At 40.8% G+C, this 118,279-nt stretch overlaps 2 protein-coding genes and 1 long non-coding RNA gene across 4 annotated transcripts; 2 read left to right on the top strand and 1 right to left on the bottom strand.

Annotated features, from left to right (window-relative positions):
* Positions 1-23,300: 23,300 nt before the first annotated feature.
* On the top strand, positions 23,301-41,148 carry msl2 (MSL complex subunit 2). Its single transcript, XM_003218377.4, has 2 exons — positions 23,301-24,049; positions 37,519-41,148. The coding sequence occupies exons 1-2, from the start codon at positions 23,905-23,907 to the stop codon at positions 39,096-39,098; spliced, it is 1,725 nt and encodes a 574-aa protein (XP_003218425.1). The 5' UTR covers positions 23,301-23,904; the 3' UTR covers positions 39,099-41,148.
* Positions 41,149-45,592: 4,444 nt separating this feature from the next.
* Positions 45,593-50,969, top strand: LOC107982607 (uncharacterized). The gene is made up of 2 exons (XR_010004687.1): positions 45,593-45,643; positions 46,727-50,969. It is a non-coding gene; the product is annotated as an uncharacterized LOC107982607 (long non-coding RNA).
* A 1,244-nt stretch (positions 50,970-52,213) lies between these two features.
* ppp2r3a (protein phosphatase 2 regulatory subunit B''alpha) lies at positions 52,214-105,360 on the bottom strand. 2 transcript variants are annotated; one of them, XM_003218378.4, is made up of 14 exons: positions 105,183-105,360; positions 89,444-91,946; positions 83,784-84,044; positions 78,805-78,908; positions 77,412-77,514; positions 76,953-77,027; positions 73,427-73,513; positions 71,709-71,865; positions 69,369-69,417; positions 67,964-68,053; positions 67,159-67,334; positions 65,790-65,908; positions 61,521-61,627; positions 52,214-58,890 (listed from the first exon to the last, which is right to left on the bottom strand). In XM_003218378.4, the coding sequence occupies exons 2-14, from the start codon at positions 91,388-91,390 to the stop codon at positions 58,794-58,796; spliced, it is 3,372 nt and encodes a 1,123-aa protein (XP_003218426.2). In that variant the 5' UTR covers positions 91,391-91,946; positions 105,183-105,360; the 3' UTR covers positions 52,214-58,793. The 2 variants fall into 2 exon arrangements, with proteins under 2 accessions (XP_003218426.2, XP_008104629.1); XM_008106422.3 differs by lacking the exons at positions 89,444-91,946; positions 105,183-105,360 and adding an exon at positions 86,697-87,178.
* Positions 105,361-118,279: the final 12,919 nt, after the last annotated feature.

Genomic DNA, 118,279 nt, shown 5'->3' with positions numbered 1-118,279 from the left:
AGACATTCCTCACGTTGACTGCCAAGAACCTCCATGCCATCATGTATTGTGGCTCCCCATTTTTCCCTGTATTCTTCTGGTCTTCAACTCCTTCTTCAGCCCAAACACTTATACAAAGGTATTTTGTATCACCTTAGATAATTCATTCTTCACGTTAGATGTAGTTGTTTTTGTTTTATATATTATGAAAATCTGCTTTTCTGTTTTTTTTCCTATAATTTTTCTCTTTATTTATCTGTATAATAAAAGTGAATGTATATATGTGAGTGAGTAGGTTGGAGCTGATTTCCTATGGGCTCCTACTTTCAAAGACCATTGTGACCCTCACCAATGATGGATCTGGACCACATTTGACACACAGACCCAACATGGCCAACTTTGAATACAAGCAGAGCTGGAACAATGACAGGTGATGATGGGAGTTGTAGTTTATCCATATATATAGTTAGGCTATATATACCATATATATAGCTAGGCTATATATATAAAAGTCGCTGTGTATATGTCGGTTGGTTTACACCGCAAAGGCCCCTCTATGGCTTGATGGATCTGGACCACACGTGACACACATACCCTTCATTGTCAAACCTAAAATGATTGAGGGGTTTGAACTAAAGAAAACACCCCTTTTGGGCCCAGAGTTGAAGGAAAGAAAAGGACCAAAGTGGATCGGCTGTGGCTGCTTGAAGGATTGGCCATAGTTAGATGAAGTGGCCCTCTGTGCTGTCACTGGGAACGAAAGGGGGTGAAGTGGTTTGGCTGCTGCTAGGTGACATGTATAGGAGTGGAAGGGAGGGAAATAAGAGAGGAAAAAAAGGGAAAGGAAGGAAGAGAAGGAAGGAAGGAAGGAAGGAAGGAAGGAAGGGAGGGAGGGAGGGAGGGAGATGGGAAGAGAAAGGAAGGAAATAACATGAGGGGAGGGAAGAAAAGAAAGAAGCAAAGAGGAAGAAGAAGGAAAGGAAGAAAGAAGAGAGGAAGGAAGGAAGAGAAGAGAATCAGAATGAAAGAGGGAGGGAGGAAGAAAGCACTAAGAAAGAAAGTGGAAGAAAGGAAGGGGAGGGTATGAGGGGAAACAAGGGAATGAGCTACATCTAAAAGTATTGAAGGAAACCGCAGAAATCATTTCAGAACCACTGGCAATAATCTTTGAGAGTTCTTGGAGATCAGGAGAAGTCCCAGCAGACTGGTGGAGGGAAAATGTTGTCTCTATCTTCAAGAAGGGGGGGCGGAGACCCAAACAATTACTATCCAGTCAGTCTGACATCAATACCAGGAAGGATTCTGGAGTAGATAATGAAGGAGGCAGTCTACGATCTTGCCTCCTTAATGATCTACTCCATTAATCTACTGTGATTATTAAAAGTCAACATGGATTTCTCAAAAACAAGGCATACCAGAATAATCTTATTTCTTTTTTCGATAGAGTTACAAGCTTGGTAGGTGCAGGGAATGCTATGGATGTAACATATCATGATTTCAGTAAGACCATATACACTACCATATTCACTTGCCTCCTACCCCATTATGGTGTTTTTTTCCTAATAAGAAGTGATAGTTTGCACAATTCTGATGTGAATAGCATTGATGGTATTATGGAACTATGACCGCTTCTGCCAACATTAGGAAGACCAAAACACAATATTTTTTCTCTCTTCCCCACAAACCAACACTTGCTCAGCTTTCATTTTATCTATTACTCTTTAAACATTCATATATTTACTCCCTAAACTTTTCCTGAACCCTGTGGTTTATTTGGGCATTAATCCTTGATAGGATTATGTCAGAATTGTGCTACTGCACTACTACCCTTATTAAAAAGAATGTAAAATATGCAATAGAATGGGGACACTATTACAGTAGAGTCTCACTTATCCAACATAAATGGGCCGGCAGAATGTTGGATAAGCGAATATGTTGGATAATAAGGAGGCATTAAGAAAAAGCCTATTAAACATCAAATTAGGTTATGATTTTACAAATGAAGCACCAAAACATCATGTTAGACAACAAATTTCACAGAAAAAGTAGTTCAATACACAGTAATGCTATGTAGTAATTACTGTATTTATGAATTTAGCACCAAAATATCACGATATATTGAAAACATTGACTACAAAAATGCGTTGGATAATCCAGAATGTTGGATAAGCGAGTGTTGGATAAGTGAGACTCTACTGTATTGGGAACCCTAATGGCTTCCCTGCGCAATGACCGGAAGAATTGGAAATGCCTGGAGAATCCCAAGAGAGGAACCATTAATCTACACCCACACAACACTCTGTTCCCAGTATTGCAAAAACAAGCAAACAAAAAGAACAATCCATTTGCACCCAAAGTGGTTACTGTAGCAGGATAGAGGATTGTTAGCAGATTACAGTGTTCCCTCGCTACTTCGCAGTTCACTTTTCGCTCCCTCGCTTTTTGCGGGGTTTTTTTGTGGTCCAAGGCACTCTCAGAATGCCTTGGACCGTAATGCTATCCAATCAAAAGTGGTATCTATCTATCAAACTAATTAATTAAACAACACAAAGCAACTCACAGAGGACTAGGCCATGGCAGCACCTGCCTTTCGCACATGCGCTCTCGCCCCGCCCCCTCTTCTGGGAAGGCTTCACTGGTTTGGGAGTTGCAGGTTTACAGCCTTCTCTGCCAAATTGCTGCCCGCCTCACCAAACTAAAACAACTACAGTGCAAAATGAGCTTGCAAAGGAGAGAAAGGCCACCTAACTACTAAATATAAGGTATAAATATTAAAATAAATATAGTGTCCCTACTTCGCAGATTTTCACTTATTGCGGGCAGTCCTGGAATGTAACACCCACAATAAGTGAGGGAACACTGTATTTCAAATGTGAAAAGAATTCCCAAATGTCCCAACAGCATACTGCACTGAAAGAGCCAGAACATTGCAAGCACCAGGCAGTACAAATGTAGTACAGTAGAGTCTCACTATCCAACATAAACGGGCCGGCAGAACGTTGGATAAGCGAATATGTTGGATAATACGGAAAGATTAAGGAAAAGCCTATTAAACATCAAATTAGGTTAAGATTTTACAAATTAAGCACCAAAACATCATGTTTAACAACAAATTTGACAGAAAAAAGTAGTTCAATACGCAGTAATGCTATGTAGTAATTACTGTGTTTTTGAATTTAGCACCAAAATATCACTATGTATTGAAAACATTGACTACAAAAATGTGTTGGATAATCCAGAACGTTGGATAAGCGAGTGTTGGATAAGTGAGACTCTACTGTATCTCTGTTTCATTTGATAAGACTCCCTAGACAACAACAACCTATTGCCTTAACTGGTGGAGCTTCCCTTTGATTGTCCACATAATGGATATGGTTTCGGGACCCTCTGTGAATACACAAATCCAAGTTTTGTTATATAGACCAGAATTTAGCAAAATGCAACCTCCCAATGTTGTTAAACTGTAAGTAACTAAGTAAAACTTTATTTATATACCACCCTCTCTCCCCGCAGGGACTCAGGGCGGTTTACAAACATAAAAACAGCAACATACATTACATAAGTAGCACAGTGAAGACCACCAGAAGGTACAAGAATATATAATCAGATGGGTTGACATGGTCTATTATTAGGGATAGATGATCCTTGTACAGCATGTTTCAGGGCCAGGGGTCAGCGGTACACCAGAGAAAATTATTCAAAGACCCACCGAAACCACCAGGTTTTCAACTCCTTGCGAAAGGAGGACAGAGTAGGGGCTTGCCTAATCTCCTTTGGCAGGATATTTCAGAGCCGGGGGGCCACTACCGAGAAGGCCTGCTCCCTCGTCCCCACCAGTCACACTTGGGACGAAGGTGGGAGCGAGAGGAGGGCCTCCCTGGACGATCTCAGGGCTCGTGCTAGTTCATAGGGGGAGATGCGATCACGGAGATCTGCAGATCTCACCAGATCTAGCCATCATAACCAGTGCTGAAATCTTTTCTAAATGCCTTCTCAAATGTCTCCTGAGTTATAGACTTCAGTGTTTTTAAAAATACATAATGGTCCAACCTTTTTGGGAATGTTATCTGCAACTTTCTGTGAAATGCCCCTGAAAAATGCCTTTCCTCATACAGACAGAAATAATTGGATTATTTAAAGGAAATAATAGTTGTCCATCAGTTTGGAGTTCTTCTTTTTTTCTGGACTATTGTCATTGCCTGCCACCTTCACAGGCACGATTAGTTGAGACAAAAGACAGGGCCTTCTCAGTAGTGGCCTCTCAGCTGTGGAACTCCCTCCCTAGTGAGATTAGATCGGCCTCCTCCCTCCTGGCATTCAGAAAACAGTCAAAACATGGCTGTGCAAGCAGGCACTCAAGGAATGATTGCAATATGTAAGCAGCTGTAGGAAACCACGGGATTGATGCAATGTTCTAAAGGCCTTAAATGTAAATGTTTTGATGTTTTATAGTATGTCTGATATTTATATAGTTTTAATTAGCTTATTTATGGTTATATGCATTGCTTTTAGATTTGTAATGCTTTCTTTTATATCATGAGCAGGGCTGGCCCAACATGGAGGCCACGTGAGGCGACCGCCTCGGGCGCAGGTCCAGGGGGGGCGCCGTCAGGCTTCCCCTCCCCAGCGGGGACCATGGGCTCGCTCACCGGCGAACAGGAAGGCCTGTTCGGCGACGAGTGAGCTCCCCCTCACTACAGCATGGCCGGCTGGGCAAGGCCAGCCAGGCCGGGGCGCACTGGGCGGGAGGCGGGGCACCGTCAGGGCGGTGCCCTGCCTCCCGCCCAGCGCACCCTGGCCCCGCCTCCCACGCTGCGCAAGAGGCGGGGTCAGGGCGAGCAGCGCGAGAGGCGGGGCCAGGGTTGGCTCTGCCTCCCGCGCTGCTTGCCCTGGCTCGGCTGCTGTTGCCTAGCCGGCCAGGCTGCAGAGAAAGTCCCTCCAGGCTGCGGTTGCTGCAGCCTGGAGGGACTTTCCTGCTGCCTGGCCAGCTGGGCAGGGTGCGCGGGGCGGGAGGTGGGGCACCGTCAGGGTGGTGCCCCGCCTCCCGCCCAGCGCACCCTGACCCCGCCTCCCACGCTGTGCGGGAGGCGGGGCCAGGGCGCGGGAGGCGGGGCCCGCCAGCGCCATGGGAGGCGTGGCCATGTGCCTCCCGCGGCACATGGCCACGCCTCCCGCGGCGCCAGCGGGGGGGGCGCAATTTTCCCCACCCGCTTTATATTTTCTCCGGCCGGCCCTGATCGTGAGGCATTGAATCTTTGCCATTTACAAGGATGGTAAAACATCAAAATATCCGGGCGTCCCCTGGGCAGTGTCCTTGCAGATGACCAATTCTCTCACACCAGAAGCAGCTTGCAGTTTCTCAAGTCGCTCCTGGCACAAAAAAAGCATTTCTGTTCACTTTTATTAATACTGTTTGCAATAGCACAGTGTGATCTCAGGCAGCTGCAGGGCTTTTTTGTTTGCTGTACTCTGCTTACTGCTCCAGCACTCTCCAAATTTCATTGTGTGTAACTGCCAAAAGTTGGCACCTGTCCTACCCACCTACTGTTCTGTACTAGTTGGTACTTGTGTGCTTTTAATAAAAATAAATGCAAACAGATGCTTTAAAGGAAAACTGCATTCTTTTATATTATTATTTACAAAATGTTCACATTGGGTAACGAGGAAGGCAAAAGGGAGGTAGAAAGGAGTTTTCAAACAAGAGGAAAATTATTAGGGAGGTGAAATGTGGGCTGGGAGGGTGTCCAGCCCACATTACGTGGTAGCCATCTGGCCCTCTACATCTCACAGCCTATGCTTCAGCCTTAGCACTGAAAAAGGGCGGGTTGGGGTTACAGGTTACAATTATATTGGATGTTATACTCTGTATGTGGTAGGATATATCTAGTCCACCAAGGCACTATCCATCCTTTTATGTGCTTACTGGCTCCTATCCCACCTCTATTAATGGACAAAATTGCAATTGACTCCAATTTCTGCCTTGCCCCTGATTCAGCCAGGCAACAGGAACTATTCCACCAACCCACGATAGGAACATTCCCTGGGTCCTCTGTTCATTGTTACCTTTACAGCATAAGTAAGGGGAAATATTCATTATTATAGCCAGCAGATAAGCACATACAGGTTTTATTGTCATTACACCTTCATCCTAAACTGCCAGATTTATAATCTGCAAAGTGGATACTAACCAGAGGACAGGTTAGCCTCTGGCTGGCAGTGTCCACCTATGGTAAAGGCACAGATTGGAAAAGACTGAGTCTCTGCTTCTCCTTCCTCATGTCACCTTGACCTAAGCAGCTCTGTAAAACACAACTGCAGCCCAATGAATTATCAATGTGGCACGAGAAAGCTGTGATAAACTAGGTGGCAAAAGGTTTATCAATTTCTCAGGGGCTTGAAACTGACCTGGAATGCTATAGGGCCTTCTGCTTTGTCCTGGAATGTTATAGGACCAATGCCATAGGGCCTTCAGCTCTTCAAAGAATTAGTGCTAGCAATTTGGTGGACGGTTGTTGTGTGTTTTCTGTGCTGTATGGCCATGTTCCAGAAGTATTCTCTCCTGACGTTTTGCCCACATCTATAGCAGGCATCCTCAGAGCTTGTGAGGCATATGCCTCACAAGCTCTGAGGATGCCTGCCATAGATGTGGGTGAAACGTCAGGAGAGAATACTTCTGGAACATGGCCATACAGGGTGAAATGTCAGGAAAGAATACTTCTGGAACATGGCCATACAACACGGAAAACACACAACAAACCTGTGATTCCAGCCATGAAAGCTTTCAACAGCATAATTTGATGGAGATTCCAGACTATGGGATTCAAGGGCAACAAAAAGTGGTTTGTAAGGACCATATAAATTGGTTTAGTCTATTCCAGGTGAGGTATGACAAAAGCAGAGTGGTATCTTACTTCCCTTGATCTAGATCCCTGGTTCCCAATGCAGGGTATACACCCCCACAGGGGGCAATTTAATTTCTGAGGTGGGGGGAGCAATTTGTATTTCTTATGGTTCTAGGGGCCTCATATGCTGTATATAAATATATATTGTGACATACACATTTTAAAAATTAAAATCGGAATGTACACAGCAGTCACCTGGTGACAATGGAGAGGGGGAAAGCCTGCTAATAGAGAGGATCGATGAGAGCATAGAGCGAACTAGAAAGTGCATGCACACAGAAAAGTGAGGTCACTTTCACTCCAAACACCCCCATTTCTCTCAGTGTTCTTTTAACATTACAAGCTATACAAAATATATTAAAACGTCTTCTCTGTCCTTTTGTTCTTGAATTTTTCTCTTTCATAGATTCCACGTCCTTTGAAAGCTTGTTTAAACCAAGTTAATGGCCTTTTGAATAATAATTATATGTCACCAGAGGTGGGAGTTGAGAATCAGGACTTTAGAGATGCGTAGATGGGGCATGGCCAAAAAATGATTTGATCTAGGCACTATACTCCTATGGGTGGAGCATAGAAATGCAATTGGCTTTTTAAGTTGCCACACCACACTGTTGACTCAGGGCCACATTGCTTATGACCCCTAAATTATGATTACAGCTACTCCAACTGATTTTTTTAAACCCACAATGCATCGGGTGTGTCCTACATTCCCTAGAGCAATACGGAATAGGTGTGCTTCCTGTTGATAATTTTGCCCCTTTGCCTTATCAGTGAAGTTACCTGCCAATGGCACCATCCACAGCACTCATCACCTGCGAGAACTCAAGCCCACAGAACCTGAACACAATCTGCAGAAAGGAAGATGAGGAAGGCCCCTTCCACACAGCTGTATAAAATCCACATTGAACTGGATTATATGGCAGTGTGGACTCAGATAATCCAGTTCAAAGCAGATATTGTGGATTATCTGTCTAGATATTCCGGGTTATATGGCTGTGTGGAAGGGCCCAAAGTGGAACAACAAAAATGACAACAACAAAAAAGACAAAATCATTGCAACACCTGAAAACATGTCAAAAATTCAATTATTATAGTATGCAGCAATGCATATGAGTAAAGGAACAGGTGCCTCTGAATGGAATTGATTATTATGAAAAAAAATTCACATATCTGTAGGAAAGCTTTTTAGAATTATGGCCATAGAATGCTTACTTCCTCAGCATTTCTAAGGAAAATGGTGGGAGGTAGAAATGTTACTGAAATCAACTGTCTGCCACAAGGGGGGCAATGTAGGTTTGTTGCCTGGCATGTCCTGCTAGTTTGAAAGCCAGGAAAATGACAGAGTTTGAAGGCTGTCAGGACCCAGGCTGCAGAGCACCAATAACCATGCGCAGAGACCAGAATCTAACTAATATCTTTATTGAGGAAATATATAAAGTTAAATAAAACAAGTGTAGAATATAGTTCAGAAGTAGACCTTTCAGGAAAGGTCAAAAATAGTCCAGGAAAACAATGTCCAATATGAAATATTAAGGTCCAAAGTTGTAATCCAATAACCGAAACACACACTTTGCCAAGCAAAGTGAGGGGAAATGACAAGGTCCTTTAGTCCATGAAGCTTAATGCAAGGCTAGGAAGCAAACTAGATTCTTGGCAAACAAGGCTTGATTCAAGGCAACAAGAAGCGAGGAGCAAGAACAGGGTCCGTGGCGAAATCCGTGGCGAGGTCCGGGGAACAAGGCAGGGCTGGAACGAGAGCAAGGTCCTGGAAGCTGGAGTAGCGTAGTCCACACACAATCTACTCCCGAAGCTGACGAATTGACTCCGCAAGGATTCCTTTGTGTCCAAACATGTGATGACCCATGGGCCTTGTAGTCCTGCTCATGACATTGTGATGCCTGATGAAGAAGAAAACTTGGGTTTTTTACCTTCCCAGTCAGAACTGGATTCTTCCCAGACAGATTCTTCCCAGCCAGATCTGGGAACCTTGCACCTGCAAGAGGGTTATGTTCCAGAAGTATGTCAAACAAACACTGAGGCTACATCTCCTGTGTTTTCTCGCCATGAGTTTTGTAAACAACAGAGAGGTTTGGAAGCGGCCTCGCGCAGGAGTGCTAGAATAATTGCTAAGAATTTAGCCAATTAAGCCTGCTTTCCATGAGAATCTTTAAGGAGTCAAACATCTGGTCTCAGAGATTAGCTTTCGTTTCTGGTTCCCAGAGAACTGCTCTCGGCGGGAAAGTTAGACTCTATATAGGTGTTTTACCCGCGGAGTAACTTTGCGGAGTCAATTCGTCAGCCTCCGGAGCGAGTTGTGTCTGGACAGCGCGCTCCGATCCAAGCCTCGTTCCTGTTCAAGCCTTGTTCTTGTTTTCAAGCCTTCGCTCCTGTTTCCCAGCCTTGTTTACCTACGGACCTTGCCTCGCCTTTCAGGACTAAACCTTGCCTTGTTTCACGGAGTTTACCAAGTAATTCCACGGATCTTGTTCTTGTTCCTTGTTACCTTGTGCCACGATTCAAGCCTTGTTTTCAAGTATCAAGTTAATTCCTAGCCTTGCTCAAGTTCATGGACTAAAGGACCTTGTCATCTCCCCTCACTTTGCCTGGCAAAGTGAGTGTTTCGGTTATTGGATTACAACTTTGGACCTTAATATTTCATATTGGACATTGTCTCTTTGGACTAATTTTGACCTTTCCTGAAAGGTCTGCTTCTGGACTAACTTTTACATTTGCTTTTATTAACTTTATATATTTCCTTAATAAAGATATTAGATAGAATCTGGCCTCTGCGTATGGTTATTGGTGCTCTGTAGCCTGGGTCGTGACAGTTTGACTCCGCCACCCTAAGCACCAATTAACCTCGGCCAGAATGTCTACCGGAGCCGGACCTGGACCGGGCGGCCAGCCGATTACCTACACCATCGACAAGGATGAGGTGGACCGAATCCGTGATAAGCTCAATGCACAGGATGGGGAAATAAAGGGTTTGAAGGAACGCGGAATCCGTCTTCCGGCCATGGCGTTGCCAACCAAGTTTACTGGAGAAGCTTCTAAGGTTCATGTTTTCCGTCGCCAATGTCAAGCTTATCTAGAGGCCCGTGCTGCCGAGTTTCCCCAAGAAGACATCAAGGTGGCGTGGGTTTACAGTCTTCTAGACGGGCCAGCGGCCAACTGGGCGACGGCACTGTTCGACCAAGCCTCTCCACACCTAAGATCAGCGCAACGCTTCTTGGACCACCTTAAGGAGACTTGGGGAATCGAGGACAATTTGGAGGCAGCCGGTCACAAACTCCGCCGCCTCTTCCAAGGAGACAGACCCATGTCTCAGTACATAGCCGAGTTCCGAGTGCTGGCCCACAACACCGGCTGGAACGATGTTGCCCTCAGAGGACAATTTCGGGAGGGTCTCAACATTGAAATGCTGGAGGAAATCTCCAAGGTGGATCCTCCCCAAACGCTTGAAGCACTCATCGATCAATGTTTACGGGCTGAAGTCATGATTGCCAACAGGAAACAGTGGGTACGAGGCCAGAGCGGTAGAGCTGGGGCAAAACCCCCCGCTCCCGCCAGCGTTCAGCCGCGTCCAGTGTGGAGACCCCCACCACCATCCCCATACCCCAGAGGGAGCGAGGAGGTGCCGATGCAGTTGGGCAATGTGCGTCCCAGATTAGATGCCGCCGAGAAGGCCCGCCGCCAACGCCTAAATCTCTGTTGGTATTGCGGAAATGGGGGCCACTTCGCCAGAGAGTGCCCAGCCAAAGGGAAGCCCGCCGCCCGTCTTGCGGCGGCGTCCTCCACGGAGACGAAGGCGTCTGAGGCGGCTGGCACACAGCCGGCGGGGGAAGCCAACGACCGGGCGTAGAGAGGCTCGCCAACCCGGTCAAGAAACCCATTCAAGAGCCGCCAACCGGGGTCCTGTTCCTTCTAGTGGTCACCTTATGGTCAGCAAAAAAGGGACCCGTCATGATCCACGCCATGATAGACTCAGGAGCTACCAACAATTTCATTGATAGAGAGTATGCCGACTCTCTGGGATTACAATATCATGACTTCAAGAATGCCCGTGTGGTGCAAGCCATCGATGGCCGCCCTCTCAAGACGGGCCCCGTAAGCCAGTGGTCGGAACCCACCAGGATGTGGATAAGGGAACATATGGAAGAAATTTCCTTCTTTGTTACTGAGGTTCCCCATTTCCCTGTGATTTTGGGGATTCCATGGCTGACACTTCACGACCCAAGCATCTCCTGGTCCAACAGAGAACTGCAGTTTGCTTCAAAGTACTGCCAAAACCATTGCCTCGTAGCCAAGGTCTGCCATGCCACAGACACCGAGCCCATTATCACCTTGCCAAAGAAGTACTCCGAGTATTGGGATGTATTCAATGAAAAAGAAGCCGAAAAATTACCCCCACATAGACCTTATGACTGTGCCATTGACTTGGTGGAGGGGGCCCCGATCCCGCGAGGGCATCTCTACTCCCTGACTGAACCAGAGCAAGAAGCTCTCAGGGAATTCATAGAGACAAACCTTCGCAAGGGATTCATCAGACCCTCTCAATCCCCAGCCGCCTCCCCAGTGATGTTTGTGAAGAAGAAGTCAGGGGAATTACGCTTGGTGGTGGACTATAGAGCATTGAACAATATCACTAAGCGGAACAGCTATCCCCTGCCCTTAATCTCGGATCTACTAGACCGACTTCGAGGAGCCAAGGTCTACACCAAGCTGGACCTACGGGGGGCTTATAATCTAGTTCGCATCAGAGAAGGGGACGAGTGGAAGACCGCCTTCCAGACTAAATTCGGATTATTCGAGTCCCGAGTTATGAATTATGGTTTATGCGGAGCTCCCGCAACGTTCCAGCATTTTGTCAATGACATTTTTCAGGACTATCTAGATCGGTTCTTGATCATCTACCTGGACGATTTTTTGGTGTTTTCTAGATCACAATCAGAACATGAGAACCACGTTAAAATGGTGTTACAACGATTGCGGGATCATGGACTTTATGCCAAGCTGGAAAAATGCGCTTTTGATCTACAAGAGGTAGATTTCCTGGGGTACCGCATCTCGCCTCTAGGGCTCTCCATGGACCCGACAAAAGTTTCAGCAGTATTGGAATGGCGGGCGCCAACCAACAAGAAAGAGGTGCAGCGATTCTTGGGGTTCGCGAACTATTACCGCAAGTTCATTCCAGATTTTGCCCGCTGGTCTGACCCAATCACCAGCTGCATCCGTGGAAAACAGCCCTTCCGCTGGACTGATCAAGCAGAGAAAGGGTTCCAGCAACTAAAGAAATTATTCACATCCCAGCCAATCCTTCAGCATCCAGATCCTGAAACCCTTTTTGTGGTGCAAGCGGACGCCTCTGATGTGGCAATTGGGGCTGTGCTCCTACAACCGGTGGGAGATCACCTTCATCCTTGTGCCTATTATTCTCGTCAACTAACCGCACCAGAGAGGAACTATACCATTTGGGAAAAAGAACTATTAGCCATAAAGGCAGCTTTTGAAACTTGGAGACATTGGCTAGAAGGGGCCAAATTTCCCATTGAAGTCCACACTGATCATCGGAATCTAGAACATCTAAGAACTGCCCGCAAGCTAAATCAGAGGCAGCAACGTTGGGCTTTATTCTTTGAACGTTTCAACTTCCAGATTCATTATGTGACCCCAGCCCAAACCAAGCAAGCAGACGCCCTGTCACGTAAACCGGAATACGCTGCAGGACGCAAGGAGACTTTGAATCCCAACTACTACAACCCGAGAACTTTGCCACGCTCACAGTGGGGAACACCAAATCCACTCCCATTGATTCAACTCCCTCTACTCCAGGACCCATCTGTGCTCAAGAAATCAGGGCTAGTCAGCAAGCAGATGCCTGGGCGCAGGACCAACTTCGTCAAGGTCTGCATTTTCCCTTTTCGCTTAAAGATGGACTGCTTTGCTATAGAAATCATGTTTATATCCCACCCGGACCGGGCAGGGAAAAAGCACTTCGTCTGTGACATGACTGCAAACCAGCAGGGCATTTCGGACTATTTAAAACCATGCATCTGATCCTAAGAGATTTCTGGTGGCCCAAGATCCGCAAAGATGTGGAAAAATATGTCAACACCTGCCCAGTATGCCAGCGCTCCAAGATAAGAAGGGAGAAGCCCTCAGGGCTTCTACACCCCCTTCCTACCCCATCTCGCCCATGGGAAATAATTTCTGCGGATTTTATCACTGACTTACCACCTTCCTGTGGATTCACCACGATCCTAGTGGTGGTGGACCTTTTCACCAAGTTAGCCCATTTCATTCCCTGTGAAGGCCTTCCCACGGCCCAAGAGACTGCAGATTTATTCCTCCAACATGTTTTCAGACTACATGGATTGCCCAAGAGTTTGGTCACAGACCGTGGATCCCAATTCACCTCTCGTTTCTGGAAGGCACTACAAAAACTATTGGGCATAGACTCTCGTTTATCTTCAGCTCATCATCCCCAAACGGATGGGCAAACGGAGCGCACCAATGCCACTTTGGAACAGTACCTTCGCTGTTATGTAAACTACCAACAGGACAATTGGGCTTCTCTGTTACCACTGTCGGAGTTTGCCTACAACAATGGAGTCCAGGCTTCTACAAAAGAAACGCCGTTCTTTGCAAACTACGGCTTCCATCCACGTTTCTTTCCCCCTGTCATTGAAACTTCAGAAGTTCCCGCAGCAGAAGATTGGCTGCAGGAACTCACAGCGGTGCAACAACTTTTGCTCCAGCAACTGGAACAAGCCAAGGAGGACTATAAACGTCACGCGGACAAACATCGCCAGCCGGGCCCCGAAATCAAGGTAGGAGATCGGGTTTTTCTGTCCACTCGCTTTTTGCCCTCCCATCGCCCTTGCCGGAAGTTAGATGCCCGTTTCATTGGCCCCTATCCAGTGGTGGCGCAATTAAACCCCGTGACTTTCAAACTCCAACTTCCGCGTTCAATGCGCATTCACCCAGTGTTTCACCGCTCCCTGCTCCTTCCGGCGGATGGTGTGCGGCCAGATGTAGACCGGCCGGCCCCCGTCCCTATTTTGGTGGATGGGGAGGACGAGTTCGAGGTTCAGGACATTTTGGATTCTCGCTTTCACCGCCGCCGCCTGCAATATCTCATTGACTGGGTGGGTTTTGGCCCTGAAGAACGCTCTTGGGAAGACGCCTCCACAGTCCATGCTCCTGATCTAACCCGTCGCTTTCATCAGACCTATCCCGCCAAGCCGCGACCTCGCGCCTCGGGGAGAGAGTCCCAGTTTGGGAGGGGGCTTGAGGAGGGGGATAGTGTGATGACCCATGGGACTTGTAGTCCTGCTCATGACATTGTGATGCCTGATGAAGAAGAAAACTTGGGTTTTTTACCTTCCCAGTCAGAACTGGATTCTTCCCAGACAGATTCTTCCCAGCCAGATCTGGGAACCTTGCACCTGCAAGAGGGTTATGTTCCAGAAGTATGTCAAACAAACACTGAGGCTACATCTCCTGTGTTTTCTCGCCATGAGTTTTGTAAACAACAGAGAGGTTTGGAAGCGGCCTCGCGCAGGAGTGCTAGAATAATTGCTAAGAATTTAGCCAATTAAGCCTGCTTTCCATGAGAATCTTTAAGGAGTCAAACATCTGGTCTCAGAGATTAGCTTTCGTTTCTGGTTCCCAGAGAACTGCTCTCGGCGGGAAAGTTAGACTCTATATAGGTGTTTTACCCGCGGAGTAACTTTGCGGAGTCAATTCGTCAGCCTCCGGAGCGAGTTGTGTCTGGACAGCGCGCTCCGATCCAAGCCTCGTTCCTGTTCAAGCCTTGTTCTTGTTTTCAAGCCTTCGCTCCTGTTTCCCAGCCTTGTTTACCTACGGACCTTGCCTCGCCTTTCAGGACTAAACCTTGCCTTGTTTCACGGAGTTTACCAAGTAATTCCACGGATCTTGTTCTTGTTCCTTGTTACCTTGTGCCACGATTCAAGCCTTGTTTTCAAGTATCAAGTTAATTCCTAGCCTTGCTCAAGTTCATGGACTAAAGGACCTTGTCATCTCCCCTCACTTTGCCTGGCAAAGTGAGTGTTTCGGTTATTGGATTACAACTTTGGACCTTAATATTTCATATTGGACATTGTCTCTTTGGACTAATTTTGACCTTTCCTGAAAGGTCTGCTTCTGGACTAACTTTTACATTTGCTTTTATTAACTTTATATATTTCCTTAATAAAGATATTAGATAGAATCTGGCCTCTGCGTATGGTTATTGGTGCTCTGTAGCCTGGGTCGTGACAAAACACCTATATAGGATCTTGTTTTCCCGCCAAAGAACACCTTCTCTGGGGAACAAGAACCGAAACCTATGCTGTGTCCAGATGCATGACTCCTTAAACTTTCCCAAGGGAAACAGACTTAATCATCTAATTGTCTGGCAGCTATCCTAGCGCTCCGGCGAGTCGCCTCCCGAGCGCTTCTATCCTGATTATAATAAAGACGGCGAGAAAATGGGGGAGATTTCTTCTCAAGGCTTGTTTGGCTGGCTTCTTGTGGGCAAACATCCTGCAGCTGCAAGGGCTCCAAATCCGGCAGAAATGGTGGGAAACCCAAGTTTTCCTCTTCATCTGACACAACAGTACTAGGAACAGGACTACATGGCCCATGAGTCATCACAAAGGCAGAAGCAGATGTTTTATTCATCTGGCCAGAGGGATGTCAGAACAGCATAACTGCCAAAAGAACTGACATAGCATACAATAAGTGCAAAACACTTAATCCTCTTTGGCAGCCATTCAGAAAACTCACTCGCTCCCCTGATTGGCTCAGGAATGGTCAAGCTAGGATCCGAGTTGTCATTGGCAGAGGACTCCTGTGATGTCAGAGGTGGGTGGAGTCTCTCTTGTGGCAGGAAAACTGGAGAGCTGCTCTTGTACATTTGAATGTTGGAGCCAGGCATGTAGCCGGGGGAGGGGGGCTTGAGGGTCTTCAGCCACCCACTCCACCTCCCAAATTCTCAGGGTGGTATGTGAGAAGGCCTTACATTTATTATTTAAACTGTTATGTTTATTCATATCATGATTTGCACACCATGCTCAATATGTCCCATATGCATGGGGGTATTGGAATAACAATACAAAAAGTTTGCTAGGGTAGATCCTCTCTCACTCAAACTCAGCCTCCCCCCCCCCCCCAAAACAAAATCCTGGCTAAGGGCCTGGTAGCAGCCTTTTGGAAGATCCTCCCAGGAGGAAAGGGCAAGACTTGGGAAATAGCCTGAAATAGTCTAGGATGGGATTATGGGGTTTACAACAGGAGCCGGCCCCAAACACTGTCACGACCCAGGCTGCAGAGCACCAATAACCATACACAGAGGCCAGAATCTATCTAATATCTTTATTAAGGAAGTATATAAAGTTAATAAAAACAAGTATAGGAAATAGTCCAGAAGTAGACCTTTCAGGAAAGGTCAAAATTAGTCCAAAGAAGCAATGTCCAATATGAAATATTAAGGTCCAAAGTTGTAATCCAATAACCGAAACACTCACTTGCCAAGCAAGTGAGGGGAGATGACAAGGTCCTTTAGTCCATGAACTTGAGCAAGGCTGGGAAATAACTTGATTCTTGGAACACAAAGCTTGATTCAAGGCAACAAGGAAACGAGGAGCAAGAACAAGATCCGTGGCAATTACTTGGCGAGGTCCGGGAAACAAGGCAAGATCCGGGGAGAAAACAAGGCTGAGAACGAAGGCTTGGAACAGGAACAAAGGCTTGAGAGCAGGAGTAGCTGTCCACACACGCTGCTCCGGTAGCTGACGAATTGACTCCGCAAGATTCCTTCGGGAGCAAGGAACCTAAATAGGCCTCGTTTTCCCACCAGAGAACACTTCTCTGGGGAATCAGAAACGAAAGTCAATCTCTGTGTCCAGATGTATGACTCCCTAAAATTTCTCATGGGAGCAGGCTTAATCATCTGAATGCCTTGCTGCAATTCTCAAACTCCTGCGATTAGCCTGCTGCACTCCTTTTTGCTGGAGATAATAATTACGGCGCGAAAAAGGGGGAGAACTCGACTCAGGGCTTGTTTGGCAGATTTCTGGAAGACAAGCCTCCTGCAGGTGCAAAGGCTCAATTTCTGGCTGAAATGGTTCCTTTTCTGGCTGAAATGGTGGAAAACCCAAGTTTTCCTCTTCATCAGTCACAACAGTACTAGGAATGGGACTACATGGCCCATGAGTCATCACAAACACAGAAGATAAATCTTATGTACACTGAATAGGAAACATATAATACAATACAGAATTCATTGCGGCACATGTCCTATCTGATATTTGTCTGGATGGCTTTATTGGGACCTGCCCTTAATTATATCTCTAAAGACTTGCTTCCCGGAGGGGATTCTCTCCCAGCTGAATATTGGGCTAGCTTCCTGGATGATCACCCCCCCCCCAAACAATTTAACAAGCTCATATATCAAGTTTCTTTGGGTGCCTGGAAATATGTCTATGCTTGTACCTAGCTTTTGTGTGTATATATATGTGAGCCTTCTCCATCCTCTATTAATAAAACAGAAAATAATATAGACACAGGAGTTCCAAAGTATTTTGTCAAGGCAAACCACTGTAAGGGGTGTGGGGCTATTGTCTTATTTGGATGAACCTTGCCTTTGGCCTGAGGGGTTTTCTGCAAAATCAGTTTTTCAGTTTGTCTTTTAGGCTTGTAAATGATTACATTAATTCTCCCAGGAATGTTTAGGGCTGGGCTGGGGTTAAGACCCAACTAAGATCTGTAAAAATAAGTTATAAAGTGGTCAATTTTTCAGTAACATGATCATCAACTTGAGAGCCAGCATTTCCTTCATATACCAACTGCTTGTCCCTCTCTGAATAATTTGGAGCTAGAAATGCATAAGGAGAAAACTAGACATTGGCTAGTCTGTCCAGAATGTGGTATGGCTTTACCAGAAAATCAGATTATCCCAAATTGGCTGGAGCAATTTGCTGACTTGGGAACATAGTGAATCACTACTTGTGTAAATTGCATTGATTTAGTGGGTCTAATGTAATCGGGATTAACAATGGGATTTATGCCTTCCACCGATGTCAAGAGAGCCATCCAAGTTGCAACCAGTTTTGGTGTTTCCAGAAAAGTGTTTACATAACATATTTTACCCCAGCATGCTTCAGGAGGCTTAAATAGTCACTCTGCAAAAACATCCCAAGGCAAGGCTCCCTGCAGATTTCATGGCCTAATTTTAAAAAGAGAGCTCCTTCTACTTAAATCCCAGTTTTTTGGAAGGGCGGGGGCACTGCAAACTTAAAACTTTTGTGACATTTTAATTCTCCCTTTTTAAAAAATTGACCAGCTATGAATGTTATTGTGTGTTTTTGCTCATATATGAACATCTTCAGACTGCTAGTACTGGAAGATCTTTTGGAAAGATGTAATAATAAGATTTCAAGATGCACCAAAGAACATTACACTATGTTCTCTCTTATAAATTCCACTAACTAGAATTGTTTTTTCTTTACATTTAATATATTGACTTTTCTTGATTAATCAAAAGAAGTATGAGCTCTTTCTGTATAGCTCCTTACCCTGGGTATTGCCAGTTGTGGTTACCTTCACATTCTCTTTTTCCCTGTTAGTGGACTCGTTTCTGTTGGGAGGGAGAGCTGTTTGTTGCTGGATATATAAATGCCTTGGATCCTTACTAGAAGTTTCCCCCCTCCATAAATAGTAATAACATAATTGGGACATGTTTTGTTGAGGTTAAAATATTTTTAAGTTTCTGAAATATTTTTGTTATTTTTTGAGAGTTGTGTTTAAGTAGCATTTTAGAACAAAAGTGTCATTTCATAGATGCATTCTGATGTTATTATTCCCTCCCACTTTTATTTATAAAGAGAAAATAAATGAGAGATTACCTGCTATCTTGAAATTGTCCAGCATGCCAACACTACAACCTACCTCACAATACACATCATTTATGATGTGGCAAAAAAAGATGAACCTCATCTATAAAATGCACCTTTAAAATGTGATATGGCCTGGAATTTAAATACAAAGAGGGATTAAAATATTAATTGCAGCTGTTTTGAAATGAATTGCCAGTAAATAGTCTAGAGCAGTGCTTCTCAGATTTTGTTCCTCCAGGTGTTTTGGACTTCAGCTGGTAAGGTGGCTAGAATTTCTGAGAGCTGAAGTCCAAAACACCTGGAGGAGCAGAGTTTGAGAAACACTGGTCTAGAAAATAACATGACTGCAATTTGGATCTTTTTTAAAAAGCTGCTACTCCAAATGCTACTCCAAATGCCAAACTTTTTTTCAAGATACAAGTGACATCTGGGGTCACCTCCTACTTGAGAAAATGAACTTTTATGTTTTTAAAAGAGACCAAAAAAAGTCCGTAAATAAAAATTTTGGTGTACAGGGTTTGTGATTATCCTGGGTTTATCAGGGGGCATTTGTGGTCCCTCATTCTGGGAAAAATGCCCCACCATGCTTTAAATAAAGCATGTCTTCTTAAAACTGAAGTCTCATGCTTCTGATTTTCTCTTCTAAGAAAGGAAAAGTATGGGCTCATCTGCACTGACCACTTAGGTCGATTTGGAACTGGTTTAGAAGAAACCGGTTTTGCTGTGCAGATTATTATGTTGCCATTTGTATAAAAGGATAGAGCCCATGAAGGTGATTATATTTATTACAGGATCGGGCCTCAAGCTACTACCTGGGTTTTTATTTTTCCACCCCAGAGATTCACACCAGCACTCTAGAGGCTTAGGAGGTGAAGAGATTTAAAAAAAAAAAGGGGGGGGGATGTCAGCAGTGGATGCAATCAATTACTTGTCCCAGGAAGTCAGTTAACCTCCTCCTGCCCAGCCATGACCCTGGGATGTTTTTCAGCAGTTGCCATCCCCCCAAAGTTCTGGAGCAGGTGTCTACAAAGTATTTCACGTTCCGTGGAGATGATTTTGGCATGCAACATGCTTTATATTTTGGGGCTTGCTACACATTAAGGGACTTAACTCCTTCTCTCCCCACTCTGACTTTGCTTAAGGTGCTTTATTGGTCTTCATTCATGATGCAGTGCACATGGGTAGCCTATGTTTTGTAGCTGCTGCAGTTTGAAGTTGGCTTCAAGCTGCATTAAATGGTCAGTGTGAATATGCCCTATGTGTGAACCCTATGGTTTGTAGCAGCACGTTCATGTACTGATAATAATTGTTTCCATTACATCTGTACAAATACTAAGTGTGAGAGATATGTTGGATAAAATAAGTTCCCAGAACATTTACTGTATGTGACAAAATTATACTGTTGAATTTTTGTTGTTGATGAAGAACCAACTACTAAGCCTTTGCTGTTGGGTCTCTTTCCTGCATCAATTTAGCTGTAAGCCATTAGCTTGTTGCTTCAAAACATCAGAACCTATTTGCATAAGGGTTTTGTTCTGACTAATACGTGTTAGTGGTACTTCTGCAATCCCTATTAAAGCACTAGGGAAGCTCTACAGGTCCTAAAGCTAGTGCAACATTGCACTGATTAGAGCTAAGCAAAAGACATTCTCTTTTTCTTACTTCATTTATAAAATTAAATGTATACCCCAACCAAAGACAGTGTACATGTTCCACAAATTTCTCTTATTGTATGGTCATAAAAACCCTGTGAGATAAACTAGACCAAAATCATAACTTATCAAAGTTTTTTCCAATTAGCTTCATAGCTGGAGTAACGATTTGAGGCTGGTCATAGTCCAAGAAATTTAATCAATAGACTGGCCATTATAGTGGCTGTTGTGATCAGGCCTCTCTCTGTGCTGCAGAAAGAGAAACAGGGAGAAAAATATGAGTTAAAAGACTACAAGTTATATACAAGAGGGGGCAGTTAATTTTTTTTTAATGGAATGATAATTTTGGTTTCCTTCTCTTCTATCAGAGCAGTTAGGAATATGTTGACAATCAGCCACTGAAAACATTTTTAACATTAAGCTGTTGGTAGGGAAAGCCTGACGTACTGCATTTTCTGCATGTTAAAAAAAACAAAATACCGATCCTGGTTCAATTTTAGAGGTGTACAAGCCAGGGTAGTATGTGAAGATGTGCACCTATCCAATTCAGTTACGGGCCTGAAATAAGCACTGCAACATGGACACAAATGTACATCCGTAAACCCTTCTCCACACCTGTTTCTTAAAGGTAAAGGTTTTCCCCTGATATTAAGTCCAGTCGTGTCCCACTCTGGGGGTTGGTGCTCATCTCCATTTCTAAGCTGAAGAGCCGGCATTGTCCCTAGACACCTTCAAGGACATGTGGCTGGCATGACTGCATGGAGCACCATTACCTTCCTGCTGGAGTGGTACCTATTGATCTACTCACATTTGCATCTTTTCGAATTGTTAGGTCGGCAGAAGCTGGGCCTAACAGCGAGTGCTCATTTCCCTCTTTAGATTCAAATCTGCGACCTTTTGGTCCGCAAGTTCAGCAGCTCAGCGCTTTAACATGCTGTGCCACCGTGGGCCTGTTTCTTACAAATGTATAAACTTGCCTCTACCTATGGATCTTCTTTTCTCAGTTGAGACAATTATCTTTTATTAACATTATTACTGAAAGGTTATTTTCACAAATGATAAGTTCTAACAATGTGATGCTTTTTTGGATGTATTGTATTACTAGATGTACTGTATTGTTGTTCTCTGAGTAGCCTTCTAGTAACATGTTACAATATATTACTAGAAGGCTACTTTCTAAGGAGGTTTCCAAGAGAAGGAAGATCTTGAGTCCAACTCTCTGCCATGTAGGAATGCACAACTAAAACATTACCAAAAGATGACCAGCCAACTTGTTTAAAGATCTCATAAGACAGCTCACTTTTTTCCAAGGCAGTCTGTTGAACAGGCAAAGCTGACTTTTATCATCCTCTTTGTTCAATTTACATGCTGAACATACAGGAGAGTAAAGAAAGAATGTGCAAAAGAAGAGTTACAGTTGAACGTTTAAAAAAACCCCCAAAAGAACAAAATCCATAAAAGTTCCACCTGCAAATGTAGAGGGCCAACAGTATTTCCAATTTCTTCATATGATTGTGAAAGCTGATAGGAAGAGAATCAATTAATTTGAAATGTACTGCTAGACAGAAACTCCATGGATACCATAGACTGCCCCAAAAGAGAGAAGGTCTGCAAGGATATCAAGCTTGAACTCACTCTAAAGCAGGCATGGGTAAACTCCAGGTGTTTTGGATTTCCATAATTCCTACCAGCCTAGCGACTGGTAGAACTTGTCAGAGCTGAAGTCCAAAACACCTGGAGGGCCCAAGTTTGCCCATGCCTGCACTATGGTGTGGCTTCAAAACCACTTGAAATCACAGAAGCCACAAAACACATGCTCCCAAATCAATTCCAAGCTTCTTTATAGTGTGAAGCTGAGAGTGTTTGAGGATCGGGACATTCGTAGGGATACCAAGATGCTTGTTTATAAAGCTGTTATCCTCCCAACCCTGTTATATGCCTGTGAAATGTGGACGGTCTATAAGACATTACACTCAACTCCTGGAACGATTCCATCAGCGTTGCCTCCGAAAAATCCTGCAAATCCTGCTGCTCCCTGCCTGGGGGAATCCTTTGTTGGAAGGTGTTAGCTGGTGCTGATTGTTTCTTGTCTGGAATTTCCGTTTTCTGAGTGTTGTTATTTACTGTCCTGATTTTTAATACTGATAGACAGATTTTGTTCATTTTCATGGTTTCCTCTTTTCTGTTGAAAGCTAATCACCTCCCAACAAAGGATTCCCCCAGGCAGGAAGGAGTCAGATCTTGAAGCTGAAAGGCTATTCATGCTAATCTAGGTGGCCAATTGCAACATTCATACTTGCTTCAAACAGACAAGAGTTCTTTCTCCCATCCTGGACCTTCCAGAGATATATAAACCCCTCTTGCCTCGTTCCCAACAGACCTCACAACCTCTGCAGTTGCCTGCCATAGATGTGGGTAAACATCAGGCGAGAATGCTTCTGGAACATGGCCCTATAGCCCGGAAAACTCACAGCAACCCAACTATATTTTAATTTCATCTGTGTCAAATTCAAACGCAGTTGTTTTCAATCATTGGGAGCCTGCTGAGGTGACATTAAACATGTCAGGCTATTAGGATTGCTTTGAGTTAATGCGCCTTTATTATTTATTAATGCGCCTTTATATATGGCTTGGTAAGGTTCCTTCCCTCTGCGTGTATATGTATGTGTGAATATGTATAAAAATAGATATGCTTAATAGTGAGAGGGAATCAAAACATATCCGGGTTCTCGAAGGCATACTGTACGCGAGGAGCCCTGGCTTGAGAGTGACCAGGCCGCAAAACAAGCGCTGCGTCGTTGACGCCGAGGCGGTGGAAGGAGGCGGGGCTGGCGCGTGACGTCCCTTCGGCTTTCTCTCTGGGGAGAGGCAGGCAGACGCGCGCGCGCTCACTCGCTCTCCTTCCCTCAACAAGACGCGAAAGGCGGAGGGGGTGGGGTGGGTGTGATGAGGAGGGGAATGGCCGCGCATGCGCACTGGCGACGCTCAGCGGCCGCGGCGATGGCTGCGCAGTGACGGTTGGACCTAACGGTTGCTATTGACATTGGGGCCGGGCGCGCGCGCGCGGCGGGAAGAGGCAGGGGAGGGGGGGGAAGTAGGAGAGGCCTCGAGAGCGCGCCGCCGCCGGTTTCCCGCGGTCATGAGGCCGCGCTGAAGCCCGGGTGGGAGGCCCCTCGCCCTCCCCCTTCCCCTTCCCGCCGGGCCCTCCACCAGAGCCGGGCCTGCCGCGCATGTAGGCCTCCCCCTCAGCTTGAGGCCTGCAAGGCCGGGATGGAGTAGCGGCTTGGGCCTCCCTCGGCCGCTCGGAGCAGAAGCGGGCAGGCCGGGGGCCGGAGCAGGAGCAGGCCCTGGCGGTGAGGGCGCCTGGACGCGGGGGGCCCCGGGCCGCCTCCTCCACCTCCTCCTCCGCCTGGCCTGCTCTGCGCGCCGCGCTTTCGCCTCAGCCCGGAGCCGCCGGCCTCAGCGTCTGCGATGAACCCGGTGAATGCCACGGCCTTGTACATCTCCGCCAGTCGCCTGGTGCTCAGCTACGGCCCCGGAGAGGACCCGCAGTGCCTGGCCGAGATCGGCAAGCTGCTGCCCTACTTCCGGCAGTCGCTCTCCTGCTGCGTGTGCGGTGAGTGAGTGAGCGAGCGAGGCTCTCGCTATTGTTCTGGGCCTTCCCTCCCTCCCTCTGCCTTGTTTTGGCGTCTCCTCCTCGCTCGTTACACCCCCTGGAAGGGGCAGGGAGCCGAGCCGCCCTCCTCCTCCCTCTCCTCCTTCCTCCTCCTCCTCGGGTGGAAAGAGATGAGAGAGAGGCGCCAGCCCCTCCAGGACTGCGCGCTGCTGCTGCTTCCCCTCCCTCCCTCCCTCCCTTGCGAAGCCGCCGGGCCAACAACGGGCGCTTTAAATGTCAGGCGGCCTGGCGAAAGAAGGGGAGTGGAAACGGTCAACTTTGTAGGCGTCTTTCCCGGCGCAGGAACGCCTCGCGGAACAGTTTGGAAAGTCTTCACAAGTTCCTCGCAACGTCTTTTGTAGAATCAGAGAGTTCGAAGAGACAGCAAAGGCTTCCGTATTAGGGCCCCTTCCACACAGCAATGTAACCCAGAATATCAAGGCAGAAAATCCCACAATATCTGCTTTGAACTGGGTTACCTGTTGCCTCTTCCACACAACTGAATAAAATCCCACATTTTCTGTCTTGAATTGGGATATATGGCAGTGTGGACTCAGATAACCCAGTTCAAAGCAGATATTGTGGGATTATCTGCCTTGGTATTTTGGGTTATATGGCTCGGTGGAAGGGCCCTGAGTCCACACTGCCATATATATCAGTTCATCACCGAGATTGTGGGATTTTCTGTTTTGATACTCAGGGTTATATTGGCTGTATGGAAGGGCCCTAGATTTTGTTTTTACTATAGGGCTGGGGATGTTTAGCTTGGAGAAAAGGTTGAGAGAAGGGGGCATGATAACCATGTTTAAATATGAAAGAGTATTACTTTGAGGAAGGGGCAGGCTAGTTTTCTGGTGCTCCGGAGACCACATTATCTGAGAGTGGATTCAGATAACCCAGTTCAAAGCAGATATTATCGGATTTTCTGCCTTGATATTCAGGGATATGGGGCTGTGTGGAAGGCCCCTAGGTCATATTGGAGCAATGGATTCAAACTGCAGGTTAAGAGATTCCACTTAAATATTAGGAGGAACTTTGTGTTTGACAGCCCCTTGGAGCGTGTCTCCTTCTCAGGCAGTTTTTTAAGCAGAGGCTGGATGGCCATCTCTTGGGGATGCTTTGATTGCATTTTTCTTAATGTCAGAGGGTTGGAGTGGATGGGCCTTGGGGTCTCTTTCCACTCTGTGATTCTATTGCATTTCTAGGGGAATCCCCTCACATTAGTGTCCTACAGTTAAAGCAGGGGGAGTAACACCTTTAAAGGCCTGCTGCACAATATTATGCATGTTTACTCAAAACTAAACACTATTACAGTTAGTTAATCCCAGATAATAATAGTTATAGTTATTTATACTCTGCTTTTAGCTCCTGATGTGTAGGTTTTGCAATTAATACCTTTATTATGGCATTTTTGGGGTTTTTTTTTTAAAGGATAAATATGTTAAGTGACTGTACATTACATATAGTATAAGCATCTCAGTCTCTATACAAAAGAAAAACTGATACAAATATTCCATCAAAATGACAATATACAAAAAACACAAAATTGTTGTTGTTGTTGTTGTTTATACTCCTTTCATCTCCTCCCCCCCCCCCCCCGAAGGGGTCTCAAAGCGGCTTAACATAAAAGCATTCGCATTACCATTTAAAATATACTCATATACTAACATTAAAGCAAGATTAAATATAAACATCATTTTAAAATTCCCAGTTAAAAACTATTAAAACAAATTCAAAGTTAAAAACCTCAACATCCCCTGAATTGATCTTAAACACGATCATATTTAAAAGCCTCCCAGAATAAAATGGTTTTAGCCTGCTGCCAGAAGGACAGCAGGGAGGGGCCATTCTGGCTTCTCTGGGCAGGTAGTTCCAGAGTCAAGGGGCAACCACTGAGAAGACCTGCTCTCGTCACCACCAATCGTGCTTGAGATGGAGGTGGGACCGAGAGAAGGACCTTTCTTCATATAAGGGAATGTGATCAGTAACCTGCCAGGATATTCTACCATTGACTTCAAATTGATTGTTTGGGAATGGTAGGATTTAAAAGGGAGATGCCACCATGAAACTGCTGGATTAGAATTTATCAGGTGGTAAAATATTAATTGTGACTTGATTTAGAATAATATATTTTTTTATCAAGCTACATCTGTTAATTATTTTTTCTGTTTACATTATGACCTCCATAACTTTGTGTGGATGGTCATTGTTAATAATATTAATGCCCTACTGTTTATACTTCCTATATTACTCTGGTTTTATTTTTTTCTGACCTCATTGTTTACATTCTGCCCCAATCATGTATTTGTATCTTGCAACTTTTGAGTGTATTATATCATAATACACTCCAAATGTTATGCATCTCAAATGCCACAATATAACTGTTAGGCTTCTAGGTATCAAGATTCATATAATAGATTTCTTGCCCTACGAAATGAAACATTCTTGCCAGCATCCAGATAGGAAACAAACTGTTTTTTGTAACATACAATTGAGGTGATAGTTTGCATTTTTCTTTGTGTAATATATTTAATGTGTTAGTTTTGACTTAGGTGAGTGGCCCAAGGGAGTGTGGGAGAAAGTATAATGAAGTAGACGGAAGAGGTTAGATCATTCCTAGATTGGTGGCTTGTGTTTTTTTTTTTGGTTCAGATAACACAGAAACTTGCACACAGACATTAACCTGGGTGTTGAGTCACCAGCGTGTAAGGTTATGCTCCTTTGTTCAGCTGGCTTGCAAAACGTAAACAAAGTTAAGCTGCATAGGGAAGAGTTGCAAAATGTTCAGTATTCACTGCTTTCTGGTCATCAGATCTTAACATCAGAGAAGCTAAATTTGTTTAATTTAATATTTAGAGAAGAGCTTATAAAAGATACTTGTAAAAGAGAAACATGAAATTATATGCTTAAACTGTTCTCGTCAGATTTTGACATCACACCCATAATCCTATTTTTAGAGGAATTAAAAGCAGTTAAGTTGAAATAATAAAGTGAAAATAAGAATTAGTTTGTAAGACTAGCTAGCACATCATATCTTGATCTTGAAAATGCAGATGGTGTCCAGTCTTCTGCAGCACTCATCTGATCTTCCCATAAGTTCTGTATGCTTACATACATTTGTTGCTGTGATGAAGCCTGCACCACTTTAATTCTCTCTGCTTTATACCAGTAGAGCATAAACTTAATTTAATTTAAAATATATCTATATGAGCCAGCATGATAGTGGTTTCAGTGTTGAACTATAACTCTGGAGACCAGGGTTCGAATGCCTGCTTGTCCATGAAACTCCCTGGGTGGCCTTGGGGAAGACACATTCTCTCAGCCTCAGAGGAAAGCAATGGCAAACCTCATAGGAACAAAACTTGCCAGAAAACCCAGTGATAGGGCTCTTGAATTATGGTAGTTTTTGTCCCTGTGTTCTGATGATTGTGTGTGTGTTATCAGGTTGACAGACACTGACTGGAATATACATCTTCTCATGTACTGAATTTTTCCCTTGGTAATTTTATGTATATATATGAGACTTCTCTTATATGTACATATAGTTTTTTCCTGTAAGCAAGTCATGTCCTGAGAACCTCCAAGATTATTTAGTTTCAAAATTGAGTGAGAAACTGTTATAAATGTTTCTCCTCTCCCTTTTGCAGGCCAAAATGCAATCTGGAAGAAATGCCCTTCTGATGCCTTAATTGATTTGGGGGTTGGTTTCTTGTTGGATCGTGGGTTTAATTTTGGTGTTTGGAGAGGTATAAAAGACCAAATTCATGTTGAGACTTCAGACAGAGTAAGCATGTGCAGAGGTAAAAACTCTGAAATGAGTCCCTGAGCGCACTCCTAAGGGCTTCCATTTTATTCCTCTTGTTAATGATAATAGCTAAACAAATCCATGGTTCATGTAGTGTTGTGTCTGAACTCGAATCTCAGCCTTGTTCCTGTCTCATCATAACCAAGACTCATTAGAAAAGAACAAACCCCAATGTATGGTCCTGGTCTGTGAGGTGAGAAGCATTCCAAGGATCTCAGTTTATACACTGAACGAACTATGGATATATGCTCCTTTATTTCTTTACCCACTTCCACTGGCAGAGAGAGCCAAATGAAATGCTTATTCAGGTGCTCCAGAATTTTCAGCAGTGTTGTTGACATGTGAACCAGTGCAGAAATTATTGCATTTGTTTAGTTTTAGTTTAATGCCCTTTTCATTTTTCCCATCTTTTCAGTTTTTCACTGTAACTTTCCTCACCTCCCTAGGATGTTCTTAATACTTCAGAGGGGAATCGGAAATGAAAAAAATAAAAAAGTTCTTTAAGGGCATTCATAAAGTAATTGGTAAAAAACATGTTTTGCACAAAAATTTTATGTGTGTGCAAAAAGCAAGTAATTTGGCATTTTTGTTGGCTTCTGTAAGTAGAAGTATGGCACAGATTTTCCCACACCTACTTTTTGGTTCTAGGGAGAAATGAAACAGGTAATGGCTTGGTTACTTTCTTAGTTGTATCACTTTCCAATACTGAGACAGTTTATCTTAGTTCGAGCACATAAGGTCATTCTAATAATTCAATATGTGTCTTTCATCAGACAGTTACATCACTATAGGTATAATGATAGAGCTTTTGAGCCTGTGTTAAGCAAACTGGAAGTACTGGGATTATCTTGTGCCTTTTCCATGCTAGCTGTAGCAAATAGTGAATTGTTTTGTTTTCATGGTGTGTTAGGATGCGGTTACCTTGGTGCTCCTGCATTCATTTTCCTGAATCTCTCCATTGCTGATAATAAAAGATGTGCCATTCCTGTCTGAAGCAAACTGTCTTCCTAATACATCAGTTTCTCTCTTCCCTTTCATCATTTCATTTTGTGTCACCCTTCTTGGTGTTTTCTTATTTGATAGTATATTTGGTGAGAGTTTATTATTTATTTATTTATTTACAGCATTTATATTCCGCTCTTCTCACTCCGAAGGGGACTCAGGGCGGATCACATTACACATACAGGCAAACATTCAATGCCTTTTCACATAGAACAAAGACAAGACAAACATAGGCTCCAAGCGGGCCTCGAACTCATGACCTCCTGGTCAGAGTGATTCATTGCAGCTGGTTGCAGCTGGTTTGATCTCCCGCCTGCGCCACAGCCCAGGCTTGTACACAGAAAAGACTTTACTTCACTTTGAAAAATTGGTCACAGTAAAGGGTTTGGGATATATCAGATACAATCACTGAATTAAATATGAAAAGGTACGCTTGTTTTGATATAGTCTCTTTATCCTGATTGATTTAGATCAAAAACAAAAATCTTAGCTGGCCCTTTAATTTGGTTTTTACAAGAAAAATATCGTAAAAACTGGAGGAAAATACCACCTGCTTCTCATCTGATTCCCACTTGCCATTCTTGCTAGAATGTGTAACTTCTAGTTTAACAACTCACTTTTTCTACTTCTTGTATGGAAATATTCCATAGGTTTGCTTGAAAACAAGACAGCTGCTTAAAAATAAAAGCATTTAAACTTCATATGAGTCTCTGTGAGTTAAACATTGTTAGGAATTATTATATTCAGTCGCAAATTAACACCAGAAACCGCTTGTCCCTCTTATTTATTTGCTCCCTTTATTTGTATCCTGCCTTTCTTCCGATATTAGAACTCAATGCAGCTAACAATTAATATAAAACAATGCTAATAAAACCATGTAAAACATTAACATGTAAATGTAAACTTAAAACCAATTAAATTGATTAATATTATTGTCATTAAACATTAAAATATTAAAATGCAGTAAAACTTTATACTAGCTTTACAATCCTAGTCACACCACCCAAAAAAGCCCAACTCTCACCTGTTTGTAAATTCCTATTAGCAGAGAAATGTTTTTATTTGCTGATGAAAACTAGTAAGGACAAGGCCATCCTGGCCTTGCTAGAAATGGAGTTTCAGAGTCTGGAGCAGCTACTAAGAAGGCCCTCTTCCTCATTCTCACCAAACACACTTGGGAGGGTGGGGAGACAGAATGCTCTGTCCACATGATCATAGAGTTCTAGTGCATTCATAAAGAGAGATATGGTCCTTCAGATAACCAGCACCCAATCTGTGCACTCTTAACTATATTTAAGACTAAACAAAAGTTGACTGGGTTTGGGCATAAGTACTAAACTGCAGTTAAAAGTAAAGTAAAATGGAACAGAATATAAATGTAAAAAAGAAAATGAAAAAAGTGCCATCTTCTAGGAGTTGGACTGCACAATTCCCATTCATTCATATAATTATAGTTTAATGTTGTTTTTGAATGAAACCACTGTTTATTGCCAGAACTGAATATGTAAAAGTGAGCATTTGTAAGCGACTTCCTATATTTTAATGAAAAAGTAGCTCAAATATGTGTTTCTGTCACAAATAAGAATCATCATTCAAGGGAAGGCTTTTTAAGCAATGTGTTACATTCTGCCGTTATGTTGCCTTTCTGTGTCCACTAAGATACTTGTGATACTGTTTTACTTAAGGAAAATACCATAAGTTTTGTGGCTGATTCTTTTGCATACTGACGAGATGCAGAACATCTAATTGTATTTTTGTCTGCTGTTCAGTAAACTGAGATTAAATTCCAATTTCCCAGTTTGTATGTAATGAGAAATTGTGGTTTTAAACAACCACAACAAAAATACTGAAGCTGCATATATGTTATGCATATAGGGTGGAGCACATGAAACTGATGATTTTTACATCATTGCCAACTAGAGTCCATTGCTAGAAGATAATAGATCGGATTTAACCCAATGACAAAAATACACTTATCATTTGGGGGCTTTATGAGCAGAATAGAAGAGTTTGTATTACTTTCTTGAATGTTGTCTATAACACTTGATTATGCTATAGTGTTCTGCAAGGTCTATTCTGTTCTCACTGTTCTTTAACATTGACTTCATGATGTGCAAACTTGTTTTTGTGGGTCTCATCCCCAATTTTATTTTGTCTCAAAAAGGTGAGGTGCCTTTGAGCCCATTAAAACTATACAATTACAGCAGTATGGTTCAATTTTAACTGCCTTGGGTGCCTCCCATGCAATCTGGGGACTGGTAATTCAGTAAAACACTACAATTCTTGGGCTGAGGGTTCTACCATGTATACTCATGTTTAAGTCGGGAAAATTTGAGGGAAAAAATCAACATAAAAATCTGGGTTGACTTATCCACCAGTCAGTGCTGGGAACAGGTGATCTCTCAGCGAGATTTGGAAGTTGTCCCTTCTTCCTTGCCTGTGTGACATTCAGTAGCAACATGGAGGAGTCCGAATATGCAGCGCATCTGCCATTTTAGGCAGAGTGATGGTATCATGAAACATGTTGCATAAATTCTGAAAGAGATGTATTGGTTGCTCAGAGAGTGTCATTTTTGTAGTTTGAAAATGAGTTCAAGGATCTGTATTGATTTACAAAGTCCTAAATAACTTCAAGCCTAAATAGTTGGAAGGAACACATCTTCTTGCATTGGCCTGCCAGTGTTCTCAAATCTGGGGAGAGGCTTTTGCATTTTTCAGGAAAATTCATTGGATTGTCACAGCAGATAAGTCCTTCTCTGTGGTGGTACCCCATCTTCACACAAGAATGTCTGGTGTCAATAGACATAGTTAATGGAGATGTTAGCAAACCTACATAGGGAAATTGAAGGTCAGTTTGTTTCAAGGAATGTAGTTAAGAATAGCAAGGGAAGTCACTGATTAACTGGGCTGAAATTTCAGTGTTTGTCAAATCTGGGATTGATATAATATTTCTGTTTCCAAATATTATGACTGTCAGTTGGAGTGGTAAAATTAGCCTTTCTTCAAAAGACACATTGAACCATACAATTTTTAAACTATAAAATTTACATTTGTTCAGTAAGTTAGAACCACAGTTATGCAAATCTCTTATTTCTTAACACCAGTGAGCTTGGAAAACAAAATGATTAGAATAAAATGCATAGCACAGGTACTGGTGTGGTATTTAGTTTTCCTCTCAACCTCTTTGCAAATAAACATGAGTAAGAGCTGGGATTTCTGTTGAAAAATAAACCATGCTGTGTGAAGCCTTGGGCAGGGCATACTGAAATGGTTACATAATGTGAGTGGTGCATAACAAAGCTGTAATTTTAATATGTATTTTATAGTCAAGAATCCACCCAAATAACATGGAAAACATATATCTACATTTGTTCAAGTCAGAAATGAATGTGATAAATTAAAAAAACATTGATTTTCCTTAAATTGCGGTAAATGCATTTAATTCCTAGAAATGGAACAACAGATATGGTAGCTATATTTGTTTAGGCAGACTGGGTAACTGGTACCCTGGTATACCAGTCTATTGCAAATTTGTATCTGCTTCACAGAAACTATTCATACACATACACATTTTTATGATAGTTTACTTTGCTACTGAACAAAGTCCAGGATGAGAGAATGCTTCAAATCAAACTGGTTTAGGAACTGCCAATCCTTAGACATCTGTCTAGAGTGCATGGTAGGTATCACATGAAAATTTGGATACAACTAGAGCTTAAGATTTAGTGAAGTATGAATGGACTTTCTGACATATTCAAGTTGAATTTCAGAAGCTATTGATGTTAAATAATTGTATCTTGACTAAACATGATAGACATAAAAATAAAATAAAAATACATTGCAGCACACATACAAACTGGACCATTATGTGTCTTTCTTTCTCACTTGCTCTACCTGAGTATCTTCTTCAAGACTGCCTTTTTATACAGAATAATGTGTTTGTTTGTTTGTTTGTTTGGATGTAGTTCTAAAAATATTATTTCTTATCTGAGGAAATGAAGTGTCACCGAGATTGGTTCATTGTAACTACAAGATGGAAGAGTTTTTAAAAAAGGGTTTCATATGTATTCCAATGTGTTTCAGGAGTGAAAAACATTTTTGGAGTGTAGCAGTTTAAGCGCACCCTTCTATCCTATACATCAACATCATTTTGAGGCTCTAGAATTGTTTCTTATTAATGGAGAAGTAATTAATGGTCAGTGATGCTGTCTCTTGGATCTAAGAATGCTTTGTGGTTGAATAGCCAATGACTGTGTTTTTTCTCAGACCTTATGTATATTTGTGAAGTGTCCTGATTTTGTATCTCTGTTGCATCTGCAGAGTTGGATTATGAGTGGCTTTATCCTGAGGCAGAGTACCTATGTGGAATTGAGATCATAAACTCTATCAGATTGTCCTACTTTCTTCTTTAACAAATATGTTGTCTTTCATCACAGTGCGCACGCAAAAAGCTTCTGTTATGTAGAGTGCCCTTTCACTATAGTTCAGATCTATTTTTCTTCTTTTAAGTACTGTTGCTCAACCACCTGGTCTGCAACATATGTTTCTAGCTTCATTCATAAGTGAAAACATTCATCTATGTATTTTTCTTTCCATATTTTAAAAAATCTGCTTATGTTTAAGACCTCGGGAATTTGTTTTGATTATTGTCAGAGGGAAATGTGAGCCAAATGGAAGAATAGAGATTGATAGAAATACATTCTAGTTTTTAGAGCAATGTAGCATGTATCTTTAAATCTTTATACTCTTTATCTACAAGGGAAGAGTGTTTCTGGTAATGGCAGATCTGGCCCCATTAAAAATGCTTTCGTTACACCCTTTTTGGATGGCTCTATCGTATTCCATGGAGAAATTCTTCAGAAACTTTAGGCGGTTCAAGAGTGTTGTTAAATAGGCTGTTAAAGAGTGTACAACTCCTTTGTTACAACAGTTTCATTGGTTCAACTCTCGGAATAAATCAACATGTTAATTGTGACCTACAAAGCACAGCTTGGGGCCAGGCTATTTAAAAGAATTTGTTTTGTTTTGTGACCCTACTGTCCTACCATTTTGTTGTTGCTTCCAAGAGCCTTGGTCATCATTAGCTGTGCTACTCAGGTTAAGACTGGGCTTTATTAGTGGTTGCTCCCATGTCTCCCTCCCAAGAAGGCTATGCCTTCTCTCTCCTTCTTATAATTCCACCCTCTGACAAAATAAAACAGTTAAGGTTTTGATATGAGTTTTAATCTTTTTCTGTCTTTTGTATTTTCATTGGATCTTTTAATAACATTTGCTCTTTATATTTTGTTGTTAGCCAGCTTGGGTGAACAAATATAATCTAAATCAAATGAATAGGCAAGTTGTTTGCCCTTGTTTCTTGTACAGACTGTCCCCAAGTTATGAACAAGATAGGTTCTGTAGGTTTGTTCTTAAGTTGATGCTATATGTAAGTTGGAACGGAAACATATTTTAATTGAAACTCCAGCCAAATATATCTGTCTATCTTTGAATAGCATAGGGAAGGGTCAACCCTCTGGTATTTGTTTTACTGTCTGTGTTTCTGTTCAGAAGATTTCACCTCACTTTATGTACCTGTGGTTATTGGATTATTTTTTTTAAAAAAATGGCTTGTTATGAAAACAAGGATTGGTGATAAAACTTCAGTGGAGACATCTTTTCCCCATGATGATCCTTCCAGGAATGAATTTTCCTTCCCATGGGTAGATTCCTCTCACTTTCTGTTGTTTCACCCACATTCTTAACTATGAATCACTTGTAAGTCAGATATTTGTAACTCAGGGACTGCCTGTATACTTCTGGCTTTGAGTTGTGACTGGCAGGTGAGCTACTTAGAATTCTTTGTATTCTGCAGTGGGACACCAGCACTTTAGATTTGTATCTTTAGACAGTGAGTGGAACCTTAGTCAGGAAAGTATTTGCTTCTCTATCTTCCCAAACAATGGAAATTTTGTACAGTAAGCTCTGCCATAATGCAATAGTTGCATTCCTTTAAAAGTCCCTGTTGCAGAAAATTGTGCTAAGATATCATTAAGGTTAGATGTTGATCTCAAAAAATATTACAAGTAGCTAAGTTATTCAATTTGCCTCCAATTTTAATGAATAAATTTTAATAATAAGCATAAATGGTGACTTGTATAATTGAAAAATATGAGGATAAGTATTAATGTCAGGAGTGAGAAAATTTTAGACTCCCAAGAGTTATATTTGAAAAGTGGAGAGACTCATCTCGCCCCCCAAATATTTCAAACAATAGCAGTTGCTGTGGCAGTCAAATGTGCAAAAAATCCCTTCCTCTTTTTCCATCCACCTCGCTGTATTCCTAGCATAAAATTTCATCCTTCACAAATACTCCCACATCCTCCTTCCATTTACCTCACTTCATCCCACCATTTCTCAAACCCACATGGCTGATGAACTGAACAGTTAAGATGTGAGGTGACAGGGTTGCCGTTTAAGAGTTGACATATGTTCAAGATGGAATCATGCTATAGCTAATTAAGAGTTTATGTTCCGCAAATAGCATTCCTCTATTAACTGATTGTGCTATTGCCAATTTACATTGTGAAAAAAATGTGTTCTAGTAAAAATTCCTGTAATAGAATATCAATTGCTATGCTGTTTTAAAATATTTGCTACATATATGTACTGGTATATAAGTCTAGAAATTTTAGTCAAAAAATTTCCCCCAAAAATTGTGTTGACCTATCCTGTACTTTAACTCTTATCAAAAGAGTTTCCAGGAGAACCTAAGACACACTGACCCCCTTTACTCTTTCTGCTGCAGCACTATTTTTGTGTTTTCTCAATGCGAGGCCAGGAGCATTGGCCAACCACCCTGGAGACCAGGATTCAAATCCATGTTTGGCCATATAACCCCCTTGGGTGACCGTGGGCAAATTCTGTTAGTGTGAGAGGAAGGAAAGGGCCAACTTCTTATGTACAAATCTTGCCAGGAAACCCTGTGATAGGGCCATCTTACAGTTTCAGTAAGTCGCAAATGACCTGAAGGCACACAACAATAATAACAACAACAACAAGGAGGAGCTGGCCCCTTGAGGTAGCATTTCCACTTTCCCCTCTTTGTGGAATAACCCTCAATTTATGCATGGAACATATCAAAATCCATAGTTTTGACTTCTAAACTTGCCCTTGACATGTGGTCGACTTATACACTGACATATATGACATACTATTGTTGGTAAACTACCAAGAGACTCAGTGATTACTTTTTTCTTTCTTACAAAGTGGCAGGAAGGAAAGGCAATACTATAAAAATTAGGAGTTGTTTTTGAACAAAATGGAGCCTTCAGTATAATTGAAAACCATTACTTTTGTATCCGGTACAATTTCCACTCCACTGTCTTTACCTCCTTGTTTCTTAAATCTACTTCTAGGAAGTAAAGCAGGAGTGTATATCCTGTGACTCTCTAGATCTTTTTGGGAGTACAATTTATAGCAGCTTTAGCAAACCAGGTGAAGAATGCTGTAACTTACGGCCAAACAATGTCTGGAGGACAACAAGATCCCCATCACAATGTAAACATAAGTTGACATATGAGGACAAGTTACTATATTTAGGTTGGTCTAAAAAGTGTCTGAGGGATGTTAATTTCTGAATTTATCTGAAGCCTTCTGGCCTTAAAATCCACAATGAAGTACTTTTATGTAAAACACTTCTGAAAAAACTTTGTAATATTTAAGAAAGGGAAAGTAGAGCACCACTTGCAGACATGTTTTTATTTATAAAACATCTATGTTCATTTTTCATTGTTGCTCTCCATTATAGCATTCTTGTATACACAAAACTGTCTAAAATTGGGATGGGGAAACCCACCTTTGCAATACTGTTGATTTCATTGAGACCTTTGCAATAAGTGCAGACATTTGTGCACAAGAATCAGAACAGTTCATAAATATTCCAGAAAAAATTGGCAATTAGGACAGAAAATATACAGCAAACATTTTGGAGGTTTCAAACAGTCACTTTTATTTATGTATTTAAGGACGTTTTCCCACTAGCGTTGTAGAATGGAAGCTATTGTCTGATCTGCTCCTATAGAATTCTGGAAAATGTAGTTTAGGGAAGATGAGGACCTCTCTAGCTAAAAATTTGAAAGGCTCCACCCTGAACTATATTTCCCAGAATTCTGTAGGAGCAACTCTGATGATTGGCAAACGATAGCTGCTTTCCCATAATGCTGGTGGGAAAGCATCTCAGATAAATGTCTTTGCCATGATATTTTTCTGTATAATCTCTTGAGATAAATTACCAGAATCCAGATTTCCTTGTCTTGTTTTTTTAAATTCTGTACTTTATTTTTTGTCTCTGTTATTATAATAAATTGCTTTTTTAAAATACTACTTTTACGCCAAAAAAACCCATGTGTTTATATGTGCCTGTGTGTTTGGTTTGGGACAATGAGCATAGAAATTTAGCCAGCAAGCAAATTTAGCCAGTCCATCCTTTGCTCTGTGTGTAATTTATGCCCCCATTAATATTCTCTGCCTGTTGGCTAATGACACAGCCAAATATATTTTATCATATATAACTGTATGGCAATGAATATAAACAATCCTTTTAACTGTCTTTTTGGTTTTATAATAATTTCCTTTTTTCCCTTAGGAAATCTTCTACAAGATCCAATTGCACCTACCAACTCTACTTGTCAGCATTATGTCTGCAAGAATTGTAAAGGCAAGAAGATGATGATGAAGCCTTCGTGTAGTTGGTGCAAAGACTATGAACAATTTGAAGAAAATAAACAGTTAAGCATTCTAGTGAATTGCTATAAAAAACTTTGTGAGTATATAACACAAACACCATTAGCCCGGGATATTAAACAAGCTGTTGACACATCTCCAGATCTTTTGACTTTGCTTAAAGATGGCTCCCCACTCCATGAGGATGCAGAAAAAACACCTGATGAGCCTTCAGCATTGTGTTTGACACGTTCTCCATCTCCTCCAGCCTCAGAGCCGGAACCTCCAGCAAGTAGTTCTTCTGTAACTGAAAGCACACAAGACTCTGATGTGAAAGACACTGCTGTTAATGGGTTGCCCAATTGTAATGGGCTATCAGCAGAGAAAGTTGGAGCAAATATTCCTTCTCCTGAACATTCAAATACAGTCAGTGTGTGTAGTTCTGAACAGTACATGAAAACTGATGATATTTCTAGCAACCTTGAACCTATCTGTGACATAGTTTCTACTAGTGACTTGTGTACAACAAGCATTGATGTTCACAGTTTGAGTGAAGATGTCAAATCTAGTGATCCTCTTTTACTCAGTGTTGAAGAAGTGCTACGGAGCTTGGACTCTACCCCAACAGTCTGCAGTCCTTCTTTGCAACACAGCTTGGAAACCAATTTATCAAATGGCCCTGTTTTGCAGGTTTCTCCCCCACCTCCAAATCATAACATGTTCATGTCAATGGGTTCTTCACCTCATGGGATTTCATGTACAGCTGCAACACCTAAGGTAGTAAAATTAAATAGAAAACGATCACGATCAGAAAGTGACAGTGAAAAGGTTCAGCCCCTTCCTATTTCCAGCATCCTGTGTGGCCCAACATTGGGAGCCTCAGCTCCTGTAATGGTGAAACAGGAGGCAAAGATGTCTTTGCAGCCTATAACAACTGTACCCAATGGAGGCACTACACCTAAAAACAGCAAAACTGTATTGTTATCAAATAAAAGCATGAAAAAGAACCTAGATCATCCCACCAAGAAATCTCATCCTAAATCCAAATCAGGAATGCTGAAAACAAAGTCAAAAGAAAAAAATGCTAGTAGCCACGTTACTCCAGGAAGTCCAACAAAAACTGTGTATAAAAAGACACAAGAAAAGAAAGGGTGTAAATGTGGCCGAGCCACCCAAAATCCAAGTGTTCTTACATGTCGTGGCCAACGCTGCCCTTGTTACTCAAACCGGAAGGCCTGCTTAGACTGCATATGCCGTGGCTGCCAAAATTCATATATGGCTAATGGGGAAAAGAAACTGGAGGCATTTGCTGTGCCAGAAAAGGCCTTGGAACAGACGAGGCTTACTCTGGGCATTAATGTGACAAGTATTGCTGTTCGCAATGCCAGCACAAGTACCAGTGTAATTAATGTGACAGGGTCACCAGTAACTACATTTTTAGCTGCCAGTACAAACGATGATAAGAACTTGGATGAAGCGATAGACATCAGATATGACTGCTGAGTCTTTCTCCCCTCACCTTTTTTCCCTCCCTTTTTTAAACGTTCTCTCTTGCCTTTGGTAGGGGGGTTGCTACAATTTTGAAGGCAGCTATGGTTCTGTTTAACTTGCCGGAGCTCCTGCAAATAGATCACTTGTATCAAGTGTTTTTCATTGCTATGTTGTGTGTTAGTGTCTGGGAAATAGTTTGATGGTAATTACAGAGTTACCCTGAAACTGTCTTTAGTTCTTAAAGCACCTCATAGTTTCAGATCAAATGCTAATGTAAATGATTTTTAAAATACAAAATGAATTTTTTTGGCAAACACTGACCTTGTACCAGTTCGTGCTTTGTGCTCAATCAGAGATTGATGAAATATACAGAAATAGTATCTAGTCAGTCCATCTTAGTTCCGCTAATTTATGATGTATCCATATTTATTGTCAGACTTGAAGAAAAAAATAACACCTTTCTCATGCCAGAAATATCAAAAAATGTAAACAACTATCTTATACCATATTACTTGTGGACAGCAAAATTAATGATACCATAAATTTCTCTTCCAAAATGAAAAATGTAAGTTTCCAACTAATATAGACATGGTCAAACCAAGCACTACTTTCTATTTATGTCACTTAGGTTTCTCAAGTACTTTACCTTCTATTTTGAAAATAATTGTCAGAGTTCTTTTGTGATGAAGCAGCTTCTTGGGATATTTTAAATATATATATGTTTTCAAACTTTTAGAAAAAAGCTTGCAGTTTAAAGTCAGCAGTATGTTTCACAATGTGTCATACTATTAACATTGATCTTAAACTTACTGCTCAATTGGTTACTAGAATAAATGTATATTTTGATGGTATATTGGTAGGCTACAATGTCATTCTCATGCCAAAGTTACCAGTACATTATTTTGTTATGTGCATTATAATTTAGCTGTTTCAAAACCATGCTGCTGCTGTTTCAGGCTAATATCTAGTGCTGCTCTTACTCAGGAGCACGCCTTAACACGCAGTGATGAGGCACAGCAGAGCTTTGGCTGAATGAATTGCTGCAGTTCAGCCATGGCTGGAATAGCAACAGTATACCAAAGATGGAACTGATGTGGTTGATATGCAATTATACTTGGATCCCAGAAGGGCTGCTCCATCTTTTCCCTAATATTTTAGGTTTCATCTGCCTCATCACCAATTTATATTGTGAGAAGACACAAACTGGAAAATATAATTTAAATCAACTCTTTGTTGAAATGTCTGTCTAGCACTAATGTTTTTAATTTTGAATAAAAGATGCGACTGACTAGAAAAGACTGGGCTGAATCCAGCAAGCTTCTTGCATCAATAAAATAGCTTCTGTCAGTAGAACGGGGAGGGCAAATCATCTCCACAGCCCATAATGATATTTCACAATCTTTTCCCAATGGTTGGAAGATCGTTTGGGACGTATTTTGGGGAGCTGCTTAGAGTACAGAGGAGAAGAAAATCCTGTTATGTGAGCATAGGTCAGCCAACATAGCATTGGATTTGACCTCCATGTCCTAATCTGAAGCAGTAGTTGTTTTGAGATTAGTAATGTCACCTTTTCTGAAAGTCATTATATTTGCCATCTAATTGTTCACTAAGTGTCATTTATAGTAAATTATGATATCATACACTTTGGATTTGGCACAAAGCATGTACGATGGTGGTTACTAGGTCTGAAAAGTAAACAAAAGGTTTTGGCACCAATTCAATGATGTCTCCTTTTTGTTCTGTAGTGTACCATGGTGTCATTTTATGTGAATGTGGTCAAAATAGCGTTTTGTTGGCTTTCAGGTTTGTTTTTCCCCTGTCTTTCTGTGGGTAGGACAGGGTGGGGGGGTTAAAGCCATAGGAAGAAGAATGTGATGTAAGTGTTCAGTATGTATTTTTTTGTTTCTGTTTTACAAGAAGAGTTGAAAATATTTTTGATAATGAGAGTAAATGGTGGAAAATGCTCTTTAGTATTCTTGTCTCTTTTTTGCCAGCTCAGACTTCTGAATTCTGTGTTTAGTTTTGAGGTTTACTATGTCCTATTAAAACATAATTAGTTAAATATGTATGTGATTTTTGTGTGGGCCAAATGGGATCTGCCATTATTTCATTGTTTCAACCGTAATTTGCTTGTGTGAATCTGATTATTATTTCCGAATCTATAAGAAGACTAATCAAACATGCAGCAAGCAAAGAATACCATTTCTACAGGTTGGGTTGAATCTGGAAATTTCTCTAGAACTGTTAAAACTGTTTTTCAAAGACTGCTACTGGTATAGTAATAGAGCTCAAATATGTCATTAGAATGCCTTGATTCCAAAATGTGGGAATGATTTCAGTGTTTTACAGCATCACTTAAATCACTAGCTACTGTAGCATTCCAGTAGCTAGTGATTTACGTGAAATGTGCTTTGGCACTGTTATTGGAGATTCCAGACCTTTAATATGTTACTGGTAGTAAATTCAGGTTTGTTTTGAAAACTAGTTCGTTCTATTCTTCCACATTCTTAAGCGGTGTATTAAAATTTGAGGTGATCAATAAAAGTTACTTTTATAATTTTATTTTGTAAATTGCCCAAGGAAATAATTTGGAACCATTAACATTTTGAAGATTTTGTTTCTAAAGGATAATTTAAGTCTGCATATTCATGTTCAAAAAAGTAATGAATTAAAAAATGAAGGATGAGTATAGTCAAATGATACAACTGGATTCAAGCTAAAGAAAATTCAGCTGCTGACATGATCAGATATGAAAGAAATGTCTGAAGCTGCACAACATATACAGTAAGTACTGAGCATCCACTTGAGCTCTATATTCTAGTCTATCATGTTGTATAAATGCGGAAGGTTATGACTACATTGCATAAGTGCATGAATTTGGAAGTGGAGCTCTATGAAGCAAAGCAATAGAAGATGCCATTGTCTTGGTAGAGTGAGCCTTCAAGCCCTCTAGTCTATGTCAGTTGGCCAACTAATAAAAAAATCTAATAGTCTGGACCACCCACTTAGAGAATATTGGTAAGAAGACCTGATATCCTTTCTGAAGTCCACCATAACAGATAAAAACTCTTGTTAGTCTGGTGAAAGGATGCAGTGCATTAAATATAAAAGGTAAGCATCTTGCATATGTTAATACAATTGAGGGGCTTTTCTTACTCAAAAGGATATTTTCATTGGGAGAAAATTGTGAGATAACTTTCAGAAGGAAAGATGTCTGGTTGTAAAACCATTGTGTTACTATGGAAAACCAAAAACAATTCATCCAAATGAAGAATGATGACTTTATTAGTCCATCGCACAAAGGGAACAGTGACAAGAAAGACCACTTCTAGCAAATGTTCATCAATGGTCGCAAGTGGTTCAAAAGGCTTACAAGTAAGTTGTGAAAGAACTAAGGAATAGGAGTGAGCAGAGCAAGTAGAGCAGAACCAAATGTTCTTAGAAAGTGTTCTAGGGTCACGAAATTATGAAGGAGAGCAACCTAAAGAATTTTGTGAGGCCATTTGTTTATTGCTCACACACCTTTCAGGTAATACCTGTATACATTGACTTTACTAGACAGTCAATATATAAATAAAATAGGATATATAGAAAAATGCAAAAATCTGCCTCTAGCCAAAAAGAAGCTTTACTGAATGACAGGTAAAACTCTTCAAATACTTAAGGACAGATAAGCCTAGGAGACAGGTGGGATATAAACGAAGTAATAGATAATTGCTTGGAAAACAAAAGTAAAGGGACAGAAACAAGAGTTACAACCTTGAACACAACTGTTCATTTAATTGTTCAGCGGGACAAAGGAAATTATCAGCATAGAGAAATATGCTGTATGATAAACGGCAAAAGGATGGTGGAAGCAATAAACAGAATTACGATACATGAAAAAATGATTCCTTCAAGGAAGAGTAGTTTGATGACAAATCCACAATTTTAGAAAATGAAGTGTAAGAGTCTTTTGGGGCCATGGCGCAGCAGATTAAACCGCTAAGCTGCAGAACTTGCTGACTGGAAGGTCAGCAGTTCGAATCTGCCGGATGGGGTGAGCTCCCGTTGTTCACCCCAGCTTCTGCCAACCTAAAAGTTCAAAAACATACAAATGTGAGTAGATCAATGAGTACCTCTTTGGCGGGAAAGTAACGGCGCTCCATGCAGTCATGCCAGCCACATGACCTAGGAGGCGTCTACAGAAAATGGCGGCTCTTTGGCTTAGAAATTGAGATGGGCACCACCCCCCAGAGTCGGACTCAACTAGACTTAATGTCAAGAGTAAACCTTTACCTTTTCCCTAAGAAACTCTCAAGCATTTGGGAGAAATGATCACAAAGAACATGTCACACCAACACAGCTGTTTCAAGCTAATGAGGGAATCTATCCAAATTCTAACAAAAATTCTCAACAAATACAAAAAGCAGAAAAAGGTCTACAGACTGAAAATACTTAGTATATATCCATGAAGTGGGGACACCAGTGGTTGTAGTCAGGGCCATATTGGGGGGGGGGGGGGGGTTAAAAGTTCAAAACCCTCCTGAAATGTGTCAGGGTAAAAAAACTGGTTTACTCATACATTGGTTAACCAGTTGAAATTCATTAGTAAACCAGGTTTTGGGAGGGGCGGGGGGGCTATGCACATAGCCCTCCTGTGGCTATGGCCCTGGTTGTCCAACCTCTTGCCACATAGTAACATGCAATCAAAGCACTCTCAACAGATGGCCATCCAGCCTTTGTTTAAAAATCCCCAAAGGAAGAGATTCCACTACATTCCAATGCAGCCTATTCCATTGTCAATCAGCTCTTACCATAAGGAAGTTCTTTTCCTGCAGAATCCTTTTCTGCAGTATGAATCCATTCTTTCCATGCCCTAGTCTGTAGAGCAGCAGAATACAAGCCTGCTCCCTCTCAAATCAAATGCTGTGGTACACCCATTTCTTTCAGAGTGATCCACAATTTTTCATGATTAACATAAAGATTTTGCTGTCATTAATAAGCATAGGCTGATGTTCTTTTTAGATGCTTTGGTGCCCTCCATTATCCAACATATGTTTGTATTATCCTTAGTGCATCTTCCTTTTCCTGAATAGAGCTTGGAAATTTGGCTTTTCTCCATATATGGTAAAAGTCTTTGTTGTAGAATTTAGAGCAGGGGTCCCCAAACTAAGGCCCGGGGGCCGGATGCGGCCCATCGAAGCCATCTATCCAGCCCCCACAGCACAAGGGCAGAAGGGCGTTGGACTAAATGACCCAAGGGGTCTCTTCTCTTACAACCATCATTATTGTTGTTGTTGTTATTATTATTATTATTATTATTATTATTATTATTATTATTATTATTAACATTGAGGCTGGGTGGCCTTCTGTCAGGGATGCTTTGCTGGTGCTTTCGGTGCACAAAGGCAGAAGGGGATTGGACTCGATGTCCCAAAGGGTCTCTTCCAACCCTCTTTTTTATTGTTGTTGTTGTTATTAATTATTATTGCTCGGTGGCCAACTATAGTCCGGCCCTCCAACGGTCCAAAGGATCGTGAACTGGCCCCCTGTTTAAAAAGTTTGGGGACCCCTAATTTAGAGCATCACTTTGTGCAAGAAGTTAATGTTATGATTGCCTGATAACTGCAATCCTTGGTGTCTCTTGTTGGGGATTGAAATATGTACCAAATGTTCCCATTGTTTTTATTTTCCATATTTATTGACAGAATTTAGGTAGAATTAAACCACATTCTATCTCTAGCTGAATGCCCTGTTGGTTTGACTCCAGTTGCATAATTAGCCACAGTGCAACTCATAGTTTTCCTTTGTTATACCCCAATAGCCCATGGCATGTCATCTTCTGGCACTGTTTCTTATTTCATTTTGGATTGTCTCAACATAGGGCTTTCATAGCAACAGACTTCCAAAAGTTGTTTACATGCCTTCTTTTGCACACTACTAACAAATGTTAGCTATGGTGTCACTGCCATAGTCTCTTAAGAGATTTCCACCAGTGTCACTTACCTCTTCTACACATATACAGATAGTATTGCAGCTGCCAAATATGAGGTTGTTTGGCATATTTAGCTGGCTTCTTGGCAAAAGCCTATTTGCTATGGGAGACTACCAGCAGTAATGCTACTGTCAACATGTTTAGCCTGCAGAAGAGAAGGCTAAGAGGAGACATGATAGCCATGTACAAATATGTGAGGGGAAGTCATAGGGAGGAGGGAGCAAGCTTATTTTCTGCTGCCCTGCAGACTAGGACATGGAACAATGGCTTCAAACTACAGGAAAGGAGATTCCACCTGAACATCAGGAAGAACTTCCTCACTGTGAGGGCTGTTCGGCAGTGGAACTCTCTCCCCCGGAATGTGGTGGAGGCTCCTTCTTTGGAAGCTTTTAAGCAGAGGCTGGATGGCCATCTGTCGGGGGTGCTTTGAATGCGATTTCCTGCTTCTTAGCGGGGGGTTGGACTAGATGGCCCTTGAGGTCTCTTCCAACTCTACTATTCTATGATTCTATGATTCTATGATTCTATGAACATAGATTCTTGTCTCAAAGGAGCACACAATCCCATCACCAATGGAAAGGTAGTGTCACAGTGTTTTTTAAAAAAGAGATGTGTTCTATTAATTTGGCTTGTGGTCACAGGGCATTAATTTCTCATCTAATTACTTTCCACTAAGCAGACCTAGCTCAGGGACTCAAACCAAACATATCAACCTTACATTTCTTGTCATCTTCATCAGAAAAATTGATAAAACGTGCTTTTCTGATGACAGAACACATGATGTATCATTTTGTCACCTGAAATCTGTTGGTTTAAATTTTTCCACTGTACGCTCAACCTGATATTTTATGTTGAACTGTATTCAACCCATCCTTCTTGATTTTTATAAGAAAGCAGAAAGTTATGCCCCTAATAAATGGCTACAGAGTTGCAGCTTTAATTATGAGATTTTTTTTTTTACTAGATTGCAAACCAAAAGTATTGTCCACAGTTTCTCTGTTACTTTTAGATACCTGACCTCTAGTTTTTATGGCTCTAATGCAGTACAACTGAAATTATGGTTGTTTGTTGTCCTGACATTCTGCATATAGTAATAGCAAACAATATCATTTGAAGTTGCAGAAACTACAATATACTGATTCCCTCTAATTACATAAACAGCTGTTAAGATGTTATTGGTTTCACACTTTAAAAATAAACCCTTGTTTCTATTTTCCCCTTTGCATGCTGTTTAAACTTGTCTGAACTACATTTTTGATGTTCTAAGAAAAGTCAGAGTGGAGAAAGGGCCAATGATGAGACTTTGCTTAATTTATTTGTTCATTTAATACCGTATATCACATTTCTCCTAGTACAGGATTCTAGGATAGGAATGTTTCAACATTTCACACACAGAAAGTCCTGGTTTTTTGCCTACTAAATGGTAAAATGTCTTGTTCTGCTATAATTTCGTCTATCCTTATGAACTAGATAACCTGTTTTAGCCTAATCTCTCTATTTGTCTTTGGAATTGCTGCCTCCTATTCAGGTCAGCCTATATCAAACACTTTTGATAAAGTAACCACTTTTGTTGTCTGTTCCTAAAATCTTTTTGCCGTTTTGGTCAAGCATGGTGATAGCATCAAAGTAAAGTATAATAATAGATTACTTGCTTATGTTGCAGAGCATTTGAATTCAGGAAGGCGGGGAAAATGCTTGAATGTTTTCAGAGAAGGGTGACCAAAATAGGAAAAGATCTGGAAGCCAAGCTCTATGAGGTGCAGCTTAAAGAGTTGGGTATGTTTAGCCTGGAGAAATTTAAGAGATGACTTGATAACCATTGTTGGAATATTTGAAAAGTTGTAATATTGAAAAGGGAGCAGGCTTGTTTTCTGCTGCTCCATAGAGCAATGATTTCAAACTACAGGAAAAAAATCCCTGACAGTAAGAGCTGTTCAACTGTGTAATACGTTGCCTAAGAGTTTGGCGGAGTTGCTTTCTCTGGAGTGCTGCTAGCCATCTGTCAGGAGTGTTATGATTGTATATCCTGCCTGGCAGGGGGTTGGACTGGATGGCCCATGTGGTCTTTTCCAATTTTGTGATTATTCTGCCTGAAAATGTCAATGCAGAAACACATGATTTGCTTATTTAATCCAGAAAATTACTTATTCGTGATCAGAACATTTATTTAAAGAAACAGATGTTCCAATTTTATGGGGTTTTTTTTCTAAAGAAAGCTATTTATTTTAGAGATGGAGAGAGTGTGAATTGAATTAGCTAGATCGTTCAGCTCCAAGTTGTAATTTTTTAATCAGACCCCTCAAAATGCTCGATCCTCCAAAGAAGGGGAAGGCTGAAAAGCCAAATGGGAAAAAGGAGGAAGAAAAGCCAAGAGAAGCCAGTTTTGAGGAGGTTGAAATGACTATTTTGGAGCCACATGTTTTATTAACCTAAATGCAAATGCTCCCCATAACTATTCAGATGTAGGTGGGATGTGAAGAAAATGTTCTGCATCACTGTGTGAGCTATTGTCACGCCCGAGGCAACGGAGCACCAAGAACCAACGCAGAGGCCAATATCTATCTAATATCTTTATTAAGTAAATATATAAAAGTAATAAAAACAAGTGAAGAATATAGTTCAGAAGCTGACCTATCAAATGAGGTCAAATAAAGTCCAAAAATGTATTGTCCAATAAATGATATTAGAGTTCAAAGTTTTAAATCCAGTAACCGAAACACACACTATTGCCAAGCAATAGTGTGGGGAAAATGCCCAGAGTCTTTGAAGTCCAAGGTAGCTTGAGAACAAGGCTGGAAACAAACTTGAATCATTAAACAAGGTCCGTGACTAGGAACAAGGCGAAACAGAGATTCTAAGAACAAGGTCCATGGCTAAAAACAAGGCTAGACAAATCTTGAATACTTGATCCGGAAAGCAAGGAACTGGGGTTGCGGACTTTGCGAAGTCCACACAAGGCTGGAAACACGAAGTTGCTTCTGGAGCTGCTCTGTTGACTCCGCAACAATTCTAACGTGCCAGGCACCTATATTGGGGTCTCGTTTTCCCGCCAACGACCTCTTTCCCTAGAGAACGGGAAACGAAACCCAACTTTGTCCAGATGTGAAACTCCTTAGAATTTCCCAAGGGAAGCATGGCTAATCAGCCTGTTGTTTAGCTGCAATCCATAAGCTCCTGCGAGTCTGTTCTCTCACTCCCCTGTCTGCAGAATAGGACTGTCTCCTAGGGAACGGGGGTGAGGAATGCCCAAGGTCTGTTTTACTGGGTTCTTGGGCGAAAACATCCGGCAGCTGGAAAGATTCCGGCTCTTGTTGAACCGGTGAAAACCCCATGTTTTCGTCTTCATCTGTCACGATGGCACTAGGAGCAGGACTACAAGGCCCATGAGGCATCACAGCTATAAGAAATATACAGTAGAATAGCAAAGAAACTGCATAGATATAGCAGAAAGTCTGGATTTTTGGAACCTCAATTGTAAGCTCATACAGTAAGATAACCTCAATTGTAAGCTCACAAACGAAAATCAGAGTTGAATTACCCATAAAACCAAAATTTTACTGCAAACAAAATGAAAAATGGAGGTTAAATACCATGGGCTAAGTTATCCCAGTGAAGTGAAGTTGAGCTATTAGATACAGACTAGAAACCTATAGTTTGCAAATAAATTGTTAATTAAATATTAAATATTTCAGAATCCCATTTGTGAGCTGGTTTATTAATTTTAAGATGGGCTTTTCCTTTGACATAACTGGTTAAATTGGAAAGTTTAAGATGCACAAATAAATAGAATTAGAGAAAATGATCATGTGGCTGTGTTGCTAGGCAGCAGAACGCAACAGAGGAATAGCTAGGAATAAATTGAACAGCTAGGATTGGGGAGCAATGGAAAAACAACGACCCCTCTTGGCTTCTCTCTCCCTTACTCTATTCTGATTTTTACATGCCATAGTCCAGTGTATCACATACTGTGAAGGATTTGATCAGGCTGGAGCTATTAGATTGGTGCCAAAAGATTCATTTATCTTATCTGTACTGTTGATAGTTTGTCCCAGACAATATCAAGATCGACCAAAATCAAATCAACTAATCACAGGTTTCCTGTTACCTTCATTGAATAATGTTGTTTTCTTTCATTTAAGTATTCACCAACCAAAAACTATGCAACAGTGAGATCCCATTGCTGAGGTCCTTGAAAACAAGATAATCGGGGCAGAGAAACACAGCTTTTCATCGCAGATGCTGCACAGGAACCATTCTCAGATGGCATATAAGTCAATTTTTGATAGCATATGGCTTGAAGAGAGCAATCAGTGTTCTCTTTATTGACAGCCACTCTTTTTATTGTAAGTATGGTGAAGGTAGTGAAAAACTTTTTTTCAAGAAGAAAAGCTGATCAAGAGTTCCATCCTAGAGATGAATAAAATACATCTGGGGCAATGTGTTTGTCTTCTTATTACCAAAGAGCATGGCCAAGTCTGAGATGTATCCTTATGACACGAGCTAGATCCATTCTAGTTGAAGTGCCAGTACCAGTACTCCAATTTAAGTGCAGTCACCACCAACAAAACCCCCCTAAGATGAGTCTGCGATTTTAAGGATCTCATCATATGGAAATTTCCCCCCGTTCCTACACACTTCAAGTACAGATTTCCACAGAGCCCATCGAATGGCACAAGACTGCTTCTGGTAGTTGCTCATGGGACGTCATCTCCGCAGCGTGTAGAAACAGGAGGATTGGACCTCATCACACTAGAGCTTGGATCCACCTTAAATTCACTTAAGGGAGGGGGCTTTAAACAGCTCAGCCAAACAGGTCCTGGGCCTCACCTAAACTACAAATCCCAGAATTCTGCAGGAGGCAGAATCAGAAAAAAACAATACATATCTGATCAAAACATATTTATGTAACATTTCTAATAATGATTAGCTTTCCTATAATGGAGGCCATGAAGGGATCTAATCCTCCAAAACATCTATCTCTACCTCTGTCACCATAACTGACATTGCTGTTTCGTCCTTAGATGCAGGCGACTTGCAGCTGCCCATGTCTAGTTGAGAGCTTCTGAAGCAGCTGATGAGAGGGAGCATTTTTTTCCAAATGAGCCAGGGACCGACACCAAAACTGTGGTTACTGAATACAAATACTGTATTTCTTCCATTCCAAGACTCATTTTTTCCCTAGAGTTTCATTGGGTTCCATCTTTAAAGAAGATGGAGAATTTACTCACCCCATCACACAGGATCGCCACCTTATCCATTTCAAGGATACCAACACACTTTTTAAAACAGGTATCCTTTTTGAAAACCACTTTCCATGGGTTTGTTCCCCTGAAACTCCTACCATTTTTTTCTACGGACAGGGAGAAGAGTGGAGCCGATTTCTGCCAATCTTTCTATTTCATCACACCAGAGCATGGATCCACTTTAAATCTGGTTTCTTCACACAGCAGTTAATTGAGGTTATGCCAGTACTTGATAATGTGTGAACCTGTGGAGTCTTGCTTGTACATCTCCTGATTGGTTGCAAAGCCAAGCAAATCCTAGTATCAGATATGAAATTCAGAAGCTACCACACTCTACAAATCTTTTTCCTCTTAAGAGTGTGAAAAGTATACACCAAGTCCATCTCGGGTTTGTCTAGAAATTGTGTTAGACTGTTCACACTTGTTCATCTCAACAATTTCATAACACTGATTCAGGAAAACAATAGTTTCTTTTTGATTTGATGGAAATAAAAATAGAGCTGGATGATGTCAGGCTAATGAATAATCCCATCAAATAGTACTATATAAACAGCAGTCTAAAAATAAGGAATTCCCCATTTAGGCCATCAGTGATGTAGTTACAGTTGTTCAGTAACATTTTTTGGGATGGGGCTAGGAACAATCACTATTAAGCAATGCCACTGGATTTTTATTGTGGCCTCAAGCCATGTGAAGGCCCAACAGTGCCAAGATACATTATGGTCCATTTCACACAGAACGTTAAAAGTAGTTTAGTGCTATGCAATAGAATCTGGGTGGGCCTTGGACTTGCATATTCCCTCATAAACACACACACACACACACACACACACACACACACAAAGCATGGCTAGTTGGCTACAAAGGGGTTAGAAGCATCGAGTTTTTAAAAGAAAATTGCCATTTAAGAAGAGCGAAGAAACATTTGGGTACAGCCTATTGAAATAAGACAGCATTAACCACTCAAACCAATGCTATATTTTAGACTTGGTACTATTTTTAATAGTCACTTCTTTTGAGAAGAGTATGTTTGAAGTGATGTGCAGTACTTGGAAGAGTGACCTTCGGGTTCAAATCCCTGCTTGGTCCCCATCTACTTTGTTGGAGTTGTTATGGGGATTAGTAGCAAGACAGAACACATGTAAAACGTCAACATACATTTCTGGGATGGTGACAGCAGTACTAGTTATAGAACAATTATAACATTTTGTCATGCACAGAGCTTCTAATGCTGTTTTAATTAATTTCTCTCTCTGTTGGAAATTCATACTGTTAGGCTGCACGAATATACTCATTTCTTATAAACCACAGGACTTTTATCACAGCTATCTAATAGGCTACAATGAGGCTTAAGAATATAACTTAGAAATCAATGGGACTTTTATCACAGCTAATTTGCTTCAATGGGTTAAGTGTAAGTATGAAATTTGTATCAAACCAATTATGTTTAATGAGTTTTCTCTGGCAAGTGTTTAGAAGTACAGGACTAATTTTAATAGCTTTTTTAAAAAGTGAGAATCAAACAAGAATTGTGGAGAAACTCTTCCTATTGTATATCAATTGGATTTTCCAAAGAAAAGGTTAGCAGCAGGATGAAAGAGCATTTCAAATTTGACTGCTTACATGCTGTTTTTCACAGCTGCTGTTCTAAAGTGGCAACAATACACAAAGTTTAAGAGGTTTTTTTAATTATTTACAACATATATATATTTCGTGTCAGGAGCGACTTGAGAAACCATAAGTTGCTTCTGGTGTGAGAGAATTGGCTGTTTGCAAGGACATTGCCCAGGGGACGCCCAGATGTTTTGATGTTTTTACCATACTTGTGGGAGGCTTCTCTCACGTCTCTCATATATAACATATTAATTCATGCTTAATGAGGAAGGGGGATAATTGATGAGGACCACTAATTTTTAAAAATACTTTTAATTGCAAAAAGGAAAATACAAAGTAAAATAGCTAAGGCAAACCCATGCCCAGGACAAGCAATGTTTGAACAATTGCTTTAACCACATTTCTCAATTTTTTTGTACATCTCCAAGTTTTGGCAAACCATAACACATAGTAACAAAGCACATTAAGATACATGAATAAACATTAATTATAAGAGTTACTCCCAACTGTTTAACTTTTATAGTGACTGTGCTTTTGTTTTGTTGGTTTTTTTTTTTGCATAGACTTAACATACTGTGAATTTTCAAGGTATTTGTAAAATTGCTTATTTCTGCTTTGTAGATATTCAGTCGTTTTGGTCTTCTAAAGCTATATATATAAAGCTAAGCACAAGATGCTGTTGAGATTCTCTTGGAATCGCTGTTGTTTGATCAAGTCAGTGATGTGAGATTCTACCGAAAAAACTCACCAAAACCCACTCTATCAATAAATCTGATAATAATTGGAATATGTCTCAGCTGTGTGTCTTTTGCACAATGCTGCCTCTTTGTGGCAGCCCAAAGAAAGCATAAAATAATCAGTTACAAATCAGATGACTACAACTTTGAAAAAGCAAACACATGGCAAAAACACAGTGCAATAGCATTATACTTTTCACATACCAACCGTGTCTCTCTTTCACCCCACTACAGTGAGCGGAAGAAAGATTTTGCCTCAATAGACATCAAAGGACGTTCATCACCAGTCAAGTATTGCTTGACATCTTTATTGAAAGGAATTTCTACAACAGAGCAAACTGAATTATCTTAACCCCTTTCATATGAGGTAGGTGTTATGATATACAGTATCAAGAGAAAATAACATTAAACTTTCAAAAATTTTGCTTAAAAACCTCTTTAGCACTCACCCCAAATTAAACATGGCGGTTTGTGTACATGCACACTCACACACAAGTTCAACAAGCTGTATTAGTATTGCATAGCAGGTATGTTGCAGAACTTAGAGTAAAAGGGTAGGGAGTCTAGCGCTTGGTTGTGCTCCATTCTGGCTAAAATACTCCCCAAAGAGCAATTTTTACAAGGCAAGGAAACCGGCGTTGTTTTCGGTATTTTTGAATATGAGGAATCCTATAAATATCTCCCAATACAGTACTTCTAAAGAAAAGCAGTGCTAAAATAATTGGTAACTATTGTATTGCCGTATACACAGTTATCCACTAAAATTATGTGCATATCTGCACAACTGGCTTCAAGGGAAATGATGATCATTATGGCCTGCAATTTATTTGATGGCAAATATGGTATGGCGACTTGGTTAATCATTATCTATCCGTATTTACATTAAGTACACCTTTGTGTTTATGTTGGCTAAAGGAGTCTTCTGAATCATAAAAAGGTGGCATTTGTGTAGTAAAAACTCACTTTGAGTTAAGAATGGCATAGATAGGACTCTAACAACTCCAAAGATGGGAAATGCTTTAATCAAAATCAGTTTATTTGTGATGCTGTTTTTGGACTGTCCAGAAAATGCAGTTCTTTGTGTAAACTACATGATGAGGAAGGTTTTGCAAAACTATAATTCCCTGGCTATTCCCTGGCAACAGGAAGAAATTATATAAGAGCAGAGCCCAGCCAGAGCTGAACTATAAATTTTAATCCCAGCTCATTACATAAAACTGCTACATGAGACAGGTGGGTCATGCGATAATGACCCCAGCTGAGATCAAGTAGTTTAAATCAACATGAGTTATTAAAAATATGGCACCTAAATATCATCCCCATTAAAAAAAAACCCCAAGATTGGTTATATTCTTTCAACCCACTTATTTAGTATTTGCATTATCATATATACAAAACAACTGCTGCATTAATTAATAATTTAATTGATTCAGTGATACTAATTATATTTATCAGACCTTAGAACTGAACTGTAAAACTGGTTCAAGTGCTCTGTGATAAAACTTCAATAGGAAAATGAGCAGAGAACGGAATGTTCCCTGTCAGCTTTAGGACTGGGTTTACTACAGTTTTATAGTTCCCAAATCACAAATATAAAATGTATCTAATCCATACGAAGAAAGTCGTTTTTGCATTGTAAGGGTATAAGTCTTCTGCTATAGACTGATTTATAATTGCCTCTACTTTCAGGTTAGTTTTGTTGTAGTACTGTTTCAAGGAAGAGTAATTTATAAAGCACTTTCACCCACATAAAAATGTGAATTATTTAATATTACAATGGGCACAGCAAAAGGATAGTATTTATTTTCTGAACTAGAAGGTGTTGCTTCTTGTCTGAAGGATACACTCTGCCCAGAAAGGTTTTTCCCGCATTTCCAGATATATAAGGTAAAGGTTTTCCCCTGACATTAAGTCTAGTCATGTTTGACTCTGGGGGTTGGTGCTCATCTCCATTTCTAAGATGAAGAGCTGGTGTTGTCCGTAGACACCTCCAAGGTCATGTGGCCGGCATGACTACACAAAGCACCATTACCTTCCCACCAGAGCAATACCTACTGATCTACTCACATTTGTATGTTTTCGAACTACTAGGTTGGCAGGACCTGGGGCTAACAGCGGGAGCTCACTCCACTCCCTGGATTCGAACCGCGGACCTTTCGGTCAGCAAGATCAGTAGCTTGGCAGTTTAATCCGCTGTGCCACTGGGGGCTCCAGATATATAGGACTTTGCTAAAGTTATCCAGTAACTCAGAAAAGTCCCTATGCATACTAATCTGTCGTATGCCAGCTCAATTTTTTCAAAAAATGTGAGACTGTAGTTTTTCAGGGTACCAGAAGGATGTCTTTGACAACCCTAGAAGATTGAACCTGGAATCAATAGTAGACAAAGCATTTGCTGTCTCATTGTGTGATAACAGGGGTCTTCAATCGAAGGCCTGTGCCGCCTTCCAAGGTCATTCACCTGGGCCCAGTCCTAAACTTTAGACTTAAGGTTGTCCTAAGTCTGAAATGACTTAAAGGCACACAATGACAATCCTAATTAACTCGACTCTCTCATTAGCCAAAACCAGGCCCACATGTCCCATTGAAATACTGGTAAGTTTATGTTGGTTAAAATTGTTCTTCATTTTTAATATTGTATTGTTCTTTCATGGTTTTTTTGACTACAAATAATATACGTTCTGTGTGCATAGGAATTAGTTCATGTTTTTTTTAAACGGTAGTCCAGCCCCCCCCCCCCAACAGTCTGAGGGACCGTGAACTGGCCCTCAGTATAAAAGGTTTGAGGACCCCTGTGTTATATATATTAATGGAATGGCCCATTTATTGTAAGATAAGAGATGGCACAATCATCCTTCCAGATCAGGCAAAGTATGTGAAGGATTATTTTTGAAAAAAACAACTACACTTCCTGCTGTCAAGTTAAGATAAATGCTCAGAGATACCCTATTCTGATAGTTATACTGTATTACATACTCCGGCTAAAACCTGAGATTGAGATTCACTCTTGGATTTGTATTTTATTATGCATTTCACTGTAATTACAGAAAGGTCCATTAAAATTAGTGAGCCCCTGGTGGTGCAGTGGATTAAACCCTTGTGCCAGCAGAACTGCTGACCAACAGGTTGGTGATTTGAATCTGGGGAGAGTGGGTGAGCTCCCTCTGTCAGCTCCAGCTCCCCATGTCGGGATATGAAAGAAGCCTCCCACAAAGATGGTAAAACATCAAAACATTTGGGCGTCTCCTGGGCAACGCTCGTGCAGACGGCCAATTTTCTTACACCAGAAGCGACTTGTAGTTTCTCAAGTCACTCCTAACACGAAAAAAAAAATCCATTAGTAACAGTGAAATGAATTTATTATTTAGTGTATTAACATTATTTTAACAGATTTCTTTTTGGCATTTAAATATTGCTGATATTTTTAGAAGCAATTTATACATGTAAGAATCCAAGAGTACAACCCTTATTTTGCTTGGCCACCAAAAGCTATGAGCCAACATACTGGTTCAAGACCTGGGATGAAGTAGGGAGAAGTTTGCCAACAGTGACCTCAGAACAACACAAAAGCTGCCTGTGGCACGGCACTTCAAGGTTTTATAACACTATTTAGGGAAGGTGTATGCTTACAAACGCTTACTGGTGGTGTGGCACTGGGTGTTTTTGTAAACTCTGTCAATCAAGGAGCAGTATTCGTCAACACAACATATAAACTCCTTTCCACATCATTTTAAAAATAATAAAAATGTAATTTATTGATTGATTAATTAATACTGAGAACCTTCACAACTTTTCTCAGTACTACTTGTCCATTGCTGAGATACTATATTTTCCTAGTGCACTATTTCCTCATCAGAAAAATGTGGAATAAGACTACATGGATCACATGGAGTACCCCTGTGCATGATGATCTGGTGAGCACTATTTGAAGTACGTAACATCTCTCCCTTCCCCTATGTCATTTGAATAGACATATTAAGACGTTGCCATATTTTCCTCAATCCGTATAGAAGCAGTCTCATTTAACTTTGCTTTTCCTTTTAAAAAGCAGGCACCAGAAGAGATACTGGAAAAGGTACATGGGGAAGAATTTAAATGTAGTCTTCTAAATATGTATAAAGATTTTTGGTTTCTATACTTCTATGAGATTATTTAGATTTTTGGAACAATAACCCACGTCCCTCAATTGGTAGAACTTGAGAGTGGATATTTGACCTTCAGATAATGTTGGACTACATGTTCCATCATCCATAGTCAGCATAGTCAAATGTGAGAGATCATGGAAGCAACATCCGATAACCCATTTTTGTCTATCACTCCAGTTTTACCACATGAGTGGCTAAAGCTAAATATTCCTGATCCCCACATCAGAATAAATCTTATCAGGAAGTGCAGAAAGATGAAAAACTAAAAGTAAACAAACAAGGAAATACTGTGCTGTCTCTCAATATTTTGGATTATATTCCTTCAACTAGATCAGGGCTTCTTAAACTTTTCCACTTGTTTGACTCCTTTTGACCCGAGAAGTTTTTATGTGACCCCAAGAATATAGGAATACAAAATAGGTATAACATCCAAACATTTCCTGATAACAAATCAGCATTTGCCAGGCTTGCTAAATAGGCTGGTTTTTACGTTTGGGGCATCTTCTGCATAGTCCACTGTAAATACTGCACAAGAGATTTGTGTAAATGTCTAAAACAGCCACTAGGTGATGTTCAGAAAACTTTTACTGGGTTGTTGTGAGTTTTCCGAGCTGTATGGCCATGTTCCAGAAGCATTCTTTCCTGATGTTTCACCCACACCTTTGGCAGGCACCCTCAGAGGTTTTGAGGTCTGTTGGAAACTAGGCAACTGGGGCTTATATATCTGTGGAAAGTCCAGGGTGGGAGAAAGAACTCTTGTCTGTTTGAGGCAAGTGTGAATGTTGTAATTAATCACCTTGATTAGCATTTAATGGCCTTGCAGATGCAAAGCCTGGCTGCTTTGTGCCTCAAACAGACAAGAGTTCTTTCTCCCAACCTGGACTTTCCACAAATATATAAACTGCACTTGTCTAGTTTCCAACAGACCTCACAACCGCTGAGAATGCCTGTCATAGATGTGGGCGAAATGTCAGGAGATAATGCTTCTGGAACATGGTCATATAGCCCAGAAAACTCACAGCAACCCAGTGATTCTGACTATGAAAGCCTTCAACAACATATACAATTTTTACTGTTGCCAATTTTTTCAAGACACTCAACATTGAGCTAAACTGTGGGTCCCAATTTGTGGTTGGGACCCACAGTTTAAGCAGGGATCTAGATAATGTACATTTAACATACAGTCCTACCATGTCACACATTTCCCTGTTCCAGAATTGGACACAAATAGCATTCCTTATATAGCTACCTGGGACTCACATATTTAGTATGGAAAAGTCCTCCTTAGGAGGGAATTTTCTCATGTGGAAAAACAGCAATGAATATTAAATAATTTTTCTTTATTTTATTACAATAATTTTATTTACAATCCTGTAATTGATCATTGCTTTAAATGAGCTATTGGGAAGCCCATATTAATCGCTAATCATGCAAATGGTTCTAACTCTATGATAGTTAAATTACAGAGTGCCCAAGTAATCTGGAAACCTTTTCTTGGAAAAAAACGACTGTGGTTTTCGAATGGATCAGAATGTTATGAGAGTGACTCCACAATTATGTATAGCACATAATCATGGTGAAGTATAGTTTCTAAATATAAATAGGAGGGGAAATAATTCCAAGATGAAGGCAAATAATGTATTGAACAAATATTACAATACCTGCAAACATGGATTCTTTTTTCAGCATTTTGTATGTCCGTGTGTGCGGGGGTATTATCCCTTCTTGTTCTTTTCACAAATGTGGTACCTTCTAGGTGTGCTAGGCAAGAACTCCTATGACATACACAGTTTCTACAAATGCCTGCACTAACATATTGTCTAAAAACTTATTTTTTTAGAAATTACCATACTGCAGAAGATATTTTTTAAAGAATCTATATTTCAGTGACTGGTTGCATCTTCAATAAGAAAATCACTTATTTGAAAAACAAGAAGTGAAGACTCTTCCATTTAATACTGACAGACCTTAACGACCCATCTCCAATATTTTTATGGTGAAAGATCTGAAATAACTAATTTGTCTGACTTTTCTCCAATTTCAGGGAGAGATAACAGTTCATCTGATTCATAGTCATCTTCAAAGGATCTATAAGAAAAGAACAAAGAAGTTAAGAATACAGATTGCTAGTATATATAATTACAAATATTAAAAGGTTCTCAATTACAGTGCACTGATCTTAAAACTGGTGAATATAGACAATTACAGGAATACAATGGAGTATTGTGATCTAAAGACAACCCATTTTTGTACTATGTTTGAATTATTTTTTCAATTAGCAGTTATGAAATATAGAGTAAAATGTAAATAGTAGCTCACATGAAGACAAAACCGAAGTAATAAAATCTATAATGATTTGGATCAATCCCAAAGTATTTTATAAAACTTTTATTTAAAAAGTTTTTCCTCGGTACCAGAGTTTTCCATTTCCATTTTTTTCTATATACTTATGTGCTTGTATAATGTATTTCTGCCTATCCACAGAATATTCAAATATCACTCTCCAGCCACTACATTGAAGGGGAATTGGGAGGGGAAATCACATAATTTTGTGGCCGGACTTTAGCTTCTTCTAAATGATATATTCCCAGACCCTTCATGCAGTTTTCCAGGCTTTGTTGTGTACGGTTTGTAATCCTGTATTTTTCCACTGCTTTTCCCATTTTTTTCTTTAACATGTAAGGGAGAAAGATGGAATACCTGCACATTGCCTTTTTATCGACAGTGTTCAGATCGCTCTGTTAGGAAGCATTATTTGGCTCAAATAGCATGCAGAAGTTTTTCTATAAGCAACATTTATTCTCATATAAGGGAAAGAAGTGCCTCAAGGCAAGCACTGAAGTGAGAAACAACATAGGAAATCATGTGCTTCCTCAGAGCTGAATTGTGTTGGCTGATCTGTGGTTAGACAACAAAACAAATTCCACCTTCAGCCTCCTCAAATGGTAATGCTTGTATCCTGTTTGCGTGGAGATATTTCCAGTAGTGTAGTGATGGGTAATTGAGAAACAGCTTACATCTCTCCTAAAGCAGTGGTTCCCAACCTTTTTTTGACCAGGGACCACTTTGACCAGGGACAACTCTCCAACATTAGTACCAAAAGGTCTGCGAATCAGTTTTTGGTCAACTTTATATTCGGTTTGGTTATTTGGGGTGCTGATTCAGAAAACTGCATTGTATAGATCACATCATTTCTAATTTCTGATACAGAACATATGCCATCCAGTAGTCGCTATCTGCTCGCCTACAGAAAACCATATTAAATCATCTAGAGCTGATGTGAGCTATCCAATGCAATGGTCAGCTCCGTGGAAATAAAATAAAATAAATAAATAAGGGAAGGAGGTTCGCAGACCAGATTTTCATTTTTGCGGCCCACTGCTGGGCCATGTCCCACAGGTTGAGAACCACTGTCCTAAAGGCACCACATCACACCTGACCTTGGAAACGAAGCAGGCTCAGCTCTAGTTTTTACTTGGATGAGGAACACCAATGCATACCAGGTATTATAGGTTGTATTTCAGAAGAAGACACTGGCAAAACCACCTCCAAGTATTACTAAAATAAACCCATGAAATCCATGGGGTTGCGATACATGTACTGGTGACTTGAAGGGATATATATACACACTGGCAAATGCATGTGCCAATTTTTGCTGAAAATGTTGGTGGTGGAGAGAAAGCCCCTCAAGTGCAATGATAAGCTTTAAGGACAGAACAGAGTACAAAGACTCTTCCAAAGTTTGTCCCTGAAGCAGATAAAAAGATTTCTCAGTTATTGCTTTAACAATATTCTAAAAATATTACCCATTTTCATTTGTTTTTCTTACCAAAACTAATTTGCATATAAACATTTTGATCTATAACAATATCAAAATCTGACAATGTACTATAAATGAAAACAAAGCAAGGCTCTATTATTGGTCACAGCTGAGTGCTCCGAGGGCAATGTAGTCAGAAACCGTCATCTACATCAGAGATGGGACTCATATAGGACAAACCAGCAAAGCACAGCAGTTCCTGTCAGCACAGCCAGTGACGTGAAATGCCATTCAAAATCATTATGTCAAAGTATGTATGATTCCTACCCCAATTTACATGGTGATAGTAACATGTTTCCCTATTTAGTTTAGGGGACTATTGGTTAACAGATTTGACATTTTATAAGGTCAAATCAGTTACAAAACCATCAAACAAGTACTGACATTTGGGTTTATTTAGTTCAGGATTTGGTACTGTGTCACTTTGTTTATGACCGTAGTCTCTTCTTCTGACATTTTGGACTGATGTACATGTGCTAATATTCCAAGAGTGATTACTGAGTTACTCATCAGAGATCCTTGTTATAAAATGTTTTTAATTTCCTTATTTTGTAAGCTTTGTTTTCATTATTTTATTTGAAACTAATGTTTCTGAGTTTCAAATATATTTGTTTTGAGTAGCAATTATAATCTATGTGTTGTCAAAGGCTTTCATGGCTGGAATCACTGGGTTTCTGTGAGTTTTCTGGGCTGTATGGCCATATTCCAGAAGCATTCCCTTCTGACGTTTTGCTCACATCTATGGCAGGCATCCTCAGAGGTTGTGAGATCCTCTGAGGATGCCTGCCATAGATGTGGGCGAAATGCCAAGAGAGAATGCTTCTGGAACATGGACATACAGCCCGGAAAACTCACAGCAACCCAATTATAATCTAGATTTGTAATTATCAACACTCACCCTTCCTGTAACGGTTCATTACCAGACTCTTCAGCAACAAGAATTTCATATTCCTCAGCAGCATATCTGTCCCAGTCAGAGGGTTCAGGACCATCATTTTCAACATCCTATAAAAATGGATGAGAAATGCCAAAAAAATTATAATGAAACAAATCAAGTTTTATATCAGAATTATGCCTTATATGATTTCAAATATTATAACATGTATACATTTGCAATACTATGATGCCTTCATTTTAAAAACTAAACCAATATTTAGTTTGAAATATCATTATGCAATTGGTTATTGTAGCACCTTAGAGACTAATTGAGAGAACAAAATTGGCAGCCTAAGCTTTCTTAAACTAAGCCTACTTCCTCAGATGTATCAGAGGAAGCAGTCTATCAAATATTTAATAGAGTTAATATTTGAACATAGGCTCAGATAAATTATCATAAACCTCTACCTGAACTATTCCCCAAATATATCACACGGAGTTTACTTTCATGTGAAATACTAAATTCCTTGAATGTCAGTTCTTTGGGAGGAAAGGCAGTAAGTATATAAAGTTACGCTCTATACCAGGCATGGGCAAACTTCGGCCCTCCGGGTGTTTTGGACTTCAACTCTCACAATTCCTAACAGCCGGTAGGCTGTTAGGAATTGTGAGAGTTGAAGTCCAAAACACCCGGAGGGCTTAAGTTTGCCCATGCCTGCTCTATACTCATGTATAAGTCTAAACATTTTAGTCAGAAAGTAAACCCAAAAAAATCTGGGTCAATTTATCCATGAGCCAATGCTTATTCTGGACCTTTAACTCTTTTTTAAAAAAATAAAGGAACCATCCTCTTCTCTGAGTAAAATGGCAAAAGGCAAGACTTAGTCAATCCCAGGATAACCTAAAAAAAGCACTGATCCCCGCTACTCTCTTCACCATGGTCTTGCTGGCCTTTTTGAATGTCTGGGTAGGGAAATAGCTGTGGAGGTCAGGGATAGCTGGCACCCTAAGGTAGCATTGGTTTTTTTCTCCACTCTGCGGAATTATTATTATTATTATTGACACAACAACATAGTATGACACAGCAAACAAGATAGATATGCTTGATTTTGTATCACAAAATCACAAGTCAAACACTTCCCAAGCGTTTAGGACTGTGTGATGTATTTTCGGATGATACGTGCAGATCCCAGTAGGGTGGCCTTTTGCAGTTGACAGATCGTAATTTTGTCAATGTCTATTGTTTCCAAATGCTGGCTGAGATCTTTTGGCACGGCACCCAGTGTGCCAATTACCACCGGGACCACCTGTACTGGTTTCTGCCAGAGTCTTTGCAGTTTGATCTTGAGGTCCTGATAGCGGCTGAGTTTTTCCTGTTGTTTTTCATCAATTCGACTATCACCTGGTATGGCGACATCAATGATCCAAACCTTTTTCTTTTCCACAACTGTGAGGTCTGGTGTGTTGTGTTCCAGAACTTTGTCAGTCTGGATTCGAAGGTCCCACAGTATCTTTGCATGTTCATTTTCCATTACCTTTGCAGGTTTGTGATCCCACCAGTTCTTTACTGCTGGGAGGTGTTGTTGTTGTTGTTATTGTTATTGTTATTATTATTATTATTATTATTATTATTATTATTATTATTATTACCCCACTTTATCTCCCCTCAAAGCAGTTTAACATAAAAGCATAAGCATACAATTTAAAATATACAAATATGCAAACATTAAAACAGGATTAAATATAAACAGTATTAAAAATTCCCAGTTAAAAACCATTAAATATATTCAAAGTTAAAAACCACAGTACCCCACTAACTTGATGTTAATTTATCTTCAATATATCCATGGGTCATATTAAAATCCACAATGTTGGCCTGTAAACCTGCCCTACTTGAGGCCAATTTATACATGCATAAGAATAATACATAAAGCCACAAAAACGATAGAAACAGAAAACAAATCACTCTTCATATCCCATGTTTTGTGTTTACACCCAAGCTTGTTCATTTAAATCTATACATTGTCTGTTTACACAGGGATCCTCATTCATTCGATCAAAAATGCGAGGGAATATACGCTGGGTCTTCTCTGTTGACATAAAACATACACTGGTCCTTCTGCATTGGAAGAGATGAGTGCCCTGAGGGAAGGGTGTGTTCAGTCTGGACTATATGCATTACAGGTACTGCTCTATTCTTCTTACATTTAAAACTTTGAGTAATGAAAAAAAACCCACAAAGCCGCCATCACTAGATCATTTTAAATCAGTTGAGTCACGATACAAGTATTGTCAGGCCTGTAGACAGAAAAAAATTCGGGCGGGCTTGCAACTTTTTCCCCCGAGATGACTTTTCAGGTCATTGTTTCTTGATCTGGCACGAGATCTCAACATTAACATCATTATGCAAAGGTTCTTCACATCCTGAATCATTGCTCCCTCTTTAAACCAGTTCTTGTCGGCCACAAAGGACAATAGTTTCCACAATTGGCAGAAGTGTCTTTCTGTTTTCTTCTGCTTTTTTTAATTACCTTTAGCATGATGACGGGTTACAACAAGACGTTTTCCACTGTGAATTAGTAAGAAGTTTTCAGCTAAGCACAAGTTGTTCTGATGGTACTTCTGTTTTCTGCTGTCTATTGAAGACTTCTATTGCATTTCTCCATCGCACAAATGGTTTACCAGCCAATGCACCAAGCTTCTGATGACCACCTTTATCCCCAACTTCTTCACCAAACACCACACCATACTTACAGAGTGCACCTTGTACATGAACTGAGTAGGCTAACCAGGGAAATCTGCTGAACCATTTGGGTTGAAAACTTAAGCACCTCTTCTTATACACAGGGAATCCATATCTTGGCAATGGAGTCTGTGGATTTTGCACTAATTGAGCTTTCACTTTGTCATCAGAAACAGTCTCGTGTATATATAAAGTCCAAGGTCTAACAATGGCACAGCTTCTTCGATTTGTCCTTGTTCCATGGTTTATTTGGCAGGACTTGGATTAGATGAACCAGTGGGAGACACTACAGTTTCCACAGTTTTTTCAGTCTCCACCTGCAATCCCCCCCCCCCCCCCCCCGGCTCACCATCTCACACCTTATGCTTTGCCTGCTGGCTGCAGGTAGACCAACTTGGCTGTTTCCACTGTCAGCTATTGCTGCTATTGCAATGTGAATAATCAAAATTTGATTGAGATCATGCTTGCAGTTCTGGATGGACTCTAATTTTTGCTTCTCATAGACTTGGCATGGGAATTTGGTTAACCAGTTAAAATTATATATGAGTAAACAAGGTTTTTTTTTCCTGAGGGTGGTTTGAACCATTCAACTGCCCCCTTGGCTACAGGCCTGAGTATTGCTTTAAAGCAAGATTGGTCATCATGACTCTTTAGAACATGTTGAACTGCAATTTCCAGTATGCTTAGACTAGGAGAATGAAGGAGGATTGCATGAGTTACAATCCAATAATACTTGGAGGATCATAAATATTCCACATTGCCTTAACTAAAAAAAGTGTAGTTTTAGGGCTCTTTCATAGCAGAATTATAGTCCTATGATGACACTTTAGCTGTCAAGGAAATATCCTGTGGAGTTGTGGCACTGTACTAAGAATTTTTGGTGAAAGTGCTCCAGTGTCTCACCATGGATTCCACTCGATGTGACTATGGATATATAGTGTTATAACTGTGTAGTGTGGAAGATCTTTGCTTCCTTTAGCTCTCAACACCATCTAGATATGTCTAAAAAATATAGACATCTAAACTCAGAAAAGAGACAATAACATGATTTTATAGAAACTACGCTAATGGCCTTTACCTAGTGCTTTCCCTATTGGAAATATGCAGACAAACTAAGGAATAATCCTCACATGCTAATTTATCATTGTATTGTTTTGTCAAGGGCCTTCATGGCCGGAATCACTGGATTGCTGGACAACACAACCTCTGAGGATGCCTGCCATAGATGCAGGCAAAACGTCAGGAGGGAATGCTTCTGGAACATGGCTATACAGCCTGGAAAACCCAAAGCAACCCATCATAGTATTTTATTATTTCAATTTTTTTTTACAATTATCCTGTTTTGTTAAAAAAAAAACCAGCACTTGAATTTTATATAATTGTTTGGCTTTCTCCAGGGGCTACACTGAAATAAACATTACTGGCAAAAATATGCTAAAATTTCAAGACTTAGTAAATGGGGGAAACATATTTCTATTTATATTCCCCTAATAGTTCATATTATTGCATGGTTTAGAGTATGCAATTTGAAATAGAGCTGCCTTATACCTTTTGCACAGCAAAGGGATCCCGTTGTTCATTATCCAGGTACTTTTCCAGATTGAAGAACGTGTTATAAAATACATGAGCCATTCTGCATCTTTTCAAGTCTCTCAGAGTTACCCGTCCTGCAAGGTTAACACAGATTTATTTCAGCAGCAGAGCAGCAATTCAGGATCACGAGGTCTGTGGCTCTCGGGTCACAAGACAAATAATATTTAAAGATCTGTATGAAAGAGGGACTAGCTTACATATCTTTCAGACACATTAATGCATCTTTTTAGAAGGGGGTACTTTCAAAACATGTTGATCTGTTCTGTTAACTCAGGGCCCTTCCACACAGCCATATCAGCCAGAATATAAAGGCAGAAAATCCCACAATATCTTTTTTGAACGGGGTTATCTGAGTTCAAACATTGCCATATAACCCAGCTCAAAGCAGATAATGTGGGATTTTATTCAGCTGTGTGGAAGGGGCCAGGGTGTGACTTGGTGCATGTCCATTAGTTCCTGTGGCTATTTGCCATAAATCATTCCATATGCAATTGATCAGTAATAGACAATGCAAAATTCCACATTCTATATATGGAAAGCAAGTCAGATAACCTATGCTTTTATGAAGAAAGAGACTTTAAATCTGAAGTTTTAAAACAAATTATAATGAACAATATGGGTGTAAACATTGGACCTAATACATCTGAGTGTGTTTGTGCTTATCCTAAAATATATTTATATCATTGGTTAACAGTGGTGAATTCATGTGCGTAAACCAAAATTCAATGAATTTTGAAATAAGTCTCTCAAATAGCTAAATAGGTAGGACTTTTGCAAATGTTTTCAGATTACAACTTAATACACTTTTGAAGTATTTGTGTCATTTTAAAATATGAATGTTGTTACCTCTAAAGTTATTTGCAAAAACACTTCCATGATTCTTTAGATTAAAAAAGAAATTGTCTGAAGGTAAAAATTCTGAGACTGAGGCCCCATCTATACTGCCGTTTAATGCAGTTTGAAGCTGCATTATATGACCAGTGTAGACTAATATAGTGCAGTTTAACTGCACTGAACTGCAATTATTTAGGTCTACATTGGCCATATAATGCAATTTCATACCATATTATATGGCAGTGTAGATAGGGCCTGAAAAAGACCACTCCTGGGTTACTAGGTTCTCAAACACATGAAATTCTTTTGTTTCGTTTTAGATCAAGTATATGTATGATGAAATAGTTCTGTAACTGCCTCAGCATAAACAACAACAGAAAAATTGTACATAAATCTTTAAAAGCACTATAGAGTTCAAACACATATTTACAGGATTTTATTCAAACTCACCAGCATTACAGAGAAGCTTTATTGCATAAACCAAGCTTACCCTCAAATTCTGGCTTTACTAGATCGAGTATTTGACACAGTAAATCATGGAATGGCAATGGCTCGATGCCCATGGATTCCATCCTCTCACATTGTTCCTCATAAAAATACTCCAGTTCGTACATAGACAGCATGCCATCTCCATCCAAATCCATGCATCGGAACCAGTATTCAATACTGGAGGGGGGGGGGGGGGGGGGAAAGAAACAAGTCTGATTTTTTTTTCTTAGTACTGCTGGAACAAACAGTATTTTAAAACAAGGAACCCTTATTGAATGAGCTTTCATGTGCACAGTGAAGCTTTGTCAGAACTCTTTCCTCATATAGTCTTCCACTGGAAAAAGATACGTAGAATTTGAGTTCAGACAAAAAATACACCCAAAATGCTATTTGTCCCTGACAACATATCATATTTATCCTAACTACAGTAGAGTCTCGCTTTTCCAAGCCTTGCTTATCCAAGCTTCTGGATTATCCTAGCCATTTTTGTAGTCAATGTTTTCAATATATCATGATATTTTGGTGCTAAATTCGTAAATACAGTAATTACAACATAACATTACTGCGTATTGATCTACTTTTTCTGTCAAATTTGTTGTATAACATGATGTTTTGGTGCTTAATTTGTAAAATCATAACCTAATTTGATGTTTAATAGGCTTTTCCTTAATCCCTCCTTATTATCCAAGATATTCGCTTATCCAAGCTTCTGCCGGCCCGTTTAGCTTGGATAAGTGAGACTACTGTACTTAGAAATATATATACTTTACTGCTCATACTTTTTGATATTTTATGGCTTGTCTTACCTAGTTGGGCTTCTTTTGTCTTCTTCAGAAATCAGAAGCCACACAAAGTCTGCATAGCTCATCTGGTTCTCTTGAAGTACTTGAAGTCCTCTGAAATACATAAAGAATATATAGTAAAATATTAAATGATCATGCAAATAAATACAATTATAGATGAATTTCAAAAGCTAATTGAGGCACATCTGTTAAATGTTTGACAACATTTCAAAGTTTTAGTTCCTGGAAACGCATTAAAGCTAGTGTACTGTTTATCCATTCCTGATTCTCTGAAAATCAACACACTTTAATTTGAAAGAACAATTTGAAGTACAGATCTGAAATAGAGCCAAGGTGGCACAATAGCCATTGTGCTGGCTGACTGGAAGGTTGAGTTGCTGACTTGAAGGTTGTGGGTTCAAATCCGCAAGACGGGGTGAGTTCCCATATGTCAGCTCTAGCTTGTGGGGACATGAGAGAAGCCTCCCAAAAGAAGGGTAACACATCTGGGCGTCCCCTGGACAATGTCTCTGTAGATGGCCAATTCTCTCACACCAGAAGCGACTTGCAGTATGTTTCAAGTCACTTCTGATATGATAAAAAAGCAGAAATATCTTCCTAATTTCACCAATATTATCTATTTGAAATGAAGGGAGCCTTTCCACACAATTGGCTTTAATTTCTCCACAGGTCATATCAAAATCCATAATTTTGGCCCCAAAACCTACCTTTGAGTTATTCATGAGGGTGATTTATAAGCGAATATACAGTAAACTTTTATACTATGCAAATGTCTCCAGATAATGACCTTGCCATTATAATCTTTGAATGATAAAATATTATTGTAAATATAGCAAATATACTGATAAGGATAGAATTATTGCTGATGGCGAGAGCAATAAAGCACATGTCACCTGTTCAAGCTGTGATATCTCAAACTGACTTTTGTTGTTTTTGCTTCATTTTCTTGATACTGAAGTCAGAATCACTGTCTGAGACTTCCTAAGATAAGCTGTTTAGGAAAAGGGCTGCAAAATGCATCTGAACTGGGTTGCTGTGAGTTTTCTGGGCTATATGGCCATGTTCCAAAAGAATTCTCTCCTGACTTTTCACCCAAATTTATGGCAGGCATCCTCACAACCTCACAACCTTTGAGGATGCCTGCCATAGATGTGGGTGAAACATCAGGAGATAATGCTTCTGGAGCATGGCCATACAGCCCAGAAAACTCACAGCAACCCAGTGGTTCTGCCATGAAAGTCTTCAATAATGCATCTGAACTTTTTAAAATATTTTGACCACTATTGATAAAAGAAGAAAAAACAGGAACTGGAACTGAATGTACGCAACAGCCATTTTAAAAATTAACATTTACCTTAGAAACGGAACTAAAACAAATGTAATATAAACCTGTGTGATGCATTCTTACCTTAGTACAGCTCCACTGAATATTCTTTCTATAATCCTGCTTGAAAGAGCTGTAGATGAAAATACAGGGGTTAGGAATAGTTTAAATTCTTGAGAAGATTTTTTCCCTAGAACTCAAAATACTGCTGCTGTTTTTTCTACATAAAGGAGGTATCTTTGCATTAAAACCACCACACTTTGTGCCAGCTTATATCACACCATTTAATACTGCTTCTTTATGCTTGTTGTTGTTTCCCTATCCATACATTCCCCTGACTTTAATATTGAAGATCTAAAAAAAAACTTCTAGCAGCCCTTTCCCCCTGTTAAGCAATGTAAAGAAGTACGTTTTGTACAGAAAAGATTAACCCCTGTTGGAGATAGCAATATTTTCAAGCCTCCTCTATTTAATGTTTTGTCTGTTTTATAATGTGTCAGTTTATTTCCTGAAGTGTATATTTTCTTTGGTTTGCTTTTTCCTTAATTTTATATATTTAAAGTAGTGGGACGGGCTGCAGACCATGTGACTGGTTCAGTGACTGTTTAGAGCAGTGATGGCCAACCTATGACACGCGTGTCAGCACTGACACTTTTTTTTGCTGACACACTGTTAGCCATTTTTGCTGACACGCTGCCGCATGCAGATTGATTGGATGACTATGTCTTTTGTGGCCAAATTTGGTGTGATTTGATCCAGTGGTTTTGTTGTTTACTCCATGGGAATTATGAACATTATATTTTTATATAGAGAGATATAGATATAGATTATTATTATATCGTTCTATTATTATTGTAGTATATTATATTATTACTATTATATTATTATTATTATATTATTCATTATTCATGACTACACTGAAACTAGAATAGAGAGAAATCAGCGTGGAAACTGCAAGAGGTACAATAGATGGTTGTACATGGAAATAATGGTAGCAAAAAGTTTTGATTTATTAAAATCCCTCCAGTGGCCTAGGGGATAAAAGCCTTGTGATTTGAAGGTTGGGTTGCTGACCTGAAGCCTGCCAGGTTCGAATCCCACCCGGGGAGAGCGTGGATGAGCTCCCTTTATCAGCTCCAGCTCCATGTGGGGACATGAGAGAAGCCTCCCACAAGGATGGTAAAACATCAAAAAACATCCGGGCATCCCCTGGGCAACGTCCTTGCAGACGGCCAATTCTCTCACTCCAGAAGCAACTCCGGTTGCTCCTGACACGAAAAAAATATATTAAATACAGTTATATATTACAATTATACATTTTTGTTATTTAAACTATACATATTGTGAAATTATGTTTTTTTTTCTCAAAGTGACACACCACCCAAGTCATGCTAGGTTTTTTTGGTGAATTTTGACACACCAAGTGCAAAAGGTTGTCCATCATTGGTTTAGAGTGTTCAGTTTTAAAAGGATGACAGTCAGAAGTCAGTTGAGGCTTGAGTCTGTTTGACTGCAGAAGCCAATTAGGAGTTAGAAGTCAGTTGAGGCTTGCGTCTCCTTGGAAGTAGGAACAGTACAGAGCAATATAGTTTTAAAGAGACTGTTAAAGATATAAACTTAAAAGTTTTGAAGTTTAACCTGACAAGAAATGTACCTGTATATTTAAATATATGAAGTTATGAGTAAACAAACATGCTATTTCAAAGAAACCTATTTGAATCTTTGTCTGCTGACAGCATCTAATAGAAACAAAATATCTACATGCCCAGTGATCTTCCATTACCAAATAAACTAAAGGAACACCTCTGAAATTCTGCTATCCAATAGGTTATGATCCTAATAGGTCATAATCTCCATTAGGTTGTGATTCTAACATGTCATAATTCAATAGCCCAATCACTCCCATTTATACTCATTAACCTGACGAAAGCTAAAATTGATTCCATTACAATTATTGCAGGTTGTAATGATAATTAATTAGTTAAAATTAATTCATTGGCATCTTTTTTCTATAAAAGATTTAAGATATCTCATAAGTAATAAAATATACAAAAGTATACAAATGTAAGAAAACAATGAATATAGAAATATATCTTTCCCTCAAAACAAGAAACAGGAATATTGGCATAATGCCAATATTTGAAACAGATCCCATGAAAAGTAGATAAACAACTTAATCAGGTATAGGAAGGATGATTATATTGAATCTGGAGAAGAGGATGGAGGGGAGGGGAGCTTTCAGAGAAGAGTTTTGGACTATACCCTGAAAAGGCCATATCCTTTGCCACTACCCCTTAAGTGTCTCTGCAGCAAGACACTTGGGGGAGAAGACATGTCACATTTGCTAATCTGTGTAGCCTATAAAGCATTATATGTGAGAATATTAATTTCATGCATATTTTTCTCTTTAATATAATATCTTACCTTGATCATTGTATCTAGCCAAATCCTTCTGGCTGATGTAGAGGTCATGGTCAGTGTCCAATTCCCAAAATTTACAGTATATGACATAGAAGTGCTCATAAGAAAAATAATCTGTTATTTGATTAATGTCTTCTTCTTCCTCCAAGAGGGCTAGGGTCTGGAAAAAAAAGAGAATTGGTTCATGCTAGCCAAAAGGTGCTCAATAAAAACCAGACTTTGATCAAGAAGTATCAAAGACTATGACTAGAAAGCTGCTCTATGTCTCAGTCTTCATTAACAATTTACTTTAAGCAAGAAAATAATTATACAGAAACCTAAATATACACTTAAAATACCAAAGTTATTTTGAAAATGTGTGTTATATTTTGGAACAACCCATATATGGCTACATTCTGATATACTGTGTTGACTTCATCTATTGTTTATGTTCATTATAAACAAAGAAAGAAGGGTTTAGATTCCTTTTAAGGAGAACCCGAACTGAAACATGATATAGCTGTGCTCCCTAATCTGGTTACCATAAAAAACTATTAAGGAACCTATTTGCTAGTAGGTTGCTGGGTATGTGACTAAAAGTTTAGCTACTCCATACAGCAGGGGTTCTCAATCTGTGGGTCCCCAGATGTTTTGGTCTTCAACTCCCGGAAATCCTAACATCTGGTAAACTGCCTGGGATTTCTGGGAGTTGTAGGCCAAAACACTTGGGGACCCACAAGTTGAGAACCACTGCCACACAGTGACCAGCTTCTTGGTCCATGTAGTGTTCTTCTTGAGTGACTTCTATGTGCTTGAAAATACAACTCCCAGAAATCTCAGAAATCTGGCTCCCCATTCTTTTCTAATATGGCACTCTACTTTGAATGCAGATTTAGGAGCCTCTGCAAGGAAAATATAAAGTATTCCACCAGGATAGGATACCTCCTGTAACCCTTGTGCTCCTAGCATCTATGGCTGAACGTGAGCATAAGAAGTAGGGGATCAGCAGTGGCAGAAGTCGATCATAATCAACCTGTTTGTGCTCCTGTCTCAGATATGACTCATTTTCCCTTTTATGCATGCATTTTCCCCCTTGTGGGCCTTAAACTCCTTTCTCCCACTTCCTTAGTTGTGTTTCAAACTTGTCCTAAGAAGGCTATATGATCTTTTTAAAGGCTTCCTGTTATGCAACTCCTGATGTATGGGTTCTCCTCCCACCCTATGTGTGTTGTGCTTGGAAGTATAAGACCCAAACCCTTTCCTGGGGATTTGCAGGAATGAGGGTCATCAGGGAAGTTGTGGTAGTGCTCTGCATGCTGTGTATACTGAAGAGATGTGTTCTTGGACTATGTGTCTGTTTATTGTCTCTGTTTGCATAGAAGCAACCAACATGTGGTTGCAATTACCAGCACAATCCCAGACTCACTGTAGCCAGATCAATAGAGGGAATATCTTTTAATGCTGTTTTTGTTGTTTATTGGTTGTGTGTTTTTCCCCTTCCTCGTGGACTTTGTATGTGTAGGGACATTGGTTGTTCCATCAGCACAGTAATGGTGTATCTCCCCCTTCTCTGGTGTGACTGGAGTATTTATGCTAAATTAGAAACTTGTCAAATTATTCAGACTGCACTGTACTTTTACTGCTTAGTCTAAGTACAGAACTGAATCCTTCCAATAGGCTAAAGGAACAATGATTGCTTTAGAAATTCTTGTTGCCCATATGAATCCAGATAGTTTACATACTTGCAAAAAGTTACTTTTCCTCAATTCTGTAAGAGATATTTTTCCAGACCAGGATCTATTCACAGTGTAAAATATTCTTTGGATAACCTAGAGAAAAGGAAATGCAAATCTCAAAATAATTTTCAATTCAGAAGTTGACTTATAGCTACTGTGGATTTGTTGTTCTTGTTGTTCATACGTTCTTAATAATATCTAAATGATCTGATTTATGTACGTATGAAACAAACAGATTCATGTATTAAAACATTTATATTCTACTTTTTAAATTACAGTTTGTCAAGACAGATAACAAAATTCCTAAAACCATAATACATTTTAAAACAGTATTCAGAAAGTACAAAAATACAAGTAGTGCGCCTAACTAAAATCAATGCAACTATCAAAAAAAGAAAAGAAAATCATTCCAAAATTGAAAGACCTTCAAATTTGGGGTGGGGCAGAAGAAGAAGTATTTTTTGTTAATATCTGAAAGCCAGCAAAAGCTGGAGCCAAATGACCCTCCCTAGGAAGGGCTCCAGGGCACAATATGCTGAGATGTGGAAAGACCCAACTGGAACATTTAAGTAGGATATCCTCCTGCCACCTTCACATAGTGTAGCTACTGATGAAACTGCTGAGCAGACTATGTGCTAAAATTAGATACCGTTCTTGTTGTGTTCCTTCAAGTTATTTCCAAACTGTGGCGACCCTTTCATAGGGTTTTCTTGTCAAAATTTATTCAGGAGTGGTTTGCCTTCATTTCTCTCTCTCTGAGGCTGAGCAAGTGTAACTTTCCCAAGTAGCAGAGCAGGGATTTGAATCCTGGTCTCTAAAGTCGTAGTTCAGTACTTAAACCACTACATCATGCATGCTCCCTTTAGATCAGGCTTTCATAACCTGCGGCCTTCCAACTGTTTTGGCCTCCAATTCCCAGAAACCCTAGCAAGTCTATTAAATGGCCAGGAATTATGGGAGTTGGAATCTAAAACAGTTGGTGGACTGCAGGTTGTGCCGGCCTGCTTTAGACAGACCCACTAAAATAAGCTGTTGTCTGTATGTGTGTTGTGTGTCTTTAAATAGTATCCTACCTGAGTCCCCCTTGGGGAGATAGGGAGTCCTATAAATAAAGTATTTAATATGGCCCAAAAGTATGATGGAAGAACTGCGAAGCAATTGGTTCAATGTTTGCAAAGCTCAGTTGGTGCTAGATTTTTGATATGTTTGATATGTTTTAATCATCTGAAAGACTATTAAATTAGTACAGTACAGTATATTCTTTTTTTTACAGTTTTATAATATTGTGTTTTACTGATACTATTATTGTCCGAATCTGGCACTGAATCATTGCCACAGTTTGTAAGCTGCCCTATCCCCCCCCTTCGGGGGTGAGAAAAGCGGGGTATAAGTACAGTAAATAAATAAATAATATTTATTTATTTCTTATCTGTTGTGACCTTATCTATTTCCTTGGCAAGATTTGTTCAGAGGGAGTTTGCCATTGTTTTCCTCTTGTTTTCCTGGAATAACATTACTTACCCAGTAGGTTTCCATGAGCATCCATTACTGAGCTGGGATTCAAAGCCTGGTCTCCCAGTGTCACAGTACTCAAAACTGTTAGTCAAAACTAATTAAGTTCCATCAATTTCAGTGAGTTGGCTCCAGTTGGAATCATTTTGGATTTAGCTCAGGGTTGGCGACCATATAGGCTTCCAGATGCAGTTGGATTACAGTATCCAGCATTTCTCATTGTGAGGGAGGCTCCTAAGACTTGCAGTCCAACAACATGGGTGCCTCATTTAGCCCTATGCCCTATGTAAATATCCACTGTACTGGTGGGTGAGTCAGGACAGATCTGAATATGTATTTAAGCAGGGATGTATGGAAAGGGCAGTTCATATCGCAAATGATTCCAGCCATCATTGTGGACTATAACTCCTATAATCTACAAATAGCTGAAATGTTTTGCTGTAGGGATGGTGGGAGTTATCCCTTACAACCTGAGGGTGGTGGATTAGGCAAACAGTTCGTGAATGCATATACCACATTTTAGTAAATATTTTAGGGTGAGATAAAAAAGAAAATATAAAACAAATATGTAACTGAGTGATAAGCAATAGAACATTAGAAGAAAGAATAATATAAAACTTGTCAAATTACTCTTCGAAGGCCAAGAAATTAAGAAAGGTCCAAGAAATCAAGAAAACTATAGTGCAGTGGTTGTCAACCTGTGGGTCCCCAGCTGTTTTGGCCTACAACTCCCAGCCAGTTTACCAGCTGTTAGGATTTGTGGGAGTTGAAGGCCAAAACATCTGGAGACCCACAGGTTGAGAACCACTGCTATAGTGGCAAGTAGCAGGCAAACATCCCTAGTAAGAAAATCCTGAAGCAGGGTCATAACTAAGCAGGCACACTCTTCTTTTGCTTCCGACATCACCTGAGAAGACTTCTAAGATGATTTCAGTGTCCAGTTCAGTGGTGAAGGAATAGTACATCCCTTGGCACTCAGGGATCTAAAGTTAGGCATTTGTACTTTAAATTGTACGTGAAAGTAATACCAGGAGAGGAGCCGGCTGTTTAAGCTTCTGAAAGTCTTCCCAAAAACCGCTCCCAGTTATTAAACTAGCAGCTGCATTTGGGGCCAAAAACAGTTACTCATCTTCATGCTTCAATTGTATGGTGTAAGATTATATAAATTGGGATTACTTACGATCATTGTGAAAAACTTATCAATGGCTGTGGAGGAGCAAATAGGATATAACTGAAAATGAAGTGATTGGAGCAAAATATTATACAGTGTTCCCTCACTAATTCGCGGTTCACTTTTCGTGGATTTGCTGTTTCGTGGTTTTTCAATAAACTCTAAAAGACTATTATAAATCATAAAAATTACAATTTATAGCCTAAGGAAGGGAGGAAGGAGAAGCCAAAGGGAGAGAAAAGGAGCCCAAGCAGCAACGGGAGGAGAAGGAGGCGATTTATCAACACACGATTGGTTGATAAAGACTTAAAATAGTATATACAGTAGAGTCTCACTTATCCAAGCTAAACTGGCCAGCAGAAGCTTGGATAAGCGAATATCTTGGATAATAAGGAGGGATTAAGGAAAAGCCTATTAAACATCAAATTAGGTTGTGATTTTACAAATTAAGCACCAAAACATCATGTTATACAACAAATTTGACAGAAAAAGTAGTTCAATACGCAGTAATGTTATGTTGTAATTACTGTATTTACGACTTTAGCACCAAAATATCATAATATATTGAAAACTACAAAAATGGCTTGGATTATCCAGAGGCTTGGATAAGCGAGGCTTGGATAAGTGAGACTCTACTGTAACTACTAAAATAATGTATAAATATTAAAATAAATATAGCATCCCTACTTTGCGGATTTTCACTTATTGTGGGTGGTCCTGGAACCTAACCCCAGCGATAAGTGAGGGAACACTGTAATGCCACCACCTTGCTTTCCTTTCCTTGTAACTCTGGCAACAAAACATAATAAAACCTTGCTTACAGACATAGTGAACATGCAGCCAACCTACAGTAGTAATGTAGCGGGAATGGAATTCTGGAGCATCCTTCAGAAATGTCAGTCCAGGGTGAGTTTCAACTATATCCTGAAAGATATACCAGTTTGCTTAATGCAGACAAGTTAAGAAAGTTAACAAAATGTAATTTAAGTACAGTCTAGTACAGGTATGGGCAAACTTCTGCCCTCAGGTGTTTTGGACTTCAACTTCCACAATTCCTAACAGCCGGTAGGCTGTTAGGAATTGTGGGAGTTGAAGTCCAAAACACCTGAGGGCGGAAGTTTGCCCATGCCTGGTCTAGTATGTTATCTTATTAGCAGAACGATCTAAACGAGGACAAAGAGGAACAGAGTTGAAAATCCACCTCTTATCACAAATGCTTCCATATTGTAATTGGCTAAGCCAGAAAGTGAACCGCATTATCCTCCTGTGTTTTCTGCAGTATCATAGCTGTCTGAAGGCTACATGTACCTGTAGTAATGGTATGAAATCTTCTTGTTCCAGATAGTTACAGTTGGGTTTTGCTAAAAGGCAAATGAATTTTGATGCATCATCGTGACAGTTGTGTAATATCCTGCAAAGGAAAAAATAAGACTGTAAAAGTATTCCTAGCATTTTTAGTTCCCAAAGGAACAAAGACATGCTATTTTCCAGAGACTGAAATGTTACTCTGGAAAAGTAATTAGAGCAGCAGCAAGGTTATCATCTATTATTATAGTTGCTATCCCCAGAAAACATACACTACTGGAATAACCCATTAGGTGTTACAAAGGAATGTATATTAATTCATGCACTGGTATCAAAATATAAACTCATTCTGAAATGTTCCATATACAGGCAGTCCCTATGTTGCAAACAAGGTAGGTTCTGTAGGTGCCTTCTCATAACTGATAATTAATTGTCCATGCGCTTTACCTAGGCATTGGCCATTCCATGCACTTTATTACCTAGTCACCGAAGAATATGCACTTTCAGGTTTCCATTTTCCCTTAAAATGGCCCATGTGCTATGGTGCTTGACTACTGTTTGGGATTACTGTCTATGTTGTAAGTTATTTTAACTTTTGTAAGATGTGTTATTATACTGTGATTTTATTGTGTTACTGTTTTTATTGATGTAAGACTGTTTTGGGCTTGTCCCAGTGTAAGCCACGCTGAGTCCTTCGAGAGATGGAGCGGGATATAAATAAAGTTTATTATTATTATTATTATTATTATTATTATTATTATTATTATTATTATTTCATAAGTTGAATTTGTATGTAAGTCAGAAAATATACATTTTGAAGTGCAACTCCAGCCACACACACACATATATGTGTATGTGTGCATGTGTGCGCACACTTTGTGTAGTATATTGCAAGGGTTAACACCTCTGTGGTGTTTCTTTTGCTGCCTGTGCCCCTGTTCAGAAGATACTACCTCACTTTCCATCCCTGTGATAATTGAATTTTGAAAAATTTAGCTTGTTGAAACAATGATTGGTGAGAAAGTGGAGACACCATTTTCCCATGATAACTTTTTCAGGAGCTACTTTTTCTTCTGAAGGGTAGATTTCTCTCAATTCCTGTTGTCTCACCTCTGCTCTTAACTAGGAGTAGTTTGTAAGTCGGATGTTTTAACTCGGGGACTGCCTGTATATGCAAAGAGGGTTGAGAATGCAGAATGACAAAAAGAGTATGTGCAAGCAAACCTGGATAAATATAATGAACTGACAGATGTATTTAAATAAAGGGTTGTACTACAGAGGAAAATGATGACAGTATTTTTAAAACTGGGCTTAAGGTATATAGCTGAAACACAGAAAACACAGGCAAGCTGGACAGGTATTTCTCCAAAAAGCTTTTTTTGCGTAACATACTCACTTTCTCCACATGGCCACAAATGAATGTACAGATACAAATCCTGTCCGCTCTCCTCCCGATGCATTGAACATGGGCGCTTTCCAATATAGAGGGCAACAGCATATCTATAAACAGGTTAGGATATAAAGTTGTTAGCTAATGTTCTGGGGAAGGTACACTTGTTCTTTTTGAGGATTTTTTAAATAGCAGGAGTGACTTGAGAAACTGCAAGTCGCTTCTGGAGTGAGAGAATTGACCGTCTGCAAGGATGTTGCCCAGGGGACGCCTGGATGTTTGATGTTTTACCATTCTGTGGGAGGTTTCTCTCATGTCCCTGCATGGTAAGCTGGAGCTGACAGAGAGAGCTCATCCGCTCTCCCCAGATTCGAACCGCCCACCTATCGGTCAGCAGTCCTGCCAGCATAAAGATTTAACCCATTGCACCAGCAGGGGCTCCTTTTTGAGCATGAGAAGATAAAATTAATAACAGAAAATGAAATGTGGGGTAGTGTTTATGAAAGAAGCTCCCAAAGAAGCTGTATTTTAGTTTAATCGAAATAGACTTACATTCTAATTCTTTGTTTACTCTGAAGTAAGCATTATTTAGCTCAGGAGGGTCTTATTGCTATGAAAACCTGATTTTAAAATGTTGACCCTCCCTACTTTTTAAAAGCTCTAACCCACTGATTCTACTTATATGTAAACATTCAAAATGACATTTTAAATACAATTGCCATACAGAAGGCTTTTATGCTCATCCAGATAGAGCAAATCATTTGACATGTTATAGTATGCTGTGGCACAGTTCTTGGACTTCTTGAAATATCCAAATGATGGTTCTATTGTCCTAGATTATTTTCTGGCAATTCCCAGCACCAGCTGCAACATTTTATTCCCAACAACAGATTTCTTTTCTAAGACATATTGGACCCAAAGAATATCATTCTCTTCTCATTTGTTTTTTAATTTTCTTTTAAAAAGAATACTAGTGTTATAACTAATTTGTAATATAACAGTTATGCACTATAACACTATAAGACTTTTTTTAGTAGAGAGAACAGAAAATTTGCCCTTCAAACCATAGGACCATCTCAACAAACCATGCCCCATTTATATATATATATATATGTGTGTGTGTGTGTGTGTGTGTGTGTGTGTGTTTGTATATATGTGTATGTATATTGTATGTATGTATGTGTTTGTATGTGTGTGTGTGTGTGTGTACAGTAGAGTTTCTCTTATCCAACCTTGCTTTTCCAATGTTCTGTATTATCCAACACAGTTTGCCTTTTAGTAGTCAATGTTTTTGTAGTCAATGTTTTCAATACATTGCGATGTTTTGGTGCTAAATTAATAGATACAGTAATTACTACAAAACGTTACCATGAATTGAACAGCATTTTCAGTCAAATTGTTGTAAAACATGATGTTTTTGGTGCTTAATTTGTAAAATCATAACATAATTTGATGTTTTATAGGCTTTTCCTTAATCCCTCCTTATTATCCAACATTTTCGCTTATCCAATATTCTGCTGGCCCATTTAGGTTGGATAAGTGAGACTCTACTGTGTGTGTGTGTGTGTGTGTGTGTACACACACATACCCTGTTTCCCCTAAAATAAGACATCCCCTGGAAATAAGACCTAGTAGAGGTTTTGCTGAATTGCTAAATATAAGGCCTCCCCCAAAAGTAAGACCTAGCAAAGTTTTTGTTTGGAAGCATGCCTGCCAAACAGAACACCAGAGCATGCCGGATCGGTAAATGTACGTACCATAAAGTGTTGTACATGAAAATAATAGTAGTAACAAGAAATTCTTGATAGGATTCACAATTTGTCTGGTTATGCTGGTTTGTGATGACAACTACTGTACAGTATATAATAAATGTTCATTTTTTTGTTCAACAATAAATGTGAATTCTTCTTCATGGAAAAATAAGACATCCCCTGAAAATAAGACCTAGAGCATCTTTGGGAGCAAAAATTAATATAAGACACTGTCTTATTTTCGGGGAAACACAGTACATACACATCTATATGGACCAGCCCTGGTAGAGAGCAACAACATTGCTACAAATAGTTGATAATGAAAGAATAGGAAGTGTGGAGGCGGAGGTGATATAATCAGTAAATCCCAAGGAACTATACTGCAAAAATGCATATGTTACCTATGAACAATGTTCTCCATCCATAAAATCCTCAGATATAGGTCTTTTCTTGTCTGTTTCATACTTTACTTTCTCCACACCAGGAAGTGTCTTATTGATCACTGTTGCTAGTTAAAGTATCCCACCATGTGAAGGGTCTTGGAAAAGGCTAATCCAAGTTCAGCAAAAGAAAAAGTGAACAGCTCAGCTAAAGGCATTGCATGCTACTTCACGTGACTCTGCTGAGGTTTCAAATCACACACACAGATCCCTGTCCCACAAAGGAATACAAGTACTAAAGGCAAAGATGCATATCTGTGATCATGCGGTTGGAAAGTACTACTTAAGTGATTGTGGTCACTTCCAGACAAACAATTCCTAGCACTACCAGTGAAGAGGCAAGGCACAGCTGTCCTGCTATTCCCTCCTTAATGGTTTTTTTGTGGAAACAAAAGCATGGAAGCAATGATGGGAAAACTTGGAAAGGTTACAACTGAAATATGATGTCATCTAAACCTCACATAAAATTCCATGCTTAAGGGAGGATGACTGCAGCATAAAAAGCCTTGCCTGAAAGCACACTGTGTCTTTTCTGTCTCTTTCTCCATATCCTTGGTTCCGAGGCATATTTTATTTTGTGTTGTCGAAGGCTTTCGTAGCTGGAATCACTGGGTTGCTGTGAGTTTTCTGGGTTGTATGACCATGTTCCAGAAGTATTCTTTCCTGACGTTTCATCCACATCTATAGCAGGCATCCTCGGAGGTTGTTGAGTTCTGTTGGAGACTAGACAAGTGAGGTTTATATATCTTTGGAAGGTCTAGGGTGGGAGAAAGAACTCTTTGGAAGGTCCCGGGTGGGAGTTCTTTCTCTCACCCAGGACTTTCCACAGATATATAAACTTCACTGGCCTAGTCTCCAATAGATCTCAACAACCTCTGAGGATGCCTGCCACAGATGTGGGTGAAACGTCAGGAGAGAATGCTTCTGGAACATGGCCATACAGCCAGAAAACTCACAGCAACCTTTATTTTATTTGTTTACTATTATTCATTCATTTTATTATTATTACTAATAAAGTTAAAATACTTAAAAACATACCAAAACAATCCCCAAGACCAATGAATATAAAAGAAAATGAAAATGAAACCACACATGATAGCTTGAACTAGAAGGATTTCAATTTTGTTGCATAAAGGTACAAAGGCTGGCTGCTTGAACTCTGATCATACTTTACTTTTCCACAAGACGAGTTAAAGTGCTGAGGAGAAAGCAAACTCATCCAAAGGACATCCACTACTTATCAACTTGCTGCCTCCTACGTAGCAGACCACAGCACAACTCAGTGGTTCCTTAATGCTCCTATCAGTAGTCCCGTGTGCGTTCAGAAGAAGACCTACAAGCCACTCTGAACAATTTTGCAGAAACATACAAGAAGTTCAGCCTTGTATTGCACATCGAGAAAACCAAAGTGCTCTTCCAGCAGTCACCAGCCGATCCCTCTGCAATGCGAGAAATACAGCTTAATGGTGTAACATTAGAAAATGTTGACCATTTCTGCTACCTCGGCAGCCACCTCTCCACAAAAGTCAACATTGATGCTGAAATACAACACCGCCTGAGCTCTGCGAGTGCAGCATTTTTCCAAATGAAGCTGAGTATTTGAGGATCAGGACATCCGTAGGGATACCAAGGTACTTATTTATAAAGCTATTGTCCTCCTAACCCTACTATACACCTACAAAATGTGGACTGTCTACAGACGTCACAGTCAACTCGTGGAACGATTCCATCAGCGTTGCCTCCGAAAAATCCTGCAAAACTCTTGGGAAGACAAATGTCAGTGTTCTGGAAGAAGCAAAGACCATCAGCATTGAAGCGATGCTCTTACACCATCAACTCCGCTGGACTGACCATGTTGTCCAAATGCCCTATCACCGTCTCCCAAAGCAGTTTCTATACTCCCAACTCAAGAATGGAAAACATTATGTTGGTGGGCAGGAAAAGAGATTTCAAGATGGGTTTAAAGCCAACCTTAAAAATTGTGGCATAGACACTGAGAACTGGGCGCTCTAACTGGAGGTCAGCTGTGACCAGCAATGCTGTGGTAGTCAAAGAGGCACTAATGGATGGGAAAAGGGATAAACGTGCCAAAAGGAAGGCACATCTAGCCATCCCTGACCGGGACTGCCTTCCACCTGGAAACCAATGTCCTCACTGCAGAAGAACATGTGGGTCAAGAATAGGTCTCCATAGCCAGCTAAGTATCCACCGCCAAGACACTACACTTGGAGGGCCATCATACTTTGACAACAAGGGATCGCCTAAGTAAGTAAATATCCTTCTAAGAAAGAATGCTGACCAATAAAAAATGCAAGCCTCACAACAAAACAAACAAAACAAAGAGTGTTGTAGCATCTTGGGGACACTCTGTGCACAATGGTGATCTCTTTTTGGACTGCAGATCTGCTACTTTTAGCTACACGGTCTAGGGCTGATAGAAGTAATTGATCAAAAACATCTATTTTAGACCAACATATTTATTATGGCATAACCTTTCATGGATATAGGGCCCTTCCAGACAGGCCCTATATCTCAGGATCTGATCCCAGGTTTTCTGCTTTAAACTGGATTATATGAGTCTACACTGCTGGATAATCTGGGATAAACAGAAAACCTGGGATCAGATCTTGGGATATAGGGCCTGTCTGGAAGGGCACCTAGTCTACTGTTAACAAAAAAAACCCCTCATAATGCCATAATTAATCTGTTACTCTAAAATTTGCTGGTAGATGTTTTGTTGTTTTAGTTTTGAACAGTCTTGCAAACCCATAATGATGAAAATAAAGATGCTTACCTTTGCAATTTTCCCCATTTCATGAAGGGGGGCTCGCTCATCTTCAAATTCTGAAAAGGCTGCCTCAATCTTTACAATGGTCTCCTCATGATTGTTGCAAACATTAGGGAGTCCACTGGGGAAGTAGAAGCGTGGAATGTTTATGGACAAAGGGGCAACAACAGCTACTTTATTTGTTGGCAGAAGCAACTGTGGGCTGACTGCTGAATTCGCAGGGGCTGTGGATGGAGTCACAGGTTTTTTCTCTTGCTTGTTTTGGACCTAGAAAGGTGATACATATAATTAAGAAATAACTGTAAGAAATCTAACATTAAAAAAGAAATTTAAGAAATATTAGCTTATTACATGAACACAGCACAATTAGCAAGTCTGGTATCAAAAATAGGTTGTGCTTAGGTTTATTTAAACAGTATGATGAAAATGCAAATCTCAGTGTCTGGATAATTGGCAATGCTAGTTGTATACAGAAAGTCAAGACTGAAGTTTCTTTATCTGCACAGTATCAATCTCTGGTTAACATTTTCTTTACACTGCACCATCTTGTTCTATTTACACTTTTCCAAGTTCTCAAATCAATACTGATTCAAAGGACTCCAAAGGAATACGTTTCCATCCAATGAGGAATGAGCTAATCAATTTATTTCTTGATATACTTATGCATAAGTCTACAAATTTTGGTCTAAAAATCAGGATTGACATCCGTGGGTCACTGTATATACTGCACCGTAACTTATCAAAAGAGAAACCATCCCTTAGAGTAGGAAAGTCAAGAGTTTAGTCTGTCATGGAATAACCTAAAAGAAGCACCAATTTCCTCTCATTTCTCTGCTGTGGTGCCACTTCTGGCCTTCTGAATGCCTGGGTGGAGAAATGCCTGAAGTGGCATCGGTGCTTTCCCTTCTCTGTGGAATGACCCTCGATTTATCCATGAGTCATATCAAAATCCATAATTTTGTTCCCAAAACCTGCCCTCAACTTATATATGACGTCAACCTATAAATGAGTATGTAAGGTCATTTATTTTGGAGATGTTTATTAGTCTTTGAGGAGCCTATGGTGGCTCAGCGGGTTAAACCGCTGAGCTGCTGAACTTGCTGACCGAAAAGTTGGCGGTTCGAATCAGGGGAGCGGAGTGAGTTCCCGCTGTTAGCCGCAACTTCTGCCAGCCTAGCAATTCAAAAAAATACAAATGTGAGTAGATCAATAGATACCGCTCTGGCGGGAAGGTAACGATGCACAATGCAGTAATGCCAGCCACATGACCTAGGAGACGTCTACAGACAACGTCGGCTCTTCAGCTTAGAAATTGAGATGAGCACCAACCCCTAGAGTTGGACACGACTAGACGTAATGTCAGGGGAAAACCCTAACCTTTACCTTATTAGTCTTTTGATAACTCCAGTTATTAAGGTGCAGGTGCCTTGAGTGTCCTTTCTCTTTAGAGCTCCATATACCTTACACCTCAGTAGAACTCAAATAGGCCATGTACTGCCCTTGTATTGGCTGCCTTCTCTTTCCCATCACCTCTGTTATGAAGACTGAATGCCTGGTGGTGGACTGTAGATTATTCTTTTCTTTCACAACTGCTTTGAGAAACCCTTCTCTTTTGGCTTTTTTCTTACTTATTGGACTTTGTCTGCAAACTAGTTTTTGCTTCCAGGCATTCCTAACAGTCAGTATTTCACACCCAACACAGCACTTTAGGATTCTTCATTTTTGTTTCGAATGGTTCAAGTAGCAATTCTAGTTACGAAATTCTAGTAATAGTTTTTTTTAAAGCCCTAACTTTTCCAACTTCTGCTTACATGTACGAAATTGTGACAGATTTTTCACACTACAGATTGCCAGTTCTGTGTTTTGTGCACTCTTATGTTTCTGTATTTTTGTGATAATTGAACAAAATTTGTCAAACTCAAGCAAGTACATTAAGAACTTTTCCTCTATTTACTGTCTGATGAGGAGGGAAACTCATGAAGTAGGTAAACATTCAGTCTATGGTTACTGTACTGTGGAACACAAACATTAAAAGGAGTGCCCACTCAAGAATGCTTCACATGCTTAATTTCACTTTTTTATCTCATTGATCAAAACATTTCACCACGCCTCTCATGCTTCAGGCAGCTTTCCAGATTTCTTAAACACACTAGATTCTTCTTCTGGGAATTAGCTATTCCTATTAAATGCTAGATTTGAACAGTATTGTAGCAATACATCTCTGTATCCATACATATCTCAATTTATTTAAAACTGTAATTAAAAAGAAAAATGGAAACACCTTGCGAAGGACTCAAGAAACATCAAGATCAAAACCTACAAAGTGATTATTTTCTAAGACTTTGGGGTAGATTAAATTACATTTGTCTACAGTTCCACAGCTGAATGTGGAAATTAGTAAACATTAAAATATTTTCTCTCTCTTTTACTTTCAGTAAGCACTTCAGCTACTAGGAAGAATATATAGAATAATGAAGCCCAATCAAACATGCCTTTTCTCAGACCATTTTTTTTAAAGCTTTAAAGCATATTTTCAGTAGTGGAGCAGAACAAAGCTTCTCTAGTGCAGTTGACATTTAGAATGAGGAATGTAGCCTGAGACACATGCAATACACAAACACACATGAACACTTCCTTTCTTCAGCAAACAGCAGGGAATATATAATTAATTAACAATGGTTGCTCATGTTAATATTCCCGTCCTAAGAGGAAAATACCTTTGGGGTCTTTCCTCTTGTTTACCAATAGGCCATTTGTGCACTAAGCTCAGAAGGCCTATTTTTAAACCCACGGGTATCTGGTGCAAATAACCTTCTGAAAATAGAAAAGGCTAAGAGAGAGACACACACAGTTCCAGCCCATGATCTAATAAAAAAGATACAAAGAGGAAGGGGAAAAAAAAGAAAAGCACATTCAAACCTGGGCCTGCTGGAATGACTTCAATCTCTTCTTGAATCGGGATGGAAGAACAAAATCACAGCCTTTTGCAAGGAAAGCTAACTCTCCTCGTAAATCTGGGTCCCTTCGCAGAGATGTTTCCTTGATCATCATTTTGGTTAGTTCCTGGTGGTTTTTTTGTCTTTCCAACAGAGGTAAAGAGTCCTTCTTGGGGATTACTTCAGCCCCAATGAGCTACTTTCTTGGTTGACTTCTTTTATGGCCAAGAAGTTCTAACTGAAACATACCTTGCCTTCCTATTCACAGTGAAAGTTGTTTGGCCACTATATCCCACCCTATGGCCAGAGAACCTTTTTGCCAACATTAAAAGGATCCCTGATCATGGATACTTCTGGGTGCCTCTCCGCAACTCTTTATCAAGAGGCATGATCTACACCCGAATCTATGTTCCTGCTGGCTACATGGCAGTCAGAGAATCTGTCCTTGGCTTGCAACAGAGCAGAGGTATTGTGGGAAGGGAAGCACCCAACATCACTACCAGTAGTGCTAAAGTTAGACATACTGCAGAAGTAGCTAAATATATCACCTTCCCAGATAGTTCTTGTTTTATGAGCTTCAGGGGTGAAATTTGAGGTGCAAAGGAGCAGCCATCAGCTGGAAGTAAAAACATACCGTATGCTATAGCGGTGTGAAAAATTGTGTTATGAGGGACCTTCATCGCAGCATATATTCTTCTAATTTGAACTATGAGCTAAACTACTCAGGACTCTTTTAATTAGTTGTTGACTTAGATCCAAAGGAAGATGACAATGATGAATGTTCCTTCCATATTGAAAAGTTTATACATAAGTTCTGATTTCAATGATACTTATTTCACTTCACTTCACTTCACTGTTGCAATTGAAGTGTTCTGTGTTCAGTTTGGTATAATGCCAGTTGTCTGTTCTGAAGTGAAGTGAAGCGAATACTTATTTCTTAATAAACATACTCCAGTTTGTGCTCCATATATCTTTCAGCTGGTGCTCGGTAACAAATTCAAACATAATAAAACAATTTGCCAAACAATGTTCAAAGCATCTGCTTTATTGTTCATGTTCATTTTTAATGAAATTCATTTTTTGAGCAAATGCTAATGAGATTCCTGTTTGGAAAACTCACAGAAGATTTTTTTTTTTAAAAAACTTGCAGCTTCCTGTATAATATCAGCAAATCAACATCAGGTTATCAAAATCCCCAAGAAGGTGAAACAATTTAGAAACTTTTCATTGTATATACTCTCCATGAAACCTAGGCATGGATGTTAATAAAAAAAGCCTTGGGAAAGCCCCACAGATTAATAGCTATCGGCACTCCCGTACATATCGCTTTTGTTGCATAATTCACAAGGAATGTGACTGCCTGTAAATTGCAGTTTGCTCCTGAACTCGCCCACCCCAGAGAGAGAGGGAGAGAGCAATTGAGGAAATGAGAGCGAGAGGGAAAGTTGATCATACTGGCAAGCAACCTAGATCTGGGAGAAGGTGGTATGTTCAGTCTCACATGTTTATTACCTTACTGTTCCACAAGGCACTGAACATTTGTTGACAGGGCTTCTGCTCCATGATGAGATCTACAAGTGAGCAGTTTAATTAAATGGTGGTTTCTCACATGTGAAATTTTCATATTCAAAGGAGGTATGTTGCTCATACAAAATTGGCAAACTCTTATTTCTGGAAATTCTAAATATCTTTGCCAACTGGATATGGTTTTTTTTCTATTAAAGTCACAGAACTAAAGTCTATAGCCAGATCAAATATGAATGCCACTAGCAAGGACCTCATCAAGAAGAGGGTGCAAAATAGGATTATATTAAGCTATCCAATTAAAGCTATTTTAAGGTCAAAACTGAATTCTTCATTTTTTCCTAACCCATGCTAATATAGTTTTGAGTGCTGTATTTCCAAAATCTGATTTCACATAGAATATATAGAAAACCATGACTGAATACTGGCAATTATTTAGTTCAAAACGGTGGAAGCAAATTTCCTCATCATATTATGAGGCACTTCAGCCCATTCCGTTTGATAACTACATAATCACAAGGCAGGAACAAAGTATGGAGGAAGTCTTTCCATGGAAAAAGCATGTTCACTGATTTATTTCTAACTGTAACCACTTCCTCCGGTCTCATATCATTCAAAGGAGACGTGAAATCAGCCACACTGACAACTTCTACTCAGTTTTTTTAACGGGAAAATGTATTTATCCATTGTAGGTATGCATCTGCCCTTCTAAAGTAATTTAAAATAATTTCAAAAACAATTACCAACATGCCTTGAGTACTGGGGAAAGAGAACAGACAACTGGCATTATACCAAACTGAACACAGAACACTTCAATTGCAACAGTGTGGATCACCCTTTTGGGCACTGTTTCATGTTTGCCATATTATGACTTGGGGCACTGCAAAACTGGTTTTACTACAACTTGGCAGAACATAAAAATGAATGTCTATCTCAGGGGCAATGATAGCTCTATAGTACTAACTTCTTAACAATTATTAGCAATAGACCTTTTTGTACCCTTTCTGATATAACAAATGTAGGACTCTTTTGCCATACAGTTGGAGATTGGTTACAGTTTCCCACAGTACATGAGTACAGTACAGTACATGAGTAAAAACACTGTCACACACATAGCATGGTTTTCTATGTAAAACTTTAGGAATTTCAGGTACAAGATTAATTATATCTGGATGAACTCTTATATAAACAGAACTGCAATCTTACCTTGATGACCTCTGGCTTCTGTTGAATGAGTGCTGGGGTGGCTTCCTTGGTAGTTGTACCAGAGTAGCTCTGCTGGACAGCTGTGATGGACGGAGTGGCCAATGTTTCCTGAAGAATGTGCATAACTTCCTTCTCTTTCGACAAGCTTCCTTTCCCCATTCGGAATTCAACTAGCTCCTGAGCAAAGTCTTCTATACTTTCAAGGATGCGTAACAAAAGGGTTTTATCATCTTCTTCCATTTTGTGTCCATTGGTTTCTATGAGCTTGGATAAAGAAGCGGAAGCACTTTTGTCTGCAGGAGAACAGGCTTTGCCTTTATTGTCATGAGTCGCGGATAGATTACTATCTTTCAAAAAGGCAGGATCACTCTGCTTAGCAGTAGTCTCTTTCAGAGTCGCCTCCATTTTCTGTGAAAAATGTTCCAAATCCAACAAAAGTTTATCTATCTCTTCTTGATGACTTTGTCTGTGTTCTCCTTTTGAAACCTGAAGAGTCTGTTCAAGGCTGGTAGAGGTTGGTAGGACAGAGGTTTGTGCTGCAGTAGGTGATGCCTTATTAGAATCTCCAAGAGGGTCTGACTTTTCAGATTTCTGTGGGCTGGAGGCTGATTTCACCTGTATTCCTCTACCCTTAGCACTTGATACACTGCCTAATATATTTTCTCTATCTGATTCTTCCATTATGCACAAAGTTTCTGTAGGAGAAATGCAATCTAGTGGATTTACAAATAACTGTGAATGTACACAAGGATCATTTCTAGATCCTAAATTGTCATTCTGATTGCTGACATGCAAAACTTTTGAGGACAAATCTGCACTGGGGGGCTGGGTAGGTTTGGCTAATGAATTTGCATTTCTGCTAATCTGATTTTCTTGTAAATCTGTAGTGAAAGACTGCCTTGTCACAGAGGTAGGGGAAGATACTACATCTTCATATCTAGGTGGCTGTTCGCCACCAAACACGGGGGGGAAATGGGACTGCTGTAAGGCAGACAAATTGTTAATCATTTCTACTATGTCACCAGCCTCAGTGAGTCCAGGCTGCCGAAATTCAAAGGGCAATTTTTTAAGGTAAGATGAAAATCTTGTCATTAGATTCATATAGATTACTTCAGTATTGGCCACCGAATCATTACCATTTCCTTCACTGCCACTACCTGAAGATTTCTTCCTGATACACTGTTTTATTATATCAGTACACTTCTTCAAGTCCTCTGAGCATTTTAGCAGGATGTCCAAGCACATCTTAATGTCCCCACTAGAAGAACCATCTAATCGGTGCTTCTCCAAAATCTGGGTAATAAAACTATCTTCAGAGAAAGTCAGCAAAGGCGAGTCAACTGGAGAATTCACATTTTCTTCTACCGAGTTGCTCCTGACCCGCCATTTCTCATCCGGAGAGGATTTATGTGACTGGCCAAACAGAGGGGGGGAATTTTCATCGTTGCCGAAATGTCCATAGATCAAGTCAAAATCTAATGATCTTCTATTGAATGGATCTGACTTTACTTTTCTTCCTTTTCTATAGTTCACTTGATTGGGAGAGTTTCTGACTTTTTCAAATGAAAACTCTTTTATTTTTCCGCTAGCAAGGTTTATGGCTTCTCCGGTGATATCTTTCAGGCTTCCAGTGCTTTGAACAGAAGACCCCTTCTTGAGTCTTGGGTTACTAGGGAGGATTTGGTGATAATCTTCATCCCCAGTAAAAGCAAGGGAATTTTCAGGCACCGAAAGCCTGTGGGTCACTTCTGGATTCCTAGTCTTGTGTGCAGGGACCTTCATCAGCTCAGCACAAACACTGTGGTGAGCCACGATGCACATAACTCCTTGCTTGAATACGTGGCATGCCCCAGTGCAGTGATGCACCGCATGCTGAAGCCGACGATCTATCACAACACTGCTGTAACAATTCACTGTTGTTACTACACGCCTATAGGTTGCTGCCATAATGTCAATTTTTAACTAGTTACACGATGAACTGATTTTTAAAAAGCAATCACATTGCCTCAAGTCACACTCACACTGTGCATGAACAATAGAGTCTAAGATGATTCCCCTAAGAATTATTTTACAAGGCTGAAAAATAATAATAATAATAATAATAATAATTATAATAATAATAATAATAAAAACCAACTTTATTTATACCCCACACCTATCTCCCCGAGGGGACTCAGGGAGATTGTGTAATGAGAAAAGTGTAATGTCCAATCCTCATTTCATCTGTATTGGCTACATTTCATTTCATTTCTTTACTTAGATCATGAAGGGCTGTAGTTGATTTTGAAAGTACTGTCGTGTTTCTAGATTGTTCCCGTCTTCCAATTTTAATTCATCTTTGAGGTAAAATTGCAGAGGCCCAATCCACTTGAAGAAAAAGGAAGGAATAGGTTTCTCTTAAATATTTTGTCCAATTTGCTGCTTGACTTTCAGATACAGTAGAGAAGCAAACGGCAGGTTGTATGTTCAAACAATCCAAGTATTTTGTCAATGTGGGAAATACCTGCAATTACAAATACTATTAGTAAATATGAAGCACTGCTCCATCTCTCACTTCAGCTTTTACTTTATCTTTTAGGCAAAGAATAATACAGTTCAGTAGTAAAGTACAGTTGTTTGTTATTCACAAAAAAAGCAGAATCAACAACATTTATATAAATCTTAATTTACCAACTGTATACATGTGGACACTTCAAGTATTGAGGTTCAAGCCATTTATGCTTCTGAACATCACCAACAAGCATTTTGAATTCAGAAAAGCACATTGGCAGTCAATGTCATTCCTTTAAAACATTGTTTCTTAACCTGTGTGCCATGAGAACAAAAATCCGGTCCACGAACCTCCTTCCTCTTTATTTAATTTATTTTATTTCTTTTATTTCTGCTCCTTTCTGCAGAGCTGACCATTGCATTGGATAGACCACATCAGCTGTAGATTATTAAATATGGTTTTCTGTGGGCAAGCAGATGGAGACTACTGGATGGCATATGTTCTGTATCAGAAACTAGAGCTGATGTGGTCTGTCCAATGCAATTTTCTGAATCAGCACCCCAAATAACCAAAGTGAATCTATAGTTGACCAAAAACTTATTTGTAACCCTTTTGGTACTAATGTTGGAGAGTGGTCCCTGGTCAAAGTGTAACTTGTAACTGCATTATCCTTATTCAGGAAAAACTGCAGCTGGCACATTGGTCAAAGCTGACCCCAACCCCTCTGAACAAAGATGGATCCAGGAAAGATGGATTCCAAACTGCTCATTTGGAAAGATACAACCATATCTAAGACAGTTTACATAGTTTCAAAACCTAAAAAGCAATATTTACTCCAGCTTTTAATACTGATGTCCATGTATACACATTCTAGTAATTTGACTGAACACAGTGAGCTTGAATCTCCTTTACATTTGCCTGCATGCCTGCAATAAGATATAATAGAAGTAATTTCTTTTCTGGGACTGGGATGATGTGAAGCCTGGTGACATGAGGGTTGTTCCCATATGTATATTTGTGTAAATAGTTGTGTCAACGATGAAAATAACTGAATTTTAAAAATGTAGATGGGGCCAGGCTGTGGTGCAGCTGGCTAGTAACCAGCTGCAATAAATCACTACTAACCGACAGGTCTTGAGTTCGAAGCCTGGGTCGGGTTAAGCCCCCGACCATTAAATAGCCCGGCTTGCTGTTTACCTAAGCAGCCCGAAAGACAGTTGCATCTGTCAACTAGGAAATTTAGATACGCTTTATGCAGGAGGCTAACTAATTTACAACACCATAAAACTGCCAGCAGCACATGGAAAGGAATGAGGAAGTACAGCACTCAGTGTCACTCGTGGATGATGAAGCAACAGCTCTCCCTGTGGCTGGAATCGAGCATACCCTCATGAAGCTGGAAATGTTAAAATTGCTTCTGTGTGTATCTATACTGTATGTTGTTTGTCTGATGGCATTGAATGTTTGCCATATATATGTTCATTGTAATCCGTCCTGAGTCCCCTTTGGGGTGAGAAGGGCGGAATATAAATACTGCAAATAAATAAATAAATAAATATAGGTTGAAAACAATATTATTATTTTTAACTCTGCTGTTCTTACTTTTTGAGTAAGAACAGCACATCAAAGTTACATTTAAAAGCAATATAACAAATAAGACCAATGTTACTTTATAGAATATTGTATCAAAGTTACCTTTAAAAGCAGCACTAGACCAATGTTACTTAATTAGTGTAATGAGCAGGGCCATGTAGTTGGAGACATGAGTCATGAAGTTGGAGTCAAACTGAAAAGCAATTTTGATTGCAATGGGATTCAGTAGAAATGTACCAACTCCAGCTTAAAATAATTTCGGCAAACGTCTAGCTTTGTGCATATTTAATTTCATAGGGATTGAACAAAATTTCTTGTTCAGAAATGTTAACTAAATAAATATATTTATGTTCTATAGGTCTAAAAAGCCAAATGATTCACATGATGGTAATGAGATGCTTTGTGCTATCATAATATTACAGTAAACTTGTTATTACTACTTAATATACATTTGTCATTTTTGAAGGCGTCAGAGTCAGACAGTAGAATAATAGAGGAGTCAGAGTTGAAAGTTTGGATTACCGACTCCACATCACTGGTAATGAGTAACAATTCAAGATATTTTCTGAAAGAAAGCTTTCAAGACTTTTCTGTCTGAGGTTTCCTCCCTCCTAAAAGTAAAATAAGGTAATGGAAAAGCAAGAAGCAGCACAACAAATAACGTAATAGGTTAATTTTTTTCACCATTGTAATGAATAACAGGAATGGGCTAATCTTTAAACACAATGAGTAGTAATTAATTATTTTTGGAAAATATCTTTGCAAGCTCTGAAAAAAATCTCCTGAGATTTGGGGACAAGCTGCAGTAGTCAAAGAACTATGTTTGATCTCAGCCACTAACTAATATGGCAGTGAATCACTTGCCTAAATCTGGTTGCTAATCCCAATTGGAGTAGTCACTGAATCAGTGTATGGCCATGTTCCAGAAGCATTATCTCCTGACGTTTCATCCACATCTATGGCAGGCATCCTAAGAGGTTGCGAGGTCCTCACAACCTCTGAGGATGCCTGCCACAGACGTGGGTGAAACGTCAAGAGAGAATGCTTCTGGAACATGGCCATACATCTCAGAAAACTCATAGCAACCCAGTGATTCTGGCCATGAAAGTTTTTGACAACATACTTAAGACTTACTATTCTGCCATTAATTCAACGGGTCCATGACAATAGAGGTGGGGAGATTAGACTTCTCTATTTTGCCTCCTAAGATCTCAATTATGATCAGCCAGGTGTATCCTCTTTTCAGCAGCTATTTGTATTTTAAATGCGTTCACACTGAATATAAAAATTAACTTAACTCATCTATACTTTGGTCCTGTTTTACATTATAATATGTCATTACTCGTTAGCTCAGTGCTATAAATGTTTAACAGAAGTACGTCCCACTGAGCCTAGTCAGAAAGTAGCCAGAAAATTACAGATAGAGTTGTTTCTAGCTTTAAAAACTGAGAAATTATGTTTAAAAGAATTTGATTCACTACTACCGTGTTTCCCCGAAAATAAGACAGTGTCTTATATTAATTTTTGCTCCCAAAGATGCTCTAGGTCTTACTTTCAGGGGATGTCTTATTTTTCCATGAAGAAGAATTCACATTTATTGTTGAACAAAAAAAATGAACATTTATTATATACTGTACAGTAGTTGTCATCACAAACCAGCATAACCAGACAAACTGTGAATCCTTTCAAGAATTTGTTATTACCATTATTTCCATGTATAACACTCTATAGTATGCACATTTACCGATCCTGCATGCTCTGGTGTTCTGTTTGGCGGGCATGCTTTCAAACACAAACTTTGCTAGGTCTTACTTTTGGGGGAGGCCTTATATTTAGCAATTCAGCAAAACTTCTACTAGGTCTTATTTTCTGGGGATGTCTTATTTTAGGGGAAACAGGGTATACATTTCTAAAAGCCATATAATATTAACATCTTCTTCAGTGGTGGGCAGTGGACTCATGAGATAACCCCAAACACAAGTAATTATTTTTCCAGAATCAACTTCTTTTCCACTCTTTTAAAAATGTTTTCTTAGTAGCACTATGCCTGAGGAGGAGCCTCCAGTGGCGTAATGGGTTAAACCACTGAACTGCTGAACTTGCTGACGGAAATGTCAGTGGTTTGAATCTGGGGAGCGGGGTGAGCTCCCGCTGTTAGCCCCAGCTTCTGCCAACCTAGCAGTTCAAAAACATGCAAATGTCAAATAAAAACCTTTACCTACTATGCTTGAAATATTCTCAGAGTTCAGACACTATAAGAAGTTCAGGTACTGTTCCAATATCTGGGCGGAAAGGGAGGAGGGGAGATGAAGGAGGAAAACTATTTTCCCTGTTTTTGCTGGTTATTCCCCTTCCACACTTCCTATGTCATAAAGGACGGTTGATGGCAACATGGGTAGGAGGAATAACAGGAAAACAGGGGGAAATGGTTTAATTCCTTAACTCCCCCCCCCCCCCCCCATAAAATGGACTATTCTTCTCTGTCTAGGTCCCTTTTTGGCCTCTGAACGGATAAAGAAACAGTACCAATGTCCATTTATTAACCACTTTGTGTGTGGAGATGGTGATACATCTCCTTGCAAAAGCACAAAATGTCATTGTAAACGGTCTGTTTCAATTTCAAATACACATACCAATATTCCCTCTTTAAAAAACAGACATGGATTGTTTACTCAAGTTGAAACTAACTTTGAGCAGCCCTTTTCTTAAAAATAGATATATCACAGTTATGAACAGAACTAGAAGACTGTAAAGATGAAAACTTATTTCATTTCTGTAACCCTGTGACAGCTTTCCAGCTGAGCTTCCAGGAACATGAGTATTATACACGTACTTTATATGGGCTTTGTTTTAACTGTTGTCATGCAACAAACACAAACCTTGAAGGCATTTCGTTTCTTCAAGAGAATAAGCTGTAAATCAATGGAGTTGTTTTATACAATTACTCTATAATTCCTCATTTTTATTTGTCAGAAAACATTAATCATCTCTCCCCCCCCCAAAAAAAACCCCCCACAAATTTGTTTCAACAGTAATTATATGAACGACTTTTTGTACAATGAGCTGCATCCACCAATGGCTGTATTACAAAGCTAAGTAATTGAAAAATTACTGGTTTGGGATGTTTGTATAATTACAATCATCCACAACATGGTTTGCCTAAATTCCATGTTTACCTAATAAATATAAAACAAATTGAAACTACCGGTAGTTACTAAGCTCTTTCTTCCTGCTCCTCAAAACTTTTCCATTATTTCATCCAGTTCACGTTGCTTTGGTATAATATGCGCCACTTGTAATTTATGGTAAAGAAGAGTTAATGAAGGAGGTGTGTTCCTGGACATTCCTTCTTTAACAGAAAATTTGTTACCAGTGGCACAAATAATATGGCAAGAAGAGGGATCGGTTTCGACACCAGAAAGAAAAGGGCAGATCCATTTCAAGAATATTTTCATTCAAAGCTAACAAGATGCACTTGTGAAATGAAACCACTGGGACAGGGCATCCTCACATAAATTAAGCAAAACACTTGGAACTTACTAGAGACCACCTGAAACTTTATTATTTATTATTTTTCTTTCTCTTATCAGCCTCCACATTTCTTATGGTTTCCATTCTTACCTACAAATCTACAGGGTTTTTTTTTTCAATTCCTGGGCAATAGCTACTGAGGCATGCTACAAGTCTCCCTCTTCGGCACACAGAAAACTGGGCGACATGGAAGGCGCTGAACAGATTGCGCTCTGGCACCACGAGGCGCAGAGCCAATCTTCAGAAATGGGTCTACAAAGTGGAGTCCGCCACATGCGAGTGTGGGGAAGAGCAAACCACAGACCACCTACTACAATGCGGTCTGAACCCTGCCACATGCCTTCTTGTAGTGACACCAGAGACACTCCAAGTGGCCAGATTCTGGTTAAAGGACATTTACTATAATGCCAAGTATTTAACTTTGTGTTTCTAAATACATTACAAGTGTACCCCCGGATTCACTTCTGATACGATAAATAAATAAGCTACTAGGGTTAGATCTACACTGCCCTATATCCCAGGATCTGATCCCAGATTATCTGCTTTGAACTGGATTATATATGAGCCACGGTGACACAATGGGTTAAACCCTTGTGCCGGCTGAACTGCTGACTCGAAGGTTGGCGGTTTGAATCTGCAAATTAGACGGGGTGAACTCCCATCTGTCCACCCTAGCTTCCCATGCAGGGACATGAGATAAGACCCCTGAAAGATGGTAACAGATCTGGACATTCCCTAGGCAATGTCTTTGAAGATGGCTGATTCTCTCACACCAGAAGTGACTTGCCTCAATTTGCTTTGACACAATTTAAAAAACTGGATTATATTAGTCTACACTGCCAGATAATATGGGATAATCAGATAATATGGGATTAAATCCTGGGATATAGGGCAGTGTAGATCCAGCCTGAAAGAGGCTTATCTGCTCATATCACACTTTCGCTGTGTTTTGTTGTTCATGCATGTTCAGCAAGGGAGTCTAGGGACAGCAACTGAGCTATGCCTGTATCCCAAAATTAGTAAAGAGCAGAGCACATTCAGTACTACTAAGAATCTTGAAACCTTGGGATGGGATGGGGAGGACTGCACAAAGGAAGAAATCTTGCTGCTTGCTAACGCGTCCAACATTTTATTCTACATTCAGTTAATATAATTTTATGTACATCTTTTCTAATTCTATATTTACAAATGGTTTCCCATAAGTTCTGGGCTGGACCTTTCCCTTCATACCTAAGAGATTGGGTAGTCTGGCCACTTAAACCATCAAAAGCGATTGCTTCATTTTTCCAGTATGACTTGGTAAAAATTGTTTTTTAATTGGGTAAAGGCTAACCCAAGAGTTTCCTGAACTGTCGCTTTTGTAAGATTTTAAGAAATTAGGAATTGAAGAGTATTTTATTCTAAATGTAACTGCTGAGGGCAAATTAGGAATATTCACAGCGATTGCACTAGCAACAACAGAATATATCAGTATGTGGTTGAAGGCTTTCATGGCCGGAATCACTGGGTTGCTGTGAGTTTTCCAGACTGTATGGCCATTTTCCAGAAACATTCCCTCCTGACATTTTGCGCACATCTATGGCAGGCATCTTCAGAGGTTGTGAGAACCTCACAACCTCTGAGGATGCCTGCCACAGATGAGGGCGAAACGTCAGGAGGGAATGCTTCTGGAATATGGCCATATAGCCTAGAAAACTCACAACAACCCAGAATATTTCAGCTTTATAAATAAGGCAAGAAATGTTCCTAGACTATAATTTTGCTCACTAGACTGCTAAAAGACAAAAGACTCTTCCCCAGTAGTTAGCAAAGAATTACAAAATATTAGAATATTTGCAGGATACTTTTTTAAAAAAAGTATGTTAGCAGGTAAACATGAGGGATGGGTTTTCCTTCTCCCATAGTCATATTGAAAACCAAGCAGATTGGCAGAAGATAAATGGAGAAATGTGTACCTCTTCTGCAACCTTCAATGTAATCATTTTAAACATTTATTTATTAAAGTATTTATGACCTGCTCTATATCTAAAGACCTTTGGGTAGTGATATGCAAGGACCACCTTTACATTATATTTCAAGGGTTTCTTTTTATTTATTTTCAGAGGAACAGCAGGGGGGAATGAAGTATAGAAATGCATTCATATCATGGGAATGCAGGAATTCATTTTCTTGTTGAGATATATACCAGTGCTAGATTATTTACTGAATAGAGCTGACTCTTGAATTCTGGTAACATAACATGAACGCATGAAAGCATGACTGCTCCATGGAACTAGAAATCTGGAAATACCTTTAAAACAAACACTATAGGGAGGACTGTAGCCATCCTTTTTAGGATATATGGATCATCTCTTCTTTGGAAAAAGAAGATGTTTTCCACTGGACGGCTACACACTGTAAAATATACAGTGGCAATAGAAGTCAAGCTATTTTTTAGGCAGCTTCCCAATTTTCTAATTGAGGACCAACCCCCCCCCCCATAAGCTTTCAAGAATCCCATAAACCAGTGGTTCTCAACTTGTGGGTCCCCAGGTATTTTAGCCTACAACTCCCAGAAACCCTAGCCAGTTTACCAGCTCTTAGGATTTCTGGGAGTTGAAGGCCAAAACATCTGGAAACCCACAAGTTGAGAATCATTACCATAAACAATTTGAAAACCATGGTGCTTTTTAGCCATTACATCATTTCTGATTTTCCAAGTCTGATTCAAATACTTCTTTCCCAGTTCGGAAAAAAAGATCACTTCTTTTTGTCACTTCTAATGTCACTCCTTACATTATTACACGGCTTACATAATTTTCCATGTCTCTCCATTTCTATAATGTACAAAACTCAAGTTCTAGATACCGTGTGAACGTTCAGCACAAACCACTTAGTGTACTCCTGAACAAGAAAGTTTTTATTTCAGTTGCAACTGAGTGATGCATATATCCCAAGACCCAGGAGCGGGGGGATGACATATGTGGGCCTAAATCCAGCTGGCCCATTGAATGAACACATAGATAAACCCCCTGATTTACTAGGCCTGCTCTAGTTTTTGGACTTGCAATTGAATTTATTATAATTTACTGAACTGTGAGGGAGGAACTAAAGGTTAATGTAGGGAAGTAATAGAAAGGATAAAGAATAATTTTAATCCTGATTTCCTCCAATTGTTTAATTAGCTTTCTATAACATTTTAATTTTATACTTCACATTTAATTAAACATTAGTTGGCAGCAGAAAGAACAGGCACCACCACCCTCCCTTGCTCACTCCATCTCAATGGGTATCATAGTAGATAGTACTCATGGCTACCCTATATACCCATATATAAGTAGAAGTTAGAGCCCCTGGTGGTGCAGTGGGTTAAACCCTTGTGCCAGCAAGACTGCTGACTGAAAGGTCGGTGGTTCTAATCCGGGGAGCAGGGTGAGTTCCCATCTGTCAACTCCAGCTTCCCATGTAGGGACATGAGAGAAGCCTCCCACAGGATGGTAAAACATCAAACATCCCCTGGGCAACATCCTTGCAGACAGCCAATTCTCTCACACCAGAAGTGACTTACAGTTTCTCAAGTCGCTCCTGACATGAAAAAAGTAGAAGTTTTACTCAAAATGACCTCAAAAAACTGGGCAGACTTGTCCATGGGTCAACATGAGTATTGCATTGATGCTTTCCTCTCTCCACAGAATAACTTTTGACTTATCCTCAAGTCATTTCAAAATCCATACTTTGGGCCCCCAAGCCTGCTCTTGACTTATATATGAGGTCGACATACATGAGTATATGGTTGATTAAAAGCATCACCCACTTTCTCTGCTTAACCACTTGCCTTTTTCCACTGGATAGTGAAGCAAACAAGATTGGCCATGGATAATGCGTCCATCCCTTCTTCCTCTTACTTGCTTACACTTCTTGCAGGTATGTAAATATACGGACAAGGCCCAGTTACACTCACTCCCCCCCCCCCCCCCCCGCCCCACGTCGCCCATCCCCGGATCATGTTTCCCTTTGAGAGAAGATGAATGGTTGCTCCCTTTGAATGACATTGATGGGTCTCATCCCTCATGCTTTACAATTCAAGATGAAAGTAGAAGCACAGGTAGATCCCGCCAAAAAAGAGAGGATGCATGAAGACCAGAAAGAGATGCCACATACATTATCAGAGGCATTTGACCCCCTTGATTCCCAATCCTTGCTGGAAATACAAAAACCCCAGAGTGGCTGTGTAGAGGTAGCTGTTCCTCCTCTAGGGAGAATTACTTGCTTACACACACACACACACACACACACTCATTGGGGCAGAGAGGATGATAATTTTGGAAAACCCAGTCTGCACAAACTACTTAGAGAGCAAGCATGTGCATGGATGAAAAGGTAATAGGATGAGGTAGCTTCTTCCATGAATAACAAATGTTTTTTGTAGTCCTACCCAAAGAGAGGGAAGATGCAAATGGCTGCTTGCACTTTCTAAATGGCACTGGAGTCCAGCTCTACCCTTCACGCAACTCAGGGTGCATCCAAACCAAGCATGAGCAAACTTGGGCCCTCCTGGTGTTTTGGACTTCAACTCCCACAATTCCTAACAGCTTACCGGCAGTTAGGAATTGCAGGAGTTGAAGTCCAAAACACCAGAAGAGCCCAAGTTTGCCCATGCCTTATCTAAACTCTGAATTCATACAGTTTGTCTCAACTTTAACTGCCATGACTCAATGTTATGGAATCATGAAAGCGGTATGCTTCCAAGGTCTTTAGCCTTCTCAGCCAAAGAGTGATGGTCCTTCTTCAAAATACAACTCCCAGGATTTCACAGCATTTAGCCATATTAGTTGAAGTTGTGATGAACTGTATTAGATGCACCATTACTCTAGCAGCACCAAAAGCCCAAAACACAAAAGATGATTGCAGCCTGCTTATGACATGACCCCAAGAGAAAATTCAGCTGAGTTTCTGGCAAACGTTTTCGCATCCCTTCCCTCAGCAGTGTAAACACTATACATTGTTGCTAACAGATGTGTGTAAGTCTCTTGCTTTCCTGAAGGTTTTTCCTGCAAGTAACATGCGGGCTTATTGCTAGTAATGACTGCCGATCAGAAAATATATACAGAAATGAGACTTCACAATGATTTGGATTTGTTGCTTCTTAGTACTGTCAAGAGAACAACCTTTGATTAAGAGGAGGTTATGGGTGGGATTCTGGAAGAATTGTGAGTTTTAAATGAAATTTTATTTGTATTTATTATATTTTAATTTTTTTGTTGCTTTATAAGCACACAGTACTATGCAATTTTTTAAAAAAAAGGTATTTGCTATGTTTTAAACTGTGATCAGATTGTGTGGTTGTTAGCTACCTTGAGTCCCCACAGGAAGAAAGGCAGGGTATAAATAAAGTAAGTAAATGAGTGGAGTTCAGAAACCTTTTACTGTTACCAATTTTTTCATGACACCAGCAATGAGCGACAGAGACCAAATTTGGAGTCGGGACCCACAGCAGTGCTCTAGATCAGAGCCACAAAAAAATGGCAACAGTCAAAGATTTCTGAAGGTCACCCATTTATTTAAACAGTGTGGGGTATAAATAAAGATTAATAATAATAATAATAATAATAATAATAATAATAATAATAATAATAATAATAATAATAATAATAATAAAATCTTTATTTATACCCCGCACCTTCTCCTTGAAGAAAATCAGGGTGGCTCACAGAAGCACACCAAGTGCCGCATATAAACAACAATACATAAGTATAAATACAATGACATACGTATAAGCAACAACACATGTAAAATCCCACTAATAAAATTGTAAGCATATAAAATTATAAAAATTCCTAAAACACAGAACCTGCAAATAAGCTGCTGTAACAAATCAAAGTGCGGAGCGGCACATCTGTTATCAACAAGGGTGTAGTGTTTACAGTGGACTCTGTTTCAGCTGTACTCTATAAAAAGGAAACTTTGCAAGTGCTGATGTAGTATCAGAAAGTGTTTACATTCTATATCTACTGTATTTACTCGAGCCCGATGTGTCATCAAATCTAATGCACACCTCAATTTTCAAAACCCTGAAACAAATAGTATATTCTGGCAAATGTAATGCGTGGAGGTAAAAAGTGCACTTTTTGTATTTTGGCCATTACAGTCGCTACTGACTTAGAATTCCTTCTTTAAAAATAGTTTCCAGCAATGGAAAAGAAAACCTTAGAATGCATCTCTGCTGTAGAATGAATCCACTTTAATTGCCCTGCTTCAATAGCATGGAGTCATGGGGGCTGCAGTTTGACTTGGCCTTGAGCCTGCTCTGCCAAAGAATGTGGAGGCCTAGCCCAACTACAAATCCCAGCATTGCATAGAAATGAGTTCTGGCAATTAGAAATAAGGTCCCTCAAAATGTTGGGAATAACCTTTCACTATTTATTTGTTAATGTATATATTTGCTAACCTGTATTCTATGTGTATGTTGATTTGCCAGTTTGACTGTACCTCTTTGGTGTGGGAAGGGTTATAGACATATAATTGTACTGAGCATATTCAGACTCAGGACTTCATTTTGTAGTCAGTGTGTCTGCTTTACACCTCAGTGGAGGTGGATGCATGTTGCTGTTTGGACTTCAGTAGAGAAATACAACTTATGGACTATTGATTTAGAATGATATCCTGTGTGCTCACACAGAGAACTACATCCTATCTATAACTGAACTTATATAAGAAATGTGCCTGTATGGTGAATTAATATAAGATGTTTATGAGTAAACAAGATATGTTATTTTTCAAAGAAGACTTTGTTTTTTAATCTCCGAGGGCATTTTTTAAACTAAGAGGTTCAACGGAGTGTATATCTTTTGGGCAATTACAACTGCAATTTCAGCTTCAAAGAAACAACCATCCTCTGCTAACCAAACAGATGTTTGTGGTGGCATATCTTTGTCCTTGGCAGTTCAAAGACATGGTTCTTCAGTTTAACAGCTGAGTTACCTGTGTGCTGAGTTACACGAATGCTTATGAACATCACTTGTTCAAAAGACTGACTTCTAACAAGGTGATGTTTTTCTTGACTAGGTAAAGGTTTTCACCCGACGTTAAGTCTAGTTGTGTCTGACTTTGGGGGTTTGTGCCCATCTCCATTTCTAAACCAAAGAGCCGGCATGTCTGTAGACGTCTCCAAGGTCATGTGGCCAGCATGACTGCATGGAGCACCGTTTCATTCCCACCGAAGTGGTACCTATTGATCTGCTCACATTTGAATGTTTTCGAACTGCTGGGTTGGCAGAAGCTGGGGCTAACAGCGGGACCTCACCTCGCTCCCTGGATTCAAACTGCTGACCTTTCGGTCAGCAAGTTCAGCAGCTCAGTGGTTTAACCCACTGTGCTACTGAGGGCTCCTTGACTAGTGGTTTTTAAGAGGTGATCTCCACATGTTTATGAAAATCCACATTTTCCAAACAGACAAGACATCATTTTTTCCTTTTTGATGAGGTTATGATTGCCATTTATTTCCAAAGAGATACGTGCCCAGAGACTGGGTGCAGTTGTTTCCAATACAAAGAGTACGGTATCACACCCATCTAATGCACACCCTAATTTTGGCAAGGTCATTTAGTTTGGAAAAAGTTGATCAGGCATGGGCAAACTTGGGCCCTCCGGGTGTTTTGGACTTCAACTCCCACAATTCCTAACAGCCTACCGGCTGTTAGGAATTGTGGGAGTTGAAGTCCAAAACACCCGGAGGGCCCAAGTTTGCCCATGCCTGACCTAGGGAATTTGTCCCCATCTTCTGATAGTTATCTGTCCTGCTTCCAAATAGAGAGGTGGAAATACAGACAGCTGGACCCAGAAATAAACAGACTCCTCTCTCTGTGTGTCTCTCTGTGTGTCTCTCTCTCAATCTCCAAAGCTTCTTGGGGAGTTAAAAGCGGCTCCGGGTCTTGTTGTTCCATTCCTGCGCCCGGGCGGGCTGTCACTCGCGACGCTGACCCTCGGGAAGCCCCAGCTGTCCCCACGCAGCGGCTCCGAGGCGCCACGGATCCCCTCCCTCCCCGAGACCTCCCCCCACAACTAGAGCCCAAGGGAGGGAGGGGAAGAGAGGGGTCCTCTCTGCGGGACACTTTCTCCTCCCGAGACGCGTTTTGGGGCGCTTACCCGAGTCTTCTCCGTCTCCCATCCCGAGCTGCGCTTTGGGGAGGCGAGGCGACCCTCCTCTTCCTCCTCCTTCCTCCAGCCTCTGACCCACCGAGGGAGGCTCTGCCTCTTTCCGCCCCAAGAAAAGGGAGGAACAGGAGCGGGAGGAGGAGGAGGAGAGCCAGGCGGAGGCGGCTGCAGTCCCTTCTGCCAAGAGAGAGGCGGGAAGAGCAGGCAGGGCTCTCCAGAGCAGACCCAGACCCAGAAGCAGGCTCGGAGAGTTGGACAGGACACCAGCCCACATGCTTGACTTGGCATGCAAGCAGCACTTCTGGGATCGAAGGCTTTCGTGGCCGGAATCGCAGCGTTGTTGTGTGTTTTCCGTGCTGAATAGCCATGTTCCAGAAGTACTCTCTCCTAACGTTTCGCCTACATCTATGGCAGGCATCCTCAAGGGGTTGTGAAGTATACTGGAAAAACCAAGCAAGGGAGGTTTATATATCTGTGGAAGGTCCAGGGTGGGAGAAATAATAATAATAATAATAACTTTATTTTTATACCCCGCCCCATCTCCCCGGAGGGACTTGGAGCGGCTTACATGGGGCCTTGCCCGACACAACAATACAATAACAGCAATAAAACAATAAAACAAATATCGCAACAATAAAACATCAGCATCAATAAAACAGTCATAAAAATCAACATACAGCATAAAATGTTAAAAACGGGAGACTAAAACACGGATCTGGGCCAAAGTGCAGAATGTTTCAAAATGGGAGAGGTAGTTTAACAGCTAAAATAGTCGATAAAGTGCAAGGTAATAATGGCAAAGCATCCTATTGTTGATTGGGCAGATAGATCGAACCTACAATGATTAATCCTCAAAGGCCTTTTGGAAGAGCCAGGTTTTTAGGCTCTTCCAGAAGGAGAGGAGGGTAGGGGCCTGCCTGATCTCCCTGGGGAGCGAGTTCCAAAGCCGGGGGGCCACGACGGAGAAGGCCCTCTCTCTTGTCCCCACCAACCGCGACTGTGAAGGTGGTGGAAGCGAGAGGAGGGCCTCCCCCGACGAGCAAAGAGAACGTGCAGGTTCGTAGGGGGAGATGCGATCTCTAAGGTAAGTGGGTCCCAAACCGTTTAGGGCTTTGTAGGTGATAACCTGCACCTTGAATTGGGCCCGGAAAATAAACGGCAGCCAGTGGAGCTCCTTAAACAGAGGCGTTGAACGTGCCCTGTAATTTGCTCCAGTTAGAAGCCTGAGAAAGAACTCTTGTCTGTTGGAAGTGTGAATGTTGCAATTAATCACCTTGATTAGCATTTATGGCCTTGCCAGCTTCATGTCCTGGCTTCTTTCTGCCTGGAGGAATCCTTTGTTCAGAGGTGTTAGCCAGTGGCCTAGGGGATAAAAGCCTCGTGACTTTGAAGGTTGGGTTGCTGACCTGAAAGCTGCCAGGTTCGAATCCCACCCGGGGAGAGCGTGGATGAGCTCCCTCTATCAGCTCCAGCTCCATGCCGCGACATGAGAGAAGCCTCCCACAAGGATGGTAAAACATCCGGGCGTCTCCTGGGCAAGGTAGAATCATGGAATAGTAGAGTTGGGAGAGACCTCATGCACCATCCAATCTAACCCTCTGCCAAGAAGCAGGAAATTGCATTCAAAGCACCCCCGACAGATGGCCATCCAGCCTCTGCTTAAAAGCCTCCAAAGAAGGAGCCTCCACCACAGCCCGGGGGAGAGAGTTCCACTGCCGAACAGCCCTCACAGTGAGGAAGTTCTTCCTGATGTTCAGGTGGAATCTCCTTTCCTGTTTGAAGCCATTGTCCCACGCCCTAGTCTGCAGGGCAGCAGAAAACAAGCTTGCTCCCTCCTCCCTATGACTTCCCCTCACATATTTGTACATGGCTATCATGTCTCCTCTTAGCCTTCTCTTCTGCAGGCTAAACATGTCCAGTTCTTTAAGCCGCTCCTCATAGGGTTTGTTCTCCAGACCTTTGATCATTTTAGTTGCCCTCCTCTGGACGCTTTCCAGCTTTCCAGCCTACGGACTGCTAGGAATTGTGGGAGTTGAAGTTCAAAACACCTGGAGAGCCAAATTTGCCCATGCCTGGTATAGAGGGACCAAGCTCAGGGCTGGAGAGCTCCTCAGAGCCAAGGCTGTGATTCCAAGGGCAGATTCGGCCACAACGAGTGGAAGAATCAAATGGGGACCAAACTGGGTGCGGCTGGAACAACGATGAAGTCGATGCCTTGGAGCCAAAAACTGCCAGGAAACCGTCGCTGGCACATCAGAGGTGCCAGGCCTAAACACGTGTGATGTAAAAGTGAAGAGTTAAAAAAACTAAACAAATAAAAGCCGTAGTTTTTTTTAAAATTCAACTTTCAAAACTTCCCTTTGGAAGAGGAAAAAATTTTTTAAACCCTGCACGTTTCTTCTCCGCCGAGGGCGTTGGCCCCTTTTGTCTCCAACACCCACCGAGAAAGAAAGAAAGAAACAAGAGCCTGAAACTCTCCAAAGCACCGCCTTGCTTGCTCCTGCCTTGATTCCCAAAGTCCCTCAAAGGCGGAGATGAACTAAGGATTGGGGGGTCGCACATCTACACTGTGGAATGAAATTGCAACTTGACACCGCTTTAAACTTCCCTGACTCAAATGCTGTGGCATCCCGGGAGTTGTAGTCTGCAAGAAAGACTCCAAACACAGGTTTGTGAGAGGACTTTTGTGCCAGAGAGTGCTGCTGGTGCCTCTCCAAACTATTCTAGATAGCATTGAGCCCAAAGTGGGCTCAGGCTGCATTCCTTCAACAGTGTAACTGTGCAGTGTATTATATTATACATTTGGGTTACTGTGAGTTTTACAGGCTGTATGGCCATGTTCCAGAAGCATTCTTTCCTGATGTTTCACCCACACCTATGGCAGGCATAGTCAAAGGTTGTTAGGTTTGTTGGAAACTACTCAAGTGGGGTTTATACATCTGTGGAAGGTCCAGGGTGGGAGAAAGAACTCCTGTCTGTTTGATGCAGGTGTGAATGTTTCAATTGGTCACCTTGCTTAGCATTGAATAGCCTTTCAGCTTCAATGTCTGGCTGCTTCCTGCCTGAGAATCCTTTGTTGGGAAGTGTTAGCTGGCCTTGATTGATTCCTGTCTGGAATTCCCCTGTTTTCTAAGGGCCCTTCCACACAGCCATATAACCCAGAATATCAAGGCAGAAAATCCCACAACATCTGCTTTCAACTGGGTTATCTCAGTCCACACTCAGATAATGTGGGATTTTCTGCCTTGATATTCTGGAACATAGGGCTGTGTGGAAGGGCCCTGAGTGGTGTTCTTTATTTATTGTCCTGATTTTAGAGGGTTTTTTTTAATACTAGTAGTCAGATTTTGTTCATTTTCATGGTTTCCTCCTTTCTGTTGAAATTGTCCACATGCTTGTGGATTTCAGTGGTTTTCTGTGTAGTCTGACATGGTGGTTACTAGAGTGGTCCAGCATTTCTGTGTTCTCAAATAATATGTTGTGTCCAGGTTGGTTCATCAAGTGCTTTCCTATGGCTGACTTCTCTGGATGAGTTAGTCTGCAGTGCATATTCTTTATCGCATTGAGCCCAAAATGGGGTCAGGCTGCATTACTTCCACAGTGTAACTGTACAGTGCATTATATTATTCTAGATTTATTTGTACAGAAAAACACAACATACATGCATATTAGGTCCAAGTGTCTAGGATTGTTCTCTGAATATCAGGCTCTTCCCAAGGGTCCTCCAGGACTCATCGCTAAACTTGACGGCCAGGACAGCCTTCACACAATTAAAACTTGCGCGCCAGCTGCAATGATACCTTGAGAAGCCGGACTTGGCCATGGTAGTCCATGCCTTGGTTACATCCCATTTAGACTACTGTAATGGGCTCTACATGGGGCTGCCCTTGAAGAGTGTCCAGAAACTTTAATTAGTTCAGAGATCTGCAGTCAGGTTATTAACAGGTGCTGGACCCTGGGAGCATACTACCCCACTGCTAAAACACCTGCACTGGCTGCCAATTCCTTTCCGGGCCCAATTCAAGGTGCTGGATTTTAGCTTTTAAGCCCTAAATGGTTCAAGTCCTACTTACCTATCTGACCACATCTTTTCATACCAACCTGCCTGAACGTTAAGATCTTCTAGCAAGGCCTTCCTTTTGTTGCCACCGCTAGCATTGCAAATGCGGCTGGCGATGATGAGAGAGAGGGCCTTCTTGGTGGCTGCTCCAACTCTTTGAAATTTTCTCCCCAAGGAGGTTAAAATAGCCCCCTCCTGACATCTTTTAAAAAGCAGCTAAAGATCATCCTGTTTGTGTCTATGGACAACGCCAGCTCTTTGGCTTAGAAATGGAGATGAGCACCAACCCCCAGTCGGACATGACTGGAATTAACGTCAGGAGAAACCTTTACCTTTACCTTTAAGCATTTCATGTCAGCTTTTCCAGTTGTTTCTCTTCTATTATTATTATTATTATTATTATTATTATTATTATTATTATTATTTACATCATTTATATTCCGCCCTTCTCACCCCGAAGGGGACTCAGGGCGGATCACATTACACATATTAGGCAAACATTCAATGCCTTTTTAACACAGGACAAAGACAAACAAACATAGCTCCGAGCGGGCCTCGAACTTATGACCTACTGGTCAGTGACTCATTGCTCTCCTATTATAGAGGTATTTTTGCAAATGTGCGCAGATCCCAGAAGTGTATCAGAGAATTTATTCCTTTATTTCTTAAAATCAGTATTGACAAACTTGTGTGTTGATGGGCTTTCTTGCTCTAACATGTTCTGCATGTAGAAGCAGCCGTCAAATGGTGGAAGAAAGAAGATAAATATGAATAGTGTTCTTAACAAATGGAATAATAATACACATAATAATCCAAAGCACACACACACATACAAAGCCTTTAGCAAAACAATTTCTTTCACAGCTTTTGCTTTTCTTATGACTTCAATTTTGGTGGCCAAATGTATAGATTTATGCCAGTCTTAGTTGCTAGGTCTTACTTTCAGGGGAGGCCTTATATTTGGCAATCCCCCCAAACCCCTGCTAGGTCTTATTCTTTGGGGAGGTCTTATTTTCGGGGAAACACGTAGTATTGCCTAGTTTGCACCAAATTTCCACCAAACGTATCTAATAATTTTGCAATGTAAACCTTGCTCCTGGTCATGTAAGTGTTATTTATTGTTATAATTGTATTATTTTACTTTGTTTAATAATGTGTTATTATGTTGTTATGTAATGTTTGTGTTGTTTTTATGACTGGAAACCGCCCTGAGTCCCATCCGGGAGATAGGGCGGTATATAAATACAGTTTTATTATTATTTATTTATATAAAACTGTATATGATGCTGAAGAAAATGGAAGGAAAAAGGAAGAGAGGCCGACCAAGGTCAAGATGGATCGATGGTATCCTTGAAGTGACTGGCTTGACTTTGAAGGAGCTGGGGGTGACGAGGCCAACAGGGAGCTATGGCCTGAGGTCACGAAGAGTCGGAAACGACTGTGTGATTGAAGAAGAAAAAAGAATGACAATAGTATAGTTAGACATAATATAAAACCAGAACAGGAGTTAACAAAAATGAGCTGGGCCAAAGTGCAAGGAGTGCATATGATAAACTGATGAGGTAGATGAATAAAGTACTACATTTAGAAGGAAACTTGGGATGGGATAACACAAGTTATTTCCAACTGATAGAACAGAATAAGGTGCATTGCATATAGTGATAGACACTGAAACGAGGCCTATCATGGGGAATGATATTCATTCTTCAAAAGCACACTAGAAAAGCCAAGTTTTTGAACTTTTCCTAAAGACCAACAGGGTGGCTGCTTGCCTGTTCTCCCTGGGGAGCGAGGGGCCACTACAGAGAAGGCCCTCTCCCTCGTCCCCACAAGTCACGCTTGTGACGGAAGCAGGAGTGAGAGAAGCAGAGGCTGGATGGCCATCTGTCGGGGGTGCTTTGAATGAGATTTTCCTGCTTCTTGCAGGGGGTTGGACTGGATGGCCCTTGAGGTCTCTTCCAACTTTATGATTCTATGATTATACGAGTCTAAGGGCTTCTCCCGATTGAAGAGATCGCACAGGTTCATAGGGTTTATCTAGACAGTGTTACTTAATGCAGATCTTATGGTCCATCTACACTGCCATATAATGGCATTTGAAACTACATTAAAAGGTTATTGTAGACTCATTTAACTGCATTGAATCACATAATGCAGTTTAAATGGCACCTGCATGTGAATGTGATAAAAGCCAGTTTCAAAGATAAGACACAGTGGGAGACTCCAGAAATGTGTTTACATCTTCACATTTAGCCATGAGAATCCAATAGATGACCTTGGCCAAATTACATTCTCACTCACAAAGGCAAGCAAGGGCGCCCAGCTCTTACATATGCCTTCGGGTTGCCATATGTAGGGAACACAATAACAATTTGAGCAATGCAAAACTTTTCTGTGTTTAAAGTAGTTTCCATTTTGCTTTCTAAAAATGTAGGCTCATTGTCAAATGGTTCTTCTTTGAATGAATCAGTCATCCTTTCATCTTTTTTATATAGTTTATCCATGTTATTGTTTTTATTTTCTGCTTGGGCTGGATCTACAGCGCTTTATAATCCAGCTTCTGAATGGTTTCAACTGGATCATATGAGGCAACACTGCCATACAATCCAGTTTCTGAATTCAGATTATCTGCTTTGAACTGGATTGTATGGCAAGTTCCTATATTTTAGTTCTGCAAACCTGAGTGGTACGTCATTGTTCTGCGAGTGACTCTGGGTCGCGGGCACACATAAGAGCTTCCATTTATCATCATCAATCTGCAATATATATGGCAGTGTGGATTCAAATAACCCAGTTCAAAGCAGATATCGTGAGATTTTCTGCCCTGATATTCTGGGCTATATGGCTGTGTGGAAGGGTCCTGGGTTATCTGAGGCCCCATTCCACACAGCTGAATAAAATCCCACATTATCTGCTTGGAACTGGAATATATGGCAGTGTGGACTCAGATATTCAAAGCAGATATTGTGGGATTTCTGCCGTGATATTCTGGGTTATATGGCTGTGTGGAAGGGCCTGAGTCCACACTGCCATATAATGCAGTTCAATGTGGATTTTATGCAGCTGTGTGTGTTGTAACGCACAGTGTCCTTGCAGATTTGAGCTTTCTTTTTGGAGACCTTGAAGCCAGCCTCTCCCAGGAAGTTGAGGAGACTGATGGTAAGTCTTTCACAGGTAGGTACATCCTCACAACAAAGCAGAAGATCGTCAATGTATTGGAGAAGGATCCCCTGGTCCCGTTCCGGCCACCTGTCCAGCTCCGAAGCGAGGCTTTGGCTGAAGATCGTAGGAGAACAAGTGAAACCTTGCGGAAGAACCTGCCAGCAGAGCTGCACCTTCCTGGCCGAGTCCACATGCTCCCACTCAAAGGCAAATATTTCTTGGCTATCTACGTGTAGAGGGATAGAAAAAAACGCATCTTTTAAGTCCAGAACAGTAAAGCAAGAGCAGGAAGGAGGAATAGTAGAAAGAAGAGTATAGGGATTAGGCACCACGGGATGAATGTCCACCACAACGGCATTGATGGCCCTGAGGTCCTGTACAAAGCGGTATTCATCTGAGTTGGGCTTCTTGACTGGCAGCACAGGTGTGTTGTAAGGGGAGGCGCACTCTCTCAGCAGAGAGTACTTCAGAAAATTTTCAATGATGGGCTGGAGGCCCTTTTTGGCTTCGAGGGGGATGCGGTATTGGGGAATCCTAGGAGGCCTGATGTCAGGTTTGAGGGCAATTTTGACTGGGGCAATGTTCTTGGCCCTCCCTGGAATCCCATCGGCCCACACAACAGGGTCGACTTGTTCCAGAATGGCCAAAGGGATCAGGTCAGCCTCTGGGCTGGGCTGATGAAGCAGGAGAGCCTGTACCCTCCACCCCTCTTCCTCTGGGACAGCCAAGATGATCTTTTCTGGCCCAAAGGTGACCTGCGCCCTGATTTTACAAAGGATGTCTCGGCCCAGCAGGGGGACTGGACACTCAGGCATGTACAGGAACTCATGAGACAGAGTCTTCCCTCCCACCTCACACTCCATGGGCTTGAGAAAAGACCTCTCTGCCTCTTTCCCTGAGACCCCCACTACCTGAGTCTTCCTAGCCCCCATGTCTGTTCCCCGAAACCCTTCGGTGACCACTGAATGGGTGGCCCCACTATCCAGAAGGAAATCCACAGTTCTTTTCCCTAACTTCAATGGCACCATTGGGTCACTGGGAGCCAAGACAATCCGCTGCCCTAGTCACATGACCCGGCCCTCTGCCCCCTTATCCTTAAGATCGGGACATTCTCTCCTGTAGTGCCCCCTCTGCTGGCAGTAGTAACAACGGAGTTCCCTTGGTGACTCCCTCCCTTGCCCTCTGTCCCTCCAGACTGGCCTTTCTCTGTTTTCCCCAACTCCTCGTCCCCTGTCACGTTCTGCCAGTGCAGCCACCATACTGGCTGCTTGGACCTGCGCTTGGGCCTGTCGGTCATCTTCTTCCTTCTGGGCTGCTGCATCCTCCCGGTTGTGGAACACCTTAAAAGCAATGTTGATTAACTGGGAGATGGGCATACCTTCTCCCCCCTCCAGTTTCTGGAGTTTTAGCCGAATGTCCCTGTATGACCTGCCAATGAACAGGGAATTTAAAGCGGACGCATTTCGGGGGTCAGAGGGGTCAATGTGTGTCCACTGTTTTGCAGTGCGACATAGCCGATCATAAAAATCAGAGGGGCTTTCCTCAGGAGTCTGTTTTATGTCATAGTATTTAGAAAGGTTTATGGGTCGAGGATAGACCAACGGCAGGCCAGCCAAGATGGCACGATGGAAAGCCTTTAGAGACATCATACCAGCGTTGGTATTGTAGTCCCAGCTGGGGTCTTCCTTTGTTGGAAAAATAATTTCAGAATCTCTACCGTCATCTACATCTGCCTTCATGATTTCAGCCTGAGCTGCGGCCAGTAGGCGGCGCTTCTCCTCTTGAGTAAGGAGAGAACCCAAGAGAGTCATAACATCTGCCCAGGAGGGGCGATGAGTTAGAAAAATAGTTCTAAAAAGTTCGGTCATTTCTGAGGGGTCTTGGGAAAGTGGTGCAGTTGTCTTCTTCCAGGTAATGAGGTCTGTTGTACTGAAAGGGACATGAATTAGGACCGGGTCTCCCCTTGCCCCGACCACCTCCCGTAGGGGGGCCATTACAGTGGCGGGGCGGGTCCGCAGGCTATTTTTGGTGATGAGGGGCTCAAAGGGATCCTCTGACGCTTGGGAAACCCTTCGAGGGGGGAGGGATGAAGTTTCTGACGAAGGAGTAGAAGGGGGACAGTTGAGGCTGGGTCTTTCGGGCGCTAGAAGGACTGGTGGGGTGGTCTGAGAAGCTGGGGGTGCTGAAGAGACAGGGGGGGTCCCTGCAGGAGGCGCAGATGGGAGTAATAGAGGGTGGAAAGTCTGAGAGGCGAGAGGGTCTGGGACCGGGAAGGGTGATCCCTTGGGAAACGTGTACGGAAGATAGCCATTAAAGAATGGGAAAGGAAATTGAGAAGGAGAGGGAGAAGAGGATTGGAGAATGGGGGGATTGGGAGGAGGAGAGAGAAGAGAGGATTGGGGGGGCTGAGAGGGAATAGGAGGATGGGAAACGGAGGGGAGATGGGGCTGAGAGAAAACAGAGGGCTGGGAAACGGATGGGGGACGGGGTGAAATGGCAGGGGGTTGGGAGAGTGAATCTGGGAGAGTGGGGATCCCGGGAAGCAGAGGTTCCCTTGAGGGGTCAATTTGGGGGTTCTGGATCGGTGCAGGACTCAGAACGGGGGGAGGAGGCGAGGGATGAGGTGGGGCGAGGGATGGGGGTCGGGGTTGGTAAGGTGGGGGGCAAGCAAATGTCTCCAGAAGTTCCTCTTCTGGTGGAGGCGGGAGGGGAAGTAGGTCTAGAGAGGAGCTTCTGAGGAGGGTAGGTTTGGAGCCCACGTCCCTGCATGGGAAGACTTGGACCCCCTCCCTCCTTCCACTCTCCCTCTGGCTTAAGGCCATGAACATTGCAGCATAAGCAAGTTGGGTCCACTTGCCCTCCCCATGGCAATGGCTCTGGAGTCTCAAAATGAGATTCTCATCCTCACTGCCGTGCGGAGGCCAAGCGACTCCCCCTTCGAGGGCCACGAGGGGCCACTTACGCTTGCTGAGTTGGACCAACCTGGCCTGCACCATGTTTTTCGATGCAAACCCACCCCAATCGGCCAGGATCTTGCCCAATGGAGAATCCCTGGGGATGTCTGCTGGGGTGGGACACCCTAGACGTGCTGAACAAGCACCCATCCTTGGCTCAGCCCCTGCCCAGTACCTGACAGTTAATGGAGTAACGACTCACCCACCGGCTGGATGCAACTCGTCCTTTCAAGAGTTTCCCTACACCAAGGCTGAATGGCTGGCGTTCGTGGAATCCGCAGGTGCCCCGGGAACACAATCGTTCCCCTACCCCACGATCCTTGAACCTGTAATCTTACAAGCCACTCACACGCCACCGGGCGCCAGATGTTCCCGCGTTTCACCAGGAATTTGTTACCGAGCCCTGATCCGAAGTGCAATACCTCCAGAACTCCGCCCACCTGGGTCTCAACAACGGGGCTGGTTCCCTTTTTATTTTTTTTCCCAGGGCGTCCCCTGTTTCACGTTGGCGCTTTTCCTTCGAGGAGCTAAAAATCTGCTTCCTCCTATCTGGCTCCTTTGTTCAGTACCCTGAATCAGATCTAGAGAGAGAAAGGGACTGCCAGAGAAATTTGGATGTGAAATGAGGTCAAATTGTTGGTCGGAGGGCCCTCCTTGCAGCCGTTTCTCTCCCCAACCTGTTCCAGAATATCTGGACCAAGGTCGCCGCTTGGAATTTTAGCCTAGAAATTGATCTTTGGAACTTCCAAGCAAGTCCCTTCGTGGTAAAGCCAAATTATGTTGTCGACCGCCTTTTAGGGGATCGGGCCCTTAAGGAGAGACCCGACCCGGTCCTGAGGGAACGGACCTTGGCGAAGCCAAAAGGAGAAAATAAGCCGCAATACAACCTGAAGCCTGAAATGAAGAAGGTCCGCCAAGGGTGAAGGAAAATCCGCCAAGGAGTCTTTATTGAGCGATTCAGCTGAATGGACACTAGTAGCGATCATTCAATCTACTAGCATAACACATGTTTCAAATAAAGCCATATTTATACAATGTTTCGGTCTGACAGCCCTTTGAATTTCCCGCCCTGCTCCCCCGCCCATCTGATCGTGGATAGGCTGAGAGGTTGAGCGAGGCGGGCTTTCGTTTCCCGCCTTGCTCTGCTGGCCCAATGGGAGCCGTTTTTTGTCCCCACTCGGGCCAATCAGAGAGGAGGAGGCGGGAGCTATTGAAACAATGAGGTGACCGGACAGGAAACATCAGATTAATCCTGGCCCGGCCGATTTCTAAAGGAATTAATGACACCCATCAAGGATGTCCGGGGTCCTGTCACGTCTATAGATTTTAGATATGTCTTGGGGTGTCAGACGGGAAGTGAAGAAGGGTGGTGATGAGCCGTCATTGACGGGCTCCCCAGGAGGTGCCCTGGCCTGGGATATGACAATGTTTGCCTTGGGGAATCTGGTGACTCAAACCCTATATTGTCCATGCGATCGGAATGAGATTGGATTAAACTGTGGCAGATTATCCTTTTGTTTTTTTGGGAAGGGAGGTCTGAGTCATGGGGCTAAGGTTCACGTTGGGGTCATAATATTTCCCATTTGATTTCATGATTTGACAATTATATGGGATAGAATGAAAATTAAAATAAAGTTGGAACATAAACCCTGCTGGGAAGAATACATATTTTCCGGGGATCCCAAAGAGTACAAATACATATAGGCAGATAGATAGATTTCAAGGAAATAAAGGAGAATCCATAAAGGTGGGTGACATTGCATAAAGGGGAATCATGAATGATATAAACAATAGAAAACATTTGATACAACATCTGGGGAGAAGTGGAGTCCTGGCAGCATGATTTCACAATTCATGAAGTTAGCCCAAGGGTTAGAAGTTCATACAACGGCGAGTCATGAGAGTGTCCAAGTACATAGAATATGGAAATTCACAAATACATGAGGGAAAAGAGTTCATAAGGAATTCATAGAAATGGCATGGGGAAGGGGCACATGTGGGTTGCAGTCTTTGGAAGTATAGGATTTCATAAGTCCAGGGGTAGGTCTGGGGAAGAGTGTCCTTCTCCTTCATAAAATCATGAAGGTATGAATGAAACGTGGAGGGCACCCGTCCGGGCACCCCCTGGCAGCTGCAAAGAGGGTGAGGGTACTTGGAGATCCATGTCTCCCCCGCGAGAGAGCGATTCCCCCATCCCCAGTACACAGAAAGGGGCTAGGGATCTCTTAAAACCATTCCGCGGGCCGCGGGGAGAGGAAAGTCCGGGATAAGGCAGCAGTTTAGCTTGAAAGGAGCCGTCGGTCCCGTTTGACAGTCAGCTGTTGAGGTGCCGAAAACTGGACCGATTCCGGTTCTGCTGGTTGTCTTCGAGTCAGGAGCCTTAGAAAGGGTTAGGTCTAAAAGAGGAGTGTTCTAGGGGTAATTTTGATAAAGATATAAGCCAATTTATATCGTCCGCCATGTTAATCTATGGCGGAGAACCTCAGCCGGAGTTAAAGGGACGCGAGAGAGAGAGAAATTGCAGGCAAAGGAAGGGGTCAGAAAAAGATACAAAATAACCAGATAGAGAGTGTTATTGTTAAAATAAATGCTACTTTTATTGGGGGATTTTGTTACATAGTTCAGGGAAGGGGAAAGTGAAATAAAAAGATCTCCTAATAATAGTCTGCTGCGGTCCCGTTCCGTTCCTTTGGTGAGCGATCTACGGAACTCTCCGCTGCGTTTTTAAATAAATTTAAAAGCCGGGGTTTCGGTTATCATGTGGAAGGGGACTTGGAAGTTGGAAGTACAGTTGAGTCTCACTTATCCAACACTCGCTTATCCAACGTTCTGGATTACCCAACGCATTTTTGTAGTCAATGTTTTCAATACATCGTGATATTTTGGTGCTAAATTCGTAAATACAGTAATTA

The sequence above is a fragment of the Anolis carolinensis genome, chromosome 3 (assembly GCF_035594765.1).
Source record: "Anolis carolinensis isolate JA03-04 chromosome 3, rAnoCar3.1.pri, whole genome shotgun sequence".
Classification (NCBI taxonomy): Eukaryota; Metazoa; Chordata; class Lepidosauria; order Squamata; family Dactyloidae; genus Anolis; species Anolis carolinensis.
The sequence above is the reverse complement of the archived record's forward strand: the minus strand, read 5'-3'. Positions and strand labels throughout refer to the sequence as shown.

What these genes read in the sequence shown, in the direction of transcription:
- msl2 (XM_003218377.4), top strand. Translation starts at nt 23,905, where the DNA reads ATGAACCCGGTGAATGCCACGGCCTTGTACATCTCCGCCAGTCGCCTG. An exon ending in GCTCTCCTGCTGCGTGTGCG is followed by an intron (nt 24,050 to 37,518) that starts GTGAGTGAGTGA and finishes TTTTTCCCTTAG; the next exon opens with GAAATCTTCTACAAGATCCA.
- ppp2r3a (XM_003218378.4), bottom strand. Translation starts at nt 91,390, where the DNA reads ATGGCAGCAACCTATAGGCGTGTAGTAACAACAGTGAATTGTTACAGC. An exon ending in AGTAAAGCCAGAATTTGAGG is followed by an intron (nt 65,909 to 67,158) that starts GTAAGCTTGGTT and finishes TTAACCTTGCAG; the next exon opens with GACGGGTAACTCTGAGAGAC. An exon ending in ATCCCTTTGCTGTGCAAAAG is followed by an intron (nt 61,628 to 65,789) that starts GTATAAGGCAGC and finishes CCATTTTTATAG; the next exon opens with GATGTTGAAAATGATGGTCC.